This window comes from Leuciscus leuciscus (genome assembly GCF_965113295.1).
Source record: "Leuciscus leuciscus genome assembly, chromosome: 17".
NCBI lineage: Eukaryota > Metazoa > Chordata > Actinopteri > Cypriniformes > Leuciscidae > Leuciscus > Leuciscus leuciscus.
The window spans coordinates 33,863,645-33,995,504 of NC_138741.1; the positions used below are offsets into that span (position 1 = coordinate 33,863,645).

Sequence of the window (131,860 nt, forward strand, 5' to 3'; positions counted from 1 at the left end):
GAAGAGACGACTCGACGCCTGGGAAGAGACGACCCGACGCCTGGGAAGAGACGACGCAACGCCTGGGAAGAGACGACGCGACGCCTGGGAAGAGACGACGCCACGCCTGGGAAGAGACGACGCCACGCCTGGGAAGAGACGACCCGACGCCTGGGAAGACACGACGCCACGCCTGGGAAGAGACGACGCCACGCCTGGGAAGAGACGACGCGACGCCTGGGAAGAGACGACGCCACGCCTGGGAAGAGACGACGCCACGCCTGGGAAGAGACGACCCGACGCCTGGGAAGAGACGACGCCACGCCTGGGAAGAGACGACGCGACGCCTGGGAAGAGACGACGCGACGCCTGGGAAGAGACGACGCCACGCCTGGGAAGAGACGACGCCACGCCTGGGAAGAGACGACGCCACGCCTGGGAAGAGACGACGCCACGCCTGGGAAGAGACGTCGCGACGCCGGCGATATGTTGTGCCCTAAATTAATACATGATTAACTAACTGTAAACTGTAAATTACTCCAACTTTAAATCTGATGATCACACCCTTGTTTCTGTCATGAATTTGAGGATGAACCCAAGCGCAGACATGATGCTTGACACACAGTTTATTTATGGTAGTGATGTTACATATGACACTGAAGCTTCGATGCGCGTATCACACAAGCGACACAATTTCTAGTGAAGCCCCGTATCGGGGCGTGTATCGGTTTACTAGAGTCACGTGATCGATGACAAACGAAGCCTCACTTTCTGTCAAATCACGTGCGCGTTTCGCTTTGGGTGTCAGAAGGCTCGAACTCCAGATCGTATTTAACGAGTCATTGTTGCCTCAGTCTGGTTGATGTGTTTGTGAGGAGAGTGCTGTACTTTGAAAGTCAATCAATATATTACATTTAAATAACCAACATTTATTTTTCACTACTTAGGCTATTATTTTTTGTTGTTTTTGTGTCTTTTTGTTATTATAAAATCTTTGCATTTTTTGGTGATTTTAGGTCATTTGGTGTTGGTATTTGGGTTTAAGGTGGGATTAGGGGGGAAGGGATAGGGTGTTGGTGTTTGGTGAAGGGTTTGTATTTAGAGCAATGGCAACAGCCAAAAATAATAAATATAATTAAAAACTTTATCACCTTTCTGTCATTCCTACAGTTGATTAAGCACTATCAGTAACAAGTGTCATAAGCACATTTAATAACAGATGATCCTATCAGACAATGTCCTTATTCATTGTGTGTGTGTAGAGAGAGAGAGAGAGAGAGAGAGACAGACAGACAGACAGACAGAGAGACAGACAGAGAGTAGGCCTACATTAAATCTTGTTGAATCATATAAGCTTATATTATATTTTATTGTCACACTTTAATGGGAAAATGAATTTATTTAATGAACAAATCAAACACAAACATGTAAGGCTTTTATTTGTACACATAACATTGAAACTATGGAGTGTGTTGTGGTTGCTTGATCTGCCAGAGCTTCTAACACAGGCTTCTGGCTGCTTTATTTTAAATAACCACCAGATGGCGCTGTTCTCGACCAGTTCTCGACACTCTCGAAGCTTTGAATCTTTTCCCGGAACAGTCAGGAGAAAGCCTCAGTGATTCATGAGGCTTCATTTCCCCATCCCTACCATTTGGTTCAACTGTTGCTTCACGAAGCCTCGATCTGCCCACCACTAACTTAGACTTGACAGATAACTAGACAATAAACCAACAGCAAATACAGAATCAGCACTTTCTCTAGTCTAGACAATACTCTTGAAAAGATACTCACAAGGTAAAATAATGAACCGGCACAGGACAGCAAACACAAGGGGATTAAATAGGGAGACTAATGATAACATAACAGGTGACACAGGTAAAGCAATAATGACAAAACGAGGATAACAAGGGGGCGGGGTTAAGTAACGAGACAACACAAGCACATGGCCCAAACAAAAGACCACACAAAACACGGGTCTGTCATGATCCTGCCTCAAGACTAGAGAAAATCAAGGACACGAGGGCAGAATCATGACAGTTTCAAATTACAGACCTATTGCAATACTTCCAGCAATGTCTAAGTTGCTGGAAAAAGTCTTGCATAACCAGCTAAGGTTTTACCTTGAAACTAATAACTGGCTCAGTGACTGTCAACACGGTTTTCGTACTAAGAGATCAACCATGTCGACGTTATTACTTTTCACTGAACAATTACGTGACGCTCTTAACAAAGGTCACATTACTGGAGCTATTTTTATTGATTTCCGTAAAGCCTTCGACACAGTGAACCACCAGATCTTGCTAAACAAACTTCACTCATTTGAACTGTCTCCATCTGTGATAGAAATGCTCTCTTCTTATTTGACGAACAGGTTGCAGACAGTCAAAATTAATCATGCCATATCCCAACCTTTAGTTTGTGACATGGGTGTTCCACAAGGCAGCATTCTTGGACCCTTATACTTTTTCTTTTATACATCAATGATTTCCCTCGAGTGTGTAAACACTCAAAATGCTTACTGTACGCTGATGATACTGTGATTTTTCTCTCTGATGCAAATCCTAATGTCATAAATTCCAAACTATCATCTGATCTTCACCTCTTACATGATTGGTTGAAAGAGAACCATCTGACCATCAATGTAAAGAAAACTGAATGTATGTATTTTCATTCACCCAGAAAAAGTCTTTCTTTTACTGATTTTATTACTTTTGTAAATCAAGATCTTTTCGTCACAAAGACCTACAACTACCTTGGTGTGCAACTTGATTCACACCTTACATATCGGGAACACATTTTTAAATGAACAAAAAAGTTGAATCAGAAACTCTATGTGTTTAACAAGATTAGATCATATCTTTCCTTTTCGGTCTCTGAAACCTCCCTACATGCCATTGTGTTCTCAACAATGTCCTACTGTCTTCCAATCTGGTCGCTAACCACTAAAGACATTACTGAACCAATAGCACGACTATACTACCGAGCACTTAAGATCCACAGTAACCTTCCAAAGTGGTCTCATCATTGCAGTCGCTCACACGCACAAATGCTTTGACTTACCAGAACTACGTAAACAGTCGTGCTATTGCATTTTATTTTCAGATTCAAAATAGCTCTTCACCAGCACTTACAGTTCTTCTGCCAACACACAATGTGAGACCACTACGTTTCACTAGGTCAGTCTCACAGGCACTCATTCCAGTTCCCCCATACAAAAACAACTACGGTCAGAAATCCTTTTTCTATATTTATGCTAAAATTTGGAATGACATTCCCGATCACATTCGAACATTATCATCCATCACATATTTCAAAAAGTCATATAAACTGTTTCTTCTCGATAGTCATACTTGCACACACTAATTGTTCATGTATTGTTTTTTCGTATTTAATGTTTTATTTGTTTGTATCTGTCTAGTCAATAATAATGTCCTGTATAAATGTGCTGAAACTGTGATCATTGTTTTATGTTGCTGCAGAACAGGAACCTGCTGTAAACCAGTTTTTAAACTGAGTCAGGCCCGTTTATTGTAACTAAATTGTTGCTTTTCAATTTTCCTGTATAATAAATGAAATGACTTGTTCATATCATCTTTGTATTGGATAGGAAATAACATACTTGCTGAGAGCTCTGAGCTCGAGACTTGACCCGAAGCCTGAAGTCCAACACCAACCTGACAGAAACTCAGAGCCTGTCCACGTCTGCGCAAGAACATGAGAGACTGCAAGACTGGAAAGAAGTCATCAAGTCATCACAGACACATTTGCTTCTTTTACATTAAATTAAATTTAAATGTATATAGCGCCTTATTTATGACCAATCTGTATACTGTATAAATAACAATATGGGTCAAAGACGATATGTCACCATTTTGTGTCTGCATCTGAAGACTAAAATTTCATCTTTGAATAAAATGCCATTATTTAATATTATGTATCTGTATTATTATTCTTTATTAATATTCATAATCAGTTGTATTATCTTATGAAGTGTAAAATGCACGAGTTAGACTATAGATTGCATGGACACAAGTGTTTAAGGAACATATTTTAGACACAAGGAGGGTAGCTGGGAGGATTATGTATTCTGCTTAAAGGTACGAGTAAAATGCAATGTTCACTTAGCAGAGAGTTCCAGTGATGATGATACTTCAGATGTGTACACTTGGTTTGCTCTTTGCAAGAAAATGAATGTTTCGACTGATGCAAATGTAGCATTTGTATACCACTAATATACACTGAGAAATAGTTTCTTAATGTGGAAAGGGGATTGTATCATGTGTAAGCATTAGCATATACGTTCTATCTTTAAACAATGTTTTTTCCACCTTACAAGGAAGTGGAAAGTCGTTCAGTTGTGTATTTAAGCTCAATCTTACTGAACTACGGCAGAGAAACACGCAAACGCATAGACCTGGCATGAATATAACATCTTCTCAGAGTTTCTCTCCTGACATATAAGAATAAAGATTTTTCTTGGCAAGATAACTGGTGTCCAGTCCCGTGAATCAAATAATAACGGGGAAAAGGCTTAATTCCAAGTCTACAGCATCAAATTAAATTGATAAAAGTAAAGTCTACTTTAAAGGTGACATATTATGCCCCTTTTCACAAGATGTAATATAAATCTATGGTGTCCCCAGAATGTGTCTGTGACATTTCAGCTCAAAATACCCCCAGATCATTTATTATAGCTTGTCAAATTTGACCCGAGTAACAAACGCATGTCATTCAGTGAAATGCCACAACACACTTAGCCTATATTGTTACATTTTTTTTAAAATAAGAAGATGTTGTGAATAATTGTGATTAACTTTGCTGGTCAAGCTCATTGTTTAATATAGGTGGCCAGTTGATGGCCGTCAATATAAGCTGAAGTAGAAGTTTTTGTCATTCAGTTTAATGCAAATTCTTCAAAAAACTGAATGACAGTATCTCTGTATAAATAACAATTTTAGCATCGTATTTATATTACAGATAAATTAGGAATGCTTAGCACTGACAGATATGTTAAACTTAATATTTTTTGTATTGTTTGTGTTTTGTGTTACATTTTTTTCAATGTATTTTGTTTAATGTGTTTATATTTTGGACGCTGCATTGTTTCTTTTTATTCTCTGTTATTTAGACCTTACATAGACCTCATGCGCCGGAGAAACGAGGGCGCCGCCATCTTTAGAATATTGTCTTTTAACTTCCGTTTTTGCGGTCGCTCTGTATATTTCTATAGCATTTCTGTCCAGGAGTAATTAGCTTTTGAAGAGCATTCACTTAATGTAAAGTTAACGAAAGGTATCATGAGGACTGTAATGTTTAAAGCAGATGACTTAACAAATGTAAGTCGACCGGGAAGATTTTAAAACTAGCCGTTCATTAATAAACACGCAAAATCGCTGTGAAAATACAGACTGGAAGTAAAAAGACAACGAGCGCATCGCTGAAAAGGGGCGGGGCTACATAAGGGCTATTTGCTCAATGTTTTATTGTACAGCACTTGTAGTGCAAATCTGTTGCTTTTAAATGTGTTATAGAAATACATTTTGACTTGACTTTGACTTTTTTTGTGTGTTATTAATTCATTTTAGATGCCCACGAACAGAGAGAGTTGAAAGGCACTGTAAAAAGTAAATGCAGACCCAGGCCAGTACTCTTAAAGCCCATTCACACCAAGAACAATAACTATAATGGTGACTATATTAGCATCCAAACCCAATTAACGATAACGCTGTTCTTTCTAAGCATGTACTGCAGTTTCCCTTTCGAGAACATTCACTTCGTATTTCGAGCTATACACAGTGGGAAAACTCATTTTCTCGAGAATATTGATTCCTTTAATTTAAAACGCAGTGAAGCTGCCCAGCCAGCACAATGCAGAGCTGTCTAGCATGCTGATTGGCTGGGCTGCGGGAACTGCACGAACCTATGGCGAAGCGGTGAGGAAGTACAATCCTATCAGGACACATCCCGCGTCGGTGGCTGCTGACTATATAAACTGCCCATTTCGCCATAGGAATCAGATTTAATCTCCTTCAGCGGTTAGAGCGACACGTCTTCGCTGACTCTCCTTGAAGCCTTCGCCGTCGACGAGCCCCAGCAGCGGAACGAGCAACTCTGCTTTGTAGTTCAGCGGACGGCGGCCTTCCTGCTTATTGTAACTCAGCGCCGCTCTTCTGATTCGCCGTTTCCATGCGGCCATCCGGTGAACACAATATAATTTCTGAGCTTCCAAGTGCTCGCTGCTGCAACACTTTTAAGAGCAAATTTCCACGTGAACTTGTTACAAATGTCACGCGCCGACTGCGCATGGGGCCCCTCAGACGGCCACGATGAGTGCGCTTCATGCCTGGGCCGTGGACACGCTAAAGCTGCACTCATGCAAGGCGGCTGCTCTCACTGCGAGAGTATGCCGCTTTCCTCTCTGTGCTTGCGGCTAGCTCTCTTTACGCCGGAGAGCAACACCGCCCCTCGTGCCCTCCCGTTTCCCTCCCTCCTCGTGCTGCAGATGAAGAAACGGCGGGGTCAGAGGATGCTTGAGCGTCTAGAGACGAGCGAGCCCACGCCGGCCCCATCCCCGCGTGCCTCGCTCTCTCCAGAGAGAGATTCCCTGCCTGTCCTGTTCACGAAGATGGACCAGCGAAGTGTGGTCAGGCTCGAAGCGGCCGGCCTCGTCTCATTCGGGGGATCAGCACAATATCAGCTTATCCTTGGCTGCATCAGAGAGCGAGGAGTGGCCGGGCTCTGTCACGGACCCTGCCCCCCCTGCCAGGGGGGCCCCTCGACAGCGTCCAGCCCCGTTCTTCCCGGAGGTGCACAACGAGCTGACAAAGTCATGGTGCGCTCCCTACTCAACCCGCCTGCGCTCATCAACCTTAGCCACGCTGTCCACCCTTGACGGCGCCGAGGAAGCCGTTGGATGGAGAGCCAAGGCGGTTCACCCACCAAAGCCCTGCAGGACCACCTCAGCTCTCACCGGCCGGTCTTATACCTCCGCCGGACAAGCTGCTTCCAGTTGTTTCAGGCCAAGCTCCTCCGCTCCCTGGACGAGTCTGGACCGGACCCCGCGGCCTTCAGGGATCTGCGCTGCGCCACTGATCTTGCTCTGCGCACCATGAAGACCACTGCCCAGGCTATAGGAAGAAGCATGGCCAGCTTAGTTGTGTTAGAGCGCCATCTCTGGCTCAACCTGACTGAGATCAAGGATGCAGACAGGGCTGCCTTCTTGGACTCTCCGATCTTGAGCGCTGGTCTCTTCGGCCCCGCAGTGAAGGGATTCTCCGTCGCAAGCTATGCAACACTTCCTGCCAAAGCGCTCCAGTTCGGCGTTGGGTCGCCCAAAGAAAGCGTCGACCCCACAGCCAGCTAAACCAACGCCACCAGAGTCTCATCCCCGCCCAGCGGATGAAACCCATCGGCGCCCACAGCCGTTCCCGGATCGTCAGGGCCCCCAACCCAAGATTGTGTTGGACCCTGAGCCTCGGAAGCCTTCCTAGTCTACGGAGAGGAGGGAAAAGGAAGGGGTTAAGTCCCGCCACGGCCGGACAACCCCCGAAGAAAACTCATGTGCTTCTCCCAGCCCCCTCTTCAGTTCAGGCGGCATCTTGAACAAAACAATAGTCCTCCAACGAGAGCCACAGCAGTGTTTGTGAATGAATCTGCGTCTTTGAACAAATCTGAGAGTCAATGATTCATTCATAATTACAGCTACTAATTATGGAGAACAGAAAAATAGATGCAGGAGAAGAGAGTTCAACACTTACTTTACCAATAAAAACAAAAAAACAAAAAAAATCTATGGTCATTTTTGCTAATGGTTTAACTGAATCATTGAAGGTCAGAAGCATTAAGTGAGATTAAATGCATTAAAATGTATGTTTTATTTAACATATTTAGTTATTGGAGGTTTGCATATTCTGATTCTGCATTTCACAGATTTTATTAATTTTGAGGAATATTGAATTTGTGCAAGTGAAATGAGTAAATGCACGCTCACATTTAGTCTAGAACTACAATAACCATCATGTTTACACACAACGCCTCTGCACTTCGATTTGTCTCAACATGGTCAGCTGTCAGTCAATACATGGGAAAACAAAGTAACATGCGTCTCTTATTTGAAAAAGTAACTCAGATATTTTGTTGTAAATTTAAAAAGTAATGCTTTACTAGTTACTTGAAAAAGTAATCTGATACGTAACTCAAGTTACTTGAAATGAGTTACCCCTAACACTGCTGACTACCATACGCTACTTCATTTTAACGTAAATACGCAATGTTGCGTGAAACATTCACAGTGACCCACATTTATTTAGGCGGTCATTCACAAAATGCTTCAGAAGTTTAACATTTTTTGTTCAAGTCAAGTCACCTTTATTTATTTAGCACTTTATACAGACTGTTCCAAAGCAGCTTTACAGTGATCAACAGGAAAATAATGAAAACAGTTCAAAGAAAATAGGTTATTTATCTGTATAATCCTAAAACATGAGTTTTTAAAAAACAAACAAACAAAAAACATATAGGCTATGTGTGGAGTTTTTTAGGCATTGTGATTCTGTTGACAATTACCTGTCTTTACCTGTCCAAACAATGTAGTTCCTGTGTGGATATAACAACCATGCATTTCAGGTTGCGTCTTACAGTGAATTCACAATTAAGAGTTATAGGATGAAACTTTGCCCGACACTTGCTTGGCATTTCTCCTACTCTATTCTTTGCTAAAATCACTAATCATGAAATGAAAGCTGAAAAGACCTGACTATTTCAGCGATCTTGTCACAAATAAAGTTTTTTATTTTCTATATTATATTTGCTATAAGTTCACACATAAAACAACGATTTATTAATCCTCCACCGAACATTGTTCTTTTCTGCATAAATACATAAGTCTCCTGAAAATTCTCTGGTTCCATTGTTGTAATAGGCTACTGGTTCAACATTCTCATAATTGGTTGATCAAAAATCGCCTATAACTTGCACTCTAACATTTTTATGTCTTCTATGCACCAAAAGTACTGGAACCCTTTAGTATGTTTCACTATTTATTATTTTTCTGAAAGTGTCTGTAGACCGTAAATCACAGAGGCTGGCTGATGGTCCCAAAGCACAGCTGCTCAATGAAATGCTTATAGATCATTAAATGTTCATTTAACTTTACAAATCCCAATATTGAAAACGTATTTGTCAAGTTGCCAGTCATGATTACATTTATATCGCTGTCCATTTAAAAGGACAGAGGAACGTAATAGTATAATTGATAATTGATAATAGTATAATATAATAGAACATATATAATAAATAGTATTATATATTAATACACACTTATTTAGTGTTGTGGTATGAATGACATCAGTAATCACCGACAGCAGATTCTCATATCGACACCCGCCTGAAATTTTATTATATTGATTTTAATTATTTTAATAACTTATTTTAATGTGCCTGTATTGACAATCCCTGTTTCTGAAAAAAAAGAGAAAAAAAGAAAAGAAAAAATATATAGAACTGAGAACCGCTGGTATAATAAGACTTTTATTTTGGAAGGAAACTCCAAAAGCGGAAGTTGTCATTAGCCGCGACTTTCATACTTTCACATGTTAGCATACGGCTAAAGCTAGTAACGTATTCATGACGTCTCTGTTATAAACAAAGTTTGCATTGATTATCAGTATTGGTTAAGTTCACATTCCAGCGTATATTTGATCTCTTAGGTTTTCAGCAGTGAATGCTGAAAGAAGTGAATGAACCTTTCATCCGTTACATTGATATAACGTTACAGTAAGTTACGTTAGCCTGAACTAATCAGGAAGACAGATGATTATTTGATTCGCTTTCTCATCATTATTAATGATCAGTGATCGAAACATGCAGAAGGAATCGAGACTGATCAAGACCTCCGCGCCTTCAGTGACTCAGATTAACGCTGAATATGTCACTCAGGTGAGTTATGAATATGATTACTTTATGAAGTCAAACACAGTCGGTTTATTTGTGTACATCTGCTTAAATTTACCGAGTTGTGTTTTTGTTCTCTCAAGCTTTCAAACAAATACTGGGCGCCTCATGTCAAGAATAAATTACCATTTGATTCTCAGGTAAGATGACAAACGTTGTGCTTTAATTCTCCTCTTTAGCTTCAGTCTGTAGGAGTTTACAGAATATAGTATATACATTTGAATACTATAAATAACTACTTTATACTAACATATCCGGTTTTTTTTTAATCAGTGTCAGTGAGTTATCAACAAACCTAAAGTCTGGCTTTAAAGAGGATGTGACTTATAAATATTTTCTATTTTCAGGTCGTTGAAGACATTTATCAGAATGAGATTCTTAAATCAAAGTAAGAATATTCATGTTCAGTTCATGGAATGTAAAGTGCACTCATACAAAATTCACAAATGATATGCTATTATTATTACTATTGTTGTTGTTGTTATTATGCTAACCCCCCAGTTTCACAGACAAGATTTAAACCTAGTCTCAGACTAAAATGCATATTTGAGCTGTTTTAACCGTAAGCAACTTGCTCCGACAAATCTAAATGAATGCACGTTTATAAAAGACCTAATCCTGACTTAATCTAAGTTCTGCCTGTGTTTAACTTTTACTACAGAAATACCAGCTGTTTTTGTATTGTGTATGTATTGTCCATTGAAGCTAGTTTCCGACACAAAATAATGAATTGTGACTTTTTGTCTTTCAATTCTGACTTTTTTTTCATCTTAAAATTCTTAATTGCAAGATAAAAACTCCAAATTCTAAGAAAAAAAAGTCACCATTACCTTTTATCTATTTTTTAATACATTGTAGAAACAAGCTTCCATTGTATTCAGTTATTTATGTTCTATATAAAGCGCTGTAAATGATCAGTTTGACCACTTTGGTGTGTATTGACTTTGGTCTTCTCTTTTCAGATTTGCCGTCAGAAAGATTATGTTGTTGGAGTTCAGGTTGGTGTTTTCTGTCAGCAGTGTGTGTGTGTGTGTGTGTGTGTGTGTGTTACACACAGTTGTCTGAGTGATGTGCTTGTCTGTTCTTCAGCCAGTATCTGGAGAGTTACCTGTGGGTGAACTACACACCTGAAGTCTCCACCAACAGCTACCTGATGTCCATCTGCTGCATCGTCAACGAGAAGTTTCGGGAAAACGTTCCTGCCTGGGAGGTTTGTCTTCAACTCTGACTTTAAACACTCTGATGAAAAGTCAAATAAATGACACTTCTGTAGACGAACGACATTTAACAAGATGCTTCGGTCACACTTTATATTAGGTGTTTTAACCATTATGTACTTGTGAAAAAAAAAAAAAAAACTTGTTTGGTACAGTGTAGTTTTAGTGTTGATGTCTGGCTGAACACTCGTGCTGCTCTTGAAGTGGATACAGGTAAGGTTAGTACAGGGTAAGGTTTGAGGAACAGTGTAATTATAGATCCGTTGTGAATTGAAATCGAATCGTGAAATTTGTAATAAATACCCAGCCTTAAACACTACTAAAAATAATTGTGATTTTAACAGTAAAAGACTGTAAAAACGCCTCTGTAAATCCTGATAATTTGCTAACTGTAAGTTCATTATGGTGAAAAGCTGTAATGGATGAAATGGGACATTAAGCTTGAGCATTAAAGGGTTAGTTCACCCAAAAATGAAAATGATGTCAGTAATTACTCACCCTCATGTTGTTCCAACCCCGTAAGACCTTCGTTCATCTTCGGAACACAAATTAAGATATTTTTGATGAAATCTGAGAGCTGGCTCACTCCTCCATAGGCTTCTATAGACGTTATAACTTGCTGGCCCAGAAAATGCATTAAAGACATCGTTAATATAGTCCAAGTGACTACAGTGGCTCAATCTTACATTTATAAAGCGACGAGAATTCTTTTTGTGCGCAAAAAAACACAAAAATATCGACTTTATTCCACTATTCATTTCCTTCTCTCTGGGCCTCGAGTTTTTTCACGTAGTGTAATAGCGTAGCGCTTCTGTGTTGCACTAAGAAAAATATCTTAATTTGTGTTCCGAAGATGAACGAAGGTCTTACGGGGTTGGAACAACATGAGGGTGAGTAATTACTGACAGAATTTTCATTTTTGGGTGAACTAACCCTTTAAGCTTTGTATCAGTAGAAATCCAGTAGTATTATGTAATGGCCGGGCTTCCCTCCCTCATGTCCCCCTGAGACCAGAGATTTCTGTATTGTGTGTCTGGAAAAAAACCTCAGATGACGCAAAAATCGTCATTTAGCAACATGATCATCAGAGGCTTTTTTGTCCAGAGGCGAGAGACTCCAGCCAGTAGGAGGAGCTCGTTCCGCATGTGTTCAACTCGCCCATAGGGGGATCTCACCATAAAACGCTGTCTTTTCAGTTTCGAGTCGACTAGTAGCCTAGCTGTATCATTTCTCCTGATACTGACCTCTGTAACCGGTAGGCGTGGCTTGGGCCTCGTAGGGCAGCGAAGCAAGTGCATTCTGGGAGTTGTTGTCTTTCATCCACATGAGCCAAAAATACATTTTCTGGCTTTTCTCAGTCTAGAAGGCACCAACTTCTAAAATAATTTCACATTTCTACTACATAAATGACCCAATTTAAATACACATTCATCTTTCCAGCGGTGAAATATCTCTTTAAAGGGATACTTCACCTCTGGAAAGATGAATGTGTATTTAAAATGGGTAATTTATGTAGAAGAAATGTGAAATTATTTTTGAATTTGGAGTTTTCTAGACTGAGAAAAGCCAGAAAATTTATTTTTGGCTTATGTGGATGAAAGACAACCACTCCCAGAATGGACTTGCTTTGCTGCCTTAGGAGACCACTCCCAAGCCACGCCTACCGGTAAGAGAGCTCAGCAGTTAAACAACAAGGATTAGCTACTAGTGAGTCCTGGGATTTCGAGATCGCCCAAAATGTCCGGGATTCGGCTTTTGCGTTCGACAGTCGCCATTCATTATGTTTACTGTGGCGAGCAGGACAAGACTGAGGGGCGCGGGAGAACGGCGCGAGGCCGGTGGCATGATTACCGATGAGCAGGACGCGCTGCAGTCAAAGATGCACTGGTCTCGTATCTCTCACGGAGGAGCGGGAATTTTCTTAGCAATGTTAAAACGCACATCAACCGATCACTTGTTTAGCGTTCATGTAAACACTACATTCAGATTCACCAATAGGAATGAATTCAGTTAGATAGAAACAAAGGTGTGCATGTAAACAATGAATGGCGACTGCAGAAAGCAAAAGCTGAATCCCGGACATTTTGGACGATCTCGACGGCCGGACATGTCCGGGAAAAAGAGGATGGTAACCCCTACTTACTCAGCTTTCTCCACAGAACAAGAGCCTGCTAGCTTAGCTTCCAAAGAAAGACGACTGTCACTGTGTACATTCTGTGAGTGAGATCCCTCTATGGGCGGGTTGAAAACATGCGGGACAGCTCCTTCTACTGGCTGTAGTCTTTAGCCTCTGGCCAAAAAATCCTCCGATGACGCAAAATGAAGATTTTTGGGTCATCGGAGGATTTTTTCCAGACAGAAAATACATAAATCTCTCGTCTCAGGAGGATATGAGGGAGGAAAGCACGGTAATTCGAAAATACTACAGGTTTTCTACTAATACAAAGCTTAATGCTAAATCCTGAAGTATCCTTTTAAATGTACAGTAAGGGAAAAGGAAACAAAGGATCTTATTTAAAGGAACACTCCACCATTTTTTGAAATGGGGCTTATTCACCGTCTTTCCTACAATTAGATAGGTGGGCAAACACATTTTTGTCTCAGTGCATGCATTGTTTTAGTTTGGCAGCAGCACCGCTAGCTTAGCTTAGCATAATGAATGGAATCCTTTGTTGCCAGCTAGCATGTCGTGAGTAAAAGTATATTTATTTAAAACGAGTACAAATAGCAATGCAGATTAAGACTAGGCAATTCAAAAAACGGTGGAGTGTTCCCTTAACTGTAAATTCTCATGTTATTTTTCATTAAAATAACTGTTTGTCATCAGTTATGTACAGTAGGGTTTTATGTTGTTAAATGAATGTTTATGGCATTGAGTGTCGTGTGTGTGTATGACACTGTGTACAGCTTCTAGACATTAGCATTTTCTTCAGCTTGTGGAGAAGCTGCTTTTCATGCTCTTTTGATTCATCACGAGTCTCTTTACCTACTTCGTTTAAGGTGGTCATTGTACTATAAAGGTAAAGAAAATTTTTTTTTAGTAATGTGGTTTATTCAAATTATTTCTCTTAATGAAATATGCAGTTTTACAGTAAATTTAAGGTCAGTCTGTAAAACGTAAAATGTTTTTTGTATTGAGAAGTTCTGTGGTCTCATTTATAAAACTGTGCGTAAGATCCTTACTAAAAGTGTACCTGCGCCCGAAAGCCAAAAATGGCGTACGGCAAAAAATATTCAGACTTATAAAACCGTTCGTACGCCAGAACCTGCGCAGAATTCACTTTATAAATCCCAGTCAGCGGAAGATTGTGCACACGTGCGTCTCCACCCCGAAATAACCATATATGGAGCTTACAACGCCTAGTTTTACTATGCAGATCCTCATCTGCATATGATTATTCATCCACGTGATAACGTTTAATGGTACAAGACACATTACATTAATAAATGTAGTAGCCTATCCTTGCCTTGTTTTTGAATACATAAATCAAATAGTGTAAAATACATTTCAGAGAAAGTTTTTCTCAATATTTTCCACTGGCCGAATTGTATTTTTAATTGATTTATATTTTTAATGGAAACAGATAGGCCTTGGGCATTATTTGCACGAAACTATTTTCTCAGACAATCTGGTATTATCACGATAAGCAATTCTCTCTGTGGTTAAAACATTAAAACACAGCACGCCACAGGAAAAGTGTTCAAAAACATCGCATCCACAACAAATATTTCTATTGATCGAATATAATTTTTTTGGTAACTTCTCAGTAATGATTTCATGTTTAAGTGTTTAACTCCATTAATTTGAATGGCATATTTAATTGAAATGTTTATATCAGAAGTAAAACACAGTTTAAATCATTATTTTATTTATTTAAACTTATTTGCGTCAGTTTCACTAAACGGCCCAACGCGCTCGCTGGCACGGACATTTAAGAAGGGATGGATATTTGCTTCAAGTGACAGGCTTGGTGAGTGAAATTATATTTGTATTATCTTTCTGTATATGTTTAATTTTCTTTAGATTTTCTGTCTAAAAGTGACCAAAAAGACATTTAACTCCAGCTCACCATCGGTGTCGCCAAACTGCTCCATCTCCAAAACGTTCGTACGCATGGGTCAGAGTTTGCGTGCAGGTGCGCAGATTTTCCCGTCAAGTTTGTTTTAATAAATCACAACTTATGCGTCGGAAGTGGCGTACGCCTCATTCAGGGCCTGTTTTGTGCGTACGCAACGGTTATAAATGAGGCTCCTGGCAACCACAGCTGCTGATTTTACTGTAAATGTCCAGGATGTTTGTTTCCAGGCCCATCTGATCAGATATGATGTAAGTGTGACACAGGTGTTGTTTCTCTCTCTCTCTGGTCAGGTGTTCAAGCGCGCGCCCACACACTTCCCTCACTTCTTCAGGTGTGTGATGGAGTCGTGTCTGTCGGGCGAGCAGCTCGGCCTGTCGCTGAAGGAGCAGACGGTGCTTCTCCTCTTCCTCGATCACTGCTTCAACAGTCTGGTTCGTTCACATGCTTCTCATTTACTAAATCATTTTGTGTTTCTCATCACTTGGTGGCACTGTTGCTTTGGGTTTAACTGCTCTCTAGACTCAGAGCTTCGTGTGAAAAACGACAGCTTCAGTTCCAGGCTGTTCTCATCTATTTTTGGCTCGCTGCTAATTTAAGGCATGGTGTCCCGTCCCTTCAAATGGCCCATTTGCATTGTTGATTTGATCTCATTGTCTAGTGTTCGTATTAATATGCTAATAATGTAAGACTATAGGCTTTGGTGGCGATTAAAAATGTCTGTCATGAGCCTGAATAAATGCACATCTGTAATGTGTGTGAGGATGTACAGATGCTGTGAGAGGTGTCAGCGCAGGAAATTGCACCTATAGTAAAAGTTTCACACACTCTATTTTCAGTCTGTTAGCTGATATGTGTGAAGTAGCACGAGTAAGTGGCAGGAGCGCAGGGACTGTGTTTGTTTTTAACTGTATCTTGCTTGAAAGTCCTTGAAAGTGCTTGAATTTATTTTGTGCAAGAAGTTTTCTGGGAAAAAAATCCATATTATTCCCTCCGGTCCGTGAATGTGTTATTTTTCCAACACTTCGTGGCCTGTGCACACTAGCTTGCTTGATTTACGTTAGTTACGCGCATTTACACGTTACGTTAAAGGGGTATTTCACTTTAAAATGAAAGTTAACCCATGATTTACTCCTCCTCAAGCCGTCCTAGCCTTTATATAGGGAGCTGTACATATGGTTACAGGACATTACACAAGTTAAAACAAATTTAACACCTCCAGATGGCACTTTTCTCACTTAATATTTTTTTTTAAAGGCCTCCACTCTTATTTTAATGTGAAATATTGCATTTATATATAAATATATATATATATATATATATATATATATATTAGTGCTGTCAAACGATTAAAATATTTAATCGCATTAAAGTCGGCATGAAATCAAAATTGACCCTATTTACTTTGTTAGCGCATATTACTAGTCTTGTGAAGAACAATTAATCCGTGCAAGTTAATACACAGAAAATAATAGTTTGCCCTGGTAATGTTTAATCAAAGTCTGAAAAGTTACTTCCGGTCTGGAATGGCGTCCCTCTCTGATGACGTAGGCTTGACGGCTTGGTTTGGGAAACGCTTAACCACTCCCCTCAAACCGTTAAGCCTGTTTTATACTTCTGCGTCGAACTGCCGCCGTAGCTACGTCGTAGGCTGTGTGTAGCGCGCGTACCCTACGGCGTACCCTGACGTGCACCTCTCCAAAAATGTAACAACGCGTCAATTCTACGCGGACACAAGCGCGGTGATTGGTCTGCCAGAACCCCTCCCTCGGGGTTTCACATGCTCCCTAGGTGCGCGTCAACGCAGACAACGACACAGAAGTATAAATTAAAACCAACACGTTGCCTACAGCATATAGGCTCCGGCGTAGGTCCGACGCAGAAGTATAATGAGGCCTTTAGTCTGCTATGAGCAGAGATGGAGAGGAGGAGCACTAGAGTAACACTGGGAAATACGTCACAACACTGGAGAAAAGCCATTTGCAACTTCCGGTTCACGTGGACTTTAATGTCATAGTTAACTCGCAAGTAATCGCACATTTTTATCTATTCTAAATGTCCCTTGATTTCTTTTTGTCCCATTATTTTTTTCTCATTTTAATGCTCTTATCAACATGGAAAAGTGGATCGGTTTGCTTTGTGCAAATGTTTTTTTTATTGAAAACAACATGGGCATATACTGTAGTGTTCAATTTCACACTAACATTCTCACTCGGAGCAAATAATCGCGTCAGAGAATTGGCATCAGCTGTGTGTGTGCTTGGCCATCCAGTGGTGTTTCAGACTGGACGCGCTGCGATGATCGCTCAGTTCACAACGACAGAACACACAGATCACGTTGGTCTTGTCAATGGAACCATTTGGCAACTTTTTTAAAGTAAACTTTCCATTAAGAATCTTATTGGCATCCATTTCGGCGTCTCGCGCTCGCCATCCACTCAAAACGTAACGTTAGCCTACTACTCTATGACCAGCTCGCAAGCCCAAACAAGTGTGTGTACGCGGCATGCCTGTTGTTCTGTGATAAAGTTTGCTAGGCCAAAAAGAACGTTAATCTCGCGATTAAAAAAACTGACACCGTTAAAATGGGTTTCCGTTAACGCCGTTAATAACGCGTTTAACTGACAGCACTAATATATATATATTAGTTCTAATGGAAAAAAATTACTCATACATTTTTTATAAATATTGCATAGTATCAAAAAATTCTAAATAATAATACAAAAATATTATTGAACAAATATATTACATTGGTTTTCCTGGCGCGGCGGAGCCAAGTGTGACCCCTAAATGAAGAGGACCAGAGGGTTAGGTCCTTGAATCTGAGGGTATTGGACCTGGAAAGTCCTTGAAAGGTCCTTGAATTTGAGGTTAAGCAAGGAGTGGGAACCCTGTGTTTATTTGTGATGTTGTTCACTGCAGGAAGTGGACTTGATCCGTGAGCAGGTGCAGAAGCTGGTCTCTCTGCCCATGTGGATGTGTCTGCTGCCGGTGAGTACTAGTACTGCATCACACACACGTTTCATGCTCCATATGATCTCTCTCTACTAGGGATGTGCCTGAAGCCTAAAGGTCAGAGTCCCACATTTTTGTATGTGTTTTTTCGTATTCATCATTCGGTGGCTCTGAATTGTCAAAACACCTCGCAAAAATTCAATCCAATCAGAACAGCATGTGGGCGGAGTCTCGTGGCAAGTGCACAGCACCAGAGAGTAATCTTGACGTAGCTACAAAATTAAATTCACAAATATTACACCATTTAAACATTATTAAAAATACATCGGCTACTGAGTTACTAAAACAATCTTTGTCAAAGAGAATACACTTGTTTGTTCACAGTTTGAACGTTCGTGTTTCCATTTGTTTAATTTCAAGATCTGAGGTGAATTATCCACTGTTGCTTTTACAGCTACAAAGCTGGAGCACTAAATGATATTCAGAGTCACATTACACGCTTTTAACATTAAATAAAGCACATAAACAGTTCCTGAGATTATCATCGCCACACTTTGTGTTTGTTCCAGCGCGACGTCACAGAAAAACAGAAGCCGTTTCTAAAATATAATCGTCGCCGTCGCGGCTGGTTAGGACAAACACTCTCATTAACATGGAAAAGACCTTTTATCGCGCGGCGTCGTGTCTAATTAGGACACGGTGTCAGGGCCTCCGTAGAATTAGGCATTTCCTTTCCGAACATCGATATTTTCCTAAATTCTGTATTTTCCATTTCCATTTTACTGAATTGAATTTTAATAATCAAAAAGGACGTCTAATTAATTTAATTTATAAAACATTCATACATTTAATGCTTTATTAAAATGTTAAAAATAATAGTGATCTATGAAAAAAGTTAGCATTTTTTAATAAACCTCTATGACTAATAAATCTCCATGTTGCATATAAACTTTCATGCATTGCCAAGACTCCAGTCTGTTGTGTCCACTGTTTCATATGTTGGAAACTGACCACAGGTTTTGTAATTATTTAGATGCGACTGCAGCAGGAACTGAAGAAGGTCCCAAAACTGCAGAAGTTCTGGAACCTCATTAAAAAGAACTATGAGAAGATGGACCCTCCGGATATGGAGCAGTAAGACCCCCTCACACCCCACAGACCTGAAACACGTCACAACAACGTCCCGTGTGTCTCATGAACTGTGTTTCCACAGAGCCAAGAAGGAGCGCACCTTCCTCGCTGCTCTCATAAAGAAGTTCCTGCTGGTTCTCATGTCCATCCCTGCGTCAGGTAAAGCTTTTCATTCAGTTGAACACCTTAATACCGACACTCAGAGGTGAAAGTCCAGGGGTCAGAAAGGAAAAGTTTATTCCACCCATGAACTCAGCCAGATTTCTCTAATTAGTTATATCTCCTGGCTGAAGAAATGCTAATTAGCAAATCCAGGTGATTCTGAACCTGGACTTTACACCTCTGCATACACTAATGTACACTCGTGTTGGGCTGGTTTGGGCTCGGTAAGATTTTTTTTTTTTATGTTTCGAAGAAGTCTCTTTTGCTCATCAAGGGTGCATTTATTTGATGAAAAAACACATTGAAAACACTTATATTGTGAAATATTGTTACAATTTACAAGAACTGTTTCTATTTTCAAAATGTAAAGCCTGACAAAATAATACTCAAGTAATTGAAAAGTTTATCAAACCTTTAGACAGAATATAAGAAATCTAAAAAAAAAGTTTACATATTTGTGTTTTTGTTGAATATCATATTTGATACATCAGGATTTTATGGCTCATATCGAACAGTGAGAATATGAAGCTCATACTTGTAAAGGAAAAAAACACCTCAGTTTTATTCAGAGCCCCTGACCTGAGCAAAAATATGAAATTTAATGCAGATGCTGATATTTATATGGTCAAAAAGATGAAATTCTGATGCTTGTAATGTAAATCAATGAGATCTGGGATCTTTGGGTGTCCGAAACCATTGTGGACGTTATTAAATGCACTTATTCAATCTCACATTGAATTCCATTACTGGAACTGTGTTCTAGAAATAAATGTGATATTGATATGAGGGTAGTCAGGCATTGAGTCAGAGTACGCAAGTATTACATACAACAATGCAATAATAATAAAACGATGCATTGACATTTACTTTTTACTTTTGATACTTAAGTACTTTTAAAAGCGAGTACTTCTGTACTTTTACTTCAGTAAAAATGGTTCTTTACAACTTTGACTTGTAACAGAGTAATATTTGACCAGTAGTGTCTGTACTTTCACTCAAGTAAGGAAGTTGTGTACTTTGTCCACCTCGATCTGAAGGGAGACGTTTTAACAATTATAGTAAAAGGCCTTTTAATTGCTAAGTACTGGTCACTGACACCGAAAAACCCATTTTGCTGGATGTATGTAGTGCTAGACATTAAGATGGGGCTGATTTCTATTACGGTACCCATGAGGCCTCAGTGTTCCTGCCGCCCTTCAGGCTGTGACTTTATTTCTGCTTTGAGTATCTCTCTGTGTTTTCACCATCGTGTACCGTGACCCAGCTTCCCTCGCTCCTCCCATCATCCACCTGTTCGGGTCACACAAGAGGCCAGCGCGCCCTGTTTATGAGACGGCCACTCTCTCTCTTCACGGAAGAACGCCCTGTCTGTGGGAAATGAGGTGTTTCGTCAGTGGTCTAATGTGTGTGTTCTGGTTCGTGTTGCTCTAGGCTCCGTCTCCATGGAGAAGGTTCACTACTGTGAGAGATTCATCGAGTTCATGATTGACCTGGAGGTACGTTTTCATGCCAGCATTTGTTCTGCTGCTTATTTCCATTTCTTAAAGGATATCAAAGTTGGCATGAAATGAAAATTCACTGTTCATCATTTTCTAAATGCATGTTGTTTACTTGTGGATACGTTTCATTTTTACATTTTTTTTGACCTTGTAAGAATTTTTTGCAAGTTTTTTTAGTAAAAAGTGAAAGACAACATTTGGAGCATAGATAGATAGATGATAGACAGATGGATAGATGGATACGGATGGATGGATAGATATGGATGGATGGATGGATGGATGGATAGATGGATGGATGGATGAATGGATAGATGGATGGATGGATGGATAGATGGATGGATGGATGGATAGATGGATAGATAGATGGATAGATGGATGGATAGATGGATGGATAGATGGATGGATAGATGGATGGATAGATAGATGGATGGATGGATAGATAGAGTACAGATGGATAGATAGATACGGATGGATGGATAGATGCGGATGGATGGATGAATAGATAGATAGATACAGATAGATATAGATACAGATTGATAGATAGATGATAGATACAGATGGATAGATCGATATAGATAGATAGATAGATAGATAGATAGATACAGATAGATATAGATACAGATTGATACAGATAGATATATACAGATGGATAGATAGATGGATAGATAGATAGATAGATACAGATGGATAGATCGATACAGATAGATATATACAAATAGATAGATAGATACAGATAGATATAGATACAGATTGATACAGATAGATAGATAGATAGATAGATAGATACAGATTGATACAGATAGATATATACAGATAGATAGATAGATACATATAGATACAGATAGATATAGATACAGATAGATACAGATACAGATAGATACAGATAGATATAGATAGATATAGATAGATACAGATAGATGTAGATACAGATGGATGGATGAATGGACTACATATTTTCTTCTTCATTAAACCTTTACACACGGATGCGTCACAATACGAAAGAAAAGATCTGTCACTCCTTCCGTTGATGAGGACTGTACTGTGACTTCAGATGTGTGTGTGTTTCTGTCAGGCTCTCCTCCCGACCCGGCGCTGGTTCAACACACTCCTGGACGACGCTCATCTGGTGGTGAACTGCCAGCTGTCGCACCTCACCGACCGGGAGCAGGAGGGACACCTCTTCTGCCAGGTACAGCTCAGGGGAACGACAGGACACCATTCATCCAGATAACGCCACACTCGTCATAGAAATATGTGTTTACCGTATTTTCCGCACTATAAGGCGCACCGGATTATAAGGCGCACCTTCAATGAATGGCCTATTTTAGAACTGTTTTCATATATAGGGCGCACCGGATTATAAGGCGCATAGAATAGAAGATACTGCAGTCAAACGTTTGACTGGGTTTGCGTTATGCAGTGGTCACCAACCTTTTCAAGCCTAAGATCACATCCAAAGTCCAAATGTAAACCAAGATCTACCACTTGCAAAAAAAGATGAAAAAACAAGTGGCTGAGCTGTAAAACCTTGTTTATACTCGACGCGTCCGCATGAGCGCGAAGGTAATAAAAAACTAATATCCGTCTGCTCGGGCAGATTCGGCTCAAAGTCGTGCATCTTCGGATGCGGAGGCGCGCGCGCGGCAAAATGACGTCATTGTGACAGCGCGCGCGCCTCCGCATCCGAAGATGCACGACTTTGAGCCGAATCTGCCCGAGCAGACGGATATTAGTACATCTCATCACACCGGCACCCAGTTTGCGCGTCTAAATCAGTTGTATGGTCTGGTGTTCAGTCTAAAACAAAACAGTTGCGTCAAGTATAAATGCCTCGTCTGTTTGGGGAGGTGCGCGGGCAGTCAGCGGAGGCTCGCGCTCCGGTGCCAGGCGAAAGTATAAACAAGGTTTAAGTCAGCGGTTGTTTTACAGACATTAATATAAGGCGCCAGATCCATATATAAGGCGCTCCGGATTATAAGGCGCACTGTCGTTTTTTGAAAAAATTAAAGGCTTTTAAGTGCGCCTTATAGTGCGGAAAATACGCTACTTTACAGGGTCAAATGAACATCTGATTCTGCTCTGAGTTTGAGTCGCATTAACAAACATTAAACAAACATCTTCACATACTTGGAAAAGGTCCCAAAACTGGGGACCTTTTCCCAGTTGTGAAAAAAAAAAAAAACGTTTGCGTCAATACAAACATTGCTTAATTTTGAAGTAAGACAGCCATAGGTATCAGTTTTGTAATTTTACATTTGTAATGTATCATAAATTATTAAATTATTTTTCTTCATTTTTTTTACTGTGAAATATTACAATAATTAGTTAATTAATAATAATAATAATTATTATTATTATTACTACTTTATAGTCATATTGGTATATAATCAATAACTTCTACAGACAAGCACAGCAAACCTGAAGGATTAATGTAATAATTATAATAATAATGTAATAATTTGCAGTTAGGGATGCAGTGATATAGAAATTGTAGCCAAAATGGATAACCAATATGTAGTGGAAAATGTTTTACTCTATAAAAAAACAACTGCAGAAAACAATCTTTCTGTCCCACAATCATTTAACAAATGAGCCAACAATGAAACAAAAGAATAAAAAAAGTATACATGCCGATGTGCAACAAATATTAATAAAACAAAGAATAAAGAAACAAAATGCCTGTGCTGTAGACTAAAACAAATCTTACGGACTCGGGAGTAAACGTTTCTTTTACTTTAGTGTGTTTAAATATAGGTATGCTGATTTGAAATAATCATAATTTGGCTGTAATGTACCAGCTTACACTAATCAGGCTGGTTTGAGAACATTAAAAAGTCATAGTTGTCCGCTGATGTATTGATATGACTGTTTCTGTTCTACTTCAATGATTTTTTTTTTAAAACACAAACAACGTTTGTGAGGCTTTTTCAACGGTTTATTCTACTTGACGATATCATTGTTGTGTTGTTGTGTGAAGCTGCTGGACATGTTGAAGTTCTACGCTGGCTTTGAGATCAGTGATCAGACTGGGAACGCCCTCACACAGAAGGAGATGACCACACTGCACTACGACAGGATCACCTCTCTACAGGTAAACGTCCCTTTACTCATGGAAAGCCTGCCAATATGAGGGGATTTTAACATGGTGATTCCCAGGCCTGGAAAAGTCATGGGAATTTATACAACCTTGAAAAAAATCCAAGGAAAAACATGATTAAAAAAATTAAATAATTTGGCTTCCCCTTTAATAGTTGACTGAACATTGGACAAAATTTTAGTCAGTCACGGAAAAAAACTGGCCTGGATAAACACCGGAATTGGTGAAGATCGTTATATAAGATCGTTAACACGGCTGATCCATGTGGAAACGTTGTGCGGAAAATCCAAAGTCTGGGAGCATTTCGAGAGGGTCAGGAATGACCACAAAACAGGCAACCTCAAACATGACTTCTCATTTAAAGCATGCGAGTCGTAGCCTAAAGGCCCTTTTTCACTGAACGTGACGTGATAAAGCGAGGCTAATCCCTGCAAAACGTGAAATGATAGTCCTTCTGCTAATTCGCGCCTGCACGCTAGGTGGCGCTGACTGTCCTCATGCATGTATCTCGTAGGTTTTTCTGTTTGCCTTTAACGTCGTCTGCGGCACAACATGCAGCATTCAATTAGCTTAAAGTTTGGTACTACACCAGAAACACAAAATATCTATAATGCTTACGAGAATACATCATAAAAACACAAAGACAAGAGAGGACAGTGCTCTTCATAACGCATAAATCAGTGGAAAATGAAGAAAAGTGATGATCTGTATATAGAAATATTCAAGTAAACGTGAGAATAAATCTCTTCTCAGACACCAATGATAACAAGAACTCAACGTCCATTCTCTTCTCTCTTCCGGAATAGTTTCCTTCAGTGTTTAGACAGGTTTTCAAAACAGCGCCACCTACCTCACACTTTAGTGCAACAGCAGCGGTTCGGGTAAGCTTAAAGGGATACTCCACTTTTTTTGGAAATAGGCTCATTTTACAACTCCCCCAGAGTTAAATGGTTGAGTTTTACCGTTTTCGAATCCATTCAGCCGATCTCCGGGTATACTCTCATTCCTGCGTAATAATCAAGAAACTTTGCTGCCGTACCAGCAGGCGTAGTCCAGCAGGCGTAATGATATGACGCAGCGCCTGAAAATAGGTCAGACAAACTTAGTCCCGGTCACGTTGGACGTTACCGAGCTGGGGACTATTTCCAGGCACTGCGTCATATCATTACGCCTGCTGGACTCATGGTACGGCAGCAAAGTTTCTTGATTATTACGCAGGAATGAGAGTTTAGTTCCTAGCCATATCAGCCTAGAAAATCACAACTTTACATTTTCTGTCGGTCTTAGTACACGATGTAACTACAGAAGAGTCAAGTTTTAAATAGGAAAAATATCGAAACTCTTTGGACATTTTTTTGAGAGAGATGCTAATGGTCCTGTCCGATTCAATGATCTATGCTAAGCTATGCTAAAAGTAGTACCGCCAGACCCGGAGATCGGCTGAATGGATTCGAAAACGGCAACTGTTTAACTCTGGGGGAGTTGTAAAATGAGCCTATTTCCAAAAAAAGTGTAGTATCCCTTTAAATCTTAACTGGACGGCTCGTTTCATCGCCGGGCAACGGGGACAAAAAAGCGACACACTGGTCGTAAATAAAAAAATCTCGCCACGATTGATCGGGGGCGATCAATTACTTTTTTCCTAGGACAGCCATAAAAAAATAAAAAAATCATGTTTTTCCTTGGATTTTTCCAAGATTGTATAAATTCCCATGACTTTTCCCAGGTGTGAAATTCTGCAATTATCATAGCAGCTTTTTAAAAACAAATTGCAGTGCATATTTATGACACTGTATATCGTTTGTGTTAAATTAATCTGGAAAAACATTTAAAATACAAAAAACACTAGTCAACCACACTGAGGGTTGGATGTTTTCATGTGGGTTATATTTAAACAAAAGACTGATCTGTAACACTCATCTGGTCCGTGACGATTCATTGGTTGGCTATGATGAAATCTGTCAGATGCTTCTGAAACTTGAAGTTGTCTGTTTGTATTTCAGAGAGCAGCGTTTGCTCATTTCCCTGAGCTCAATGATTTTGCCCTGTCTAATGTGGCCGCCGTGGACACGCGAGAGTCCCTCACCAAACACTTCGGCCACCTCAGGTAAGAGACACGAGGAGGCTGCAGATGTTAAAGTCCCCTTGTAGTCAATCATTTTATCACTTAAAACTCATCTTTGATCACCAAAATAACATTTAAACATTTTTCCTTGAAAAATGTCTTCTTGTCTTAACCCCTTAACTGTCACTCCCCTTTTTGAGAATTGACATTAAAATGCACTATTCAAGCTTAAATGGTTGTAATTCAAGAATGCTTTGGAGTATAGACCTAAGTTTGGTCTTGTTTTAAAGGGAAAAAATAGCAGATTATTGCTGAAGTGAAAAACGTATGGAAGTTTAAATTTACATTAAATCAAATATAATTTATTTAATATTTTTTCTTTTATATAAAATATATATTTTACAAAATATTTTTACTATAAAATCAAAGCCATATATCTAACGAAGTTGTGTTCTAAATTTGAAGTTGATATCACAAAAATGTAAGTTCCCATGAGATTTTGTTTAGGCGTAATACCAGAAATAGCCACCGGGTGACATACATTCCATTGAATTTAATTGTATGCATTCTGCCATAACAAATTAATACATTTCTGTCCAAATATCACTTCTGTCACAAAATATGGAACCTTGAGACTCAGACCTAAAAAAAAGTGATAAAAAGATAATATTATATTTTAGAGGATATGTATATTATAATTTTTAGAGGATAATATTATTTTATAATTTTTTTATTGACAAATACTAGATTATATGTTATATTATGAACTTTTAGCATGAAAACCAACGTTTCCATTATTAAAAGTGTGTGTGCGTCAACTTTTTGTGACAAAGGTCAAAACTGTAGATTTGTTGAGGTGCACTCTTGTCATAAATTCATCTATTTCTGTTCCTACATAATTTGTAACAAAAAACAGTGCTAAAATATCTATTTAGGAGCCTTAGACCTTTCCAACGATATATATAGTTTGTCATGATTAGGTTAGGATTTAATTGTAATATATTGAAGTAAACTTAAACGTCCCGCTACCGGGACGGTGACAGTTAAGGGGTAGGAGTAGTTCACTTAAAAAGGAAAATTAGCCCATGATTCAAGTCAAGTCAAGTTTATTTGTATAGCGCTTTTCACAATACAGATTGTATCAAAGCAGCTTCACAGTATTAAATTAAAATAATACAACAAAGTTTGTTTCAAGAGGAATTTATTGATTGATAAAATTAAATTAAATATCCCCAAAATATCCCCAATATTTACTCACCCTCAAGCCATCCTAAGTGTTTATGACTTTGAGTTATATTAATAAATATCCTGACTCTTCCAAGCTTTATAATGGCAGTGGATTGCAACCCGCAGATTAGTATACGCGGTTCCATGAATATGCAAATGAGCCCCGCCTCCACTCACTCACTCAGCTCAGAGATCCACTGGTTGACGATCACACGTTGATCTGATTGGTTACAAGGTAGTTTGTGACGTCAGAAACACCAGCGATTTCAAAGCGTGTTTTTGAGACTGTCTTTGGTTCACTGCAGTTTTAAGGAGAAAATACTCAGCAATGCTGTCGACTTATGAACTTACACATGGTTTGTAAAAACTGCACAGACATATAAACAACATTAAAAGCTTGATTTTCACCGTAGGGGGACTTTAAATGTGATATTATCTTCATGGAGAGAGTGAGATATGGCCCATTACATTAATGGCTTTTGTCATTGATAGTAGTCTCTTAACTGCTGACACGGGTCCTGCCATCATGGAAAACACAGAAACGTATGCGAGTTTCAGAACTGCATTTGTCAATTATTTCTTTGATTTAAATAAAAACATATTAATTATTAAAAAACAGTGTTAATTAAAAAAATAAAAAAACATGTAAAATGCATTATATATTATGTAATACATTTTAGTCCATTATAAAAAAAAAAAAAATTCCATTTCCTGCCCAATGTTGTCCTCCAAACTCGTAGTGAATATATCTATGTAGGCTATGCTGAAGAGCTGCACGATTAATCACTTGAGTGAGTGGAGGCGGGGCTAATTTGCATATTCACAGAACCGCGTATACTAAATGACTACGATTCAGCTATTTCTATTAAACTTTTGAAAAGTACGATCACAGCGAGCATTCAGTTGTCATGTATAGATATGAAACCGCTTCACAAACGAAGCACTGCTGTTTCTGCGGACTGATTTACTCCAACTCTGAGTGAACTCTCTGCTCCTCACCACGGGGCTTCTCAGGCGCTGCGAGCAAATCACTCCGCCCAAGTAGCAGTGCTTCGCCTTCTGAGAATATAGTTCCCAGTATGTATACGGTTAGAAGATGGCTGTGTCTCATGTATGGACTTATCTAACTCTGGGGGATACGGTGAATAAGCTAAAGTCCCAAAAAGAGGTTATCCCAAAAATCTAGATTTATCATTTCTGAACTGCTAGAAAGTGTAAGCATTCGCACTGCAAAAAAATGCTGTACTTTTCCAGAAGATGCGTAACAACGCCCCCTACCACAAAACACGGAAAGCCGGAAAAACTCGTCAATGGCAGGGAAAGAGTTAAAACATCCTGTTCGTTGTCAGAATACCCAGTTTTATCCCTCTTTTCTTGTTTACATTTGTCCAGATATTTTATAAAACAGGCTACTAAAAACATAATGACATTAGTGGCGGATGGAGGATGTCATGATATCTTATATAATCAGAAGTGCAAATGAAGTATGACAATTTGCTTATTTGATAGATTTAGAAAAACTCAAATGCTTTGGTTTTGCAAATGATTTAAATTGTGAATTGGTTGTTTGCCAGTTATTGATTTAAAATGATGATGACTTTTGTTCAAGTAGTGTACAATATTTATAACGTGTGAATGAATGCCTGTTATTAAGGCAACCTTCTTTAGCTTGTTTCTGAAACCACACTGTCCGCTTCTGTTCATCTTTGACCCACTTTTCCCTCTTCATCTCTCTGCCTGTAGTCCCAATACCCTCCACCGGGTGTCGGCATACCTGTGTCTCCTGCCAGAGCTTCCAGAAGGAGAAGAAACGTCCTACGAGAAAGAGTTCCTCCTGGAACTGCTGGTAGGCACATCTTGAAATATGGTTATTTAAGAAATGCTTGTTTCTAAGGCTGCACTGAGAGGAAAAATGAGGAGAAATGAAGATAGCAAATGTTTCGTTCAGTACTGGCAAGTCATAAAAAAATAGGTCTATTTACTAGAACATAAACAAACGAGTACATTTTTGTGTTGTTTACCCTACACCCTTGCCTCATTTAGCATACGCGGTTCTATGAATATGCAAATGAGCCCCGCCTCCACTCACTCACTCACTCAGCTCAGAGATCCACTGGTTGACGATCACATGTTGATCTGATTGGTTACAAGGTAGTTTGTGACGTCAGAAACACCAGCGATTTCAAAGCGTGTTTTTGAGACTGTCTTTGGTTCACTGCAGTTTTAAGGAGAAAATACTCAGCAATGGTGTCGACTTATGAATTTACACATGGTTTGTCTTAAAGCATATTAAAAACACCACATAGACATATAAACAACATGAAAAGCTGGATTTTCACCACAGTGGGACAAAACATAAAGACATTGATCCTGATGAATAGAATGAACATCATACCTGCATGCAAATCCTTCCCAGCTAACACATGACATACCAGTTTACGTCATTTATTGGTTCTTTTTCATGACTTACTAAACGTAAATATGATCTGCTTGTGATCAGTGCTTTATATATAGTGCGCACGCCTCTGCAATTGAAGAGTGCACTCCTCGACTGACAGGGAAGGTGAAATTTGACAGAAATTTTCTGAGGTGAGACTTTTTATTTCCTAATAATGACTCTGACATGCGGCCTGACAGCAAACTGGTAGTGGCACCAGTGCAACCACTAACAAAATACAGTTGCACCGGCAGTAAGAAAAGTATATATAAAAAGAATCTCAGTCGAGCGCTGTACATGCTATACAAACTCACTTTGGGGGACATTTAGAACATGCACTTTTACTATATATAAGGGGTGTAACGATGCCCTCGTGTCACGATTCGATACATATCACGATACTGAACTCACGACACAATATTTTTGCGATACTACAAGACATATAATAAAAGGGTAACAAAAAATTAACTGTTGTTTAAAATGGTAAATTTGATATTACATTGTGTGTGTAAATGAACAGGCTTGGACTTGGTGCTGAAACCCAAAGCACAGGACAATAGAGACACCAGAATAACAATATTCATGATTCTGAAGCTGAAAACACAATTATTGTAGATGAATATGCTTGATCTCTTTCACTGACTAGATATATTTAAAATAATGCATAGGCCACCTTTACTGGTAACATCAGACATTTGGCATTATCAGGACACATTTTACATTTATATTTATTCATTTACACACAAGGACACACAAATATTCCCCCATTGCATTATTATACATTATACTCAACTCAACATTATATTTAGTAGTTTAATGTAGTGCTGACTTGAATTTTTTCTCACACAGTAATTTTTATTTTGGGTGAACTTGTATTGCGATATATTGTTACACCCATACTATATATACAGTTTCACCAGTATTTGAGTGTTTTTTTTATTTGAGTTACAGTAGTTCTTTGCACATTAGGGTTTGAGTGACGTGTAGTTTGTCTCGGTTCAGCTCACTGTAGTTTAGTGTCGGGGGACAAACACGTTTAAAAGGTTTTGCACAAAATGACTGGAGCTGCTAATTTTGATTCTGATTGTGGATTATATTATACTTGTAACATTCTCAATTTCTCAGTTCTGTTAGTGTTTGACTGCTTTAATGGCCACAGCTATAGATGTTTTAGACCCATTGGTGGTCCTGCTTCGGCATGTTTTAATTACTCGCTCCAAATCTCATCAAGAACTGGAGCATTTCCTCTTTAATGCTGAAATCTGGTTATATTCATGTGCTGCGGCCCACAACAGAGTCAGATCAGGTCACAAACCTGATAAAACACTTCATTAAGCTTCAACAGGATAAGCTGCCCCAACACTCCTGATTAATTCATTTGATTTTCTCAAAGCGGCGTCCCACGAGCCGCCCGACTCATTCTCTCATTGCAACTGTTTCATGTTTTCTCAGCAGAGTCGTCTCGCAGCGTTTGCTCATTTGGATTTTTAACATGATAGAATGGCTTTATAGTGATTAGAAAGTACAGGAAACTTTTAAAAGTGTAGTGCGTATAACAGTTTCTTTTAAGAAAGGCTTTGAGACTGTGGGATTTGCACTGCACAGTTTACGATAAATTACGCAAAGTTCACACAAGAACAACATTTTGATTTGTATATAAAATCTGTACGCAGGATTGTGTGCTGGAAAACTCTCATACCTATGGTGTCAATGCAGGCAGATCAATATTATTGCTCAATATAAAATTAAATGTAATCACACAGTTAGCTAATAGTGTATTCATTTAAACAATGTTTTCATTTAATGCAGAAACAGTGAGCTCATTGAAGTAATGAATGCATGTATGGCTCTTCAAATGTTCATGGGATGCGATTGGCCCAGTTTGCGCTGTGACGCATGTATAGCCTACATTTGGCCGTCTGATGTGTTTGAAGGGCAAACCATGATAGCACAGCGTGATTCGTCCAGCAGGCTGAGTGGAAACAAACCTCATGAAACCGCTCTCACTTCTGTTCAGGTGTCCCACCATGAGAGACGGATCTCCCAGATTGAACAGCTCAACCAGATGCCTCTGTATCCCACCGAGAAGATCATCTGGGACGAGAACATCGTTCCCACAGAGTACTATTCAGGAGAAGGTGGGCAGCTTTGATCACTGCATATCACTATACTAATATTACCATATACAGTCAAACCAAAATGCATTCAGACGCCTTCAACATTTCTCACATTATCACAGTTTATTCGCTATAGTTTATGGTAATAAAATATGACCAGAACTCAGAGTTATCAAATTAGTTGATATTTCTCTGGTTTTGTCCGTCCTTCTGTTAGACTGTCTCACACATGAATGATGTTGAATATCTGTCAGCTGTTAAATTTAACTACACAATTAGATAATACCAGTTTAGCTCAACCAATCACCAAGCAATGCTTCATTTTGTTCAGTCAATAAAATATTCTTTTTTGTGTATGGGAGTAACATCCACATATTTAAGTCATTATTCCCTGATAATCTTCCCCTCCACCAAAGCTCTGTGCCAAGAATGGCATCATTAATTCCAAACTCAATTGGTGCCAATTTGTGTAAATTATAAAAATCCCTCTTTTGTACTCATGTACATAATGACAGAATTAAATTTTTCATTTAACTTTTCCTGTAGTAATATCCGATTCGATGCAACCAAGAATATTCAGCCGAAAAATCATTTTTGGTTTGAAGCCGTTTTGTAGGGCTGAAATCATTGACTAACACGGTTTACATGTTTATATATAAAAAATAAAAAAAAAGAGTAGAAACATTATTATATAATTAAAAAGTTCAAGTAAAATCTGCGTTGTGTGCAAATAACATTTTTATATACAAATTATTTACGTATATACAAGTATTATTATTAAATAAATTTGTATTAATTGGTTATTACATTATTTCTATATTTCACTATATTTCAAGCTTCAAGTGTAAAAAAATGTGACCTAAAAGAACTCAGTAAAGCATGTAACTGTTTGTGTTGTTGTTTGTGAATGTGAAGGTTGTTTAGCTCTACCGAAGCTGAACCTGCAGTTTCTGACCCTGCATGACTACCTTCTGAGAAACTTCAACCTCTTCCGACTGGAGTCCACCTATGAAATCCGGCAGGATATCGAGGACGTTGTACTACGGATGAAGCCATGGTTTGTGAAACATTTTTAGCATCTTAACAAAAATATATATATATATATTTGTGTACCCAAATGGACTTCTGAAGGCACTTTCCCAGAGATTGCTCCAAGGCTTCTCGGAAGGGTGAAATGATTGATTGATTGATTGATTGATTGAGTTTTAACGAGGTGTTTTGGAATGAATCTACTGCAAATGGACAAATAGTGAAAGCAGATTTTAAAAATAATTCATTGCAATTGCTTTGTTAAATTGTCATCATAAAAAGAAAAATGGCCAGACATTTTTTTCCTCTTAATGTCATTATGCTTGATGTAGATACACACCAGAGCATGTGAGCGGAGTGGAGCGGGAGCGAGCGGGGAGCGCGAGCGGGCGGATCTTGGACAGAGCGCAGAGCGGCAATTTCAAAAGGACGGAGCGTCGCCCTATTTCCCGCTCCAATTCCGCTCCGCTCATGCCACGCATCAGTCAAAAAATGCGCCATGAAGAAGAAAAAACATATATAGGCATAGCCTAAGTCGCACTGGACTGTAAGTCGCATTTATTTAGAAATTTATTTCACAAAAAACCCCCCAAAAAAACAATGTTACAGATGGGACAGTTCTCCGTTACGGACGTGAGCGCTCTGACAGCGGCACTAAAAGACTGCTTTAAAACTTTCACTGAGACCTCAAACAGAAAGCACAAAGCCTGTCTTTAAATTTAATTTCGTTTTGTATTAATTGTATCTTAATTTTGATCAGTGTTTCATCAACTGGATTTAATAAATAAGTAAATATATTAGAAAATAGATAATCATGACACGAAGGCGCCGGCGGGTGAACCTGGAGTTTGTCTCATAAATGAACCGAAACTCAGCGTATAGCCTACTTGCCTGACAGACCTGAGACATATATATAAAGCTTGAAATGTCTACTTTTAAACAGAACAATTCAAAACGAAAGAAAACAGACTCTCTTATGTAATCCGTATGAAATGTGCATTTCTCTCTGGGGCGTTCAATACTGCGAAGATCGCGAGTCAGCATTTTTCCAGCCGACACAGACATAAAAAAAAAATGGTTTATTAGTAAACAATTAAAATGTCTCCTGCTATATTTTACATATACATAATCATTAATTTTGCCGGTTCGTTGTGACAGCTTTTAGGTGCGTTATTGGCAGTGCCACCCTTATGTTACATGAACGCATCAGCACCGAAAACATGGAGATTTTTTTCTTTTGGGGGCATTTTGTTTGTGTTCAGACTTTCTCAGTTGTCTTTAGGCGCGATGTTAGAGGACGCTGCTAATAAAGTTGCTAGTATGGCCTACACATATTGGATTCACGTTTATTATTATAGGCTATTTAAAAAAAATACCCCATTTTTTATGCCGTTCGTATCATTTTATTTTGTTGTATTTATCCGCCACACCTTGGCCGGTCCGTGAAAATATTGTCTGATATTAAACCGGTCCGTGACGCAAAAAAGGTTGGGGACCGTTACAAGTGATATACATGTAGATTTTTTTCCTTTTTTGGAGCGAGCGCGGGGTGATTTGAGTGGAGCGCGAAGCAAACTTTGTTGAGCGCTGAGCGAAAATGAGCGGAGCGGCCTGATGTAGCTTTGAGCGGGGGAGCGGAGGGGTGAACAGTTCCGTGAGCGATGAGCGGAGATTCTCACCGCTCCACTCCGCTCATATGCTCTGATACACACAGGTTCAATTTCTGTAAATGACAAATAAACTTAAGGGGGTCATGTGATGCTATTTTAAAAGGTCATTATTTTGTTTATTGGGTGTAATAGAACAGGAATACGTAAAAAAAAAAATCAAAACATTTTTCACATACTGTACATTATTGCTGCACCTCTATTCCCAGTCTGTCTGAAACGCTCTGATTTCTACAAAACCCCTCCTTCCGAAAACTCCAGAGTGCTCTGATTGGCCAGCTGATCCAGTGCGCTGTGATTGGCCAAACACCTCTACACGTGTCAGAAATGTAAAGCCGCGAGCCTCAGCTTCTAAAGCGACTCTAAACACAGAGTTAAAGGGATAGTTCACTTTGAAATTAATTTTTGGTATGTTTTAGCTTACCTCAAGGGCATCCAAGATGTAGGTGTCTTTTTTTCCACAGTAGTTTCAATTTTTATATTTTTAGGTCAAACCGTTCTTGTCTGTCAGTCATAATGCAGGTCTATGGTCACGGTCTCAAAACACATGCACAGAGTCCAAATTAAAACAATTCCCCGTCGTCCAAATTAAACAATTCCCCATCGTAAGTACACATTGATGGCCTAAGACACGAAACGAGCGGTTTGTGTGAGAAAACGAACAGTATTTATATCGTTTTTACCTCTTATACGCAGCCATGTCGATGTGATCTGATCTGACGTGTGCGCAGACTGGTGCATAGATATATACACTAGATGTCGCCTTAAAGACATTCGTTCAATGAACTGCCGTAGACAAGGCGACATCTAGTGTATATATCTATGCACCAGTCTGCGCACACGTCAGATCAGATCACTTCGACATGGCTGCGTATAAGTGGTAAAAACGATATAAATACTGTTCGTTTTCTCACACAAACCGCTCGTTTCGTGTCTTAGGCCATCAATGTGTACTTACGATGGGGAATTGTTTAATTTGGACGACGGGGAATTGTTTTAATTTGGACTCTGTGCATGTGTTTTGAGACCGTGACCATAGACCTGCATTATATGACTGACAGACAAGAACGGTTTGACCTAAAAATATAAAAATTGAAACTACTGCGGAAAAAAAGACACCTACATCTTGGATGTCCTTGAGGTAAGCTAAAACATACCAAAAATTAATTTCAAAGTGAACTATCCCTTTAATAATGTTATTGGGTTTACTGATCAGTTTGAGCCTGAGTCGGATACTGAAAATGTGGACAATCAAGCAGATTGACTGGCAACTCTCTTACCTTTCAGAGACAAGGTTATATTAGTTCAATTTGTCGTCTTCACTGTAACAACCTTATGTCCTGAAGTGAAAACACGAAATGCAGTTTAAAAAACGCACTGAAGTTTATATTTCTAATTTATTTAGGTGTGTATAGCCAGCGTTGTACTTTGGGTAAAATGTGCTGTACACAAGCTAACTGTTGGCTTGCCTTTGGATGGGAATTTATGCTAATAGTTCACATTGTGATGTAGACATTCCCGAAAGTATAATCTGGACATCAATCGATGTGTTTTCATGAGGTCTGCAGCTGTTCTCTGTTAGGCAGAATAAATCCCTTTGTGGGAGAATATGAACTTTGTAACTCAGATAAATTACACTCTAAAAGAAAAGGAAAACATGAAAAAGCTTCATATAACCCCTTTAATGCAGTAGCTTGACTCATCACTTCATAGCATAGCAGGGCTCTTAGACTAAGATGGAAGAAAATACATAATTTAACAGAAATGAGATCATCATCTCGAGGGTCTTCATGCAGAAACGCGTTGAATGAACGTTGAAAGTCACAGTTATTTTCATTGACTCACTTTCATGCTCCAAACCTGCATGAAGAGTTTGGATATCCAGTAAAAAATGAATCACTGTCAAACTTCAGGAATGATAAGAAGCTAGGGCTGCTCGATTATGGAAAAAATCATAATTACGATTATGTAACACGATTATTCCACATGACTTTGGGAACGTGTTGCATTTATTAAAAAGACACCTTTCAACCATTCTTTGAATCGAAAAAAATCGAAATTTGAACATTTTATTGTACTTTTTGAACTATTAAAATAACACTTCAATAAGTATTTTAATTTTCTCGCAGGTCTACCACTTATGCGGGAAATTCCCCCGCAAACATTGATTCACTTTAGGAAGTAGATTGTATAAGTCGCCTAAATTAATCTACAAAGATTATAAAATCAAATCTATCATTTTAAAACTTTCGCAAAGACGCAATTTCACAAACCGTGTGAGTGTTCACGTTCAGCGGCGCCGCGTCTTCTCTCTCTCCGTCTCTCAAACTGGGTTGGACAAAGCAAGCGTCGAAACTACACTCTCGCGTTTAGGAGTCGGGACATGACGGAATTGTCACTTGCACAATCGGGCCAGCATTGCATCGTAACTAAAGTTGATCATTTTCATTTCTTTAAGTCTTATCAGTTTAAACATTCAAGCTGAGAGAGTTTACGGCTTCGGGAGGGGCGGATGTGTGCGTGTCACTCAGAACACAAGACAAAATAAGAGTGTTCTTGCAAAACAGAACATGGCAAAATAATCGTTTTTACTCGATTGTTCTATTTTGGTGATCGTTGGGAGCCGAAATCGAAATTCAATTAATTGCAGAGTCATCATTTCTGGAGCTTGACAACTCCTGGTCAGCATTGACTTCACTGTAATGATCGGAACAGCGTGAACATGCTCATTTGTGATATGTTGCTAACATTGAGGGCTCTGTCACCAGGCAGTCGGAGTATGGAGGAGTGGTGTTTGGAGGATGGGCTCGAATGGCTCAGACCATACTGTCCTTCTCTATCGTGGAGGTGGCCAAGCCCAACATCGGGGAGAACTGGCCTGCCCGAGTCCGTGCCGACGTCACCCTCAACCTCAACATCCGAGATCACATCAAGAACGAATGGGAGGGTAAACGGCTCTTTCTCTGTCTCTTGCAAACACTGGCAACACATTTAAAAACCACTCTTACAAACTCCTAGCAAAGCCTGAGCTGAACTGTAATATCTGGGCAAGGCAACCTTTTTGTTTAGATTAAATTGAAGTACTAAAACTAAATGGTAACACTTTAACTAATGTTAGCTAATGAACTTTATTGTAATGTAATAACTAACATGAACTTACAATGAGCAATACATTTGTTACTGTATTAGTTAATCTTTGCTAATGTTAGTTAATAAAAATCCAGCTGTTCATAGTTAGTTCATGTTAGTTCACAGTGCATTAACTAATGTTAACAAACACAATCTTTGATTTTAATAACATTAGTAAATGTTGAAATTAACATTAACAAAGATTAACAAAGTATTGTTCATTATTAGTTCATGTTAACTAAGGTAGTTTACTAATGGTAACTGATGAACCTTATTGTAAAGCGTTACCAACTAAATAAACTAAAAACATAGTAAAAACTATATATACATTTTTAAAAAGTTACAGTATAATTAAAAAAATTGTATAAAATTTAATCAAATTTATTTATAAATGTATAAAATGAAAACGGAAAATAAAATCTATTTAAAAATATAAACTAAAAAACGGCACTCACAATTTCTTCAGCACGTTAAAATGATTATGCTCACTTCATCCTTCAGTCTCTTCACATCATGGTTCGTTGTTCCAGGTCTGCGGAAACACGACGTTTGCTTCCTGATCACGGTGCGGCCCAACCTGCCGTACGGCACACGCTTCGAGCGCCGGCAGCCGTTCGTGGATCAGGCCGGGCTGGTGTACGTGAGAGGCTGTGAGGTGCAGGGCATGCTGGACGATAAGGGCCGCGTCATCGAGGAGGGTAAGAGTGTTTACTGAGCTCACTGAACCTTGTGAGCAGTTTTCTGTCGCCGTTTAGTCAGCGCACAGACAGTTTCCTGAGCAAAAGTCATAACAGGGTTCGTTGGAAACCTTTGAAAAGTGCTTGGATTTTGAATAAAGTGCTTGAATTATAATTGGATGTAATCCTCCGACTCGATCCAGGACGGAAACAGTGCGTATTTTAACCCTCTCATTCATTAACATTGCTGCCCATGTCAAGGAATAAGAGGGTCAGCTGTCACGCTTCTGATGTGAATGCTCTCGTTCATTGATATGGCAGCGAGTAAACATGTGCTGCTCAATTCTGCTGACGCTTGCGATGTGAAACTGTTTAAACAGTTGTTACACTGTATCAGTGTAGACAGCATCGGTGATTATAATGGCCTCTTTTTGCTTTTGTCGTGACACTCACATCCGGTGTAGGCAAATGTTATCCATTTAAATGATAGCTATTCGTCGATGTCTTGCTCTGGAGGCAGTCATATGCATTAGGGATGGGGCCGATCCGATCCAGTATCGGTATCGGGACCGATACCAACGTAATTCACGTATCGGATTTTCCCGATCCAACCTGCGGAGATATCCGATATCCTTGAGTCATGTCTGCGCTTTAACGTTGTCTGCTGAAATGACTCCAAAAGTGATTCCCGCCGGCTAGTCTGCTAGCTGGCTGCAAACTGCGGAATGGATTTCCTGAACGGAGGCGCGGCTCAATGAGACACAGAGTTATGAGACACGCCACCGCTCAGGAAATCCATTCCGCAGTTTGCGGCCGCTGTGTGGAAATTCTTCACACTGGAAACACCGCAGAGCAAGACAGCAAAATGCAATGTTTGCAAAGCCGTAATTCAGAGCTCGTTGAAGCTCCCACGCGTCGTACAACACAACGAATGCAATCAAACATTTAAAAAAGCACCACGTTACTGTGCGTTCACACGAAACGCGAATAGCGCGTCAAATTCGCGTCTGCCGCGTCTAGTTAGACGCTTGAATATTTTGAATCCATTCGCGCGCCCAGAGCGAAATTGACGCTCGTAAAAAGCAAAAGTTTGAAGCGAAATTGACGCGCGTCTGAGGCGAAATCCGCTTGTCTGTTTGCACATGGCTGATGTTGATCGAGCATTCATCGAGAGAGTTACAGCATCGGAGCGAGGATCACCCTTTAGATAGTGTGTGTGTGTGTAAGATGTTTACACTTGCACTTTTCTTATATTTCAAGACTCAAGTATTTGACATTTTGGGAATGTAATAAATATTGACATGACCTACAGTTGCATATTTGTTTTCAGAATGGGATTTTTCCTGTTAACAGGATTTACTGTTTTTCTGACTTCCTTTTCTTACCTTATACTTACCATACATGCATAAATATGTAGGCCTACATATCATACTTGCCTGTTGAGAGGAGTTTATTTCAGCATCATATAAAATAAACAATAATGATAATAATAATATTAAAGCAAACACAGCTCTGGTATCGGAATAGTATCGGTATCGGCCGAGATCCAAATTCAGGTATCGGGATCGGATCGGAAGTGAAAAAATGTGGATCGGTGCATCCCTAATATGCATACGTGTTTACCCCGCGGTCGCTCAATAACAAAACGAGCTGTTTTTGGAGCTTGATTAAATAAATGCTTTGTTTATAATGAGAAGAGCATTTTACGCTCTGAAACGAGGAGAGTGATGGATCCCCACGGCCCATGAACACGGCTCTGACCCGATAAGAGGAGCGATAAATCCATTCACTGGCCCGAATCTCTCTCTCGCATTGACCCCTGGCCGTCCTCATTGCTGGACCTTGGGAATGTGGTCTAGAATCACTGGTCATTTCTGTTCCAGTGGTTTCAGTGTCAATTTACTTGACAAATGATCCCCAATTTAGACGGATTACCGAATATTTATTTCCTTCATTACAATTACATATATTCATTTAGCAGAGGCTTTTATCTAAAGCGACATTGGATTACATTGTGACTCTGATTTATGGTTTATTATAGTCAAACAGATTATTTAAAAAAGCTTTTTATTGTTACAAGATTGAATGTGCGGTTCACTTGACTTTCAGGAAGTAAGTTTTTATTTATATATCTGTATTGATTATTGTGTTCTGATGCTTGCACCAGGTCCTGATCCGAAGCCCAAACTAAGAGGAGACACCAGGACGTTTCGGGTTTGGCTCGACGCAAACCAGTACCAGCAGGACATGACCAACAGCATCCAGAACGGGGCAGAAGACCCCTATGAGACCTTCAACATCATCATGAGACGCAAACCCAAAGAGAACAACTTCAAGGTCAGACGATTCCTCCTGTATATTCCTGCCACTAGACTCACACAACCAGACCGTTGACCACTGTTGTTGTCATTAACTCAAACTAAAAGTATAAACCACAGTTTTGTTAATTGAAGAAATATTAACTGGAATAAAATACATTCTTGGTGTTAATTTTTTTTTTTTTTTTAACTTTTATTTCAGTTAACAAAAATGTTTTTTATATGTATTTTTTTGTTTAGTGAGTTGCCAAAGCAATATTTCTCATTTTAATAGTTCAAAGTGGTTAGTTCATTCAAAAATTTAAATTATCATAATTTTCTCATCCTCTTCTAGACTTTTGTTCATCTTTGAAACCCAAATGAAGACATTTTAATGAAATCTAAGTGATTTCTGTCCGTCCATTGAAAGTCTATTGACCCAAAACTCTGACACTTCAAAATGTTGATAAAGAGGTCATAAATCCTTATGAATCAAGCGTTTTAATCCAAGTCTTCTGAAGAGACATGATGAACAAATTTTATTTAGGCTTTTATTCACATATAAACATTATTCTGCAAACAGAAACTGAAGCTCAATCGTACTTGCTTGATGCGAGAACACAGAAACCTCACTGGTTCTTGCAGAAGCTCAAACGTGCTGCATAACACACACACCTCATTGGTTCTCATGCTTCAGTTTCTGTGATCCAATTTAAATGCTTTAAACTTTGTTTGACGCTGATCGGTGTTTATACGTGAATAAAAGCCTAAGTTTTAATCTCTCAGATTTCATTTAAAATATCTTCATTTGTGTTCCGAAGATGAACAAAAGTGGTGAGTGAATAATGACAGTATTTTTCGGTGAACTATCCCTTTAAGTACTCAATATGACCGTTCAGCGGATGGCGGATTTTGATTGGTCAGATTGCCTGTCAATCAAACTCCCTGCGAAGGGTCAATTTACTAAAACAAAAACTGAAATAAAAATGTATAAAAACTACACAGACATTTTTTAAACAATCTAATAAAATGACAAAACACAAGTACTTAAACGTTAACCAACATTAAAATGGAAAATATAAAACAAGAACCACCCAATCAGACAGGAATTATATATTCCAGTTCAAACATCATCTAAAATAGTGGTCCAATCTTCCAGAATTATCGAAAAAGAATTCCTTGTTTTGCTTGCAGGCTGTGCTCGAGACCATTCGTAACCTCATGAACACAGAGTGTGTGGTTCCCGACTGGCTTCACGACATCATTCTGGGTTATGGAGACCCTGGTAGTGCCCATTACTCAAAGATGCCCAATCAGATCTCCTCGCTGGACTTCAACGACACCTTCCTGTCCATCGAGCATCTGAAGTCCTGTTTCCCCAATCACACGGTGAAGGTGTCAGAGGAAGATCCCGCCCGACAGGTCCCGCCTTTTAGGTCAGAAACTGGCATTATTGCATAAATGCTACAAATGATATATATAGATACAGACACAGAGTCAAACCAAAAATTATTCAGACTCCAGATATCATTTTTGATATTGTTTTACTAGTGGGTGCAGGACACTATAGTTCATTTATGTAAGTGAGGAGAGCAAAATAAAGTAAACTGTGACGCATTATACCCAAAAATTCATCATACAGTGACTACCAGTAACATTTATAAACATTTGGGACCGAAAATGATTCAGACACTTTGACCTGATCATGTTTTCTTAAAGGGATAGTTCACTTTGAAATTAATTTTTGGTATGTTTTAGCTTACCTCAAGGGCATCCAAGATGTAGGTGTCTTTTTTTCCGCAGTAGTTTCAAATTTGATATTTTTAGGTCAAACCGTTCTTGTCTGTCAGTCATATAATGCAGGTCTATGGTCATTATCTCAAAGAGCATGCACAGAGTCCAAATTAAACAATTCCCCATCGTAAGTACACATTGATGGCCTAAGACACGAAACGAGCGGTTTGTGTGAGAAAACGAACAGTATTTATATCGTTTTTACCTCTTATACACAGCCATGTCCAAGTGATCTGATCTGACGTGTACGCAGACTGGTGCATAGATATATACACTAGATCTCGCCTTAAAGAAATTCGTTCCAATGAACTGCCGTAGACAAGGCGACATCTAGTGTGTATATATCTATGCACCAGTCTGCGTACACGTCAGATCAGATCACTTGGACGTGGCTGCGTATAAGAGGTAAAAACTATATAAATACTGTTCGTTTTCTCACACAAACCGCTCGTTTCGTGTCTTAGGCCATCAATGTGTACTTACGATGGGGAATTGTTTAATTTGGACGACGGGGAATTGTTTTAATTTGGACTCTGTGCTTGTGTTTTGAGATAATGACCATAGACCTGCATTATATGACTGACAGACAAGAACGGTTTGACCTAAAAATATCAAAATTGAAACTACTGCGGAAAAAAAGACACCTACATCTTGGATGCCCTTGAGGTAAGCTAAAACATACCAAAAATGAATTTCAAAGTGAACTATCAGTGAAACAGTATGTGTGTGTGTGTGTGTATATATATATATATATGTATTCACATAGAAAACAGTTATTTTGAAATTGTAATAATATTTCACCATATTACTTTTGAATGGTAGTGCATGTGGACTATTTGTGCAAGGTTTATTGAAATTGTGACTCTCTCCTCCACCAGAATCCGATTCCCTGTGCAGAATGTGAAGGCTAAGAAGCGTAAAGCCAATGAGGAAGAGAGACGGGGTGAGGAAGATCAGACGCTGGTGGTGGAGCCGCATGTGATTCCCAACAGGGGCCCGTATCCCTACAACCAGCCCAAGCGGTACGTGGAGGACCCAATCTCTCCAGCAAGGGGACAGTGAAATAACTGCCTAGATTCAGAATGCATGTCTGTGTAAACATAATGCCTGTTCTGCAAAGACTGACGTTCTTGTCCACTTCAACAGAAACACCATCCAGTTTACACCCACCCAGATCGAAGCCATTCGTGCAGGGATGCAGCCAGGCCTTACTATGGTAAGAAATCACTTACTACACTTTTTATTTATATTTCTTTTTTCTTCTTGTTCTTTTAATTTATCTCCTTATGAATTACAGTACCGGTCAAAAAATTGCAATAATTAAGGTTTTTAATAGTGTTGGAATTTCTAACTTCTATATGATGCCTTTAAAAACATTGATATTCGACACCATTGGGATAAACTGCCGTTTATATAACATGTCACCCGTCCTCCTGGCAAAATTAGTCGGAATGCGCACAGACTATTTTCGAGCTGTAGGCAAAACGATTTTTTAGCTTTTCACAAAAATGAGTTCATTAAGCCCTCGTGTAGAGATCCCAATGCTCCAAATAGCAATTAAACGTCTAAAACTATCTTTATTTGTGTTTTTTCTGAGAGAAGTACCTTTCCTTTGCTGTTGAACAGTAGTATATCATGGTTTCCACAGAACTTTTCAACATTTGATAATCATAAATGTTTCTTGAGCATCACATCATCATATTAGAGTGATTTCTGAAGGATCATGTGACACTGTAGACTGGAGTAATGATGCTGAAAATTCAGCTTTGATCACAGGAATAAATTACATTTCTACAATATATTCACATAGAAAACAGCTGTTTTAAATTGCAGAGACTAAATGCAGAGACTTCTTTCAAAAACTTTTGACTGGGACTGTATAGTGTTATCCTCCCGGAAAGATATCAGTCTCTCACTGCGGTTACTCATATCTATCAGCTGGGTTTGAATCTGTAATTTAAATGTCTGTCAGTCTCTCCCTGTGTGTTTATGTAATAGTAGTAGATAAACCTCCACATGTGCTGAAGAACTGTCCGCTCTGACAGGGAAACACCAATCATCAGCATCACTTTTTAAAATCGAAATGTTCTTTCCCTCGGCTGTAGGTTGTTGGTCCTCCCGGCACAGGAAAAACAGACGTGGCTGTTCAGATAATCTCCAACCTGTACCACAACTTCCCCGAGCAGAGAACGCTTATCGTCACACACTCCAATCAGGTGCGAGACCGACACTGTGACTGAGGGAAGTCAGCACTCTCTGTTCACCAGATTCAAAGCTTAGCATTCAACTAAAATAAGGGTTTCCTAACTCTCAACATCTACCAGAAATTGTAGTTACATCTCAGTTAAAACTATTTATATGTATTTATTTTCTGGATATGTGTGTGTTTATTGTTCAGGCTCTGAACCAGCTGTTTGAGAAGATTATGGCATTAGACATCGATGAACGTCACCTTCTGCGTATGGGCCACGGAGAAGAAGAACTAGAGACTGAGAAAGATTTCAGCAGGTACACACACACACACACACACACACACACACACACACACACACACACACACACACACACACACACACACACACACACATAACAGTTGTGTTGGCTAAATCAGTTCTGATTTACTGTAGACTTATCTTGAGGAAGCAGTTTTCCCTGATGTTTTGAACCATTTACTATGAAAAGTCAGAAGGTCCTTTCTAATCCAAAAAGAGCTTTTAATTGCAACAATCCTCTATTGACATCAAATAACACTCACGTTTGACCTATGACCTGCCTAGTTTCTGGGGTAATAAGGAAAAAGCAGAATAATTATTCCTAAACAGCAAAATAACGATCGATTAAAAGCAAAATAATGGATAGGATACTGAAGAATCCTAATGTTAGAAACTGTGGCTCAGGTTTATTTTTTCAGCATGCTTTGGTGAACCTCTGAGCTTAGTCAATGAGAAAAATGAAAATGCCTGTTCAATACTGTACGTCACATCAGTGTCACAACATCCACCTTTAAAACTAAGGATTTTACTCAACAAACATACAGCAGGATTCCTGTAGTTGAATTCCCGAATGAATCTCTCCAGTGAATCAGTCAAAAAGACCATTTCTGAACAAAACAAGAGGAAAGCTGACGTACGCAGTTCAACCGAGGGAAGCGACGAGGTGCTGTTTCTGGTGCTAATATTTGAACAGTAGATATGGTCTGTGTGTGTGTGTGTGTGTGTGCTGGTTTCCACCTTACACCGACGTACAGACTCGTGTCCTCATATCCCCAGAATTAATTTCTGTATGTACAAAAACTTGACAGTATGAATGTTACACTTGCATTTGCGACTAAAAATAGACGTGCAAGTAAAAGGTATTTTAGACCATGTTTGCGGATAAAGTTTTTTTTATTTTTTTTTTATTCAGTTTTATAACATTTAAAGGGGAAATGAAGCAGTCGATCAAGTTTACATGATTTACAAAATGGATTTCCACTATAATCAACAATTATATAAGAAACATGATAAATGTAAACATATAAAAGAAAAAAGAAAAAAACGTCATATCTTTCGCGGCCAGGGCGCCGCCATTGTGCAGTATTCTAACATGTGACGTCACGGGGTTGGTTGGCTTTAAAGGCTCTGGGCTGAGTTCAGTAAAACGCAGTGAAAGACATAAAACTTAACATTAAACTACGCATAAAAAGCGTTCATCTGCTATCATAATTATCATGTCAAACCTCTCATACATGTTTGCATCACACTGGCTCGTTAACAAGATGCATGTGCTGGTCGAACCAGCGAACAACTAACGTTAGGTACAGTCATTGTTAGCTAACAGCTGTAAGCATGAACTAGCTAAATAACGCTAACTTAAGTACCAGACAAAAAGACGACGTCTAACGTTATGTTAACAAACTGCACATGCACACTGTAGATGTTTGTGAAATAATTTTTTATTCAATATAATGTTTTACATTTTACAGACGTTACTATTTACAGGCTATTTGCTAACGTTATAGCTTGTGTGTGTGTGTGTGTGTGGACTACTCTTCAATCCTACTCTTCAATAAAAAAGCCGTCTTCCTGCTTCATTCTGTAACATACAGATCTGTATTGTGCTATTGTTTTTGATAGTGTTATACATTTCTTACAGATAATCACGGTGATCATTGCGTTTGTCTTACCGAATGTGGTATCTTCCTGTCAGCAATTACAGTTTTTCTATAAGCTTTTTTAAAATAATGCCGACAGTAAAATTTTGCCAGATATTGCTACGAAAAACAAGCAACAATTATATATTTTTTATAATAATCCGAAATAAGTTCAAAGCTTGTGTTTTGGAAATAAGATTAATATATCACGAACCCTAACATGCAACTTTCCACTTTAATAACTTCCTAAAGTGTGACATTAAATCAGAAAAACAAGTCCAGAAGACTACTGCCACCTTTCCATTAGGTGGATCTGGCAACACTGGATCGCACCCGCGCCCTCACAACGCGCTCTCAAGCCCTGTTCACTGCGCTAGATTCTCGCAGCAAAATGAATTGCAAACACTGATATGAGGTGGTTTAAACGGCTAATTAATCATTCAGAGAGCTTGAAATTTTATTTTTGAATGTAAAAAAATGACCGAGGTCCGGACCTCGGTGACCTCATATCTGGCTACGGCCATGTATCACCGGCTGTTCGACATAGCGACGTACCACTGCTCGGTTCCCACGCCGTATCGACTCAAATGCATAAGCAATGGGACACACGGGCTCAACAGGTCTTTCAAGTTCGTCTTCCTCCATTTCAAATCAATTGCGTATTCAGTCCGGTCCAGTAACGCTTCACTCTCTTCACTCACCAGCGGAACCAACCAACCCCGTGACGTAGGCTGTGACGTCACTCCAAAATGGCGACTCGCTAGCTAGAAATTACGAAAATAATTTTGTCATATCTGTGGTTTTAACAACTTTTAGAAAAAAATTATTTTGGCAAGGTGATTTTTCTAATATATGTAGCTACTACCAGTGCCAAAACATGGAAGTTTAATTTCCCCTTTAAAAGTGCATACATCATATACATGACTATATTTTGAGTGGTGTATAAAGACCTTACATAATGAACCGTTATGTTTTTATTACCTTATAATGAGCCATTTCTATCTACACACACCTCGTGTCCACTTACATCGACATGTTTCTACAGTGGCCCTAAATGGACAAACGCGTTTCCTCACTAGCTAGCTTCGTTGCACAAAGAACAACATAAAGTCAGCGAATAAAACACTGATACAATGCCGAACAAGTAACAATAATATTCACAATAACATTGTTTTACTGAATAATTACGTAAACCTAATTTCTTCATTTATCTCTGTAAAGAAAGCTCATTGGTTAACTGGTTACTCTCTGCTGTCTCAGACGACGACATCACTTCCTGTCGGCCACCGTTACTTCTGTTGGTTGCAATTACACATCGCACCTTTAAGCTTATAAATCATCCTAAATATCTTAAATGGTAAAATAAGTCTTGATTTAATTTGGGTTTGGAACAAGATGTCGGGTGTGTTACGGGCTTGTTTATAATGAAAAGTTTCACGACCAACGCATTATATACTATGTTTTTGTTGTTTATTATTATTGGTATTTTGGTTACACAACTGTATCTGGCATTTAATTCAGTGTAAACCGTAGCTCCTGTCTGGCCTGTCCTCAATATATACATTCTACTAATATTATTTGGCACATTAATCTTTTTATTACGGTTAATTGTGTTTTACTGTATAAAGTGTAAAGTAGTTATATAAATAATTACATAATTATTAGATTCTGTTTAAAAATATTAAAAAACCTAGTGTACTTATTGTATTCTAATAAATAAATACTTTTGCTTGCAAATGTCTCCATAACTACTTTTATTTAGGAAAAAAACATTATTTGATACTAGGGGTGTTATATCGAGATATCGTTGATTTAAACGATATGATTTGCGATATAGAGTTAGTTTTATCCACTACTCAGATTACTGTATTTATATAATTCACACAAATTTGTAAATTCTGTCATCATGAATTCACCCTCATGTCGTTTCAAACCTGTAATATTTTAGTTCAACTGAAGATATTTTTTATGAAACCAGAGAAATTTCTAAAATGTAAAAGATCCAAAAAATGTCATAGAGGCATCATGAAAATAATCAAAATCAAGGTCTTCTGAAGAGACACGATGGCTTAATATGATGAACATATTCACAACGTTAAGATTCACAAGTTATACCGTGGTAAAAACGGACATTCAAATGCGAAAACAACATAAGAGAGTGAAGTTACATTTTTGGATAAACTAACCATTTACAGTTTGTGAATAGTCATTTGATGAGAGTCTGTGTGAAGAGATCCAACCAATGCCTCGCGAGAGAAAAAAATGAATGCTTTCAGAGTTTCAGTGACATTACTACATTAAACTACTATATATAATGTTGAATATAATGTATAATAATGCAATGGGGGAATATTGGTGGTTCCTGATAATAACTAACAGGGAGAAGAGTGAGCGTCAAGCCCTGTTGTGGACCGCATGGTATGATTGTGTTGAGTATTAACGGTCCTGTCCTCTGTCAGGTATGGACGAGTGAACTATGTGCTGTCCCGGCGTCTGGAGCTCCTGCGAGAGGTGGCCCGTCTGCAGGACAGTCTCGGTGTGCCCGGGGACGTCTCCTACACATGTGAGACCGCTGGACACTTCTACCTCTACCAGGTACCCTTCCGCTTCCACTTAAAACTAGCATAGCACTGAAAGTAATAGTAAGAGTGTTAGTTGTGCAGCCATCATTTTGACAATCTGTTTAATTCATATTCTGCCTTTTTTTTTTTAAGAGAGGTGATTTTAACTCTCAACTCTTAACTTTAATGGCCAAAAATTGATATTTAACAGTCTCACATTTCAACCTCAACACTGTTACCACATAATTTGCTCCCTGTCAGTAAAAAAAAAGAAAAAAAAGTAACATTACATAAAATGGTGACAAACAGGAAGTGAAAAATGAATGAAATGAGAGATTTGAATTGGGATCTTGAGAGAGAGGACAAGTATACGATGATCAGCTCAGCTTTCAATACATAAAATCATTTAAAATAAGACAAAACAAGCATTATAATAAGGTAATGTAAGATTAGTGGTCGACTAAAAGTTTTTTTTTTTTTTTTTTAATTCTGATATCTTAGATATAAAAAAAAGTGATGTCCAGCCAAAGAAAATTGACATCTTTACCCTCTATTGAAATACTACCAAACATTTGTTAAAGATTTTGTAAGCATATTGTGTAGTATTTGTGCTTTTTGTCAATTGTTTTATTTGTGATAACGCAATGAAATATGCCAAATTGTGCTAATTTTTGGCAATGCTTTCATATAAAAAATAATATATATATATATATAAACATGCTAATATGGAAACGCTGCAAGAGAGAACCAATGAAGTATTAATGAGTAATTCAATTCAATAAAGGAATTTTCCTTTGAGCTTTTTTTTTTTGCATAGTGAAATAAAACCTGTATCTGTAGTTTGCTTATATTTTGATATTTTAATCAAACTTTTTTCTAAGGTCTTTAAAAGCAAACATCCCCTCCAGACATCACTTTTGGCCACTATTGTACATCACATCACACTGTTTAGTTTAATGATAGTAGAATCACATGCGTTACATTTGCTGAAATTAAATGTATTTTTATTTTAAATAATGTTTACTAAAATAGAAATTAATAATAATTAGAAAATTAAATATATTGAGTGTGGATCGCCTGTGACTAAATTAATTTGTCGTGCACCGAACCATGACGTCCGTACCGTACGGTTTCAGGACAAATACATGTACCGTTACCTCCCTACTGGACATATTTCTCCTGGTGTCTTTCAGAAGTAGTAGAAAGGGTTCTTTAGTGTCCTTAAGTTATTGTAACTGTGACCTTAATTGTCTACTCCCTTTAAACTGTTAGTGTCTTAAGGACTGTTCCACACGTGCAAAAATTGTTCATGGTTCACTGACCAAGCATGAAAAACCTTGCTTAAACACCGTCCAATAAAGATCTATGAAGCTTATTTTACAATATCCTGAAAAAGGTACGTTTCTTTTTTTCCCGAGTTTGTCTGTATTATGTATCATACGTTGCCTTAATCAAAAATGTTCAGTAACTTGAGCATTGAATGATAATATTCAAAGTGCTCTCCATCATTTTAACAGATAATAAATATTGTATTTACCCGCTTTAGAAGCCTTCCAGTAAATGCTGCTAACGGGGATAAGAAGTGAAAAAGGGAGTCTATTACATGTTAAAGCATCCGTGTGAAAACAAACCTGGAAAGAGGCGCCAGGATTTAGGGAGAAAAACAAGAGATTCTTAGTGTATTCCAGTGAATTATTAGTGGGATATATCGTCAATTAAATCTGCGAGCAGACCACAAATGCGGTCCTTTTTTCACACTGTTAAGGCAGAATACATTGGGAAAAAATGTAATAATCAGGAGGAAAAGAATGAGCAATGCAGCGACTGAAAAGAGCTCTAGCCATAGATGTTCTTGTTAAACCACGGCACATTAAAATAGTGTTGTTATTCTTGAAAATAGAAAATTAAGGAGATTTTACACAGTCAAACTGACAGATAAGGATTGTTGGTAGCACAACCTTATGATATGAAGTGATTTGTTTCAGTCTTAATCTAAACCGGAAGCTCTTTAGGGCAAAAGATGGATAAGATACTGAAGATAAGATCAGATAATTCACCCCCTCAACAACTGTTTTTCATTGAAGAACCAGGATTCCTAGAGTCGTTCCAAACCCGTAAGACTTTCGTTCATCTTCGGAACACAAATTGAAGATATTTTTGATGAAATCGGAGAGATTTTTGTCCCTCCATTGACAGCTACGCAACTACCACTTTGAGGCTTCAAAAGGTTCATAAAGAGATCGTAAAACTAATCCGTATAAATTAAGCGGTTTAGTCCATAATTTTCTGAAGAGAACAAATTGAATTTAGGCTTTTAATGACATAAACATTCATCAATGAGGTTCATTCTCGTGTTAAGCAGCACGTTTGAGCTTCTGCAAGAGCCAATGAGGTTCATTCTCATGTTACGCAGCACGTTTGAGCTTCTTCAGGAACCAATGAGGTTCATTCTCATGTTACGCAGCACGTTTGAGCTTCTTCAGGAACCAATGAGGTTTGTTCTCGTGTTACGCAGCACGTTTGAGCTTCTGCAAGAACCAATGAGGTTCATTCTCGTGTTACGCAGCACGTTTGAGCTTCTGCAGGAACCAATGAGGTTCATTCTCGTGTTCCGCAGCACGTTTGAGCTTCTGCAAGAACCAATGAGGTTCATTCTCGTGTTACGCAGCACGTTTGAGCTTCTGCAGGAACCAATGAGGTTCATTCTCGTGTTACGCAGCACGTTTGAGCTTCTGCAAGAACCAATGAGGTTCATTCTCGTGTTAGGCAGCACGTTTGAGCTTCAGCAAGAACCAATGAGCTTCATTCTCGTGTTACGCAGCACGTTTGAGCTTCAGCAAGAACCAATGAGGTTCATTCTCATGTTACGCAGCACGTTTGAGCTTCTGCAAGAACCTATGAGGGTCATTCTCGTGTTACGCAGCACGTTTGAGCTTCAGCAAGAACCAATGAGCTTCATTCTCGTGTTACGCAGCACGTTTGAGCTTCAGCAAGAACCAATGAGGTTCATTCTCGTGTTACGCAGCACGTTTGAGCTTCTGCAAGAGCCAATGAGGTTTGTTCTCGTGTTACGCAGAACGTTTGAGCTTCTGCAAGAACCAATGAGGTTCATTCTCGTGTTACGCAGCACGTTTGAGCTTCTGCAGGAACCAATGAGGTTCATTCTCGTGTTACGCAGCACGTTTGAGCTTCTGCAAGAACCAATGAGGTTTGTTCTCGTGCATCAAGCAGATTAGTTTGAGCTTCTGTTTATGTTCGCTGATCAATTTTTAAATGTGAATAAAAGCCTAAATTCAATCTGTTCATCATATAAAGCAATACATTTATTTTATATATATTTTCTCTTCAGAAAATTTGGACTAAACCGCTCAGTTCATACGGATTAATTTTACGATCTCTTTATGAACTTTTTGAAGTGGTAGTTGCGTAGCTGTCAATGGAGGCACAGAAATCTCTCAGATTTCATTAAAAAGATCTTCATTTGTGTTCAGAAGATGAACGAAAGTCTTACGTGTTTGGAACAACATGAGGGTGAGGAATCACTGACAGAGTTTTCATTTTTTGTGTGAACTAACCTTTAAGTTTTGAACACAAAACTTGGGTTTGGGGGCCTTCAAATATTGTTGTGAGCGGTGTGCGACCCCCTTTAGAGTCAGGAAGGTAGAGAAGCGCTGGTCTGGAGTGCAGGACTGATCTGTGAATCTAGGTTTCACACAGGCCTGCTTTCATTTGTGTTCATCTTATCGCTCTCTGTGGTTCGATACATCACGCTGTGGTCTGTAGATTCATATCAGCGCCTCGGGGGGGATCCTTACGGGCCATTAACTCCGATCACAGAGATTACAGCGAAACGCGTGTTGTACTAATTAAGTGTGGATTTCGACAAGGCTGTTTGTCCATTGATGCGCTGTTAATGAGTTCTGCCCATGAAATCCTCAGGCGCTGATCTTATCTGTCTGTCTGTCTCTCGTGTCGTAGGTAATCTCTCGTTGGGAGGAATACATGAGTAAAGTGAAGCCAAAGCCCAGCAGAGAGGTGCCGGTGGAGGACGTGGCGTCACACTTCCCCTTCCACAAGTACTTCTCCAATGCTCCTCAGCCAGTGTTCAAAGGCCAGTCGTACCAGGAGGACATGGACATCGCTGAGGGCTGCTACCGCCACATACGCAAGATCTTCACACAGCTAGAGGTACGGCTGGACCAGAGCTACAATTACATTATTAATTATGTCTATGTACTTTTTTTTTGCTATTTATCCTACACTGCACATAGAGGTGTGAATCTTCTCTTGCCCCACGATTCGATTCGATTACGATTCAGAGGGTAATGATTCGATTATAAAACGATTCTTGATACATCTTTTCCTCCAAATATTTTATTAATAATTATTAATAATTACAATATAATTTTTTTTATTTATTAAAACAGTAGAACAAATACAATATGAGAAAGAAATTAAATAACAGTTCTTTACTTTTTTCATTTTTCTATTTAACAGAAGCATTCAAGTAAGAAATAATACAGAAATAGAATAATCAAATGTAAAAATAATTACTAATCACTAATCAATAAAAACTCACTAATCACACTCTAAATAGATGGGAAAAGTCAGGTTTTTGGGTAAGGGACAGTTTATCTTATATAAAGATTTATAATAGAACAATATAAAAACAGTGGGGGGTAAATCATTTAATTTATAAATCATAATTAATGTAGTTGCAAGCAGCAATTACTGGGCAAAGCACAACAGCAGAAGGTCTGTTACATGTACATTTAATACATGTCATCCCTGACGATAATTTGACCCAAAACAATGGAATTGAAAAAATATAATCTAATTCCTCATTACTTTTCACCAATAGGTGTCGCTGTCACCAAATTGATATGTTATTGTCAGAGAATGGTTACATGCAAAGTTTAATGTAATTATGCCAAAGCGAGATCCTTTTTAGTGACTTGTCAGATTTGACGTGTATTCAATTATAAATAGCCAATGCCCAATACGACTGCCATTAAAGAGGACCTATTGAGTCTTGATGTTGTTTTTGGGCTCCACTAGAATAGGGTTTCATGCTTGAATGTTACCAAAAAAAACACATTATTTTCCCACATTTGTTGCTACTCCTCTCTTCCCATTCTGTCAGTAACGTTCCTCCTGAAAAGCACACTGTGTTCTGATTGGTCGGCTGGATCAGTGTGTTGTGATTGGTCGAGTGCTTCGAGTGTGTTTGGGAAATGTCCCCTCCGTTACCATAACCGCCAGTTTCAACACACTACTAACTAACTCAACCAGGCCCCGCCCCTTTATTCTGCGTATGAATTATTGCGATGAGGAATATTGTGACGTGTTCATTCCTAGAAGAAACTCAAGACTAGAATGGAGGTGTTTCAGGGAGTTCAGAAACACTGACACTGATATAGAGAATAACTCCCTTTGCAGAGCTTTTTCATGCTCAAACAGCAACATTACTCACTAAAGAAAGATGAACATGGACAAAAGCTTAATAGGTCCTCTTTAAATACATAGTTTGCCCATGTCTGCTTTGAACAGAGCATGGTCTAAACCTAATGTTGGTTCATTCATGAAGACAAATCCATCAATAATTATGTCCCTCCCCTCCTTTAAGGCCCGTTATTCTGGGATGCCCTCTTCTTTGATGTTGATTTCTCATCCTTTCATCCTTTGTGTTGATCTGCTGACAACAAAGACACGTTCCTGTAATAAAGTTGTGCGTCATCATAGTCACAATGCTGCTGTGCATGTGTGTGTTCATTGAGTCTGTCTGAGCATCACTGTCCCTCAACCGTCACTGCTGAAGACTCAGGGTTAAAAAAAACTGCCTCATCAATATTGAATGCTTTGATGGGTTTAATATTAATGCAGAAGCGCATCAAATATTCATTTCCCAATGGACACAGTCCTGAAAATATCCAGCTGGGTTTACTTCTCTTCACTGCACAGATCCGAGCCACTATCGAACAGAAACAGATACTCAATATCTGAGTGTGCCGCCCATCTCGAGACGAAACCAAAGATGCTGTTTCTAACAAATGACAGGAAGTAGAAAGAAACAATCGCCTCTATTGGATGTTCTGACACCAACCTCATCTTGTGAAATTCAGTCATTCAAAATATTGTGTTGACTTACATTTTTAAGGTGTGATATAATGCCCTTTTCATAAGATGTAAAATAAGTCTCTAATGTCCCCAGAGTGTGTATATGAAGTTTTAGCTCAAAATGCCCTACAGATATTTTTATATAGCATGTTAAAATTTTAACTTTTTGAGGGTGAGCAGAAACACTTCGGTTTTGTGTCTGCCCCTTTAAATGCAAATGATCTGCTGCTCCCGGCACAGGGAGCGGAGCTTGTGTCCTTTTACCTCACACACACACACATGCACTGAACATTTCAGACAATGATGGAGAGACTCAAGAAGTGACAACATGTAGACAACATTTCTGAATGGTTAGTTGATGAATTTATGCAGCTTATGTGTAGTTATCTTAGCATATTCTGTCACGATAATCTATAAATCGTGTTCAGTGGGCGGGGTTTATGTAAATTCTAGGGTTGGTAATGTCACTAACCCGGGAGGAATGTTGTGTAGTCTCTACCAGCCGTTTGTTGAAGTCCTTAAAAAGTGATTTCTTTAAAAGCAAATATCTCCCTTTGCTTTGAACTCTGAGCGTCGTAACTTTGCAGATGTTGTTTATGCTCAAACGGCAACATTACACACTAACTAAAGCTAGAAAAGTGAAAGCATAATCAACCAACCCTTTAACCTGATAACGCCTGCTGTTTTTTATTGGATATGCACATTTCTAATACATCTAAATTATAAATGTAATAAAAATTAGTTGAAAATAATTAAGTATATGTAAAAGTAATTTGTATGTTGTTTGTAATATTTCATGATGAACACTTACTGAACTAAAGCAACTTAGGTTTACTTGATTATCCATACACCTTTTTTTTTATGTTCAAATGTGAGTATCAAATATGATCATCAGGCCTTTGAGGAAGATTTATTTGTTCATCTCTCAATCATCATTATATTATATTGCATTGCATTTTATGTTTTAAACTACAAGCTTTGATAATAAAACTAAGCATTTAAATATCATTGTACTCTTAAGTAAGGCATATTATTGGCAGATATAGTGACGGCAACTGATATTTATATAACTTTAAGTATCTGCTGTACTGTTATAAATATCTCATTGATTTACATTACAAGCATCAGAATTTAATCTTACGTTTTGTCTATATTAATATCAGCATCTGCACCAAATTGCATGTTTTTGCTCATTCGAGCCTCAAAATATAATTGAGGTGTTTTTCCTCAAATATGAGCTTCATATTCTCACTATATCAGACTACATGAGCCATAAAACCCTGATGTATCAAATATGATACTCAACAAAAAACACATGCAAACTTTATTTTATATTTTGTCAAAAGGTTCAGTCATTGCATGCTGGTTTTACCTGGTGTATTGGGGGATTTTTGTGTGATTTGAGTCAAATGAGCAATGTGTTTTAAGCGTGTTAGTGTGTTTTTAAAGGCTGCTTCTTCTCTCCTGCAGGAGTTCAGGGCTTTTGAGCTGTTGCGCAGCGGACTGGACCGATCCAAATACCTGCTGGTGAAAGAGGCCAAGATCATCGCCATGACCTGCACACACGCCGCACTCAAACGCCACGACCTGGTGGAGCTCGGCTTCAAGGTATCAGTGTCATGTGACTCACGAATACATCGTCCTCTTCAACCATTTCTTTTTATAGTTTAGTTAAACCAGGTTTAAGAAGTTTCAAGCCATTTTTGATTGGGTGACATGTTGGAATCATAAACAATGCTGCATTTGACAAAGACAAGATGAATAAAATAAACAGAATCAGCACACCGAGAGTTTGGATTTGTAATTCCAAACATTTGACTTGGTGTATGTGTCTCTAAAACTGGTTCCTTAATATGGTGTGAATTACAGGGTTCCTACGCAATTTGGAAAAGTAATCTTCCAGTTTTTCCAATTTGATTTGATTTGAGAAAGTATGGAAAAAAGAAAGCAGATAATGGAAAAATATTTGCATTTCCAGACTATTGCTCCCATTTAGTTTTCTACAATAGAAAATTAAGAATGAGAAACCATTAACACTATGCACACTGAGCCACCTATTGCACCATCAGCCCATTTCACGGTGTGGTTTCTTGGCCGCCACAGAGTGCGTGTTAAAGCAGACCTAAAGCCTTGAAATATGACATACTGCCCTAACCAAACCCAAATATTGAACACTTTTTCACAGTACCATTCTTTTTTTTTATAGACCCTTGAACTTGGCAAATAGGACACTGGCGTATTGTGCCATCAGCTCATTTCGTGGCATGGTTTCTCCGCCGCCACAGAGGGTGTGTAAAATAGGACATTGAGCCTTGTATTAGAGGTACTACCCTAAGGAAAGCCACATTTTGAGCAAATAGATCTCTATTAATTCATGTGCGTCCTTGCTCTCGTTTTCTTCATAGCAAAATGGCAGTGACACATAAAGGAAATAAGTTATAGTATATATAGATCTAGAAACTGTAATGCGTAAGCATGCAAACAATTCACTTCACATTAATGGTTGCTGCCTTAACACTGACTCACGTGATCTTTCTCCAGTACGATAACATCCTGATGGAGGAGGCAGCTCAGATCCTGGAGATCGAGACCTTCATCCCTCTACTGCTACAGGTACCACACTCTCTTGCTTCAAATACTGTTTGTTTGTGTTTATTATTATTATATAGTTATATAATGTTCAGATTAGAGGAACCTTCATTTCAACCACACAGCCATCGCATCAAATTAAATTCTAAAGGATTAATGCAAAAGTTATGCAACCAAAAATGTTTGTTTGAAGATTCTATATCTCTAAGCTCCTCCTTTCCAAGAGCCTGCTGTGCTCTGATTGGTCAGATGGCCCAGTCTGTTGTGATTGGTCTACTTTGCTCTGATTGGTCAGACGGCCCATTCTGTTGTGATTGGTCTACTCTGCTCTGATTGGTCAGACGGCCCATTCTGTTGTGATTGGTCTACTCTGCTCTGATTGGTCAGACGGCCCAGTTTGTTGTGATTGGTCTACTCTGCTCTGATTGGTCAGATGGCCCATTCTGTTGTGATTGGTCTACTCTGCTCTGATTGGTCAGATGGCCCAGTCTGTTGTGATTGGTCTACTCTGCTCTGATTGGTCAGACGGCTCATTCTGTTGTGATTGGTCTACTCTGCTCTGATTGGTCAGACGGCCCATTCTGTTGTGATTGGTCTACTCTGCTCTGATTGGTCAGATGGCCCAGTCTGTTGTGATTGGTCTACTCTGCTCTGATTGGTCAGAAGGCCCGCAGGCAGCCAATGAAGACTACAGGCTGACATTGTGATTATGTTAAATTGTTACAAAGATATATCACAGGCAGTTCAGAATTGCTTCTTTCTTTTAGGAGACCATTTTTTTTTATTTGTAGTGCACTTTGATCTTTAAAACTTTGCAGACATTTTACATTCACAAACCGTTATATTACGCAAAAAGCATTATGGGGGCACTTTATTGCAAAAATAAAATATACTGAACATCTTGTTAGAAATGATCATGTTTTCCACACTAAATTTCACAATGTTCTGCCCTTGTGTCACACAGAACCCAGAGGACGGCTACAGTCGACTCAAGCGCTGGATTATGATTGGTGATCATCATCAGTTGCCTCCTGTCATCAAGAACATGGCCTTTCAGAAATATTCCAACATGGAGCAGTCGCTTTTCACCCGGTTCGTGCGTCTGGGTGTGCCCACCGTAGACCTGGACGCCCAGGGCAGAGCGCGGGCCAGGTCAGTCCGAGGGGTTTCTGAATCTCTCCACCAAACAATCACTCATGTTGTTATTGTGTTAACCAATACTATTAGAAATAATTTTCTCTAATTGAAATAAAGCTGAATAAAATATAAATATTAAATGTAAAGTTTAAACTTTGAAATGTTGCTTTGCCAAGTAACTGAAGCAAAATAAGCTGATGTACTAAAATGACTAAAACTAATGCTTTATTACTTTATTATTCAACATTTTGATAAATATAAATAATACTATCTAATAATAGTATGTAAATAATACTAAAATAACTTGAAAATGTTTCTTCTTGTAGACCACATTCTAGTGAGCAGCAACACACAGAAAATACACATATTTGGTAAAATAGCAAATTTGGTAAATTTTTTTTATTATTATATTAAACTATTTCTTATTATTACTAGTAGGATTTTGATGGAATTTTATGTTTACATGAATTTCTCTCAACTCGTCCGCCGTCTTGATGTTTTCTTTTTACACTGCACTGCAGATGATCCTGAATTATTTTTTTTCTTTTGTTGTTGTTCATTTTAACTTGGCATCCAAAGCACATTATCTTAGAAGGCAACATGATGCTGTCTTCCTCTCTGGTGTGCAACTACGATGCCTTATCATACTGTTTAGTTAGATGTTATCATGCTGTTTAGTTAGATGTTAACATACTGTTTAGTTAGATGTTATCATGCTGTTTAGTTAGATGTTAACATACTGTTTAGTTAGATGTTATCATGCTGTTTAGTTAGATGTTATCATGCTGTTTAGTTAGACGTTAAACATGTTATCATGCTGTTTAGTGAACATGTTATCATGCTGTTTAGTTAGACGCTCACTAGGTTTCAGAGCGACTGTGCTGTCCTCAGATCCACTTGTTCATCTGAAGTGTCCTATTTTGCCTCTCTCTCTCTGGCAGTCTGTGTAACCTGTATAACTGGCGCTATAAGCAACTGGGGAACCTCCCTCATGTTCAGCTCCAGCCCGAGTTCCAGTCACCCAACCCCGGATTCACATACGACTTCCAGCTCGTGAACGTGGAGGACTTCAACGGCGTGGGTGAATCAGAACCCAACCCATACTTCTATCAGGTGAGCGTGTTATATGACACACACATGGAGCCTTTCTTTCTCCCCTGAACCATCATAAACCAGTCATTTCCAGCACGTCTCAAAAATCATCCTTCATTCTGTGGAGGACGTGAACATTTTTATCTTAAAAACAAACAAATAATAATTTCACACTTTTTTCATCATTTGTAAATGACAGAAAAAAAGTTACGCTCTTTTTATTTAATATATTTTATTAGAGATTTTAACACTTTAATTCATAATGCATAATAAAAGTATTATTTTTATGCTTTGTAATGCACCATGTATGATCTCATAAATAATTGTAACCACTTTTATGATGCATTATAATACTTTAGAAAGTATAATACATTAAAATGCATCACAAACAACCAATTTCAGATGTAAAAATCTATATTTTCAAATTTCAAATATTGTAATGCAGTTTAACTTTAGTTACAATTATTTATGAAAAGATATAATGCGCTATTATGTACATTTATGAATACATTTATCAGACATTATACATAAAGGGTTTAAGTGAAGTGCTGCCAAAATTTCTTTGACGTTTAATTAAACTCTTGGTGGCGTGTTTTGACTGTCAGTGTCGGTCTCGTGAAGTTGATCATCTACAACAGGTAAACCTGGGTCAGCTGGGCTGACAATATCGATTTCTCGATTTTAATCTATCTTGATTTTGATGAACCGAGATCTTTTAGCCTCTGCTGTTTTCAGTTGACGCGTGAATAAAACTGAAGATTATTTGTAGCGCTTCTGTCATCCAATAATCACTGGGTGCTTTGTTGCATATGATATGAAACAAAGTCTCAGCTTTCAAAATCTAAAAAAATTATACTGTATTACATATTTTTTTGCTTATCTTCATTATTTAATGAAGAATAAATCTGTCATGAAGACACATTATTGTTACAACCACCATTTAAATGTTAATATTTCAACAATGAATAGAAGTAGAAATTTAATTATCTTATGTGCAGTTTAAATGTTTATGTTTTTATTTCAGTGCTTATTATTAAATAAATCAGTTTAATTGATTAATAAATCAGCTAAATGAAAACTTTAGTTTCGGTTAAAAAAAAAGTTGTTTCTATGCATCACTAGTTTTTCTCTAAAAATGTAACAATTTCTGAAAAATAAAATTGATATTCACACCATAAACAGCTAAATGGGTTGTTTTAACTCTTTTTGTTTAGATCAATCGATTATTGAATAATGTAACATTTTTATGGTAGATGTACGGTAGATGTATGGATGTTTATGGTAGATGGTAGATTTTATGGTAAATGTACAATTGACAGTTTGGGTTTAGAACAAGAGAAAAAAAGAAGAAATATATGTAGATTAAAGGCAAAAATAGCAAAAGTTTATTTGAAGGCATGGAATCAAGTTTCAATATGACCGTCATGTACAAAACTCAACCGGGACATAAAAAAGGCATATAGTTGAAGAAACACCTTGAAAAAAGGGCTAGGCATGACTTTCACGACATGGATTTTTTTAGTGAATCCCGGCAGATTTATGTTGAAGCTCATTGTTCCTAAGTGACGAGCGTACGGCATGCGGTGTGTGTGTGTCACATGAGTCCGGCTATGTGCCCCTGCTACTGTTTACTAGGATCCTGGAGAGAATTGTCCTCATTACAGTATCCATGCCAACACACACACACACACACGCGCGCGCGCACATCTAATGGGCCGTATGAATTAGCCTCTCACAGAGCAATAAGAAAGCCATTGTTTGCGCAGTCAGTGCTTGCAGCCGCTGAAGGAGCATCTCTTATTAGTAAGCTTGTTCCCTTATTAGTGTCCTACTGGAGCTGTTGCCTTCTCAGCAGTGGCCTTTTAAAGTTCAGAGATCTTCCTAGACACTGATATGCATGTACTCGTAAATATGATTGTAATATATAAAAAAAGTAATCAGGACAAATTTGAACAAAACTGAATGTTCAAAAAAAAATTTGATAGATTATTAGATAGAAATGAGGTCAATTTGATAGAAATTAGGTCAAGAGAATAGTTCAATTTTATATCATTTCACTTTATTTTTAGGGTTATTGGTAATACTTCATGAGTGGAAAAGTTTTTTGATAATTTAAATAATAAAAATAAAACATTATGACGTTAAACACTATGACATTATATAATGATCAACAGATTATTAGTTAACCTAGAAAGAAATATGTTTACATACGTTCCTGTGTGGGTTTTCCAGCTTTAGTATGTAGTATTCACATGTGTTTCTAGAAAATACTCAAGCTTAGGCACTTCGACTTCAGAAAGTATAACTAATTATAAAAAAATTATTTGAATAGGATGTAAATAAAGAGCTAAAACTAGTCCTCGTTTACTGCACATGATCTGGTGAGCTTTATGTAATGTTTATAATGTAATATAGTCATTTAAATCTTTTCAAACAAAAACATTTTTTTTATTGCATATAAGATTGTAAACACATTCAGACTTTGTATCTGAACGTTTCCTAGTGTGCACACGCTGAACATGCATGTTCTCCTGTGTTAATCAAGTACTAATCGGATGTCCAATTGCCCATCAGCCACTGGGCTCAATGTGAAGCCATAGATGGATACAGTGGGACCACTCATGGGTTATTGTGTGTCTTTACACTGCAGTGGAATGAGCTCAGGCTGTGTTTCCTCATGCTCCAGGCGTCTTTAATTGGTTTATGGTGCAACATTGACCTGCTGTCCTTTAAAAGAGCATGTGATTCCTGAAGCAGCTCACTCCGATAATCAATGATGTTAACCATGATCAGTCAGTCTTGTCTGTTTAACGTTCTTGCTTTCTCTTTTTGTGTGTGTGAAATAACGCCCAGATCAACTCTAAACCTATTCTGTCGTCATTTGCCCTCACCCTCATATCAACATTATAAACAAATCAAATAAAACATTTATTGAAAGCATTGTAAATGTTAAATCTTAACCCTTGTAAAGCCTGACATATGAAATAATTTAATATTTTTTTAACCAGCCTGGCACTTCTCCTCTGACCTCTGGCATCAACAAAACATTTCCCCCCACAGAACTGCCACTTACTGGATATCTTCTGGATCCGTTTCGGGCCGTTCTCTGTAAATCCTAGAGATGGTTGTGTGTGAAAATCACAGTAGATCAGCAGTTTCTGAAATATGTCTGGCACCAACAACCAAGTCACTTATATCACCTTTCTTCCTCATTCTGATGCTCAGTTTGCCATGTGATTGGCTGATTAGATATTTGTGTTAAAGTGCATATGAATTAGCCTGGAAATCCAGACCCAAATCTGAAAGATTAATGGTCTGGCGTAGACTAATGAAAATCGTCCAGCTCGAGGGGCGGCACCAAGCATTAGGGATCGACCGATATGGATTTTATTTGTGCCGATACCGATTTTTTTTTCATCCGCCTTAGCCGATGACCGATACGGGCTGCCGATTTTCTTGGGCCGATATTTAGAGCCGATCCTGCTTTTGCTCACTCAATTTACATCATAAAAATGACACAATGATAACAAATGTTACAAGTCTCAATTAAAAAAAGTTACATAAAAAAAAACAATATTTGACAAATATTAAAAACGTGAGGTAGAACAAGTAAAAAAAAAAAAGTTCAGTGCTGAAAATACTGAAAATAAATATTTAAGCATAAATAAAAATTACACTATTGCACACAGTAGCAACAAGCAAGCAGCATAATAAAGTGCAAACTGTACTATACTTAATTTTAAAAGTAACCAACTATTTACAACCTAGTCCATTTTAAACAAAACAAAAACGATTAAACCAAATAGATTCTCAGTTTATTATGAATTAGGGACTGTTCACATATCGCGTCTAAAAACGTGTGGTAAGCACGGCCGCGCCGCTTTCTCCTTTCTACAAGCGCTTGCACTCCCGTGGCGTCTGTCGTTGCTATGCAACCACGAACTGCGCTCTCCATGATGACGAGGAAGTAAGGATTAATTTATTTCTAGCCTTTTACGACTACATATATTTATGGAGATGAGAAATAAAAACCCGCCCTGTCCAGCTATGATCAGCTGTTCGGCCGAGCTTTCGATGTTGTCATGGAAAGGTCAGTTGTTTTTTGTCACATGATCTGCGTGCGCTTGCGGCATTCTGAAAAGTTTAGATGTTTTCATCTCACCACGGCATAGTAGCGCCTGGACAAACGAGCGCGCTGCATCGCATGCGTGTCGCAACCGCGTCGCTTCTTTTATGAGCACACGTCCAAACCTCAGCCAGGTGGTCGTTGAATAAAACTCCCACAAACATCACGGAATCACGGAACAACGTCGGCATTATTTAATCCTATGACCAGTGTTCGTAACAGCTGCCGTATGCATGTGGATAGCCTCAAACTTAGCTATTTGCAGCTCCCTAAACACAATGACAAGCAGTTTAATAGATGAGGCATTCGCGTTTTCCATTTGGACCCACAAACTTGCTTAGCTATAGTTGCACGCACATATAGAGCAACGTGTTTCCACTTTCAAAGATGCTTTGAAAGTTTAAACCTTACCGTTGTCTTGAAGAGGCTTCCAGCACTCTGCTAGTGTGGGAGGAGCAGTGCATGGGCTGCACGTGAACTGCAGCGTCTCCAGCAACACAGAGCTAGCTGCCTGCGGACGCTTGTCTGTAAATAATGCCGGGAAAAAACTATCGGCGAACGCAACAGCCGCGTATGCCGATACACATAAAACCCGCAAATATCGGCCCGATATATCGGTTGATCACTACCAAGCATGCATTTGAAAATCTCACTGCACGCAATTGGATAACACTACGACCAATCACAATAAGCCCCATACGCTTAGCTACCAGCGGAGCTAACTGGTAGATTAGACTCTTGCCGTATCCGGTCGGCAAAACAGCAAAAACGTCTTTCTTGCAAAGGAAGGATTCGAGCTGCGTCTTCTGTTCCTCTTTTAGATAAAAAGCCAAGTCTAACTCGTTCATTGTAGCGGCCAAAGCTGTTTCAAACAACTGGTGTTCATCCATAGCCATCTTGCAATGTTTACTAATGACTTCGACGTCACCGCGCTGTCGTCATCTGTTTAGCTCGCCTCTGGCCCGCCTATATCAGATAACCCGATGTGATTGGTGCAGCTCGGATACAAGGGCATATTTAATGAGCATCATTACTTGACGCCAGAGTAACTCGCTGAGCAAATTCAACTTGTGCTCTCACAAGAACTCTGGATTTCCAGGGTACATATGAACAGGTGTATCTAACAAAGTTGCTTGTGAATGTAATCTGATATAGTGAGAATATACAGCTCAAACTCCAGGGGGAAAAAGCACCATTTTTATTCAGAGCCCCAAACTGAGCAAAAATATGCAATTTGGTAGCCTGGCAAGCCAGACCTACATCAAGATGTTAGGTCTGGCAACTCACCATAGACACGGCTCAATCCGAGGGGCGGGAGAAACGGCTGTCTTTCAAATTCCCTCTGCACGCAATAGGACAGCGCTACAACCAACCAGAGCGTTTTCTCAACAGCGGAGCTAACGTTAGTCGATAGATTCAACTTTTTGAATCTGGCCGGCAAAACTACGAACACATCTTCCTTTTTTAAGAATGACTTAAATGCCGTTCTTAGCTCTTTTCTCAAAGAAAAACTCCAAGTCCTCCAGAGTCGCGGCCAAAGCCGATTCGAAAGACTGTTCTCCAGCAGCCGCCATTCTTTGTTTTCAAGTAGCAGGGAACCGTCGCAACTATGTCGTCATTATGATAAGCCCGCCCCGCCTACTCTATACACGATGTGATTGGCCTGACCCAATTTAGGTTTTTCCAGCTCGAAAGTCAATGGAGAGTTGCTAGACTACCTTGGATGCAAAATACATTTTGCTGCCGCTAGGGTGCGTCTAGATTTCTAGGCTACCAATTTGGTGCAGATGCTGATATTTATATGGCCAAAAAGTAAGAGGAAAATCTGATGCTTGTAATATAAACCAATGAGATCTTTATAACTGTATAAAATATACTTGCATAAAATGATGTAAATATCAGTCGTCACTCTATATCTGCCAATAATTATGAGTAAGATGATATTTAGTTTTATGATCAAAGCTCTGCAGTTTTAAAACATAAAATACAATGATGATTGAGAGATGAACAAATAAACCTTCCTCAAAAGCCTGATGATTGTATTTGAGACTCACATTTGAACATGATTTTTTGAAAAAATTAATATAAAAAAAGTTAATCTTTGTTGCTTCAATCCAGTAAAAGTTCATCTTGAACTATCACTAACAATATCAAAGTTATTCTTGCGTTTCCTTGATAAATCCGGGCAGATTTGACACAAACACATGTGAAGCTTGAGCAGAAGGAGGATGTTTTTACAATTATACTGAAAAACTTATACTTGATAAAAGAGTCTAAACTATCAGTCAGAGACCGAAGGACTGGAGGAGATCGAGTGCGACAGGTTTTCAGCAAAGTTTTGATCATGTTAGTAATTTGCGTTTCAAGTATGATCCAGTAGGCTTGATAAGGTTGAGATGGCATTATTAACTGTATAGTGAGAGATGTTGAATCCATGTAACCTGTGTGTGTGTGTGTGTGTGTGTGTGTGTTTGTCTTTGTAGAATCTGGCAGAGGCCGAGTATTCAGTGGCGCTGTTCATGTACATGCGTTTGCTGGGATATCCTGCTGATCGCATCAGCATACTGACCACCTACAACGGCCAGAAGCATCTGATACGAGACGTCATCAACCAGAGATGTGCCAACAACTCATTCTTCGGGCAGCCCAATAAAGTAAGACCAACTGATATGAGGACTTCCTTCATGTTTTACCTTCAGAAGTGTGTGTTTCACCTTCGAGACCATCATACGGGCAGAAGCTTCTGCGTGTCCGAGTGAACTGCAGTGGGAATTGCTGCATTTGATTAATGTGTGTGCACAGCTTGTCCTGTATCACGCTGTCCTGTGCTCTAAATGACTTTTTTTCTGCCCTGTATTCACTATTTTCCCTCTTTTGCAGTAGTGGACAGGTTTGCTTTAGCTTGTTCTTCATTGTGATTGGCAGACAGACTCACTAAAGCGTGTCCTGCTGGCTGGTGTTTGGTCGAAGTGTTGCTAACAGTCTGTCAGAATTGTACAACAGTGCAAATTGATCCTGCAGTGGTTTATATCAGCCGTTTCATTAAAGACACGAGAGAGCAACAAACCAAATAAATAAACCAATGCAGTTTGCACAGACATTTCGTTTATGAGCTTTCAAGACCGCAAAAGAATCTCATTGCCTTTGGGAGACATAGTAGAAAATTCAATTTAAAGGAAAGTCATCATTTACTCACCCGTATGACCTTCTTATGTGGAACACGAAGGGAAGAATTTAAAGGCACAAAATATCCAAAAGAACACTAGCACAGTGTTATATATTTTGTTCAGTTGTGTGCTTACATTGTCCAAATTTTAGCCGCTGTAACGGACCGTGTCATTGCTTCGCCTGTCAGTGACGTCATAATGTGACGTTACCCTTGATTTCCAGTTTTACTTCTTACTTCCTAAAATGAACTGCATGCCATTTAGCAACACAAGCCATCCAGCATTTATTAATATGATATTGTAATATCGATCTGGCTTTACTGCAGTGTGCAACTAGTGTCTCATAGCAGCCGCCGAGCGAACGCACGGAGTAACGTTATAACATAACTTTAAACACACATTAAAATGTATCTTTTATGATTGTTTTGACCATGTAAAACATTGCTGCGTTACTCCACAATTTTCCCACAACTCCACAACCTAGCGTTTTGGCGCTGTGGTGTGAGATGGCTCTGGCTCAGCTCAAGAGAAGCACGATCTTCTCTTCCGCCTTAATAACACCAGTTACTGCGAGAAATAAACATGAATGAGCATCTGAAAGTGTGTTAAAAGATCGAGTACAACTTAACGAAATCCGTATCATGTGACATGGAATCTCTCAATCTGTGTTTCAACCGTGGAAAGACGTCAGTAAAACAGCTTGTAAACAATGTCATGTAACGTCACATTTACATCAGAAAAAAACATATCTAGTGACCATAAACTCGTCAGTCAACTAGAACAATTAACTCGAGAGGAGCATTTTGCTAAATAGATGCACCATATTACATATTCAATATCATTTTTAATGTTCTTCAATATTTAATGCATGTTTGAATAAATCTGGCAAGTTTTTATGACAGCCACCATTTAAATGTTTATATTTCATATTACTTTATTATTCTAAAAATAAATAAGTGTAATTTAAGTGTTTGTATACAAATCAGTTAATTTACCTTTAATATTATAGTAGGCTAATGAAGCCTATAGGCTACAACTGACTCCCTTAGTTTACAGCATGAGTTAAGAGATTTGTTTTCCTTGAGAAAATTTGCCATGTATTATACCTGACATCCAAAATAATCAACATTGAATCCAATCGGAAACAAAATCGAATCAAATTGTGACAATCTGTCAATACTCAGCCATATAAACAACATAACGAAAGAAGATGAAGCGGTCGATTACAGCATATAAGACTAATGAAAACATCAACGTAAAGAGTCTCACGTCTGGTCCTCTCTCCACTCATGCACGCCGTCATCAAGCTATGCCTTTATTGTTTTGAGTAAGCGAACTCTAGTGGTGAAACTTACACACTCTGCCTTTAACAGTGTCTAACCTGCTCTTTTTCACACAGTGGAAGTGAATGGGGCCATCAAAGTAGTCCATGATACACATGATTTGTGCATTACATTCAAAGTCTTCTGAAGTGATTTGACGCTTAATATACAGTAATATTATCAGTTTGACACAATTGGATGAGGAAAAATACTTGAACTAAATTGTGCAGGATAATGACGTTATTCGTTTGAACTACATTGAATCAACACTGAACTGACTTACAACAGCTTATTTTGACCTGCAATTACCATTACTTGATTAATATATTTCGTGGATCCCTAGTAGTGACACATGAGAGTGAGAAAATGAAGCTAGAATTGTCTTATTTGTCTATCCCTTTAAGATGTGTTTTGATAATCATCGGTGGCCGTCTCTCCTGAAGAGAGCAGCAGAATCAGTCTGATAGCATGTGTGTAAAGGACTGTATTTGCATGCAGGGGTTATCTGGACGCTCTGGGTGCGGATGAGATCAGCCCAGTCCCTCATTAGCATTTAACATTTCTTCAGTACAGAAATGGGCCACTCTCACTTGAGTATGCACATCATGTATTGAGCGGGCAAAGAGCACGTGTCCACATTCCCCGAGACTCGCTGATAAATTTCACATTGGACACCATCTGCTGAGAGGCAGCGCTCTAGCAGCCGAGACCGAGGAGAGCAGAATTATAATGAGACACCAGCCTAATTTAACACTCAGCCACAGGAAATGAAATACAACACTTGTCACTGCTATCAGATGTCATGACCAGACCCAGATTTGGTTCACATCTCAACTGCTAGATTCTGAGTTATTTTCTCTATATAAATACATTTGTCTTGACTTGATTTTTCCAACTTTAAGAAACAAGTCAAAATATGCAGTGTAACAAATTAAAGAATGTAATAGAAATATTGTCATGGGAATTACTCTCTTACTCTTGTGTTCTCCGAAGTGTCGTCCTGCTGATTTGATCCCTTTCTGAGATACACACACACACATGTTCTCTCCTTTGACGCGTCATGGTTCCCGGTCTGTGTGCATCCTCGAACCGCCCCACTGCAGGAAAGGTGGTTTAGGGCCGAAAAGATCAGTTCAACTCCGGCCCTAAAAACGTGCTGGTCTCAAACAGAACGGGGCGAAGAAATGCTGCCATTGAGCAATCTAATAACATTGCACCATATGGCTCTTTATATCTAAATATATAAAACTATGCATGCGAGAGAGACCCAGTGAGTGAATCAACACTTTCAGTTTCAATTTATCTCAGAAAAGACAGATAATAGTACCGTCACTTTAGTTCGCTAGAATCACTCCCGGTTAGTCTCTCTGTTTATCCTGAGGTTTACCGCAGTCCGCCGGATCCAGGCCGCATCCGGATCTGATGAAGGACCTGCGCCTGGACACGGCGACAACGCAGTCCTGAAGTGTCAGCTAGTCTCTCCCCTGTGAAGGCCTCCTTCCCTTCCCTTTACCTCTGTACAGATAAAACGTTGTCAAAAGGATTCCAGTTCACATGGATATACGGAAACGTCCTAAAAATCCTGTATTATGCTGCCGGACAAGTAATTTGGCGATGTCAATTTGTAAAGAAAGACAACGCGGCTGCGCACAAATGTATTCAAACGCGCATACTAGGGCTGTACGATTAATCGCAATAAAACCGCACGCGATTTGGCGAAGGCTGCGATTATCTTATGCGCAGCTTGTCAGTGGAGTGCGGCTGATTGGTAGTAAATACTGCCCCATCTGAACGCCAGAGGGCGCTCTCACGCAAACACGCTAAATATGCCCCGCCGCAGAAGTACAATAACAGCGCATCGTTCCAGGAAATCCCTATCGCTGTAGCTGAATAAACAGAAGATTGAAACGCTTTGATTAAACATGACTTATACACTCACCTAAAGGATTATTAGGAACACCATACTAATACTGTGTTTGACCCCCTTTCGCCTTCAGAACTGCCTTAATTCTACGTGGCATTGATTCAACAAGGTGCTGAAAGCATTCTTTAGAAATGTTGGCCCATATTGATAGGATAGCATCTTGCAGTTGATGGAGATTTGTGGGATGCACATCCAGGGCACGAAGCTCCCGTTCCACCACATCCCAAAGATGCTCTATTGGGTTGAGATCTGGTGACTGTGGGGGCCATTTTAGTACAGTGAACTCATTGTCATGTTCAAGAAACCAATTTGTTACAAAAGCAAAAACCAAAAGCAGCGTTTACAGAGCCGATCATCAATGACAAGCTGCGCATAACAAATAATCGCAGCCTTTGCGATTTCAAAATCGCGATAAGCCTAATCGATTTAAGTGCGATTACATGTAAATTGCGATTAATCGTGCAGCCCTAGCTGCGTATTAAACACGTAATACGCATGTGCACGCCGTCAGCGTTTTCACAGATTCGCGTTTAAGTTTGCATGGAGATGATAAAGTTTTTCAAAAAAATTCTAAACTTGCTCCTTGGAATCTGTTTCAAAGTGTTTTGTTCTCGAGCCCCAAACACTGTCGTGTAAATGAACGGCCTGAACACATTAAAAGTTTTCTGTTTTCAGTTAAAAAGGTGTCGTGTTAGCGGCCCCTGAGTTAATAACTAATGATCTTTGCAATGGAAGTGAATCAATCAAAAACTAACTTTAGCTGGACTATAACTTTATTCTGGAGCTGCTGTAAAACCAAAACAATCTCTGTTACTTTAATGTCATATTATCACTGTAAAGCTGCTTTCAAACAATCTATATTGTTAAAAGTGCTGTATAAATGAAGGTGACTTGACTTGAACAGCAGAACAGTGCTGCACTGCCAGCACAAACACCGGGGGTTTATTTAGACTTGCTATAGTCACGTAAACGACACATAGCAGTGTCATGTCAGTGTTTGTTCCTCCACTCTGTGGAAACACACGGCTGGTTTGCGACAGGCTCCAGTTAGGCTCTGACTCCAGAATGCGAACCGTTCTAGTGGAAAAGGGCTATCAGATGTGCGTGAGAGTTTAGATCTGATTTGCGCTTCAACCGGATGAGTTGACAGTCCATGACTTCAGGAATCTGGTCACACAGCTGTGTGCAAACCTTCATTAAGTGCCAGTCCTGATGTCTGCCAACCAGGACACCGTCTTCAATTCAAATAAACCCTCATTAAACGGGAGAAAGAGATACTCAGGGTTCCCATGGGTCCTTGAAATCCTTGAAAGTTTGTGAATCTGAAAAAAAAATTCAAGGCCCTGGAAAGTGTTTGGAAACAAACATAATAGATACAAGTCCTTGAAAGTGTTGCTTATTTTGTGCAAGAAGTTTTTGCATAGTATCATAAAATCCCTTCAAAATTCATTATATTACATTGCTTTTCCTGAAAAAAAAGGAAGTTACATCTCAAGGCTTCAGTCACTTTTGACCGCGATGGAGCCAAGTGTGACCCCTAAATGAAGAGGAACAGAAGGTTAGGTCCTTGAATCTGAGGGTATTGGACCTGGAAAGTCCTTGAAAGGACCTTGAATTTGAGGTTAACCGAGGTGTGGGAACCCTGGATACTCAGATGACCTGTTTTTAAATCTGTCTGATGTGTTGTAGGTGACAACGGTGGACAGGTTTCAGGGTCAACAGAACGATTACATCATTCTCTCACTGGTCCGCACTAAAGCCGTAGGACATTTGAGGTGAGCACTTTCTATTTCATGCATGTTTAAAGGTGTAGTTTAAAGTAACAATGAATTGCTTTAAAATGACAAACATGACAATGTAGTTGTAATGTTACAAAACAAATCACTTTTTAAATAGACCTAGACATATTCAAAACCATTTTTTCTGTTTAAATTATTAGCTACACTAACAATGTAATTACACATTAATTACTAATTCCTAAATGCAACTTTTAAATTTGAGAAAAAATTGTGATTTATTTTTATTGATTTTATTTGTAAGTTTTGCTCTAGCTCTCTATATGAGAGATCTGTACCTGACCCAACCCGACCAGTATCACTTCTCACCCGTACCCAGCGTGCATTCATATTCTTTTATATTACCGAGACAGACCCGATAAAATTAGACTCAAGTCCGACCTGACGGCAATTTTTTCCAAACCCCGAGCCGAATAAACAGCCTGGAGACAGATCTGGTCCTGCTGCTCCGTTCATTTACATTATTTACATCATTTATTAATACTTAATATTATTGCCTGCCTGCCTGCCATGTGATTTCTGAATTCAGCGTTCAACTGTGAGCAGTGGATTGGAAAAATAAGCTTGATAAGAATTAAGAATAAGCTTGAAAAAATGTAACCTAAAGCCTAAACTAAAACTAAAACCATAAAAGTAACCATTTTCTTTACTGTAATTTAGGGCTGTTAAACGCATTAACGCATGCAATTTTTACAATTGTTATTTTATTATTGTAAATTATTATTTTAGCGCATTAAAAATATTTAATGCAATTAACGCAACTTCAGTTTTTTCCGTCATCCTTTGGTTTCGCTACAGTAGATGTTCATGCTATCATTTATTCAACTGCTATTAAACTTTATTTATTTATTTTTACGTAAATCTGTACTGGGGCTCGGTCTTAAATTAGTTAAAGTCTTAAATGAACGTAAAGAGTTGTGAGGACCTCGGATATGTGTCAGATCCACGCCATGCTTCAGGTCTTAAAGTGACAGCATCCTAATAAACCTGCTGGTATCTGTCATTAATCTTAATCAAACAACAAAATAAAAGCAGAAGAATCACTCTTTGCTCTCGACTGAATAACTTGTGTTGCTTTAATAAGGATGAACCTATATTCAATGTATAACTTAAGCAGTGAAGACTGTGATATGTGTTTCTGTATATATTCTACCTGTTAGATCAAATATTTAAAATAACTATCTTTGTAATTCGGAGATTAACTGTGAAATTATTACAATATAAAAATATATAAAAAACGTTAATGTTATGTGCGATTACAGAAAAATGTGTACGGAAAAGTTAACTGAAATATAAAATAAATGAAAAAACAACAACTTATTTAGCTAGTTGCCAAGGCAACATCTCATTTTTTAGTTTATCTTAAAGTATTATATAATCTAAAACTAATGAATGAAAATTATGTTGACGTAATAAAAATGACACAAACCTTTATAGCTTTAAAATGAAAATAAAAACATGTAAAAAATAAAATCTAATTCAAAATGACACTAAAGACTGATGGCCATATTTGGGAGGCGAGGAGTTGTGTTCCCTCACACATGTTCCCTCTCTCTCCGCAGAGACGTGCGGCGTCTGGTCGTGGCCATGTCTCGTGCGAGACTCGGCCTCTACATATTCGCTCGGGTGTCTCTGTTCCAGAACTGCTATGAGCTGACGCCAGCCTTCAGCCAGCTGACCTCTCGACCCCTGCAGCTGCACATCCGGCCCCGGGAATACTACAGCTCTGTGAGGACACACACACCACTGCACCTCTCCACACTGCCTTCTGTAGCATTTTTGGAAATAGTTTAATAAATGAGTGCTTTAGCTCTTTGTTAAAGCGTTGTAAGCCATGAACCAAACCATCCAGCTACGAGTTAGACATTTATTTGATGCAAAAAAATTATTTGGAACTCAGATAAAATGACGAAGGTACAAAACTGTGCACTTAACCGCTTTAGTGAGGGAATGAAGCATTGCACATGACATAATCAAATTAAAAACAGTGGAGAAAAATAAAACTATTCATTTGAAAATGTTGGTCATATCTATAGAAACGAATGCATGTTTGCTTAGTCAGAAGAGAGGCATCCAGATATATGTGAGGATCCAGGTTTTTCCAGGTTTTGTTTGTAAAGTGCAGTGAATGATCATATTGAGGCCACGTTCAGCCGCTGTGAACATCGTGTGCTCCACTGCAGCTTTATCACACGAGTAGCTGAGTCCACATGTGGAGACACATTTATTTCAGTCTTTGTTTCATCACATCTATGTCACTAGGTTTGAATTATATCAGTCAGTTTTCTCTCTGTCACTCTCTCTCAGGGAAAAAAAAAAATATATATATATGTGTGTGTGTTGGTGGATTGTTTGTAATTTCAACCTTGTGACTGAGGAAAAGAGAATTTTCCTGGAAAAATGTGCTGAAGTCTCTCTCTCTCCCCCCCCCCCCCTCTCCTCTCCCCCCCCCCCCCCCCCCCCACCCTCTCCTCTCCCCCCCACCCTCCCCTCTCTCTCTCTCTCTCTCTCTCTCTCCCCCCTCCCCTCCCTCTCTCTCTCTCTCTCTCTCTCTCCCTCTCTCTTTCTCTCCCCCCTCTCTCTCTCTCTCTTTCTGCCCCCCCCCCCCCACCCCACCCTCTCTCCTCTGATTTCCATCTAGACGGAGGACCGTTCGTCTCAGCCTGATCAGGTGGTCAAGGATATGCCAGAGATGGCTAACCTGGTTTACAACATGTACATGCACATGATTCAGAGCACGCAGCAGCACAGACAAGTAAGTGTGCTCGTACTTAAAGAGATATTTCTCATGTGTAAAACAGGCCTGATGTTTCCATGAATAGTGCATAAACTTGACTTTTTTTTTAAAGGGCCCCTATTATGCTATTTTAAAGTTTCCTAATGTTGTTGTGGAGTCTCCTACAACATGTTTACATGCATCAAAGGTCAAAAAACTGTTTAATTTCCTCATAATATACATTTGCACATCACCACATTTTCAATGATTCTCAAACGACTCGTCAGATGAATCAATCTCTCTAAATCCCGCCTTTCCGCAAGCTACTCTGCTCTGATTGGCCAGACAGCTCAGTCTGTTGTGATTGGCCTACCGTGTACAGCGTGCGCGTCAAAAACAAAACCGCCCATTGCCATAACAATGTCAGCTGTCATGAGGCTTCCTACACCGTAAACTAAACACAGTAACGAACAATGATGTCGATTTGACCATATCAATACAAGCGCGAGTCCGATGATGAAACACTGGAAGAACTAGTTATTCAACCCGAACCTCCATCGCAAGGACGACTCGAGCAGGACTCAGTATTTCTCAGTGAAACACTGTTTGAGGTACATTATGAGATGTTGCAACTGTAACTCCTCACCATAAGCATTAACAAGTGCATGTCCATCAACAAACCCATTATTTTACTTGTACTAATTTATTTACAGAGTATTTTTGTAATATATTGTGGTGAACACGTGGAAACTGTATCAATAACAGTGCATGTATGCCATGTATACATTAGCTGAGCTCTAGAGTGAATGATCTGATGTAACATAAACGTTAGTAAAACAAATATGTCCTCAAAGTAGTGAGAACGACAGACGATCTGCATTAATATACACAGTTTTAGGTAACAGTGGTCCACAACTGATTAGCAGAAGTATTTCAGTAAGACAGTGATAACGTGAGTTAGCCAGTTAGCAGGAGACCTATACAATATAAAACTCAAAACGAAGTATTTTGAACACCATCTTTCAAGAGCAGGCGGTTTGCGAATCCTGCATTGAACGCCGAGATTTGAGAAGCAGTCGTCAGTGAAATAAAGGGAACACAGCAAAAGTTTAGGATTATACTGCTGTGATATCATGGTAAAGATTAACTTTAACCACTGATTCTGCATGCTCGTCCTTGGGCAGTGAAAAAGAAACTGGCTTTACCTTCACATTGTAGAGCACAGCGTCTTCTCGATATGATGCTGTCCAGTGTCCACAGGAATCAGCTGCAGGTTTGAGGTTCAAGTTTTCCCTGGTGTCTGCGCTCGCAGTAAGTGGGCGGGCAATATGCTAATGTTTCGTCTTGACGTCACAACGAAACGGCTTATGACTCGTTTGAAAAACGATTCATTTAATTGACTCAGAGCCGACTCTTACTTTTGAAAGACAATAACTTTATATACGGTGCACTTTCAGATTTAAAACTTTGCTGGATGTTTTCATTCACTTAGAGCTGTGTTACACACTACATGAAAGGTCATTTTCAAAAATCCATAATAGGGGCGATAAAGACACAACTGACTCGTCCCCAAGTCTTACTTGCCACCCAACCGGAGTCTGACGGGACCCAACGCTCAGTTTGGTTTCGGCCCTGTTGGGTCAGTTTTGACGGGACCCAACACTCGCCCCGTTGGGTCAGTTTTGACGGGACCCAACACTCGCCCCCTAGGGTCAGTTTTGACGGGACCCAACACTCGCCCCCGTTGGGTCAGTTTTGACGGGACCCAACACTCGCCCCCGTTGGGTCAGTTTTGACGGGATCCAACACTCGCCCCGTTGGGTCAGTTTTGACGGGACCCAACACTCGCCCCGTTGGGTCAGTTTAGACGGGACCCAACACTCGCCCCGTTGGGTCAGTTTTGATGGGACCCAACACTCGCCCCGTTGGGTCAGTTTTGTGTTCATGAGCGCAGCACTGATTTGTGTACCAGGGTAATCACTGTCAGAGATTTGCGTTTCCATTCATCCCAACCGCCTTTTTGTTCAGACCAATTGTATAACATACTAATAATATAATAATAAACTTTATTTTATATAGCGCCTATAAATGTTACTACTCAAAGCACTTTACACAGACAAGGATACAATGAAAAGGTAACAAGTAAATGCATAAATGATCATTTATTAGGTTTATCATGTTACAAAACTGTATCTGTTTTGACAACTTCTATTATTTTAATCATAGTTTTACAGTTTAGTTTGTTACCATTGACACAGATTTTGTTTCTAAAGAACGTTGCTACCATAGACTGTAAAAAAAGATGGACGACGCCCCTGCACAGTAGCGATCTCGGGACCAGACCTGCGCGGTAGCGATCTCGGGACCAGACCTGCGCAGTAGCGATCTCGTGACCAGACCTGCACAGTAGCGATCTCGGGACCAGACCTGCGCAGTAGCGATCTCGTGACCAGACCTGCACAGTAGCGATCTCGGGACCAGACCTGCGCAGTAGCGATCTCGTGACCAGACCTGCACAGTTGCGATCTCGGGACCAGACCTGCACAGTAGCGATTTCGGGACCAGACCTGCGCGGTAGCGATCTCGTGACCAGACCTGCGCAGTAGCGATCTCGTGACCAGACCTGCACGGTAGCGATCTCGGGACCAGACCTGCGCGGTAGCGATCTCGTGACCAGACCTGCGCAGTAGCGATTTCGGGACCAGACCTGCGCGGTAGCGATCTCGTGACCAGACCTGCGCAGTAGCGATCTCGGGACCAGACCTGCGCAGTAGCGATCTCGGGACCAGACCTGCGCAGTAGCGATCTCGTGACCAGACCTGCGCAGTAGCGATCTCGGGACCAGACCTGCGCAGTAGCGATCTCGGGACCAGACCTGCGCAGTAGCGAGCAGGAAGTAAAGCCACGAAATCAACGCCCCGCCCTCACTCTCGCAGAATGCACTCTCCCTGCACTTTTTTAAGTGGCCTATGTCTGCTCCGTTCCTCCGTTCTGCTCCAATTTTGATGTCTGTTGATTGCAGTACGACAAGAGGCTTGTTAAAATAAAGTAAATACAATCTCCTCAGTCCTCCAAAGATCCCGAAAAAAAGTCTGTTGGTGCTTCAGTGACTACTTCGCCCAGAGAAGCTGTCAATCACAGCTGTCAATCATGACGTTACACCACCGTTTTTATAGCATCAAATAACTAACTAAAAACAAGCTTATTTTTGAAACAGACACTTGAACTTACATCAGCGTGATAAAAACAACAGCAAATGACAGAAACCAGCTTTGGAAAAAAGATATTTGAAGTGTAATTTAATTGTTTAGTTGGTCTCACCTGAATAACACGGGGAGGCGGGGCTTATGACCTATACTAGGATCATTCATGGGGGGGCGATCGAGACGTTTTGGCTTCACTTTTCAGGGCTTGTGCGGCACGCTTGGTTGCTACATAATAGAGCCCGACCGATATATCGGCGGGCCGATATTAGGCATTTTCCAAACTATCGGTATCAGCATTTATAATGGCCTATAAATGAATTAGAGGTGGGCATAGATAAATTTTTTTAATCTAGATTAATCTAGATTAATTTTGAAATTAATCTAGATTAATCTAGATTAATTTTGAAATTAATCTAGATTAAAATGGCTCATTTGAATTCTGCCGAAGGCATTCAGAATATGTGTGCTACCCAAATAATGACTATAAAAGTAAGTCTTTGAGAACGGGTTTCTCAAGCCAGGTGGCGCATTAGACCAGGGGCTCATCTCCTGTTTCCAAAATGCATCACAAACTGCTTGAGAAAGCTGTTCTACTCATAGACTGTAAAAGGTTACTGTTACCGTCCGTAGGCAACATTAGGTAGGCCTATGTTATTATCAACTACTATAGGCTATCAATTAGGGATGGGCGATATGGCCTAAAATCTATATTGTGATATACATTGCAGCCTCTTGCGATAACGATATACAGTATATTATAATAAAACCATTTCAGAACAGATTACACAGACCCATGCTAAACTGCTAAATGTTTTTTTTTTAAAGGGTGTATGTAGTTTTGAGAACATATATTGTGCAAAACTGTAAGTATACAACATCATTTTGCAGATAAATAAAATTTAAGTACACTAGCTGCAGAGACTTAAGCAGGTCTAATGTTTATTATGGCTTGGAGCTTATGAAACCCCAAATTTAAAATTAGAATATTGTCTAACTGATGTCTTTTCAGTTAAAAAGAAACACAACAATGATTCTTAAAATCGAGATTATGTGCTACACCACTAAGATATATTGGAATGGGAATAATATGCGCGCGCTGGTATTCAGTGATATCATGTTTCGTTTTGAATTTGAGGTGGTAGAACGGATTAGTCAGCCCGGTATCACCCCAAAACGTCATATACTGACGCGTCTTGACCATGCGTCAACATACGACGAAAAGGGTACCCCTTTAACGTCAATATGAGACGCAGACAGAAGCGCACCAGCAGCGCCTCCTAGCGGTACCATAACGCATACCTAAACCTACCCATAACCCGAATCGTCACACATGGACGTTAGGGGGTACCCTTTTCGTCGTATGTTGACGCATGGTCAAGACGCGTCAGTATATGACGTTTTGGGGTGAGACTGTGTTAGATTAGTCGTGTGTTAACTTACCGAACTGTTACCCCACACACTCTGTATTGCTGCTGCTCGTCTGACGGCTTAAACCCGAACCAAGTCCAAATAATGGATGTTGCACCGATCTTTTTCACCAGCTTTCACGTTCAGCCGTGTTTACTTAAGATGACGACGAATATGCGTTGCAGCCGGTTTACCTCGCGGCCGCGGGTAGATTGCGTCATCATAGCTTGTGTAGTATAGAGCCATCTCCCAACCCAACTTGGAGAATAGATTAACGGCGATATTTTTTTTATCGCGCGATAAGAGTCTCGCGTTAACGCAGCACGTTAACGCCGATAACGGCCCACCACTAAAATGAATATTTAAAAAATAAAATAAAAGTGGACGAAAGACCCTTCAACCATGTTATGAGTGTTGGCACTGCATAGTTTGTCCACCAGAGGGCACTATACAAGGAAGATCGCTAACATCAATGAGCTTGGAAATCACAACGAACTTATTCTGCCTAAATAAAGTAATGATTACTGTATTTATAACTAGCATATCTGTAGTTCCAGTCTCTGCATTGTAAAATGTAAGTTAGGCACGCGAGGAGTGAACATTTAGACATAGAGAAAAAGTATCAAACATAGCCTGTGCATTAAAGTTAGCTTTTCTTTTACACGTGTGTGAAATCCAAGTGTGCGTTGCTGACTTCGTTTAGCCGCAGCATTAACGAGTCACATAATGTATTTAGTGCATCACTAAGTAGTAGATTTTAGAAGGCAGGCAGCAAATGATGATTGAAAATGGTTTGTTGTAGCTTGATGGAATAGATGGATAGAATTAAAAGAGTGCAGGTAAAGGGATAAGCAAGTTGACATTGTAATTATAAGGTAGCTTATAACATTGACATTTGGCAGACGCTTTTATCAAAAGCGACTTACATTGCATTTCAAGGTACACATTTACAATCTTATCAGTTCTTCACACACACACACACACACACACACACACACACACACACACACACACATTATTACATAATTGAATTATTACTGTCAATATTAATAATAATATTTGACTTTTTTTTGTTCAAAGGACTTTAAGTTTCATATCTTAAGTTTGTATTTTTATACATTATATTTATCAGAACTTTAATATATTCTGTTCTGTTGTGACAATAAAACAAACAAGTTTATTTTTAAACTGCATTATCATATTATTTTAGTAAGGCTGAGGACTCTTAAATAAATAACGACAAATAACTAATGTTAGGGAAATCTGTTCATGTTTTGTTACGCGTTTCTGGATTTTTATTTTTTTATATATATCGGCCGATATATCGGAATATCGGATTTTTAAATCACCAAATATTTGTATTTGTATCGGTATCGGTCGGGCTCTACTACATAAACGTGTAGTTCTATTCTAATAACACAGTTTCCCGAAACAATTTCAACTTCTGATTCTAAAGGCCCATACACACCGGGACGAATATTGGCGCGTGTTATTCGCCAGCGTTTTTCAACGCGTTTTTTGTGTTCACACCCAAGCGTTTTTCGCTGACGATGAGCCGAGTGAACATGCAAATTCATTCCCTGACATTAGATGGCGCTTAATGTAAAACAGAAATACAATACCACTCCATAACAGTCTATACTCTGCAATACCACTCCATAACAGTCTATACTCTGCAATACCACTCCATAACAGTTCTCTTTTAACAAGATTTTTGTAGTCGCTGTCGCGTTTGTCATATAGTTCTTTATTCCGACACCAACGAGACCAGCAGCTCTACATTCATCTTGCCTTGCATCTTCCTCGTCATTTCTTCCCGGCAGTGTCTGTCTATGGGCAGTGTAGACGCTACTTGGCGTATATCTTCTTCGCTGTTACGTATGTGTGCTCGGCAAGACCGTTTTGTGTTTGAGTGCCCCCAAGTTGTGTTTTACTGTAACTTCAGAAGCTCCAGACAAGTGAGCAAAAGCGCCAGACAAGTGAGCAAAAGCGGCAATCTCATTGGTCGGATTGTTTTTGACGCGGCGCGTCAAACCAAAAAAACAAACCCGAGGCGTTTAAAAAAAATTTACGCTTTTACGCGTGGCGTTTTTCGCGTCGGTGTGCACACTCACATTGGCGCCCTTTGTTTAGTCACGAGGCGTTAAAAGTCGGCAAATATCGCGCGCGAAATTCGTCCCGGTGTGTACGGGCCTTAAGAATTGTTTGACTTTTTCAGAGTTTGCAGTGATTATCATGTTAATGACCAATTCATGACAAATATGCACCAATGTATTGTGAACCGTAAGGTCAAGAGCATGTGATAAATAAGTGTCAGTTTTGATATCTTGAGTAGTGGTCCTGCTGACCTCTAACCAGGAACTGACACACAAAATTACATTTATTTTATGAATCACTAATAATTCACTTTATCAAGAGGAAAAAACAACAGAATTTGTCATATTATGTCAAAGAGTTGCTGAACATTTAAGATGCATTGAAAATCATTTTCGTGAGGTGTCCGAATGCTCTAGAGGCCCCGATATAATTCAAGCAAAATCGAATAACTATGTGATGTCATTTCGAACAAAATCAGACCAAAACAAAGTTCGTTTGGAGTTTGTTTCGGGAGTTTGAATCCGCTTGCCAAGGCTTTCTGGAAAAGTTCGCTCAGGCTGGTAAACACCTTTGAACTACCATTGGTCTTCAACAGTGATGTCATTGGTGGGTGTGACTCTGAGGCTCCGCCTTCTTTTATGTGGAAATCTTCTCTGGTTCGTTTCTTCTGTTCAGTCCGTCCAGGTCAGGCGTGAGTAAAAACATGAACGCACTGGAGATCCGCTTCGAAAGGGGCTTTCGCACCGGGGGAACCTTTTCATATTTCCTAGAACTATTGGCGGAAGTTCCCGGATTTTGCCGTTAGTGTTCGCTGATTGGCCGAATGCACGCGAAACACCAGCACCCGCCATTTTTAAAAGAGCTATGTAAACACACAGATTATAGCCTATATATTTACTCCAGAAACTAACTCTACGAACATGGAAAACAGGGCTGGATGGACCTCTCTACCTTTACGCTGAGGAGAAAACCCATCGCATCTTTGAGGAGACCAAGCGAAACATGATTATGTATATCTGCTCAGCGACACTGGACATCAACCACACGACATACGCTAATACCTTTTCATTACTGTCTACTTTCTATGTATGACAGTTCTGTCTAATAACGTGTTAGACAGGACTGTTAGACAGATTGTAAACTAATAAACATGGAGAATGCGAGCACTGGCGTTCTCAGCGCCGTCAAAATAAAAGTCCCAACAAGCGTGTCTTACGTCGCTTCAGAGCTCCTACTGGCGGTGCGAATGCAACCAGGGAAACGTTCCTATGGGAACCATTAGTTCTCGGGGAAACACCCTGGTGGCTCGTTCCTATAACCAAGTTCCTAGAACTTAGAAGTTTCCTAGAAGTTTCTCACCACTGTCATATTCGCTGTTTATTTGCATACTCCTCTAAACGCCGCTGCCAGTTGGATGTTGACCAACAGGAAACTTTAACCCCTAAAATACGGTTTGCTTGATCTTCCCGTCTCTTTTTCTGCAGCAACACATTCTGGATCCTCCTCGTCAGGTGCAGAAAGCTGAGCCGGCCGTGAAGAGCGATGAAGAGCGTCCTGAGACGGCGCCTGCCACTGAGGAAGAGGAGGAGCAGACGAAGACTGAGGACCGCACAGATGAGGAAGATCACGCGAAGATGCCCGAACACCCAGGCAGAGACAGCGACAGCGGGGACAGTGACGAGGACCAGGAGGCCTAGAGAGCCTTTCTAATCATGTTGAGGAATGATTGTTGAAATGTTCAGTGAACTTTTGTTAGAGGAGTTTTTTTAATAAAATTGAATTATTATTAAAACTCATGCTTTTCATTCATTTTTCTTACACACCGTCTTTTTTCCTTAACTATAAATCTGATTGTGTTTTATCCCAGTGGCCAGTTTCCCATTAGACACTGTCACTATCCTGTAACACTGTTATTTAGTATCAATGATACGCTGATATAGCTTGTTCATATTTTGAATTAGAGTTTGTCATATTTTCTGTTTTCATTTAAAGTTTAGTTTTAGATTAAGTTTTGGTACTTCAAAATAAACAATGAAAATGAGAAATAATTTGTTTCATTGAAAGTTTTTGTAATTTGTATTATTTTTTTTAATGTCTAGTTTTAAGTTTTTTTTTATTTTAGTACTTTAAACAAAAATAACAATTACTAACTTAGACTAAACAAAAATAAAAAATATTGTTTTCATTTAAAGTTAAAGATGAAAACTTAAACTATTGACAAAAAATAATAAACATGACAAAACATGATATTACTAACTTTAAATAAAAACATTTCTTATTTTTGTTTTGTTTAAGTTGAAGTACTAAAATAACTTAAAACTTAAAAACTATAGACATTAAAAAACTGATAAAAGTGACAAAAAATCACTAACTTTAAAGGAAAACAAAATATTTAATGTTTGTCATTTTAAAATATATTTTACAAAATATTTCTTGTTTGTCTGCATAGTTTTTTATGAACTTTTAGTTGAGGTATTTTAGTACTTTTCAGTTTTTTGTTTCATTTCATGTGTTATATTTTTAGTATCTATAGTTTTGAAGTTTTAGTTTGTTTAGTACTTTAAACAAAAAATTGTTTAAACTTTTGTAATTTAGTTTTTTGTTTACCATTTTTATTCGTTTTTTTATATATCTATAGTTTTTAATTAACTTTGTTTTAGTTAAGTTGTAAGTTATTTTAGTACTTTTCAAAAAAAAAAAAAATATTTGATTTGATTTGAGTTAATGTTTATTTGAAATGAACACTTTTTTTATGGTTGTAGTTAGCTCTGATAAGCCTGTGGTGTGAAGGAGGAACTCCAGCACATATCTGAGCTGGATCACATGAATGAGTGTGTGTTGTGTAACTGGTGAAAGGCGTCCATTCTCAGGACGAGTGTGTGGTGCGGTGTCTTGCTGCTGCTTCATCATCAGGGTCTCTGGCGTCTGCAGGAACCGCTGCTTCGGATGTCGAGGAAACATTAACAGACTTTTCGAGGACCATTTTTTTACACAACTCAAGAGACACTCCCAGTAAGTTCTTTCATTTTAAAGCGTTCAAGACTAGCAGGTTTGGGTCAGTAGCACAACAAGATGAGCCAAGTCCAACTTTAAATGCAGATTTGAAATGTGTTTTCCTGTGTTTCATCAGCTTGCAGAAAGTTTATTATAACTCAGTGGCCTAATGATCAGCTGGACATTTAAAACAAAAGCACATGACATTCAAAGCAGAACGAGACAGAAAAGCATGAGACTGATGGTGTGATTTCCTGAAACTGGAGGTTAATGAAACTGGAGACTCACACTGATCACATGCTTTCAGATTTGCTTACTTAAACATATTCTTAGTTTTATTTTAATACTATTAATGTTGATTTTTTTTAAATTTGTTCACATCATTTTAGTGCGTAAAAGTCAATATAAAACTATTTTACAATTATGACTTTCGCTGTCAAATTTGTTTCTACACCAAACCTTTTCTCTTAAAATGGTTCTTTATTGGAATCTGTGGTTCCATGAAGAACCTTTAACATCCGTGGAACATTTCTCCATTGCACAGAATTCTTTATAATGAAAACAAAATGGGTTTGTTAAGTGTAGATTAATAGTTCTTCACGCTGAGGGAAATAAAGGTTCTTTTGAGAAGTTTTTGGGGGAAGACACATTTTTTTTCTGTGCCATTGCTGTGAAAACCACTTTTTGTATCCTTTACATCTCACCACCGCATGATTACTATCAGTTAAATATCAAGATGAGGGGAGTGGGGTAAGATGTGCCACTGTTCATCATGTCATTAAGGCATAGAGAAATCACATGAGGGTGAAGCTGATGCGCCTCATTATATTTCAGCCTGTCTGTTCAAACTGAAAGATGCCAGAGTCTCAAACTTTCTTGCACATTCATCATGTTTTTAATAAACAGATGAAAAACAGATTTAATGAGTATATCGATGTACTGCTAGATTTTTTTTTATGTATAATTTTTTTTATAAATTTACTTTACTGGAAACACTTTGAAATAAGGATTAACTTAATTTAACACAAACTAACAGTGATCAAAACTTCTGCACAGTTTCAAACTAATGTTAATTTCAACATTTACTAATACATTTTTAAAATGCATTAGGTAATGCATCGTGACATTTTCAAGGAAGTACTGTTCTTTAAAGGTATAGTAAACTAGATCCTTTAATCCTATAGATCCTGCCATCTAAACTGGTTCTGTTTTTTGAGCAGTAGGTGAACCATATTCAGCAGGACCGACGCACAACCAAAACAACGTTCTTCAGCAAAATGCATGCAGTTCTGTTTTTAACCTCTAGAGGGCCAAAAGTTACACAGTGCGTCTTTACCATTGACACATTAATAATTGGGTTACTGTGTATTCCACAAGCTCAAATCAAGGCTTTAGGAAATGTCGCTCCTGTTTGCGGCTCCTCAGACTTTGTGAAGCTGGCGTAGTTCCTGATCTTTTTCTTTGAAAGCTTGTTTCTCCTGCCAGCGCTCCTTCGGTTCCTCTGAAGAAGTCTGGCCACGACTTCAAGTTTTTCAGTGAGATCAATGTGACGGTGAGCTTTAGATGCAAACGCAGGAAAGGCTTTCAGATGGATGAGCCACTGAAGCACCTGAAACTGACAGATCTCATCTCATCAGGGCTATTATAGTAAACTAAAAATATAGAAAGCCTTTATTTTAATTTTTTACTTGAAATAAAATAAACTTTAACTGTAATAAATATAAACATGTTTGCAAAATTAAACATTTAATTTCAGCTAGTTTCCCAGGCAAGATTTCTCATTTACATTTGACATACTAAAATAACAAACTGCAACTGAAATAAAAATGAATAAAAAAATAGCAAGTTCTGGCATGAAACTCTAGATGGCGCTGGCTTTATGGGTCCTTAACTCATTTGGTAACGATCACATCATTATCTTCATGACACAGCTGATTGGTTGCTGTTGCATCAGCGGCCAATGAGCCGCAGCTCAACATTCAAATACCGGTAGTGTTGCTGTTATCAGTCTGCAGTGCTTTCAGAAACCCTCCTCTTCCCCAGCTCCACCTGTATAGATCTGCTACTGGGTTAATCATGTGCAGCAGCTCGTCTTACTCGCTCACAGCTGTGTCTGTGAATGTATTGGCTGTTGAAAGTCTCTGTACTTGCTCTGCAGTGTAGCAGATCTATGCAGTCAAGACCAAATACAGTAACATTTCCATATCCATTACCATTACCATACCAATCTCTATTACCATACCAATCTCTATTACAATACCAATCTCCATTACCATACCAATCTCCATTACCATACCAATCTCTCAAAAAGTTGTCATGACAGAACTGTAGAAATATAAAAAAATCAGCTTGAAATCTTGAGACTTTGAGATCCTTCTAGTTCTATATATTGTTTTGGTCACAGTTTTATTTTATTTTATTGTCATAGTATTTTTTTACTTAGTCTTATGATGATGGGCAGATCTTGGGCTTTGTTATAAATAGTTATACACATATAATGTTTAATAAATAATCACAAAAAATGACAAACACAACAAAATGACCCTAACCCAAAATGAAAACCGAAAATATATTAAAAATGTATCTAATTAGATATATTATAATATAATCTCAGTGATAGTACAGTAACACTGTATCTCTCTCTCCCATAATCACTGCTCTCATTAGCACTGATTTCAGGGATGTATTAATATTCGGAAGGCAGGATTGTGTTTGCACTAATTAAAAGCACATTCTTTCTCAGGAGAACAGTGTTGCTTGGTGAAGATTATGGAGTGGCTTTGAAAAATATCTGTTTTCTCCCTGCAGCTGAAGATGTCGTGTGGCTCGTGTTTCTGGGCCGTCGTATGGCTTCTGGTGCTGCTGGTTCTGGGATGGCCCTTGAGCATTATGCTGGGGGGTCTTTACGGCCTCATGGCCCCGCTCACCGTGTGTGTCGGCCTGGACCGGCTGGCAGACCTGCTGATGGAGGGAGCCAACCTGGGCCGGAAGTGTGCTCAGAACATGAGGCACGGCAAACCACTGTGCTGAGACCACGAGAAGATTCCTCAGTTCCACATCTTTTCATTTCAGCTGTATTAATCCATGTGATTTACTGTCATTTACTGTGCGCTTGGTTCACTGTGTGACTGACTCATCCTTAAAGCCTTAGTGACACTTTCCTGCTTCCTCTCTGCTTCTGTGGCTCTCAGGCTGTTCGAATATGAAAAATTAAAATATTCTGAGAGTATTCTGGTACTGATGTCTTCTGGTACTGAGTTCACAGTGTTGAAACACATGAGTGAGTGTACTGCAATTACTTCTTTTTTTTTTTTCGTGGCGGAAACAAGCTTCCATTCCTTACTGCTTGTCAAAGCAGGACATCACTAGGCTTTTTTAGGCGGCTTTAAAGGGATGGTTCGGAGTAAAATCAACCTAGGGTCCTTTGCACCATGACCAAACACCCCCCAGAAGCCTTTTTTCCCTTGGTTGAACATTATTAAAGTTAGAGCTCATTTAGAGATATCAGCCGAATGGCTTAGTGCAGCGCTAATGGATCCTATGATGTATCACGTAAAATTACCCCACTAATAATGCCCAGAATGGTACCAAACTTCTACAGTCATACAAATAAGTTCTGTACTCATAAAACGAGGCATTGGAAAGCGATGCATAAGGATGTAGTGTAACAACGAATTTATAATTTTTTTCCAAAGTGTTGACAACTTAGTGTTAACTAATAATTGTTGCAAACTGGTACTACCAACAAAATATTAGTGCATTCCTGGAACTAGGCGTCTCTACACTACATCCTTATGCATTGCTTTCTGTCAGGACTTTTACGTGCTTTTCCCAAACCACTGAAGTGACCTCGAAGTCCGGGTTAGCGGTAGCATTAGCCATCAGGCAAGTGTTATTTAAATAAACTCCTGATGTACTTACAAACTTTCCAATGCCTCAGTTTATGAGTACAGAACCTGTTTGTACTACTGTAGAAGTTTGGTGCCATTCTGGGAATTATTAGTAGAGTAATTTACGAGATACAACCTTGGATCCATTAGCGCCTGCACTAAACCATCCGGCTGATATCTCTAAAAAGCTAAATAAATAAAACCGATTTGGGCAAATTTAGTTTGTGTAGGCCTGCTAAGTAATTTGGTGAGGTCAATTTGGAAAGAAAGACTACACCCCTGTGCACATTTAAATATATATGCAAATGTGCATTGATTAAACACATAATATGCATGTGCACACGTCACCATTTTCACAAATACTAGTTCATTGCATCTGTCACGTGACAAATGAACGAAAGACTCTGTATTTATCTTCCCTGTAAATAATTTTTGACTGCATTATTGACTGCAGAATCAAGATTGCATAGGTGGATGTGTTCAGGGAATATGTGTTGTTAAAAGTATAACATTTAAAGCACCTTAAATGAACGAAATGACTAAAAACAAAATCAGTTGAAAAAAAATGTTCCGAACTTCCCATCACTGATAACGTTTTTCAAAAAACCGAGATGAGGATTCAAATGCATTGACTACTTTATTCAAACAAAGTAAATCCCGGTAACAAACAGGCTTTCTCTCCGTGAGAAAAACATAGGACATCTCCAGACGAAGAACATGAGAAACACTGAGGTATTTATACACATGAGGGGTGATTGGCAAACAAGACACACCTGGGAACAATCGGGAAACAATTTCTTGTTTTTCAAACAAGAAAAACTACAAAGGACTACAAGACATGGTGCAAACTAGGAAATAACAGAACAGTCCACACGTGACAGGGGAACACAGTCAGAAACCTCTTTAAAGAGCGATTCCAAACACAACACTCAGTTCAATTTAATTCATATTTATTTGTAGAACGGTTTTTACAATATTTATGCATTTTCTGTAAAGCTGCTTTCAAATAATGAGTCTACATTACAATTTAGAGTGATCTGTTATCAGAGGTGACTGTCAAGTTATTTATTTCAAAAATGTACATATAAAAATCACACAGCAAACAATATATTAATTTAAACAATGTAATAATTTAAGGCAGAAACAATGAGCTCGTTGAAGTAATGAATACATGTTTGTTAACAAATGATTATGACAGAAAAATGTAGCGTTGGTGCATGTTGATTCAGAGTTGGCTTCATCTGAAGTCCTGTCAGGAGTTGGCGCTGTCTCTTCACAGGTGTTGGGCATCTGAAGTCTTCATAAGAGGCTGGATCCAAACTGGAGCTGACGTACTCTCTAGTTACCTCAGGATGGGCATCCCAAGAAAAAAACAGAGAAGCAAATGGAAAATAATTAGTGTAGCTTCTGTTCATCATGTCAAGTCAAGTCACCTTTATTTATATAGCGCTTTTTACAATACAGATTGTATCAAAGCAGATTCACAGTGATAACATGAAAATAATACAACAAAGTTTGTTTCTAGAAGGAAATTGCGTCATCATCAAGTAAGGCAGATCAATAATATTGTTGAATATTAAATGTCCCCAACTAAGCAAGCCAAAAGCCAAGGCAACAGTGGCAAGGAACCAAAACTCCATCAGTGACAGAATGGAGAAAAAAACCTTGGGATAACCCAGGCTCAGTCGCTCAGTTCTCCTCTGGCCAGCGAGCGAACAGTGTATGATTATGATCCAGGCAGCGTTACAGGCCAGAAGTCAGATTGGATCAGAACATTTAGAATATTATCCAGTTCTGTCTGGTTGAAGATCACCGGTGTGGAGACGAGTTTGTTGAGGATCAGTGCTGATGGCTGTCGTGTCGATGAGGCCTTCACAGGGCTGATGAGGCTGGCACTTCAGGGATGTGTCGTGGACGTGTCCAGGCGCAGGTCCACCATCTGATCTGGATACGGCCCGGATCCGGCTGACTTCAGTAAACCTCGGAATAAACAGAAAGACTAACATTAGCGTAGATGCTATTCTTCTTATGATGTAACGAGAACATCAGGTGTTATAGGAAGTGTTCCCCGGTTCCGGCTGACCTAATCTATGCAGCCTATTAATCATTTAACTGATTTGAATAATAGAAATGTATAATGTTCTATATGAATGCCACGTAAAAGAGATACGTTTTTAGTCTAGATTTGAACTGACTGAGTGTGTCTGCTTTCCGGATAATGTTAGGAAGACTGTTCCAAAGTTTAGGTGCTAAATAGGAGAAGGATCTACCGCCAGCAGTCGATTTTGATATTCTAGGTATTATCAACTAGCCGGAATTTTGATATCGCAATAGACGTGAAGGACTATAATGTGTTAAGAGCTCGCTCAAGTACTGGGGAGCTAAACCATTTAGTGCTTTGTAAGTAATAGGCAATATTTAAAAATGTATACAATGTTTAATATACAAAGATTGTTATCAAAGAGCACACCCAGGTTCCTAACCGATGACAAGGACTTGACAAAGCAGCCATCAAGTGTTAGACATTATTCTGGATTTATACAGGTTTTTTGCCCAATAATTAGAAACTCTGTTTTTTCAGAATTAAGTTGTAGGAAATTGCTAGTCATCCAGTTTTTTATATCAGCTATGTTGAGTGGAGTATCATCAGCATAACAGTGAAAACTAGGGTTGGGTAATGGTTGGGTTTTATCCAATACCAGTACCTACTCTGTATTTTTTAAACGGTTCCGGTGCTTACACGGTTCTTGAACCGGTACTTAAGAAAACAAAGCACACACACTTTATAAAAAAAATAATACCTGTGTGTGTGTGTGTGTGTGTCCAAACTGGACACAATATTAACTTAAATCTTTAAAGATTTTTTCTGATTAAATGAAAAATTGCGCCGTTTAATAGGCTACTGATGTAGCCTAAAACACTTAAGTTAAGATCAAAATTTTGTCTTCTCATATTATGACTTTTACTTTAAAACAGAGAAATATCTGACACTGAGCAGAAATATTTAACACACACAGTATAGCCTCATATAAATATACTTGATATACTTAATACTTGATATGCAAGATTTGCAGTTGGCATTAAAATACTAGACTTCCATGTCCACCACGACACTGGCAGCTGAACTTGAACTTTGGTCAAGCGTGTCAGAGGTTATGGGTTCTAATCCGCATTCGTACAGTTTTTTTTTATTTATTTTTTTATTTATTTTAAACCGATTATGCTCATCAGTGGTTGTATATCAAGCAGGGAGACGCATTTCGTGCTTTCACTGGAACGAATAGAGAGTCTCCGCAACGTATTGAAGCGCGCGTCCGAGTGAAGACAGTGCGGCGTGCGCAAGCCAAAAAAGAAAACACTGTATCCGCGCCACTGATCGCAGCGGCAACGAGCACTTTGATCACTTGATTTAAAAAACACTTTTCAGCGCTAGATCGTCTCTTATTTAACAAACGAACGAAATGAATGCTCTGCTGGTTAACTGGAGATGTTTTATTATTGGATCATTTGTGCTGCGAGATGTTTTATAGGGGGGCGGTAAAAAAAGTCAGGCACCGAAATCAGGCACCGAAAGTTTCGTTCTTATTCGGTCTCGTTACTACCGTTTACGCCGGAACCGGTTCCCTATTGGAACCGGGTTTCGGTACCCATCCCTAGTGAAAACTAATTCCATGCTTCCAAATGATATCTCCCAAGGGTAGATCACTAGGGTGTTCGTAACATTAACCATATAATCATGTGCATTTGATCTGATATAACTGTATAAGGTTATGAGATGCATAATGTGAATGCTTGACTAAAGAGATGTGTCTTTAATCTAGATTTAAACTGGGAGACTGAGTCTGAGTCCCAAACATTATCAGGAAGGCTATTCCAGAGTTTAGGAGCCAAATGTGAAAACGCTGTCCCTCCTTTAGTGGATTTATATATCCTAGGTACTACCAGAAGCCCAGAGTTTTGTGACCTTAAAGAGCGTGATGAATTACAAAGCAATAGAAGATCAGTTAAATACACAGGAGCTAAATCATTTATGGCCTTATAGGTCAGTAGCAATACATTGTGATTGATACAGAACTTAATATGTAACTAGTGTAGAGATGATAAAATTGGTGTTATATGATCATATTTTCTTGACCTAGTAAGAACTCTAGCGGCTGCATTTTGGACTAATTGAGGATGAAGGACAACCAGCTAGTAATGCATTACAGTAATCTAGTCTAGAGGTCATGAATGCATGAACTAACTTTTCTGCTTCAGAAACTGATAGCATGTTCCGGAGCTTAGCAGTGTTTCTGATGTGCCAGAGAAGACAGGTCTGGTGGTCCACGGTGAAGCTGGCGGGGCTGAAGAACGCCGAAGCGTAGCTGAGGATCACCACTGCGGAGCAGAAGACCACGAGTGCAGATCAGATGGGTCTGTGGATCAGGCAGAACTGGAGTAAGGAACACAGAGAGGTTAGGGTTTGCCTCTGTGGCCGTGTCAGAACAGGCAGAAGGTTTAGTAACGCCTCCGTGACTATATTCAGGTGTAATGTCTGTGGCAAGGCAATCAGAGTCTTTAATCGTGGCCTCCTTGGTTGAGACTCAGGAATTGAGAAAGGTCTCTCTGTCCAAGATGAAACAGGCAGGGAGTTCAATACTGGCCTCCCTGGCCTCAGTGGTTCTGTAAGGGCCATCAGGAAACACGGGGACGACCTCAGAGGTCGTATCAGGGCATAACGGAAAATCGGGGACAACCTCTGTGGTCGTGTCGAGGGGAAACCGGAAGTTCATGGATGATCTCCGAGGCCGTATCGAGGGAGCTTGGATCGGCCACTGTCGCTGGGGACGGGTAGATCTGGGGCTGGAGCGGAGTGGAGTTATGTTTAGAATCTTAAAAACAAGGCATATTAGCATATTTAATAAAGTTTTCCCAACTCAAAAGTCTTTAGTTGTTTCAATTTAAACAGGTATGGACGCTTTAGTGTTTTTATGGGTTTGTTTATATAGACTTTCAATTGATTTCATAGTTGTTTTGTTGGCCTGTGACCAGTAGATCAGACAATATGTAAAAGTAGGGATAATCATTGCATTCATATACATCATAGCAGGACTAAGACTTAATGAATTTCTAATAAATCTAAAATTACTTGAACTTACTCGTTGGTATATTTTTTCTTACATGTGTTCCAAAAGAAAGATTAGAGTCTATCCAAACAGCCAGATATTTAAACTCTTTGACAATTTGTAACTTTTGCCCATATTACACAATATCGGGCTCTGAAGTTCTACATGGCCGTTTAAGGAAAATCATCACAACAGTTTATCATAAGACATGATTGATATAACCATTTAGAAACATGACTCATTGCTCTGGTGAGTTTGGAAGCAACATTTTCACCAGAGCAAACATGCACATATATCACATACATCTGCATATAGCTGGAACTCTATCAGGACAAACTGAGGAAAAACATTGATGTACAAACTAAATAACAATGGTCCAAGTATAGATCCCTGTGGAACACCCATAGTAGGATCAGAAACAGAGGAATTGTGTGCAGTAAATTTCACATACCAGCCCTGTCCAAAGTTCCGTCATTTGAGTTTGATACTAACATTTTGAGAATATTATTAAAGACCAGATAACTTTGAATACACGTTCCACTGACGTTACTGGAAAAACATTTGTTCATAAGTTTCAGAGAACCTTGGCAGAATGTTACATAAACATCCAACTAAAACATTTCAGAATTTTTTTTTCATGAACACTGTATAAATAATGTTCGTGCTACATTTAGAGAACATTTATTAAAGTTTAGATAACTTTGAACGAACATTCAATTAATGTTACTGGAAGAACGTTCGTTCATAACGTTAAGAGAATCTTGCCAGAACGTTAGCCAAAGTTCTAAAAACTTTCCCTGTTAGCTGGGTACATAGTTCATCCATTTTTGTTTCTTTTGTTGGTGTTGATGGATGGGGACTTTAATTTTTTTTGTTTGGATAAAAACAATAAATATGAGACAGGTGCGTTTATAACATTACTTTGAACATTACCTGAGCTGTTCTGCCCAATGAGTGAAGAGTTTCGAAAAAGTGAGAAATTGGTCCGCAAGTAAGAACTATTATTGTAGATGTTTTTATTATTATTATTAGTCATGGAGCAACAGGATTCAAATTAATCTATCTTAAATATCATTTAAAACCGCGATCAAAATGATGGTTTAAATGTAAGCCTGCTTATGTTTAAACCAGGCTTAACGTTTGGAGCAACAGGATTATTATACAAACCTTGATTTCATCTAGATTTAAATTTAATCCTTATTGGTGCAACCCACCCTAACATTCACATTATTCACATAGTTAAACTGATTCGAAGAAACTGATTTCCAGCGCCATCTGACACTATAAAAAATGTGGTACTTGAAATAAAATAAATATTAACTGAAAATTAAATATAAAATAAATGATCAGAGCCTGTGTGATTTTATTGAATTCATAAAAGGTGCAATCCGGAAAGAGGATCTTCAGGATGAAGACTGACTTTAATATTGCCTGATTTTAATAAGGATTCAATAAATATCTGATGACAATACTGTAATTCAAGCTGTGAAACCTTGTAGGAAGAGAAAAAGAGTGCATTAATTTTACCTGTAATATATTTACATTAGTTTTTTCTTGTATAGTTCAGTGTTTTTGAAGTATTGAGTGATGTTCTGAGAGCAGGATGTGTTAGGAGGGCTCATTCTAGTGATCCTCTCTGATGAATATTAAAGTGGAAATGTTGCTATTTTAAAAACGAATGTCAGGTGATGGGACATGTTTTGTCTGAAGGATCAGAGCTGTCTTTCGTCTCGAGGTGCAGTATATGAGAGGGAATCTGAGATTCTGCTGAGTTTGAATGGAGGCAGTAACTGGAGACTGGACTGTGGTGTCGTGTAAGTGGGACTTCCGTGAGGAACTGCAAAGCCATGCAGAGAAACATGAGAAGCTTCAGAGAGACAGCAGGTCATTCAGTGCTGCCCTCTGTAGGAGGAGGACGACACATCCATCCATCCATCCATCCATCCATCCATCATCTATCTATCTATCTATCTATCTATCTATCTATCTATCTATCTATCTATCTATCTATCTATCTATCTATCTATCTATCTATCTATCTATCTATCTATCTATCTATCTATCTATCTATCTATCTATCTGTCTATCTGTCTGTCTGTCTGTCTGACTGTCTATCTATCTATCTGTTCATAAACCATGAATAAAAAACTATTTTTAAAGATTGTTAATAATGTGTTGACCGCTCAAGACCCACTTTACTCTGCCTGTCCTCAGCCTCTCTCTCCCTCAGTCTCTCTCTCTCTCTCTCTCTCTCTCTCTCTCTCTCTCCCTCTCTCTCCCTCTCTCTCTCTCTTCCCCTCCCAGCCGTCCTGAGGGGAACCTTCACCAGCCAAAATTGCCTGGTTTTAATTTGGAGTTTGGTGTGTACACACAGGGCATCTCTCAGCTTGTGGCGGAGGAGCACGTTTGACAGCCGCTGTGGTTGGACTCGGGCTGTAAATATTTCATTTGTGTGCGAGATCAAGAATGGAAAAAGGCCTGAATGCCTCGCTGTGCTTCTGCCATATGTGAGGAAATCTGAGCATCTGATGAACCCCACACTGCTTTTCTCATTTAACCCTGGCACACACAGAACAGCCCTCTTCAGTGTGTGTGTGTGTGTGTGTGTGTGTGTGTGTGTGTGTGTGTGTGTGTGTGTGTGTGTGTGTGTGTGTGTGTGTGTGTGTGTGTGTGTGTGTGGATTCTCATTTTCATTCTCTTAAACATGTCTTAAAAATCAATATTCGAAACTTTCTTACTGCATTTGTATTATTCAGCAGTGCATTTTGGTGTATTTATTGTATGTTGTACTACATTGATATATGATCAAAGCTCATCTGTAAATGAACAGTCCAGTCAATGTCAGCATTAAGCTCTGAACACCTGATAAAAAATTGAGGGACAATCAATGTAATATATATTTTTTGTTAGCAGCATATATTGATCTAGTTTGTCACGATTTTTTTATGCGCAGTCAGATGTTTCATTGAATATTCCAGACAGATTCGTGAAGTGAACGGCCTGTTCTCTCTCTTGCTGAGCTGTTCATCTCTCCTTCTTCCTGATGACAGAATGGGACTGGTATTGAAGCCTGACATTTTTATTTTAGTAAGGAAGAATTTAACCTCAAGTCTGAGCTGGTCTGGCAACATTGCTGGCTTTGTACATTCATTTTCTTTATGCACCCGCATTATTGACACTAACCATGAAATAGCTCCATTACAAATAACTGCGTTTCATTGAGTTTTAATATAATTTAACATAAACTATAAGTAATATGTTTGATTTACGAGTGACCTTGACCCTGTTTGAGTGCTCCTACATGTCAACTACTGAGTTAAATAAACCTGTTTGGTGTCACGTGTGCCACAGACTTCACTTGAACCTGATTCGCTGAGTCCAGTGTAACATGAGGTCTGCGTAATCTTTCCTAATCACTCAGTGAGTTCATTAAATATTACATTTCAATGGAAGGTCATTCTCCATCTCGAAAGCCACAGATACAAACTTTGATTAAACCTTGGTTATGCTATCACCAAGATTACCGTAAACAATTTGTATTTAAATATTTTTCGATTAATCAAATACCTTTTAACTAACCCCAGTTAATTAAATTAGCAGATATACTGTCTTCAGAAAGTATCATATCAAAGCAAGTGCATTCATTTCACAGATCTCAAGCATTCTAACATGAACTAACAATGAGTAATCCATTTGTTACAGTATTTATTGATCTTTGTTAATGTTAGTTAATAAAAATACAACTGTTCATTGTTTGTTCAAGTTAGTTCACAGTGCATATAATATTATACAAATACAACCTTTGATTTTATTAACGTATTAGTGAATGTTGAAATTAATATTACCTAAAATTAATAAATGCTGAAGAAATATTGTTCATTCTTAGTTCATGTTAACTAAAGGACCTTATTGTAAAGTGTTACCATTCCTACTTATAAAGCTCGTATTAATGCCTTATTCCGCATGACCATATTCTACATCCCTTAATCCTTTCCAATGCCTAAACTTAACAACTACCTTGCTAACTATTAATAAGCTGAAATTAGGAGTTAATTGAGTCAAAAGTTGAAGTTAATAGTCAGTTAATTGTGAGAATTGGACCCTAATTTAAAGTGTAACCAGTTTTTATCTTATTTAGTTTAGCTTTTTGTCGTTTGTTAGAGATAAAAACAGAAAATATTGTATTTTTTTTATCAAAGTGAACAAACACTTTTTGGGGCCACTGTAGCCTCTTAAAATAGCCAAAGGTTTGGCGGAACTGCGCATGTCTACGGGCGTTCGGTGGGCGGGGCCAAAGGTGTCTTTACTTAAACCGAGAATCAGCTGACACTTTCACCTCACTGTATCCAGAGCACGAGCTGTGCTTCATGTGAACAGGGCGGAGCTGAAGGTCCTCACTGTACTCAAGGACATTTGCTCTCCAACAGCTGTGTCGTCTTTCAAAATACACAGCAACAAGTAGCCTAGGCTATATGAGACTTCAGCCCCCCAAATAATAATTTTTAAAAAAGGAGCTCTCCCCATCATGACAGAGTGCAGAGTTCACCATCACCGGACCGAATCCTGCTTCATTCCCTGCTAATGAACATCACACATATGAAATCCGCAGCTCGAGATAAAGCCCATATGACGCAGCAGGGCTCTCCACGGCACTGATGCCATATTAAACCCGCCGCCCTCCACCCACACCATCAATCTGATGTGGAGATCGAAGATAGGAGGGCTCACATGACTCCACTCCAGACTGGAAGGCGAGGAGAAGTGTGGCATCTTCCAGCATCAGCACTGCCACAGCTGGCGCAGCTCATCCATGCGTTCTCCCGATAACCGCGCACAATAGGAGGAAATATCCACGCTTTTCCCTGGATTTGGATCAGAGTCTGTGGATGAGCAGCGATGGGGGAATGGACCATACTAGAGAGGCTCTTGGAGGCTGCTGTCCAGCAGCACTCCACTATGATCGGGAGGTAAGGGCTAATGTCAGTGTATCTGTCGGGTTGACGCCGAGATTCAGCGCGTTTCAAGCTTTGCATCATGTTTGGAGGAAAAAATGACGTTTTTTTATACGTGCAAACGGGCGTAATCGCCTGTTTCGCTCTTAAAATACAGTATTGAATAAGATGAGAAACAAAAAAAATATTTGCGTAATATATGAAGCAAGTGAATCCAATCGACTGGTTTCAGCACTGGACAGCTCCTTTAGTTTCAATGACACTGAACCGGGATTAAATCCACACCGTTATATTGCTTTTATTACGTGTTTTCTTCTTCGTTTAAAGCCATGTCTGAACGAAATGTTGGTGCTTATTGCCAGGTGTGCACAAACAAGGCGTCACCGCTGATTTCTCTTATTATAATACCGTTGAAAATCAAATCAAATGAAACGCATATGTAAAATATCCCTTTATTCAACGACAGTGAAATGTAGCAGAATGCATCATTCCGTGCTTGTGAACGCGCCTCGATTTATACAGCTCTCTTAATAGTACCCACACTGATTAGTAGATAGATGAATTAATTCATAATAGATTGCTTTTTTTAAAGCCACCTTTTTGCCAACTGTACACTCATTAATATAGGCTACAGTAAATGAAGGGAAACATATTTGCATAATGCATGCTATATGCAAATTTTAAAGGAACATTTTTGAACTGACACTAGAATAAAAAAGAGAATGCACCACATTTTCAGCACCCTTTACTTCAGTGAACCTGTTTATTTGTGCTGATTCTGTTGCCAATTTTGGGTGGTGTGATGTTCTGTGCCTAGATTCCCCAAAATACATGATCAAACCAAGTGACACCTGCATGATCCGTATGCAGCATATGAAGGTTGAAGTGATGCTGGAATAAAGCGCTGAGGTTTCAGCTCCCTACAGCTCAAGCGCTCATATGTATTGACACATTTATGTTTCTGTGTGCTTGTTCTTTAGGATCCTACTAACTGTGGTGGTGATCTTCCGGATCCTAATCGTAGCTATAGTGGGAGAGACAGTGTATGATGACGAGCAAACCATGTTCGTATGTAACGCCTTACAGCCGGGCTGCAACCAGGCGTGTTACGACAAAGCGTTCCCTATATCGCACATCAGATATTGGGTCTTTCAGATCATAATGGTCTGCACGCCGAGTCTGTGCTTCATCACGTACTCGGTCCATCAGTCGGCCAAGCAAAAGGAGCGACGCTATTCCACCGCCACCGTCTTCCTCACGCTGGATAATAAGGAGCAGGATTCCCTGAAACGAGAGGAGGCCAAGAACCAAAAGATCAAGAACACCATCGTGAACGGAGTACTTCAGAACTCGGAGAACTCCACCAAGGATCCCGAGCCCGACTGCATGGAGGAGAAAGAGCTGACCAGCTCGGGCAAGAAACCGGGCAAGTCCAAAATGAGACGTCAGGAGGGCATCTCGAGGTTTTACATCATCCAGGTGGTGTTCAGAAACGCTCTGGAAATCGGCTTCCTGGTGGGCCAGTATTTCTTGTACGGATTCAACGTGCCCGCCGTGTACGAGTGCGATCGGTACCCGTGCATCAAGGAGGTGGAGTGTTACGTGTCCAGGCCCACGGAGAAAACCGTGTTCCTCGTCTTCATGTTTGCGGTCAGTGGCTTTTGCGTGGTTCTCAATCTGGCCGAGCTCAATCACTTGGGCTGGAGGAAGATCAAAACGGCCGTGAGGGGCGTGAGGGCCCGCAGAAAGTCCATCTACGAGATCCGGAACAAGGATTTGCCCCGGATGAGTATGCCCAATTTCGGCCGCACTCAGTCCAGTGACTCCGCCTACGTTTAAGCGCGCGAACGAGAAACCCAAGCCTGCGCGCCGCGAGATCGAGAGCGTGGACGAGTGCCGTCGTCGCCACGTAAGGTTCATGAATTGCAAGAACACGGGGTAGGACTTTTTTGTTACTGTTTTAAAGACTTCCTTGACAACTGTGGACGACAAACACGTTTGTAAAGCAGTTCACTACTGTATAATGCAACTTTTTAGCAACGTTTGTACTCTGAGACGTACACAAAGAGCAAACACTGATAGCTGACTGCGTATTGCCTCTCTATAAGCTGCGGTGACACTTCACATGGCACTGTCCGTGTTGCACACAATGCATGCTATATGATTCATAACAATAAACTACGAGCAACAACTGATGTGACGTGAACACTGACATGTGAAGTGTGGCCGAAGAAGCTGCTCTACTGTACTTGAAGGGAGTAAATACGTCTTGCACTAAAAAGTTAGCGTGATGCTGACATAATATCACATCGGGAGAGTCTTGACACACCATTCATATATCAAACGCTATGATTTCTTTCTTTTTGGTTGCCTGTACTGCACCATTGACCTTAACGTAGACCTTAATGTGATTAACTCCATTGCAGATTTGCTGTCGTGTGTGCGTGTGTGTGTGTGTGTGTGTGTGTGAGCAGGTGTGAATCTGCTGCAAACGCTTAACGTCTGTGATCTCCTTAATTTCAACACCAAAGCGCCCTCTGCTTTCATTGGTGACGTGTTATTTCGCGCTTAAGTGTAATCAAGTGCCATACTTGTATATAAATATATGCATATATACATATAAAATCTATTCTGAAGAATATAACCATATCCATAAAGCAGATTTATTGCTTGAATTATGCTTACTGCGTCCAGACTTGCTTTAGCTGTATTCGTTGTAAATGAACTGAAAATAGAGTAATGCATTCTTCCTTCTCTATCGTTTGGGAAACGGCCGGATGGAAATAAAGCGCTGGTCTATTCCTACACAGGACACTCGTCTTTTCTCGCTAACAAATGAAACACTCCTCAGCAATGTTTTCTGCTCTGGTGCTGGTTTTCCACCAAACAGTTCCAGCAATATTTGAATGGACAGTTTTTTGGGATTGGGATTGACGTAGCATTGGAAAGCCCACGCCTGCTGAATCTCTTCCACCCTCCATGACAATGCAAGCGTGTTTGAGCAAGCGTGTGCTTTCCCTGGAAACTGCTTCAAGGCCTTGTTCAGAAACAAAATCCGGTGCAATACTTTAAGATGTCAGTTTCTTTCTCCTGTTTCCATTTGAATGATTCCTTATGATTATGCCACCATATATTTATGACAAACAAAATGCGTGCACAGAGAGGAGACCGTTCTCTGCATTTCTGAGCTTGAAGGGAAAGCATTGCATGTTTTAAGAACTTATATTCAAAAGAATCTGGACAATTTGAGCTCGGGGATGAAATCTATGCGGCGTTTGCTGGAGTATTGATACGCACCGATGCCTCCCGGCGCTTGAGAACTGACACGAGGGAACGTTACACGTCTGGAAGGTCACCGAGGACAAAGGACAGTTCGGGACGGACAGTTTCGGGAGGACGGCCATTTCGGTGTCGTACGGTGCAATCTTCCCTTTTCTCTCAGTTATCCCTCTCTCCTCTTGGATAAGCATTCCAGGACTCCTCTGAGATTTGTACAACTTTGTGGAGAAATGAAAGACCAGAGCAATCTAAAACGGACTGTGCTGGACCTGAAAGAGCAAAGCTTTAATAAAACATGAACTGGTATCTCTCTTGCCTTATATGTACTGCAGTCTCCCTCCCTCCCCATCTCTCATTCTCCCCGTGCATTTTCTGCAAGAGCCGACGTGGTGTTTTTACAGCTCCTCCTAAATGACAAAATGATTGGGTTATGTATGAATGTAATTCTGCATGCTGTGATGTGTCATACATCATGAGGCTCGGTCGCCCGACAGACAGAAGGACACTTGAGATGCACTGCGCACGCTGAGATCTGCTGCCTTTTGCTGAGTTGAAACCAACAAAAAATGTCTTGTTCATTTATCAGGCCTGAGATGACTGACAAAAAAAAACCTTAGCATGGGATGCCATTACTTCAGGTACACAAACCAAGAGAAATCCAGCAGTTTGTAAGGGTGTTATTTGGATTATTCTTTTTTTTTTTAGGAGCCGTCGTCTGAAAGATTCTCCCTGGAGCTTTTGCCACCTGAAAGCCAACGACGGTATGAGCGTGTAATGTCACATATAAAGTCTCATTGTAATTTTATCTTGGTCGATTTGCATATTGATAAAAAGGGCCTTGCATGCAGTGAACGCTGAAAACGCCAGGCTGTTCCGTTCTAAGCCTCCAGTCCTTGTGGTTTTGAGGATGTGTAAAACTGAATGAAATGAAGATGGATGATATACTGTGAATTAAATCCACTTCTTTACAAAGATGGTGATATAAATAATGGGCCTGATCTTTTGTTTTCTTGCCGCACACACACACACACACACACACACACACACACACACACACACACACACACACACACACACACACACACACACACACACACACACACACAAACACACACTGAAGCCGCCCCTCTGAGATCTCACTGAACTGCAGTGTCCTGGAAGGGCTGCGCAGAAACTCTGCAATGCACAACTGCTCTCACCTGCACATCTCTGAACACGGCCATGGGGAATCTCTTCCATGTGTGTGTGTGTGTGTGTGTGTGTGTGTGGATACAGAAGAGTAGCACAACTGTCAAAAAATGATCTTATCTAACGACTGTTAAATGGGGCGATGGGGTCCATATATCAGAAGTGTATAATAGTGTTTGTCATTAAAGTATTGTGTAATTCATTTGATGTTGATAGATTTCCAAAGTAAACACAAAGAGCTATCAATAAAAACAAATTAATCATTTAAAATACATGACCGTCATTCGTTAATTAATGAAAAACATTTTCTGTTTTTGTGATTATCATTGGGACAAGAACAATTTTAAAAGATCTTGAAGTCACGACTAGTATTTTTACTAGCATTTTATTTCTGGTTATTATGAGAGATTATGAATTCATTTTGCATGTATAAACACAAACTGCAGATATTGTACATTATAACATGAACATGTAATCACATATTACAATGTACTGTTGTTTATGTTCCTTCGTAAATGTTGTTGTTATTATTTAAACTGTTAAACTTTTCCTCCCACACTTAAAAATAAAGCTTATTTATTGGCAACAATGGTTCAATGAAGAACCTTAAATATTTATGGAACCTTTAAAATGGACAAAAGATTCTGTACAGCAGAAAAAGGTTCTTTAGATTATTAAGATATTCTTCACACTATCTATAAAAATAAAGTTTCCGAAATGGGTTTTTCATAGTGATGCCATTAGAAGAACCATTTTTGGTTCCCCAACGAACCGTTCTTAAAAGAACCATTTTTTTCTTAGTGTGAAGAACACTTTAAAAATCTAAAGAACCTTTTTCTGCAATAAAGAACCATTTGTGCAATAAAAGGTTCCATGGAGGTTAAAGGTTCTTCATGGAACCGTTAATGCAGATAAATACCTTTTATTTTTAAGAGTTAAAGAGTTATTTTAAGAACTGTTCACTGAAGGGATCTTTAAGGGACCGAAAGTGGTTCTTCTGTGGCATGCCTGTGAACAAAACCCCTTTGGAACCTTTTCATTGATCAAATTCTGTAGATTTTTTCACTACTAAGAAAAAAAAAAAAATGTTCTTTTAAGAACTAATCACTGAAAAGTTCTTTTGAAAATGAAAAATGGTGGTTCTTCTGTGGCATTGCCCCGAAATGGAACCACTGGCATCACTGGAACCTTTATTTGTAAGAGTGCACTCACTGGTTTTAATGGGAAAAGGTTTTGTAAAAATACCCGGAAATGACTGACACATATAGCACTATAATCCAAATAAGCCAAAGGCCCCACAATATATACAACACAAAGTGGTTTAGTTGATGTATTATCCTTGTCAGAACACGATGAACACACAGTTTCATTATGAATCAGTCCTGGATCACATCTTCATGGCTTAACCTGGCCACATGTGACTCTAGTGCATGAAAGCAATTATTATGAGAGCTCACACACACACACACACACACACACACACACACACACACACACACACACACACACACACACACACACACACACACACACACACACACACACACACACACACACACACACACACACACACACACACACACACACACACACACACACACACAGTGAAAACTGTAGGTTATTTATAGGTTAGCAGCAGATCTATGGACTATTGTGGTTCTTTATTGCTAAAGCAGAGCGGTATCTTCATCTGAGGAATTAAATCCCATAATGCACATAATGACTGCTAAAAGATGCACACTAATGTTGCAATAAACACGTAATACTGGGAATTAAGCTGATTCTTATTAGAGTTTCTTATTAAAGACTAATGAATTGACAAATCAATAAATTCCTTTGATGTTATATGTAATTTGTTGTCCACCAGAGCAATCTCTCTCTCTCTCTCTCTCTCTCTCTCTCTCTCTCTCTCTCTCTTTCTTCTCTCGCTCTCTCTCTCTCTCTCTCTCTCTCTCTCTCTATTATCCCGGCTGACAGGTGAGGTAGCCAGACCAATTGTTCCTGATAAATGTATACGATACGCACCATTTGCCAGCCAATAAAATTCACTGGATGACCAACCCTAATCACTAAAAAAGCTGTTCTCTGTCTAACAAGATTAGAGCCGGCCAAACAGCCTGAGCATGTGGAAAAAAGAAAGTGCTAATGGCAAATGGAAAAGAAAATGGCTAAAGATGTAAAGAAATAAGAAGTATAAGAGTTTATGTTGTGCCGTACCTGAGAGAAGACGCCTGGTACTTTGTCATCTTTATGATTGGTTATGAGTGGCATTTAGAGGCTGGGGTTGGTTGGTTCACTTATGGTTTATGATATGCTGTCACAAAAATGCAACATGAATGTTTGTCCTGTTGACCTCAAGACATTAAAAGACTACAAATTGTAGAGGTTGTAATCTTTTAATGTCAAAATATGAAAAACCACTGGCTGTCATCTGTAATAATGTAGAGAGAGATATTTAAATAAATATATGAACAGGCATGAAAACTGTACGAAAAACAGTATGAACTGTCAGAGATGTCTCAGCTAAACTAAATAGTTATTTGTATACAACATTTCGTTCTGGTTCTCGAATCTGATTGGCCGAGAGCCTTTTCCAGCCATGCGATATTCTACTAATATCACACAGAAACCGTTTCGCAATTCGTATGACTTGTTTCTGATGGATCAATACTGGCAGCATTTCTCACAGCGAATAGGCCTACTACTGTTATTGAGTCACAGAGAGTTTTAAGAGTTGTTTTAGTTGTTTAGCGGCCGTTCAGCGTTCATGTACCCACGAAAACAGCTTTATCTCGAGCCACTGGCTGTTATGCAGAGAGTGGTTAAACATTTTGGGTATATCAAATAAGAAATCTTTGGTCTTATTAATCTATTACTTGTTCCAAAGCAAATCGATTTGGGTAAAGGCAACATTAAGTTTCATAACTTTATTTTATTTATTTATGTAGCCTAATAGAGCGCTGATTTTGTACTTTTGACTGAATTGTTTGCTTGAGTGTAGGCTATTGTAAAAAAGTATACCTTTATAATGGCTTTTAATGTTCATTTAAATATTATTGTTCAATAAATAATATTTTATATTAAATAAATAATATTCCATATTTGATATTGAGAAAGATTGGTTTCGACTTCAGTGAAAGTTACATTATTACACCATTAGATGGCAGCAAAGACTGTCTTTATGAGTGAGTCGGTAGCAGAGACTTTTATATTGAAAGGGACTGAAACAAGGTTGTAAACAAGGACATTATTTTTACTTTAAACAAGACCTTATAAGACGCAACAGACAAATGTAAATATTAACTGTTAAAACGATACTAAGAAAAAGATATGGCTTTCCTCAGCGGATATTCATGATTTTTTAAATTATAAATATAAGACTGGCCGAAAGAATAGGCTAAATGCTTTATCAGATGAAGGTAATACAATCACTTTGTCGATCTCTCTCATAATACTCTACGTATTACGATAAGCTTCAATGAAGCGACTCGGCGTTCCTTGGTTACTAGCGATGGTTCAGAATTTGGCTCAACTGTTAAACTGTCTACTTAAAAATTTTATCCGTGGCGGAAATAAATACTTCCTCACAAAAGAGGCTTTTTAAAGACACTTCGTTGTTGTTTCCTAATTATCTACACACTTGTGCAATCGAACTATCGCATAAAAGCAGTATGACACTCGTAGTTGTGTGATATGGCTCTATATCAGCGTGCTGTGATTACCTGCGGCCTCGTTCCTAAAACCTAATCACCGTCTTGCTGATATCTAGCCATATCGCACGACTACGAATGTCATATTGCTCATTTATACGCTGACTTCATGCAGCCGCCATTTTGAAATCGAAAGTGAGGCTCCGGTGGGAAGAACCCCGGAAGTAAAGATAAACAACAATGCCTTGGACTACCAACCTGAAGCAGCTGCCGCGATTTACACTATTGGATGTTAATATCCAATATAGGATATGTATATAGTTCATTCCTGCTTTTTTTTTTAACTTTTTGAATTATATATATAAAAAAATATTTTATTTATAAATTAATTTCACTGCATATAGTCTAAAGTATGAAAGAAATGTATGTACAGTTTTAGAATAACTCATTACATACATTAAACACAACAATACGCCATCGCATTCACGACTCTCCTGTGATTAAAGGCGACACTTCCGGTTTTCTTCCCACCGGAGCCTCGCTTTCGATTTCAAAATAACGGCTGCGTGAAATCAGCGTATTGTTGCCATTTTATTTGATATAAATAAAAACTTTTATATGTCAACCTGCATATGCAATGGACATTGATTATGCTCATATTCGGTAGCTCGTTTAAAGGCATCTTGAGTAAAACGTTGCATGTACAGAAGACCTGATCCAGAGGCGATGCGTCCTGTTTTACAGAGAACAACACTTTGTTGAGCATAACCCGTATTGCATACAGAGGCTCTGTCTGAAGCAATGACACAGTTTTCAACCTCCAATGGTTTTTTGAGATTAACATCTATTCTATACTGTCAAACCAAAATGTATTCAGACACCTTCAACATTTCTCACATTATCACAGTTTATTCGCTATAGTTTGGAAAATGGTAATAAAATATGACGAACTCAGTTGATATTTGACTGGTTTTGTCCATCCTTCTGTTAGACTGTCTCACACATGAATTATGTTGAATATCTGTCAGCTGTTAAATTTAACTACACAATTAGATAATACCAGTTTAGCTCAACCAATCACCAAGCAATGCTTCATTTTGTTCACTCTGTGTGTAAAAAGGTCGCATTAGCAATTAAAGAAAAAACACTTCAGCAAAACATGATCAGCTCAAAGTGTCTGAATAATATTTGGTCCCAAATTTGTATAAATGTTACTGGTAGTCACTGTGTGAATAATTTTTGGGTATAATATGTCACAGTTTACTTTATTTTGCTCTCCTCACTTAAACAAATGAACTATAGTGTCCTGCACCCACTAGTAAAAAAAATATCACAAATGACATCTGGTATCTGAATAATTTTTGGTTTGGTTTGGATTTTTAGTTTCTGTATATGAAATGTCTGCCTTAAAGGGCCAAAAATTAAAATTCTGAGATCATTTCAACTGGAGAAGACATACTTTAAGGATTCACACGTAAGTAAAACATACTCCAATAATCTTTAATTGAGCCTGGATCGAGGTCCTCATATCAGAATTACCTAAAGGAGCCAATAGTTCTTCATAAATTCATCTTGACCTCTGTCACTGCTTCACAAAGGTTGTGGTGTTTTGATGCACTGAGCTCTGTGTGTCTCAACTGGCTGCAAGCTGGTCTCTCTCTCTCTCTCTCTCTCTCTCTCCCCCTCTCTCTCCCCCTCTCTCTCGGTCACATGACAGCGAGGAACATCTGCAGCCGGAGCGGGGATGTCCTCTGCAGCGCTGCAGGGGTGTGAGAGGAGACTCTAGGTGTGACTCCATGCATCAGTGAAGAATGCGTTTGTGTGTAAAATGTGCTGCTACTAAAAGTGCACCATGCAGTCGAGATTTGCCTTTTATTAAGATTCTGAAAACTGCAAATTGAAAATGCACAGCAACCATTCGATGTTACTCTTAAAATTGATTCACTTATGAATTCACTTATTATTGATTCAAAATAAATTATGTTTTTTAGCTTTAACAATGTTGCATATTTTTACATTTCCTGCCAAAACATTTTAGTAGCAATTTTACCCCTGGATTTACAGACAAGGCTTAAGTCTAGACCCTGACTAAAATGCATGTTTGAGCTGTTTTAACTGAAAGCAACTTGCAATGACAAATGTTAAAATATGAGTCATTGTTTTGTTTTGTCTCAACACTGTAAATAAATAAATAAATTGCTGCCTTAAACTTTTAAGTACAAACTTGGGTGTTTAAGTCATTTAAAATTAAATTACATTAAACTGACTTGAGTCACAAAAAATGAGTTGATTCTTGTATAATTTATTTTTTAAAAAGCTGAAAATGTTTTTTGATACATATTTTGACAATTCAATGTAAAAACATATGTTGTCATAACTTATGGATCATACACATTTTTACAGTGAAGATGCACACCGGTAATGTTTTTTTCTTCTTTTTCTAAGGCACGTTTATAAAAGCTTTTTAAATGACCTAATTAAACTAAGGTCTAATCCTGGCTTAATCTAAGCCCTGTCTTTGAACCCAGGCCTAAGGGTTTAAGGGTGGGTTAAGGTTAATATAAAGTGGGATCACATGAACTAACATGGAAAAGTACGGTAACACTTTACAATAAGGTTCATTAGTTAACATTAGTTCCCTTTCATGGTCACTACGAGTTACGTTGTGACGAAAAATGGGGTTTCGCTTAGAAAGCCACTCACCTTCGAGAATACAAAACAAGCCAATGGCAAGAAAATGCCATGGGTCTGCGGAATTTGCATAGCGTAACTCCGCCCCACCTCGTGGGTATATAAGGAAGTACGCTGGCAATATGCAGTTATGTTTTCGCTTCAGAGCCAAGAGTTTTCTTCACTCCTACAAGCCATTCTGAATTATCTTCACTCTACGAGACGAGTGGCTCTCCAGTGTGTTGGTGCAATGGCGCGTTCCAGCGAGACATTGCCTGCTGCTGGTCTGTGTAGTGATCTGCCGACAGTGTGTGTGCTTCTCCCTGGGCGCTTCAGCACTCTGCTGAGCTTTTTCCTCTCTCTAAAAGAGCTGCACGTGGCACATCTTTTTCAAGACGGCTCGCCCGTATGTTTTCTGGATGTGGGTGCGTCATTCATTTACCTAATGGTCACGAGCGCTGTTTGGCGTGTTGAGCTTAATCACGCTTGGCAGCACTCTTGGATGAGTCATGTTTTCTTTGCGGGAACATGACCATTGCGATGTTTAGATCGAGACTCAATGATCTCCGTGTGGGTAGAGTCCCCTCTGCCACACCCCAATCTATCTCTTCCTCGAGAGGGGATACTTTGGCTGGTGGCCAGGGTGATCTGAGGTTTACAATGTGGCACAATAACCGACGAGTCATTCCTTGGGCCACGCCCCCCTCCACATTGCAAACCGTGAAGCTTCCGTGTGTGCCTGGTTTCTCTCGGGGACCCAGTGTTTTCATTCGGGGCTCCAGCGGATGGTGTCATGTCACTCACAGCATCACAAGGCAGGCTTGATTCCTCTGGAAATGATGATTCAGCTGCGTTGTCCGAGTCAGATCCAGAGCTGACGGCCATGCTTTCCCAGGCAGAAACCATCAGGCTCGGCTATACGATGCAGTTCGCTCGATCTCCTCCCCACTTCCGGGGAGTCCGTTACACTATGGTGGGTGGCAATGCCCCTGTCATGCGTGCGGAGATCGCTACCTCACTGGTGAAAGGTGCGATCGAGATTGTCCCTCCAGCCGAAATGAAGTCCGGGTTCCACAGCCCCTACTTCATTGTACCGAAGAAGACTGGTGGGTTACGGCCAATCCTGGACCTGCGTGTCTTGAACCGATCCCTCCACAGGCTTCCGTTCAAGATGCTCACGGCCATTTTCGAATGTGTGCGGCCGCAGGATTGGTTTGCAGCGATCCTGAAGGACGCCTTCTTTCATGTCTCCATTCTTCCTCGACACAGACCATTCCTACGGTTTGCTTTTGAGGGGCAGGCATATCGGTACGCGATTGTCCCATTCGGGCTAGCCCTGTCTACTCGCGTCTTCACGAAAGTCGTCAAGGCAGCCCTTGTACCACTATGGCAACATGGGGTTCGCATCCTGAACTATCTCGACGACTGGCTGATCCTAGCTCACTCTCGATACCAGGTTTGCGAACACAGGGACCTTGTACTCCACCACCTAGCCCGTCTGGGCCTTCGGGTCAACTGGGAGAAGAGCAAACTCTGCCCCGTGCAGAGGATCTCTTTTCTCGGTATGGAGATCGACTCGGTCGCAGTAACTGCTGACTTGCCTGAGACAGTTCGAGGGCAAGAGTGCGGTTCCACTGAAGTTATTTGAGAGGCTCCTGGGGCATATGGCATCTGCAGCCGCAGCAACGCCGCTCGGATTGCTTCATATGAGAACGCTTCAGCTCTGGCTTCGCGATCGAGTCCCTAGGTGGGCATGGCAACACGGCACGCTCCGAGTACCAGTTACTCAGACCTGCCGTCAGACCTTCACCCCGTGGACGAACCTCAGCTTTCTACGGGCCAGAGTGCCCTTAGAACGAGTTTCCAGGCATGTTGTTGTCTCAGCAGATGCCTCCACCACGGGCTGGGGTGCCATGTGCAATGGACATGCTGCTGCAGGCTTTGGCGTGCCTTTGGCATGTCAATTGCCTTGAGTTGCTGGCGGTACGTCTGGCTCTGCACCGCTTCCATGCGCTGCTCAAGCTTGTGCCCGCTCGGCACGGACGCACTGACGCACAGCTGGCCGCAGGGCCTCCGCAAGTATGCATTTCCCCCAGTGAGCCTTCTTGCACAGACCCTGTGCAAGATCAGGGAGGACGAGGAGCAGGTCATATTGGTTGCGCCTCATTGATCCACCCGGACCTGGTTCTCCGAACTACTACTCCTCGCGATAGCACCTCCCTGGCCAATTCCTCTGAGGAAGGACCTCCTTTGGGGGCACCCTATGGCACCCTCATCCAGATCTTTGGAACCTCCACGTGTGGCTCCTGGACGGGATGAGGCCAGCGGTGGTGGCTACCTTCACTTCCGCTAGAGCATCGTCCACGAGACATGCCTACGCGTTGAAGTGGAACCTCTTCGTCACCTGGTGCTCTTCTCGCCAAGAAGACCCCAGAAAGTCTGTAAGTCCCATATGCATGTTGCGGCGTACTTCCTTATATACCCACGAGGTAGGGCGGAGTTACGCTATGCAAATTCTGCAGACCCATGGCATTTTCTTGCCATTGGCTTGTTTTGTATTCTCAAAGGTGAGAGGCTTTCTAAGCGAAACCCCATTCTTCGTCACTGACGTAACGTCTCCGTTTCCTACTCAGGGACTCATAACCGTGACGTTAACTACCTTAGTTAACATGAACTAAGAATGAACAATACTTCTTCAGCATTTATTAATCTTAGTTAATATTAAAATTAACTAATACATTATAAAAATCAAAGATTGTATTTGTTAACGTTAGTTAATGCACTGTGAACTAACATGAACAAACAATGAACAGCTGTATTTTTATTAACTAACATAAACAAAGATTAATAAATACTGTAACAAATGTATTTCTCATTGTTAGTTCATGTTAGTTTATACATACTAATGAACCTTATTGTAATGTTACCAAAAATACTTCTAAAGCATTCATTTATTATAGTTAATGTTAATTTGATCATCTACTAATGCGTTTTTAAAATCAAAAGTTGTATCAGTTAATGGAGCTGAGATAATTCAAGACATGATCAGAGCCGGATGAATTGTTTCCTCAGATGAACACTAATTGGTGTCCAGTTTGGCACGGCAGTTTATGGCGCTGAACACAGTTCCCTCCTCTGGTATTGGATTGTGTTTTATGATGTGATTCATTTCCCATCAGGCCTTCCTCCTCCCCGACACTTCAGGCGAGAATTTATTCAGGCCGCACCACAGGGCGAAGCGATCAATCTCCTGCATCAGTACAAGAGTTCAGCACCACGGTAAAACAACAGGCTAACCCTCTGAACGCCTTTCACACACTCCCTTCTTTTTATACATATATCCTTTTATCCACATGATTATTTACATGCCTGGATTTCCCTCGAGAACGCTGCACACATCTGACCCACAACTGCTGTGAATATTTTTTTGAGAAAATGATCATTTGCTTTAGTCATTTTCATTGCTTCCCTTTGAAAAATTATGATGATCTTGATGCAAATGTTAAAAATGTACAAATATCGTATACCTTAATTTGAGATGGAATACATGAATAAAAATGAAAGATTCAGAGTATTTTTCTATGACCACACTTGAAAACAGCCACAGGAATCATGTTTCCTTCCTGTTTGTCTCTATAAAGCAGGAAACGTTGACTCAACTACACTTGTCCACATAACATACGCCTTTCCATTATTAAACAAACAAACTGACTATAACTTGAGTTTTATGACATTGGTAGACATGTTAGAAAGAGCCAAGTATGAAACAGACCGTGAAATCACTGATGAAACATTTATGACTCTAAATAAACTAAAGAAACAGAGAAGGGAAAAACATTAAAAACCTCCGGTAACACTTTATTTTACAGTGTCCTTGTTACATATTACATGTACTACCATAGTAATAACAGTAAATTATGCATAATTACATGCAACGAACTAACCCTCAACCAAATCCTAATCCTACCCTAACCCTATAGTAAGTACTTGCTGTTAATTAATATTACTCAGTACTTAAATGTATAATTATACTGTAACAATGACAACTTAAAACTAAAGTGTAACCAAAGCTCCTTTTCACATAGTAAAATAAGTTGGTAACACTTTACAATAAGGTTCATTAGTTAACATTAATTAACTACCTTAGTTAACATGAACTAAGAATGAACAATACTTCTTTAGCATTCATTAATCTTAGTTAATAATAATTTCAACATTAACTAATACGTTATTTAAATCAAAGGTTGTATTTGTTAACATTAGTTAATGCACTGTGAACTAACACGAACAAACAAAGAACAGCTGTATTTAACTTAAATTAACAAAGATGAATAAATACTGTAACAAATGTATTGCTCATTGTAATTCATGTTAGTTTATACATTAACTAATGTTAACCAATTGACCTTATTGTATTATTTTACTATGCAAAAAGGAGCTTTGGTTACACTTTATTTTTAAGGTGTCATTGTTACAATGTAATTACATAAGTCAATATTTAATATACGCATTTATTTATTTGGTAAGCATGTAATAAGCAGGATAAAGTCAGTCAGTCTGGTTTATTTTGCAATAATGATGGCTCACTGTACTTCCTGTCTTATAATTTCTACATTAAAATGACATTATGATGAAGGGTGAAATGAGAGGACAGGAGTAGTTAGTAAAAGTAATATTTGACAGGAAAATGTGCTTAAAAGTCATGAAACTTATAGATCAATAATGTAATGTCTTTGAAGGATCTTAATTTAGGGACTTTTCTAAGCAAATATTCCTATAGTGAGTTATTTGATCATTATTTAATTGATGGGACACTTTGTTCTTGACAGGTTTTTTTTGTGAGACTGAGATACTAAAACATACTTCTAAGTTGCCTCTTGCTTCACTTTCTTTCTTTCATGTCCTAACCATAAAAAATTATGCTTTTAGAGGCCTGATCACTTCCCCATAATGCAGCATGTCAGTGTCTGTATTTCCTTGACTCATCCCTTCTGTGAAGCTGCTGAGTCATGCGCTCGTCTCGCCGCGCGCTCACATAAACTCCACAGCTCAGGCTGACAGTCCCAAAAAACACAGATTACTGAACGTACATCTAAGCTGCAGTCTTTCACCAGCTCACAGTCAGCAATGATGCTATTCAGAGAACAACATTGTGCTGTTCTGCCTTTATACATTTATACGCATATCTCTGGTGAACAGACCACTTCATTTCCTGACAGACATTTTCTGAGTCAAATCCAACTGAATGCATCAGCATTAAAAACTGAAAGCGTCAGGAAATATTAGTTGAGAAATGAATAAAGTATATTTCAAAAATGCATAATTGAGGTCCAGTTATGTTTGACGTCAAACGCTGTATGATGCATCTTGATGTGGAGTGGCTGAATTGAACTCAAAGGCGAATAAGATTTGACCTGCACAAAGATATTGTACAGTGAAGTTGTGTGGACTTTTATTTATTTTTGGAGTTTGACAGCCTTTATTTCATATTGAAAATAAATAGTATTTGGATGTTGGGAGAGGTCTTGAGTATTTCAGGCCAGATTTTGTTTAACGTGGAATTTGATGTTGCTTTTCCAAGAAAACAAGTCAAGTCGCATTTATTAATATAATGCTTTATAGCAGAATTTAGAGCAGAATATAGCGGAACGTCTCGGTTACGTATGTAACCCACGTTCCCTGAAGGAGGGAACGGAGACGTACATTGGACATACCGATATGATTGGGATCGCGCTATCATCTTCGAGTGTTAACAGAACGAGCCAATGCACATTGGCCTGTGAGATTGCATCTTGCGCTCCACCCAGCATGATGACGTTCCCTTCCCACATGATTGGGATCCCAAGTAACACGCCACTATTGCTGCCCCCTTCCAGTGCCTAGTGAAAGCCTCCTGATCCCTCTGCATCTTGAGGCAGAAGATGGGACAGGGCTTCGGCCAGGGAAGTCTCACTGCTGTTCCACATGACCCACTCAGACAGACTTGGATAACACTGGGAAAGTGTGCCCTTTCATGGAAAAGAGGATGCGGCGGAAGCCACATCATGTCCCAACATATGGGACCCAGCCTAGCACAGGTTCCACCAATGCATACGAGTATGAGGCCTGGCGTCGGATGCTCCGCCACATCCGACAGCCGAGGGGTGTGGAAGAACTCAACAGGGTTTGGCTAGTGGGGGAACTCACCTGGAACAAAGATAGCGCATGGATCCGGTCCATAGGAGGGGAATGGCGCAGCTTACGGTGTTGACTGGCTATGAGAAGAGAGCACACGGGAGGCTACCGGCTTGACACGAAGGCTATAAAACCTAGCGAACGTGTTTGGTGAGGCACCCTGTGCCAGCACCCAAAAAGAAGCGACACTCCTAGTGGAGTGTGCTAGCAACCTGAGGTGGCATGGTGCATCTTGGGATTGGTACGCTAAGATGATGGTATCCACTATTCAGTGGACCAACCTCTGCTTGTAACAGCCTTTCCCTTCTGCTGGCCTCCGTAACAGACGAGGAGCTGGTCTGAGGTCCTGAGGCTTTGCATTCTATCCATGTATAGGCGCAGAGCGCGAACGGGACAGAGAAAAGCCAGGGCTGGGTCTGCCTCCTCCAGGGGCAGCGCTTGCAGGTTCACTACCTGGTCTCTGAAGGTCGTGGTTGGAACCTAGGGCACATATCCAGGCCGGAGTCTCAGGATCACGTGAGAGTCGGCCGGCCCGAAATCCAGGCACGATTTGTCGACAAAAAATGCCCACAGGTCCCCTACCCTCTTGATTGAGGCCAAAGCAAGCAGGAAAACTATTTTCATGGATTTTTTTTTTAACTCGGCTGCCTGCAATGGTTCAAAGGGAGGTCTCTGCAGTGCGCTGAGCACCAGAGACAAGTCCCACGAGCATATAGAGGGAACCTGACGATCTGGTCGTGCTTTCCCAAGGATTTTTTGTCAACTGCATCGTGATATGTGGCAATGGAGGCAACATATACTTTGAGGGCGGAGACAGCCTTCGCTCCAACCCTTCTTGCAGACAGCAAAAAAACAGTACCGATCGAACATCTTCGGGGGTCTTCTCGGTGAGAAGAACACCACTCAACGAACAGGTTCCACTTCAGAGCGCAAGTGTGCGTCGCAGAGGGTGCTCTCGCAGAAGTGATGGTGTCTATGCTGTCATGAGAGCTCGTCGGCAGCCCGATTGAGCAGGCCGGGGATATTAAAGTGGCATGAAGCGACCTCAGATGCTTCTGACTCCATAGGAGGAGATGGCGGGCGAGTTTGTGACATGCGACGGGAGCGTAGACCACCTTGATGGTTGATGTACGCAACGGTCGCAGTGCGGTCCGTACGGACCAGTACATGCTTACCGAGTAGCGGCTTTCTGAGGCAGCTCAGAGCAAGATGTACTGCTAGCAACTTGAGGCATTTGATGTTCCAATGCAGTTGGGAGCCTGTCCAGATCCCCACTACTGCATGCCCGTTGTACGTGGTCCCCCAGCCAGTGTTTGAGGCATCCGTGGTGACCACAGTATGCCTGGACACTTGTTCTAGGAGAACTCCGGCCCGGAGAAACGAAGGGTCCGACCACGTGCTGAAGGTTTGGCGACAGTGCGGGGTGACGGACACCCGGTACGTGCCGCTCTGCCAGGCCCATCTCGGGACTCGGCCGTGTATGAAGCAAACCCAGCTGCGTTAATGCCTGCTCTTGATAGTAATCAAGCAGTTCAACACTGACCGAACACGTTCCTCTGTGGACCGAGTCCAGCTCCATACCGAGAAAAGAGACCCTCTGCACAGGGGCCTTTGTAAAAGCTTTATGAGGCATAACTAGTCCTCACTTTAGATGAGCTCACAAAAATAGTTAACTGACATCTACTTAATGTTTTATAACTACCTGAATTAATCATGAATTACAGTAGGAATTTGTGTTAATAAAGCACAAACACATATAATTATGTCTAAGTAATGAGATGTATAAATGTACATTTTAATAGTTTATTAATCATTTACTTGCACTTTCTAAATTATTTTATGAACCACTAACAACTCCTAAATAACTGGTTTGTAAATAAAGTAATACTTAAATCAGAAATTATAAATTGGTCATTAATAAAGTATGAAAATACAATTATTAAATATTATAGATATGCTTATAAATCAAGAATAAAGCTTTTATAGCTGTATTTTTAAACTGCTTCTCAGTGTCTATTAATGCTTTATAAATGATGAATTAACTATTTACTAATGCTTAACTATTGATTAATAGCGTGCAGTTATTATAAAGTGTTACCAAAGTTATCTGGTCTCTAATAATATTCTCAAAACGTTAGCAAAAAAACTATTTATACATCCTTCATGGAACGTTTTCACTTGAAAAAAAACAATTGTTGGATGTTCGTCTAATGTTTTTTTAAAGGTTACTGCTCGTTCAGAACGATCAGAGAACATTCAAAATTAATGCTTCCATAATATTAGCAAAATGATAAAATGGACTGTTCCCTTGATGTTCGCACAACCACATAAAAACGTATGTCACTCATGGGCGACATTAAGGCTATCTTGCATCCCAGGCCGGGCTATGTGCCTAAAGTGCCATCTAATGTGGCACGGCCTACGGTTCTGCAGGCTTTTCATCCTCCACATCACGGGACGGCGGATGAAGAAAGGCTTAATTTGCTCTGCCCTGTCAGAGCTCTCAAGATGTATGTCCAGAGGTCTTCTTCATGGCGGAAGTCAGACCAGTTGCAGGTGTGCTTCCGGTCGCCCAAGAAGGGGCTTCCCGCATCCAAACAAACCATCAGTAACTGGGTCGTTCAGGCTATCTCAATGGCCTATCAGGTGCGCAGCTTGCCTTCACCTTTGGCCGTGAGGGCTCATTCAACCAGAGGCATGGCGTCCTCTAGAGCCCTCCTTTCAGGGGCCCCAATCCAAGAAGTGTGCGATGCACCAGGATGGGCCACCCCTCATACTTTCATCAGATTCTATAGACCTTATTGTAGCCCCGCCCCTTTCAGCGCTGAGCTCGTTGTTTTTTGACTTCCGGTCTGTATTTTCACAGCGATTTTGCGTGTTTATTAATGAACGGCTCGTTTTAAAATCTTCCCGGTCGACTGACATTTAAGTCATCTGCTTTAAACATTACAGTCCTCATGATAACTTTTGTTAACTTTACATTAAGTAAATCTACTTCAAAAGCTAATTACTCCTGGACAGCAGCACCATAGAAATATACAGAGCGACCGCAAAAACGGAAGTTAAAAGACAATATTCTAAAGATGGCGGCGCCCTCGTTTCTCTGGCGCATAAGGTCTATAGCCTGGACATTCCTGTAGTGTTCTCGTCCTAAGTGTGCCCGTGTGCAGCTTCACACTGGGACAGGCAGGGCTCGTTGTGGCATAGTGGGTACTCGTTCCCCAAAGTGTCGTCATCGACGCAGTTCGAGTTCCCTCGAAAGGGAACGTCTCGGGTTACGACTGTAACCCCTGTTCCCTGAACGAGACACTGCGTCCCCACGTCTTCCCCTGCCTGGGAGCGCTTGCTTCATCGCAGAAGCTAACTCTGTTGTGTGCCGGCGTCTCTTTGTAGCTTCCATGTATGCCGTCACACGTTACGTCATGACGCAGCACCAATCAGGATTGGATTAGTTTCATTCATACTTCAGATGCATTACGCTAAGTGCGTTCCCCAAAGTGTCGTCATCGACGCAGTGTCTCCTTCCCTTCTCAGGGAACAGGGGTTACAGTCGTAACCTGAGACGTTTTCATAGCTTAATGGGATTGTTAGCAAAATGTTCTGAGAACATATTTTTTGTTAGGTTTAATAACTTTAGGAGTCTGTTTAAATCACTAACCCAATATAAGCTATAATAATAGTGATGCTTCACTCAGCAAACAGCACTAATAAGAAAATAATATCATCAGCTAAGAATATATTGATGTAATCAAAACACAGCTGTGTTTGGCTCCATATTTACTGTAGCTAAATGAACGGCACACCAAGCCTCAGATAGACGTCATTCGGAGGATACGCAGCGATGAAGAGATGTGAATTTCTGCCATCCACATGTGTTTGGTCTGCAGCACAGGCCTCCTGTAGAGATCTGCTCATCTGGGCCCTCAGCGGGAGTCTGGCAGCCATCGCTACTGCAGAAGAGGAGGAGAGGAGGAGAGGAAACACACCAATCACCACATCACACGCAGGAAGAAGGCCAGAGAAAAAGAGCTGAAGAGTTGAGCTTATACAACTGGATGATTTCTCAAATCATGAGTCTCGTTGACGAGAGATGATAAAACAGGTATCCCACAGACTTGCCATTGAGACCAAAATATAGATATCATGAGAAAATATCTCCTCTCCTCACAAAATTGCACTGGTTGCCAGTTCCCGCTCATATCAAATTCAAGTCACTGACGTTTGCCTTCAGAACAACCACTGGCTCTGCCTTTTACCTAAACTCATTACTTTAGACTTATGTGCCATCCAGAAACTTGAGCTCTGCAAGTGAACGTCGTCTTGTGGGTCCATGATCTCAAAGAGGCACAAAATCACTTCCACGGACCTTCACCTGGACTGATCCTGCTGGAGGAATGATCTGCCTAACTCAGTCAGAGCTGCTGAGGCCGTGGACATTTTCAGCAACACTTGATCCATTAATACTAACACTTTCTCTTCTATTCTAGATCTATTTATAACAAATCAAATAAAAAAAGTACATGTACTGCGTTAGATTAAACCGGCAAGGGTCATAGCACTTGCATATTGTTGTCCTATCGTTAGTTTAACTGCTTCTATTGTTCTCATTTGTAAGTCGCTTTGGATAAAAGCGTCTGCTAAATGAATAAATCTAAATGTAATGTAAATGTAAGATATTTTGAGAAATGTCTCCATACAATGGGAGTCAATGGACACCAAACCCATTTGGTTATCAACATTCTTCAAAATATCATTGGCAGAATTTTCATTTTTGGTGAACTATCCCTTTAAGGGTGAACTATTTTCACTGGAACCAATCATTGACCCCTTAGCAACCATTCTGAACACCTTAGCAACCACCTTAATACCCTGGTCAATTTTGCACAAACTGACAAAGTGAAACATCCGTGTCATTTATTTAAAGTGAATTTTTATATTGCTCTAATCAAAAATCATGTTTTCTGGTTTAAGCCTGTTTTGTTTGTCTAAAAAGAAAATACCAGGATTTAAAAAGACATCAAAATAAACATTAAAGTATTTCCAAGTTGTCTATTTATAGTAAGTAAACTAAATTAAACATTGCCCAACAATATGTTTTTAGTTTTATCTTAATTGAAATTTCTACTTACATTTTAGAGCTAATCTAGCTATATCGATTAGGAATGGTCTTTATAATAAATAATATTTTCACTTTTCTTTGTATGAATGTTTTTGTCTTTAGGAAAATATCTATTGGTGACACTTTACAGTAAGGTCCCATTAGTTAAATTTAGTTAATGTACAACTAACATGAATAAACAGTGAGAAATTGCTACATTTGTTACAGTACTTATTAATCTTTGTTAACATTAGTTCATAAAAATACAACTGTTCATTGTTAGTTCAAGTCAGCTAAGGTCCGTTTAAATACAGATACAACATTTGATTTTAATAATCCATTGGTAAATGCTGAAATTAACATGAATGAAAGTTAATATATGATTTACAAATATTTTTCTTTGTTGTTCATGTTTACTAATGTATTTAACTAATGTTTACAAATGAAACCTTATTGTGAAGTGTTTCCAAACTATTATGGATGAATATTAAATCAAAATTCAAGGTTTGAACCAAACCATAACTGTAACTTGAGGAAAGACTAATAAATTTGGCTGTAACAAATACGTTTTTTTTGTTTTGTTTTTTGTTGGTAAAACACCACATTGTCTTGTAAAATTTAGTTATATTTCGTCTCTTTGCAGGTGCTCTTTCTTGGGGTTTTAAATGTTGAATGTTGTTCTTTACTCTGTGACAACAGTAAAATGCTGCTGTAACTGAAAACCCGCGGTTCTCTCATCTTAGTTCTGCTTCCTCTTCGACGCAGGGTTTTCCTCGTCACTGGATTTCCTAGAAGCAGCTGCTGCTCTTTGTTGGCCGGGATCCGTATTTTAATGGTTTGAAGAATCATGCTCCATTTATTCTATCCCAATTATTACTGAAGCTTTAGTGAGTAGAGTGAATGATGGAGCTTTGTTTAAGCCGCAGCACTGCTGACACACACACACACACACACACACACACAGACACACACACGCACACACACACACACACACACACACACACACACACACACACACACACACACACACACACACACACACACACACACACACACACACACACACACACACACACACACACACACACACACACACACACACACACACACACACACACACACACACACAATTCTCTCTCTGGTTTACCTGCAGATTAGCTGCTCAAATCAATAGAGTTTATGAGGCCTGGCTCTTCCATTCATCATGAGGGTGATTGGGATCACAAACAACAACATGTGGAGGGTTGCACGCACACACACACACACACACACACACACACACACACACACACACACACACACACACACACACACACACACGCACACGCACACGCACATACACGCATATAGGCCACACAACCTTCTCTTAAGGGTACTTTTATATAATTACTGAAATATATAATTACACTGTAACAATGGCACATGTCAACTAACTCTCATTAGAGCATTAGTAGACGCTCTGCTTAATATCTGCAATCTCTTTATTGTGATGATCCTCCAACAGAAGCTCTACTGACTATAAGTAACTTTACAACTACATGTCAACTTATTCTAACCCTAACCCTACCAGTCTACTAATACTCTACTAATACTCTAATGAGAGTTATAGACATGTAGGTGCAATCAGTGTTACTTATACTCAACCGAATGTGTTAAAGGGACCATCAAAATAAAGTGAAACTGTAGTGCAGTTTATCAGAAGTACCCCTACTCAGACAGTATGTGATTTTGGATAACGCGAGAGTGTCTGAGATTACACCTGTGGTTTCCCTCATCAGGAGCAGGAGCTGGAAATGAAACCCGAGTGAGTACAGAATGCTTTGAGCATCCGCTCCAGTAACATACAAAACATGGCTTGCCAACAGGCAAAGCTTTGGCTTCTTTTGGAACTTGCCAATAATACACTCGCAACTATGATATAGTCCTGCATATTAGCACACTGTGATGATCAAATGTGCTGAGATTCAGAATGACAACACTCTTGCTTGTGTGACACTGCTTAACAACATTGTGTACCCATAAATGCATATATAAATTTTTAGCTACAGTGAATTTTTTTTATATTTAAATTAATTAAAAAAATGTTATATTAAATTTTATTCAAGTTAAAAAATATTATTAGTCATCACTGAAGCAACCTATTTCCATCAGCTTATACCATCAAAACCAGGTAGAAATAGCTCTTTAAAGGTGACATATTATGCCCCTTTTCACAAGATGTAATATAAATCCCCAGAATGTGTCTGTGAAATTTCAGCTCAAAATCATTTATTATAGCTTGTCAAATTTGCCCCTTTTTGGGTGTGAGCAAAAACGTGCCGTTATTTGTGTGTCCCTTTAAATGTAAATGAGCTTCTGCTCCGCCTCTGTTCAGATACTTCAGAGTAAGAGCTTCAGATACTCCAGCGATAACAAAACATGTGAATAATCTCACTCATCCAAAATCTCAGAAATAACAGTAGCGAGTGCAGCCTTACAGAGAGACTCAGGAAGAGGTTAAACTTTAAGACGTTTCTGAATGTTAGTGGATACATGGGTAACACTTTATAATAACTGCAAGCTATTAATCATTAGTTAAGGAGATTTAAAGGCTTATTTATCTTATAAACAGAAAAAGGAAACAAACACAACACAAGTGATACAGAACATTGAAATATTTAACTGAGTCTTGAATCTTTGTAAATGCTTTACAAGGCATAACTAGTCCTCACTTTAGATGAACTCACAAAAATAGTTAACTGACCACTACTAAATGCTTTATAACTACCTAAATTAACCATGAATTACAGTAGAAATACATGTTAATAAAGCATTTATTAGCACACTGAGTAACTTTACTATATGTCTGAATAAGATGTATGAATGTACATTTAAAAAGTGTATTAATCATTTACTTGCAATTTCTAAGTGATCTTATGAACCACTGACAACTTAATAACTGGTTTGTAAATAATGCAATACTTCATTTAGAAATGATAAATTGATCATTAATAAAAGTATGAAAATACAAGTATTAAACACATTATAGATATGCTTATAATTTACATATGCTTAACATTTATAGCTATATTTATAAACGTCTTATTAATGTCTATTAATGCTTTATAAATGCTAATATTTACTAATGCTTAACCAATGATTAATAGCGTGCAGTTATTATAAAGTTTTACCAATACATTTATGTAGTTGTTGTGGAGTTACATATATTAATCTCATCGACTAGCATGTACCGTCATGTTGAACTTTTACACAAGTTGACACAGTTCCCTGAGGTCTTTATAACACAACTGTGACATTTTTTGGTCCTATAGTGTTCAGTGCTCGTCTGTACGACAGAACTGTTTACATGCTTTGCTCGAACTTTTGCCATTGTGCTAGAACTAGTTACACTGTTGTCGCTTGCGAAAACCAAATGTCGGCTGATGGGTGGAAACGTGCAGATTAAGGGCCGGTAATATTATAATAAGATCCCCTTCCTACGTCAGAAGGGGAGCGGAATCTGATCGGCTTATTTTTTGACATACTTGCAGAGAAAGGCTTAACTAAACAAAGTTACTGGGTTTCATGTTTTCTGGTAGATGGTTTAATAGCACTTATTATTATAGCACCTGATTATAGCACTTAAACATGGAAAAACTCAGATTACTTTAATGTAAAAAAATTATTATAATTATTATTATTGGTATGTTTCCCAACTGTGAAAACGTTGCTGGTAGCCTAAGTCATTATTTTTTGCATTTGGGATCAAACATGCTTGATGTCGTTTAGTTAAATGAGAACAGGCGTGCATCAAGATATTCAGCAAGGGATTCCCTGGAGTGCAGAGACACAAGGTGATTATGCATTTTTAATTCTGTAGTTTGGCTGTTAATCAGTATGGGGCTCCAGCAGTCCAGCGGGGAGATTCTGGCAGCGTGCAGGAGGTGGAGGGCAAACACAGGCCTGAGGGATCTAGACGGCACTGGCAACCATCCAACGGCTCAGTTCACTCAAATTCACCGTGTCTCATGTTCACAGAGCGGCTCTGAGCCTCTGAGTGTAGTTATAGTAGTGTGTATGCATGAGTGGATCTAAAAAACTCTAGTGTGCTTAGAAGAGGGTCCAGCTTTAACAAAACTTTATGGCTTTTCCTTGTTTTACAAGCACAATTCACTCCTAAAATCCTGCTCATTAAAATGCTCATACAATTTTTATTACAAGTAATATAAAAATCCTAAAATGAGTACTTTAACATTAGCTTAAAAGGAAATAATTAATTCTTCCCTGACCCATAGGAACACAAGATTTAGATCTAAAAAAAAAAAAAAAAAATCTTGTCCAGATAATCAAAGCACTCCCTGACAGGATTAGGGTTAAGGTTAGGAACATCAGGATTAGTGTTAAGATTAGATGTATTTATCCAACGTCCTCATAATCCGGTCCGACTCATCACATTTCATTCAACAAACAGCAACTCAAAAGTCAATCATTATTTCTGTGCAACACACCACTCATAACACGCATGTCAGATTAATCATTTTCTGCAGAAGATATTTGTAATATGTGCATCAAAAGATGAAATGAAAATGTTGAATCAATGTCAAATGTAATGATAAATAAATGTCATTATTGATTTGATCCAAATGGCAGTGATTATTTAGATTATTATGTTTGGTTAAGTGCATGGATGTGTATGGGCTTTTTACCAAAGTGGTTTTCTTTTGTTAAGTGGCTTTCACACCGGGTTCGATGAACGAGCCACCAGGGTGTTTCCCAGAGAACTAATGGTTCCCCTAGGAACGTTTTACTGGTTGCATTCGCACCGCCAGTAGGAGCTCTGAAGCGACGTAAGACACCCTTGTTGTTGGGACTTTTATTTTGACGGCGCTGAGAACGCCAGCCAGAGCCACACAGTGCTCGCATTCTCCGTGTTTATTAGTTTACGATCTGTCTAACACGTTATTAGATAGAACTGTTATACATAGAAAGTATACAGTAATGAAAAGTTATTAGCGTTGATGTGACTAGTGTTGCTGAGCAGAAATACATAATCATGTTTCTTGGTCTCCTCAAAGTTGCGTTGGATTTTCTCCTCAGCGTAAAGGTTAAGAGGCTCATCTATCACTGTCTCCCATGTTCGTAGAGTTAGTTTCTGGAGTAAATATATAGGCTATAATCTGTGTGTTTACGCAGCTCTTTTTAAAATGGCGGGTGCTGGTGTTTTGCACGCGTTCGGCCAATCCGCGTACACTAATATCACGGATAGTTCCTATAGTGCTGGTTTAGACCGACTCTGAAGTAGGAGCTAAATTAGTTCCTCCAAAAGGTGTTTCTAGAACTAAAATCATTCCTAGTTCCTGCAAAATCCGGGAACTTCCGCCTATAGTTCTAGGAACTATGAAAAGGTTCCTCCGGTGCGAAAGCCCCTTTAGTCTTACCTCAAGTCAAGTCAAATATATTTGTATAGCGCTTTTCACAATACACATTGTTTCAACGTACCTTTACAGGAAATTACAATGTTAATGTTTATAATATCTTAATATCTTCATGACTTATAGTTGCATTTATCAGATTAGAGCTGGGTCATAAATTAGTTTACATTTTACGAAGATACAAGCAATCAAGCAGTTGAGATTTTCCATATAGTATATCACTTTATGTGACTGTATGTATGCATATAATGTATCATATATATACATACTAATATATCCAACTTTATATAAAGAGATGGGTGATAATATAGTAATATTTTGTGACGATATAAACAATCGAGCAGTTGAGAGTTGCTATAGGAGCTATAGCCTATATGACTTTACGTGAGTGTACAGTATATTTGCAGGTAATACAGTATCTAACTCAAACCATGTGTTTCTGACTAACTATGATTATGGTTTGAGCGATAAGATCACGAAACGTTGTTGGCCCAGTTTGCACCTCTATTTAGCAACCCAGACCTATTGAAAATATCTGACTCTGTCTACATTTCTGCAAAACCTGAAACATGTTGCAGATACAATTTGATGAAATGTCCGCTAGAGAGATATCGTTTTGTCTCCTTTGCAGATGCGGGTTTATAAACGGCTAGAAAGCTGTAAATAATGTTTCGTTTTTTTCAGTATAAATACAAATGATAAGTTAATAAGAATGTTGTTCAAGGCTTTACGTGAGTACATAATTAGTCACAGTCCTTGTGTGTCCTGAATTTCACTATGGCCTGTGTTGGCTGCCAGTGCACTGACCTGAGCAGAGATGTGACATGAGAGGATTTCCAAAGGGGTTTCAGGTGGATTGTCCCTGCAATTAATGTCCTGTTAGTCTTCATGGATGAAAAGCATATGTTAAATGACTATGTGCCCTGAACATTCGCTCCAAGCCTTTGGTGTTTTTCACACACCCCGCATCTGTGAGTCTTGAGCACTGCTTATATATTTCGGTACTCATATTAATGCTGTGCTATGTCCCAGAAGCGGATTCAATGTAACTCAATGGAAAATATGTTGAAAATGCACATTTTAATCTAGACTGTAATTTTTTTAAACAATTTTTTTCTAAATTGTAAACGGAACAAAGATTATTGGAGTTTGTTTTACAAGATAATACTATTCCAGTCTATCTACTTAAAATTTTAATTCAGTGTGTTTCTTTTGTAAGAATTTCTTTATGATTATTTGTGAAATATACCAGCAATTTCTGAGTGAAAAAAGTTGCAGCTATCAGGGAACGTTCTCAGAACTCATTTTCTGGCAAGATTCTCTCAAAGTTTTGAACAAACGTTCTTTCAGTAACGTTAATACAATGTTTTGGTAACACTTTTGATTACAGCCCGCAAAAGTACTGTGTAGTTAAAATGAAGTTACACAACTTTCGGTAATTTTAGTGTACCTATAAAGTACTTGCGTGTAAGTACAAGAGAACAAAATGTAAAGTTTACAGTCAGGAGAATTAACAAATAATTTATACTGTAAGTATTTTAGAACTAAGGGGTACTTATGCTACTATTATGATACAACAATCTTACATTTGGGAGCAATTTAGCGACAACATGTGTTCCTTTTTGTAATAATAGTATACCAATACATATAGACTTTACAATTACAAATTACAGGGTATATATCTGAGCATTTATACAATACTTTTTTTGATAGCAAAAGTGCAGATGGTTTAGTTTGGACATACATGTTTCCAAGTCAAGTAAAACAAATTTTTTTGTTTTTATATACTGGGGAAATATGCTCTTATTCCATTTAGTTACAGGGTAAGTGGTGCTTGTTACCCTTTTGTTCCATGTAGTAAGAGGGTAAGTGTGAAATTGCGGGCTGTAAATTAAAGTGGTGCTTGTTACCCTCTTGTTCCATGTAGTAACAAGGTAAGTGTCCTTACACACTAGCATGTTCCAAAAGATTCTCATCCACATTGAGACATCAGAAAATGCTTAAATTATCTTACATTAGATGCACAAAAAGGAATAAAAGGGAGACCAGACATAATAAAGTTCTCACGCTATTCTTCTGGCACAGTCATTTTATTAGCAAATATTTACATTTACATTTACATTTAGCTGACGCTTTTAATCCAAAGCGACTTACAATTGCTATATATGTCAGAGGTCGCACGCCTCTGGAGCAACTAGGGGTTAAGTGTCTTGCTCAGGGACACATTGGTGTCTCACAGTGGATTCGAACCCGGGTCTCTCACACCAAAGGCATGTGTCTTATCCACTGCGCCACTACCACCCCACCAAATATCCCACCACTTCCAGCGTCCAGGTCGAACTCAATCTTCATTTAATGTCTGGTCTTTTCTTTAATGTTTTGCTGAAGGAGAGCAATTGAGAGTAAATTTTCTGTCATCTTTGCAGCAATGTAAAGTAACATTTATCTTTAGCAACACTGTGACTGTAACGTGTATGTTCTGTTTAGGTTTAGTTTTCTCTCTGTTCCCGTTTGCCTGTGTTGCTGATTTTTAGTTAATTAATCCCACACCTGTTTCTGTTCTTCCAATTATCTTCCTGATATTTAAAGTTCTGTTCAGTTCATCATCGGTTATCGTCAGTGTTTATGCTTATGTTTGATACTTCTCCTTCATTTGGATTTAATAAAGACTTTACTTGGTTTTCATCTTCTTCGTCGTAGGCTTTTATACAGCCATCCCGTGACAGAATACTGGACCAGCAAAAGTTAAGTTATGGACTCACCAGCGTTGCATCTCTTCCTCCTTCCCAAAAACCGGAATTTGTTGGGGTATTTGAGCTGGATTCTCCAGAACAGTGGCCTCTCCATCATGGCCTGCGAGCTCGAGGAAGCCACCATGTTCGTCTGGGAACCAGAGTCAGCTTCCATCTGAGCTCCGGAGTCTATGCACGCGTGGATCTGTGCCTTTTACATCTATGGACAATGGATCCAGTTCCCACCCAAGTCCCCACTCTTGAATCTTCGTCTTCTTCGTCCCATCCGACTGTTTGAATGTTCCGGTCTCGTCCGGAAATCTCCCTCCTCCGATGTTCCCACCTCCTTTCCTAATCCCATCTCCTCCGCTGGTAAGGGCTCGGCATGAGGTTGAGGTCCGCCCCTTTGCGTTCCCTCGGCTCCACTGTGGCCCGTCAGCACTTGGAAACCTCCAAGCTCATGTGTTCCTCCGTCTCAACCTCTGTCAGTCATTGCTCAGCCTCCGCAACGGACTTCCGGGTCTCCGGCTGCGCCTCAACCCTCCACCCCTTTGGCTCCACCAGGCTTCTCCTTCCCTCTGGCTTCCCTGTTGTCCTCACACTCTCCGTAGCCTCCACCTCTGCTTCAGTCCTGTGAGCCAGCAGCTCCACCTTTGGCTTCTGGGCCCTGAATATTGCCCTGGTCCATCTGCCCCTTTGTTCCGCTGGATACTCCACTCAACCCAGTTCCGCCTCTGTCCGTCAGTTCTACCAGAAAGACTCGGGAGATAAAATGACGTAACAAAAGCATACATTTATTAACAGCCCAGCAAGCAAATATTTACAAGGTTCTTTGGCGTAAGCCCCGTACGCTAAAGCTTTCATTTCCTGGGTTCCCCCAAAGCTCCACCCTGGCTCCACCCACCGTCAGCTCCAGCATGGTCTCGGTCTCCACCGATTCCTCCTGGTCCCTGTCCGTCACCAGCTCAGCCCCCCCTCCAAAGCTCGCCCCCTCCCTCCCTCCCTCCCTCCCTCTACAGCTGGATTGTGAGTAATGGTGCAAGATTAATTCGCCTTCCGGGACGCGGGGACTGTATGTTCTGTTTAGTTTTAGTTTTCTCTTTGTTTCCGTTTGCCTGTGTTCCTGATCATTAGTTAATTAATGCCATACCTGTTTCTGTTCGTCTAATTATCTGTTCAGTTCATCGTCTGGTATTATCAGTGTTTATGGTTGTGTTTGCTATTTCTTTTGCTCATCTTCTTTGTCATGCACTTGTATGCAGCCATCCCGTGGCAGTGTATAGTACATAGCACATAATGAATAGCAGGCACATGGGTGTAAATATGCATCATTGTTTTCGAATACCTCCATTTTCACAGAACATGATGCAGGTTTAACACAGTGACAGGCACATTAACACATTCTGTTCAGTAAACATGGCTGAATCCAGATGTTTTAAACAGTTCATAGTTTTTGCATTTGATTTCTGTGAAGTTCATCATTTGGATGTAAACGTTACCTTGTGAAATATTCATTGCAGTCACAGTAGTAACCCAGAAATTAGCATGAAAGCACAACACGACCTGCTCTTGCAATTTATGCCCAGATGCAGAATGTGTGAAACAGGCCTTTAACAGATGAACTTCATGACATCAGTGAGGTTCATTGTGAGGAAATTGAGTGAGGAAATTGACTTCCTAGTACAGCAGTGGGAGAAAGGGATAGAGGTCCCATTAGTTACCATTATTTAATGCATTAACTAACATTAACGAACAATAAGCAATACATTTGTTACAGTATTTATTCATTATTGTTACCATTAGTTAATAATAAAAAAAAAACTGTTCATTGTTAGTTCATGCCAGCTCAGGTACATTAAATAATATTATCAGATACAACTTTTGATTTTAATAATGTATTATTTATACATTTAATAATGTACAACAAAGATTGATAAAAGCTTTAGACGTATTTTTCATTGTTGGTTCATGTTAGGGCTACATGATATTGGAAAAAAAATTACATTGCGATATTTTTTCCCCAACGATATATATTGCGAGCCATCAATTCAGGCTAAAGTCAATAATTACCATTCCATGATATTAATAATTTCACTAATAAGCAAGCTTCATTACAAGTGACAGCTTTCTGGTAAGGTGTCACACTGGCAAAGGCGTCGCAAATATTATTATTTTTTGGTTGACATCCAGATTTGACTTTGTATTCGTCGTAAAGAGCTTTGTGGTGCCGTTTTAAGTGATCAGACAAATTGGTGGTGTTTCCTTGTTTTGTGGCCACAACTTTATAACACTCCAGGCAAAGTACCTCTTTTTGGTCATCATCCTCCTTTTTGTAGCCGAAATAGTCCCAAATAGCTGATTTTGACTTTCTTTTTGGTACGAAATCATAATTTTTTTGTGGCGGATCCTCTTCGTCGTCCATTTTTAGCTATAGGATTGCCAGTGAATGTTGGCTGTGAGCGGTGAGCAGCGGCACAGCGAACCAATCACTGTGCAGGCACCCCAGCAACAAGCCATACGACAAACTCGGGTTTACTGTGTGCTACCCTGGTGCTACCGTTCTCTTAATACACCATGGGTGTTACTACCCTTCACATCGCATGTTCCGGCGATGTGACTATCGCTCATGCGCACATCGCGATGTCGATGCTACAGTAGCTACTTTCGCCAGGTCTCACCGTCGCCCAACGCTCCCAATCTCCTGAGTATTAACCAGTCACACCTGTTCCCAATCCCCTCACCAATTACCAGCCTTATAAGAGCACACTTCTTACTCCCTCATTGTCTGGTCTCCAATGTGGACGACGACTGTGAATGAC

At 39.4% G+C, this 131,860-nt stretch overlaps 2 protein-coding genes and 1 long non-coding RNA gene across 3 annotated transcripts; all 3 read left to right on the forward strand.

Moving 5' to 3' along the window:
* The first annotated feature begins 9,546 nt into the window (after positions 1 to 9,546).
* Positions 9,547 to 83,946, forward strand: aqr (aquarius intron-binding spliceosomal factor). The gene is made up of 35 exons (XM_082143404.1): positions 9,547 to 9,918; positions 10,017 to 10,073; positions 10,281 to 10,321; positions 10,896 to 10,931; positions 11,023 to 11,143; positions 15,520 to 15,660; positions 18,149 to 18,217; positions 19,215 to 19,315; positions 19,395 to 19,471; positions 20,906 to 20,970; positions 22,046 to 22,162; positions 23,951 to 24,064; positions 26,074 to 26,177; positions 29,106 to 29,208; positions 31,817 to 31,937; positions 32,832 to 32,973; positions 37,381 to 37,559; positions 38,272 to 38,439; positions 40,586 to 40,755; positions 41,910 to 42,151; positions 43,388 to 43,531; positions 43,656 to 43,725; positions 44,615 to 44,725; positions 44,908 to 45,017; positions 49,101 to 49,236; positions 53,181 to 53,390; positions 56,790 to 56,927; positions 57,861 to 57,932; positions 58,873 to 59,060; positions 59,987 to 60,158; positions 66,747 to 66,917; positions 72,366 to 72,451; positions 74,035 to 74,200; positions 75,114 to 75,227; positions 83,383 to 83,946. Exons 1-35 carry the CDS (start codon positions 9,826 to 9,828, stop codon positions 83,593 to 83,595), a joined length of 4,362 nt encoding a protein of 1,453 aa, XP_081999530.1. The 5' UTR covers positions 9,547 to 9,825; the 3' UTR covers positions 83,596 to 83,946.
* Positions 83,947 to 84,650: 704 nt separating this feature from the next.
* Positions 84,651 to 88,121, forward strand: LOC309479143. Its single transcript, XR_014199168.1, has 2 exons — positions 84,651 to 84,910; positions 87,701 to 88,121. It is a non-coding gene; the product is annotated as an uncharacterized lncRNA (long non-coding RNA).
* A 10,147-nt stretch (positions 88,122 to 98,268) lies between these two features.
* LOC309478615 (gap junction delta-2 protein) lies at positions 98,269 to 103,171 on the forward strand. The gene is made up of 2 exons (XM_082142228.1): positions 98,269 to 98,854; positions 99,820 to 103,171. The coding sequence occupies exons 1-2, from the start codon at positions 98,784 to 98,786 to the stop codon at positions 100,676 to 100,678; spliced, it is 930 nt and encodes a 309-aa protein (XP_081998354.1). The 5' UTR covers positions 98,269 to 98,783; the 3' UTR covers positions 100,679 to 103,171.
* The last annotated feature ends 28,689 nt before the right edge of the window (positions 103,172 to 131,860 follow it).

What these genes read in the sequence shown, in the direction of transcription:
- aqr (XM_082143404.1), top strand. Translation starts at nt 9,826, where the DNA reads ATGATCAGTGATCGAAACATGCAGAAGGAATCGAGACTGATCAAGACC. An exon ending in ATTATGTTGTTGGAGTTCAG is followed by an intron (nt 10,932 to 11,022) that starts GTTGGTGTTTTC and finishes TCTGTTCTTCAG; the next exon opens with CCAGTATCTGGAGAGTTACC. An exon ending in GACACTTCTACCTCTACCAG is followed by an intron (nt 49,237 to 53,180) that starts GTACCCTTCCGC and finishes CTCGTGTCGTAG; the next exon opens with GTAATCTCTCGTTGGGAGGA.
- LOC309478615 (XM_082142228.1), top strand. Translation starts at nt 98,784, where the DNA reads ATGGGGGAATGGACCATACTAGAGAGGCTCTTGGAGGCTGCTGTCCAG. An exon ending in CACTCCACTATGATCGGGAG is followed by an intron (nt 98,855 to 99,819) that starts GTAAGGGCTAAT and finishes CTTGTTCTTTAG; the next exon opens with GATCCTACTAACTGTGGTGG.